Here is a 144,179-nt window from a genome sequence, read left to right on the forward strand (position 1 = left end):
ATTATTATTTGGAGATACAGGGTTGCTGAAAGGGTCATGAACCACAAGTTGAGAACAGCTAGTCTAGAGGGAGTGGTGCCATCCATAATGGGCTGAGCAGCAGTTGTGTGGGGGGTTCTTCAAACGTGTACAAAACTTCTCTTTTGTCTCTTATTAAACTCTCTGTCTCTCTGTCTCTCTGTATCTCTGTCTCTGTCTCTGTCTCTGTCTCTCTCTCTCTCTCTCTCTCTCTCTCTCTCTCTCTCTCTGTGTGTGTGTGTGTGTGTGTGTGTGTGTTTTCTTACAGAGTTTGCTATTGAAATGGCTCCTAAGACTAGTGGTGAAGTGTTCCCTAGTGTTCCTAAGTATAAGAAAGCTGTGAAGCACCTTACGAAGAAAATGCATGTGTTAACTAAAATTCATTCAAGCATGTGTGACAGCATTGTTAGAATGAGTTAATGTTAATGAATCAATAATACAAAGTAAATTAATTTTATTTAAAGAGAAATAGTTGTTACAACAAAATATATATTGGTCAGTTAATACAAATGGTGGCTGAAGTCTGGCAGGAACCAACCCTATATTTCCCCAAGGAGCATTCTTGCAGTATTTGTTAATTTGTTGTTCACTTAGATGTATGGACCCAAAATACTGTGAATAATGAAAATCAAGTGAGTTCTCCAAATATTTTCTGCTTTTAAAAATGTATTTATTTGCTTTGCTTTATCTGCTTAATTGTCTGCAAATGACTTAGGAGTACCTATTGAATAGTTTATTCTTTTTACTCATGTGTAATGCACTTCTGTCATTTAGGAAACTCCCTTATACACATGACTCTCGTTTTCAGCTCCTTGTTAGCATCCACTGATCTCTGGGGCTGTTTTCTCACCAATGCTTCCTGTGTTGAGCACTATAGATTTATAATTATCTTGCTTTCTGGCAGAATGAGCCCTGCTCTCAACGGATTGTTCAAATTTCTTTGGTCCTTTCGCCCTCTGTACACACATTAGAATCAACTTGTCAAATTTGTGAAATCAGCTATTGGATGTTAATAGGAATTGTATCAGTTCTGAATTAGCCTTTAGTGACTCTGTGCTCATAACCATGACATATTTTCCAATTATTTTAGAATTTGTTTATCTACTTTAATGAAGAAATTTATGTCATTTCTATAATCCTTTAAAAGATTAATGTCAAGGTGAAGTCCTGGGCATATTCAAAGGAAAAAGGAGGGGAGAGGGAAATGATGAAATTATTATCTCAAAAATAAGTAAGATAAAAATGATTTATGCCACATTATATACTATGTGAGTTTTGTATTGCTAGTCTAATTTTTAAATCTTCTTGCTTGCTTCCCACACAGAGTTCTATTTTAGAGTCTGGCTGATTCTTTTCTAGTGTTCAGTTACTTTATGTGTTTCTTGTATGACCTTTATGGATCTGTGGAGGGGAGTCTATGTGTTTGTACTATGTGCGGGTACTTAGTCAGGATTGTTCACTTGCAGAATTGTTAATTCACCATTAGTAGAGCTTTTCGTTGTTGTCCCACATGTTTGCATGTCTGGAATATTCCACGATACTTGGGATGTGAAAGCTTTTCTTCCATGTCTTTGTTTGACTTGTTCCCAGGGGTATCAGTGCTTAAGGAACTGGTCTTATGTAACTTTTTAGTCTAGAGTCTCTGAATTCTGTGGGTGGAGTTGAAGGCAGAATGAATTGTAGCCCTGTGGTTTTAAATTCTCAGAGAGCTTTTATTATTTTCCCACCCAAAGCCCCGTGGCCCCATAGTCTCTCTTGTTTTTAAGTCTTTTCATAAATAAAAGAGTTCTTTGAGGGTCTTGGCTTTATGTGAAGTTCTCAGTTTAATGCTTCACCCCCTAAAGCCCAAAGCCTCATTTCCTGTGCCCATGTAGGGGTATTAAATCCCAGACCCCTAGGTTCTGTAGACAAATACCCATTACCTCAAGCATTCACTCTTCTGCTTTTTCTGTTTCTCTTTGTTTCCAGCACCTAGGGGCTGACTTTTATTATTTGTGAGCTTAGTTGTACATTTAAAATAATCTTGGTAGATTTTACTCAGGGTATCTAGGTGATTATAATAAAAGGATTTTCATGTTGTCTAAGTTTCTATATTGCTGCAGTGATAAGTAGAGTGTTGCATTCATAGGATTTGTTAGTGATCTTTAGATTTTATATTTTTATCCAATGATTAAATGTTCATAATATGCAATGCATTTGGATTATATAAATGTGTCATTTATTGGGCCACGATTTATTCTTTTTACTTTTTCTTCCCTAGCATTAGTATGTCCCTCATCTATTCTGCCTCACACACAGAAGACATATTAACCTAACACATTCCCATATTTTTACTCTCTGCATAAAAATCTGTATAAGACCATTTATATTCTCATAGATGTATTTATTTATACACACTTTAAGACAATAACGGAGCTTTTCTTTTATACTGCATTGAAAATGCAATTAGATAATATTTTTTGCATTCTACTTTTACTCTTATATGGCACTGAAGACCCAGAGGGCTGTTCCAATTTTTGAGGATTTTTTTATCCTTTGAATGTTGATACATTTGAATTCCCCCCCCCCCCATAAAGTTCATCTGTTGAAAACTTAATCTCAAATTTCATATGTTAATGATTTTTAGAAAAAAAGAGGCTTCTAGTAAATAAGTAGCATTAAAAATGTCCACTAGAGTGAGAGATCCGTGATGGCATTAGTGACTTTATAAGAGAGAGCAGCCTGAGTTAGCACAGGCCTTCTCTGCCATGTGATGTCTTCTGCCATATTACGCTGCAGTAAGAAGGCCTGTACCATATACTACAAACATTCCAAAGCCACACTCTTGAACATCCCAGTCTTTAAAGCCATGACCCAAATATACTTCTATTGTTTTTAAATTATCCAGTTTCAGGAATTTTTTTTCTAGGCAACAGAACTTGGATGAAGACAAATCAGTGCTTAATAAATTTCTACAGGCAACCAGCACCCGACCAAGAAATAAGATGCTGTGCTGTCAAGATGGCTAAGTGAATGAGGGTATTTGCCACAAAGCCTGAGGACCCGAGTTTGATCCCTGGAACCTCCATTTGAAAGGAGAGAACTTACTTCCAAGTTATTTTCTGTCCTCTACATGCAAACTGTGGCACACGTGCACTCACACACTGCAAAGCACATATACAATAAATAAATATAAAATATTTAAAATGAAATAGAATGTTCCCAGTGACCCAGAGTCACTCCCATCTATGCCTCCTCCAAGTTGCCTCTCACTTCTCTAAGGTACCCATTATCCTGACTAACAACATAGATTTATTTAGTCCCTTTTGGAATTCTATAGAAAAGAAACCATTCACTAGTATCCTATAATATAACATTGTTATTTATAGCATCTGTAATGTACTTACATTTGGTTATTCATTCTGATGACTGTAGAATATCTCATTATGTAAAAATAGCAGAATTATTTCTCCATCTGCTGGTATACCTCAGAGCTATTGCGGGCAGTACTGTCATGCTTTTGTTCATTAATTTACTCTTTTTAAGTACTGTAAAAAAAATTCAGTGCTGTAGAGGAGGACTTAAGTCACTCTGCTTCTGCTTTGATTAATGGAATGCTTTATATTGATGGTAAATTGACAGCATCTACAACTACCTTGGAGACAGATCTCTGGAGAATTCTGTCTGTGGAGAATTCTCTAGATTAGATTAATTGGAGTATGAAGACTCATCCTAAATATAGACAGCACCATTCAATGGGCTGGCATCCTGGGTGTATCATCAAGGAGAAGGTTCAGCATAAATATCCATCACCCTCTGCTTCCTGACTGTTGAATAAATGTGATTAGCTTTTGTATATTGAGCACACATAGGAATGTCGATCTATGCCTAATAGTGGGTTAGATTATCAGATAGCTAACCAGGTTCATCTAGTCCTTGAATGGCTGGAAAAGTTGAGCCTATTCATGTACTTAGATTTTCTTTATGATAAATTATGTTTTTATGCTTTGGTTACCTTTTCTTTTGGTTTATGTACCTTTTTCTCACCAATTTGTAAATTAATCCTAGCTAGATATGGTGACACATGCCTATAATTATAGCACTCTGAAGCCTGAAGCAGGGGGATTGCAAATTAGTGAGCTAGCATGACCCTAACTAAAAAGAGTTAACACTTTAGTTGTTTTCATTGAAACATATTTCCGTGCCTACTATTTCTATATTGACTTTGTTCAAGTTACTTTGGCTATATAAAAAATTGTATATTTTAAAATAGTAATTACATTCATATTTTCTTTAATTACTTCTGTTTTTATAGAAGGTTTTCCCAATGTCTCTAGAGAATATATTTACTCTCTGGAATGCTCTTGCAAGAGCCTTTTTTGTTTGTTTGTTTGTTTTTTTTTTTACATTTAGGTCTTTATAGAGCAATGGTTTATTTTTTATAATATAAATGTGATTTATTTTTTTATGTTTTTATGTTTTTCCCCCTTTTTCACTACTGGGGAATGGGCTCAAGGCCTGGAGCCAAGCAGATACTCTGCCCTTGATCCAGCCACCTCTATGGTTTATTTTATATTCTTTTCTATAGACATCCTGTCCTACCAGCCTCGTTTATTCAATTGTCCACATTCTTCCTCCTCTTTGAGATGAATGGTTGTAGTGGTCATGTACTAATTTCTCAAATATATCAGTATTTAATTTAGATTTTCTAGATATATCCATTAGTTTTGTTCATTTTCATACAAATATTATAGTTATTGATTTTAGTGCCTTGCTGTACAACCATGATCTCATTCTATTGTCCTTTTCAGTTTCCTTAGCTATTTCCAGACATTGATTTCTCTATAAGAAACCTAATATAACTTTAGGAAATTACAAGAAATCCCTATTAATGTCATTGAGCTGGGCATGACTGTTTATGCCTGTAATGCAAAAGGCTTATGTATATATATATATTATATATAAATATTATATATATATAAATGTTTACATTTTTATAACAAGTATAGCTATCATTTGTTCATGAATTATTTTCTTTTAAAATCTTATGTTCTTTTATTATTCCTAAATATTTTATATGTTTATATGATTGGAAATAAGAGTTCAGTTTTGTGTGTATTTATAGGTACTTACTATTACACTAAATGAGGGAAAAGCTGTTTATTGGGTTATGTTTTTTTTTCTAATATCTAGTCTCCTGAAGGGATATTGCTATTAATTCTAGTATCTCTTGCAATTTCAAGCAAGTCAGTTACAATATTAGTAGACTTAATTTATTCTTTTTGTCCTAATTGTCTTGTTTATTTATTTATTTATTGGATATATTTTATTTACAATTCAAATGTTACTCCCTTTCCCAGTTTTCCCTCCATAAACCCCCTATTCACTGCCCCTGCTTCTATGAGGGTGACTCTATACCCTCCCACAACCACCCACTTCCTCACCATGACATTCCCCTACACTGGGACATCAAACCTTGGCAGGACCAAGGGCTTCTCTTACCATTGATACCCAACAAGGCTCTGCTACATGTGCAACTGAACCCATGGGTCCATCCATTTATACTCTTAGGATAATGGTTTAGTCCCTGGGAGATCTGCTTGGTTGGTATTGTTCTTTAATTTTTAATGGATATTCTCTGAATTTACATTTCAAATGTTATCCCTTTTTCCCTACTCCCATCACTCCTCCCCCTCCACTTGTTTCCATGAAGGTGCTCCCTCTCCCAACCACCCTTTCCACGTCAGCACCTTGGCATTCACCTACTCTGGGAAAACGAGCCTTCACTGGACCAAAGGCCTCTTGTCCCATTGATGCCAGACAACACTATACTCTGCTACATATGCAACAACATGGTTCTCTTTATGTGTACTCATTGGTTAGTGTTTTAGTCCCTGGGAATTATGGAGGGTTTGGTTGGTTTGTATTGTTCTTTCCATGGGATTGCAAACCCTTTCAGCTCCTTCAGTCCTTTTCTCTAGCTCCTTCATAGGGGACCCAGTGTTCAGCCCAATGGTTAGCTGCAAACATCCTCAACTGTATCTGTATGACTCTGGCAGAGCCTCTGATGAGTCAACCATATCTGGTTCCTGCAGTAAGCACTTCTTGATCTTAGCCATTCTGACTGGTGTGAGGTGGAATCTTAGGGTTGTTTTGATTTGCATTTCTCTAATGACTAAAGATGTTGAACATTTCCTTAGGTGCTTCTCAGCCATTTGATATTCCTCAGTTGAGACTTTGTTGTTTAGCTCTGTCCCCCATTTTTAATAGGGTTATTTGATTCTCTGGAGTCTAACTTCTTGATTATATATATATCCATATATATATGGATATTAACCCTTTAAAGGATGAAGGGTTGGCAAAGATCTTTTCCCATTCTGTTGGTTGTGGTTTTGTCCTAATGACAATGTCATTTGCCTTACAGAATCTTTGCAATTTTAACAGGTCCCATTTGTCTATTCTCGATCTTAGAGAATAAGCCATTGGTGTTCTGTTCAGGAAATCTTCCCAGTTGCCCATGTGTTCAAGGCTCTCCCCCAATTTCTCTTCTATTAGTTTGAGTCTATCTGGTTTTATGTGGAGATTCTTGATCCAATTCGACCTGAGCTTTATACAAGCAGATAAGAATAGGTCATTTTTATTCTTCTACATGCCGGCTGCCAATTGAACCAGCACCACTTGTTGAAAATGCTTTTTTCCTCTGGATGCTTTTCACTCTTTTGTCAAAGATCAAGTGACCATAGGTGTGAGGGTTCATTTCTGGGTTTTCAGTTCTATTCCATTGATCTACCTGCCTGTCTCTGTACCAATACTATGCAGTTTTTACCACTATTTCTCTGTAATACAGCTTGAGGTCAGGGATGGTGATTTCCCCCCAGAAGTTCTTTTATTGATGATAATAGTTTTTACCATCCTGGGATTTTTGTTATTCCAACTGAATTTGCAAATTGCTCATTCTAACACTATGAAGAATTGAGTTGGAATTTTGATGGGAATTGCATTGAATCTGTAGATTGTTTTGGTAAGATGGCCATTTTACTGTATTGATTCTTCCCATCTATGAGCATGGAAGATCTTTCCATTTTCTGAGATATTCTTCAATTTTCTTCTTCAGGGACTTGAGTTTCTTGTCATACAGATCTTTCACTTACTTGGTTAGAGTTACACCAAGGTACTTTATATTATTTGTGACTATTGTGTAGGGTGTCATTTCCCTCATTTTTTCTCAGCCTATTTGTCCTTTGAGTAGAGGAAGGCTACTGATTTGTTTGAGTTAGTTTTATGTCCAGCCACTTTGCTAAAGTTGTTTATCAGGTTTAGAAGTTTCCTGGTGGAATTCTTGAAGTCACTTAAATATACTATCATATCACCTACAAATAGTGATCATTTGACTTCTTGTTTACCAATTTGTACCCCTTTGACCTTCTTATGTTGTCTAATTGCTCTGACTAGGATTTTGAGTACTATATTGAATAGGTAGGGAGAGAGTGAGCATCCTTGTCTAGTTCCTGATTTTAGTGGCATTGCTTCAATTTTCTCTATATTTAGTTTGATGTTGGTTACTGGCTTGCTGTATGTTGCTTTTACTATGTTTAGGTATGGGCTTTGAATTCCTTATCTTTCCAAAACTTTTATCATGAAGGGGTGTTGATTTTTGTCAAATGCTTTCTCAGCATCTAATGAGATGATCATGTGTTTTTTTTTGTATGGTGGATTATGTTGATGGATTTCTGTATATTGTACCATCTCTGCATCCCTGGGATGAAGCCTACTTGATCATGATGAATGATCATTTTGATGTGTTCTTGGATTCGGTTTGAGAGAATCTTATTGAGGATTTTTGCATTAATATTTACAAGGGAAATTGGTCTGAAGTTTTCTCTCTTTTCTGGATCTTTGTCTGATTTATGTATAAGCATAATTGTGGTTTCATAGAAGGAATTAGGTAGTGTTCCTTCTGTTTCTATTTTGTGGAATAGTTTGGAGATTATTGATATTAGGTCTTCTATGAAGGGTTGATAGAATTCTGTACTAAACCCATCTGATCTTGTTTTTGTTGTTGTTGTTGTTTTTTGGTTTTGAGACTTTTGATGACTGCTTCTATTTCTTTACGGGTTATGGGCCTGTTTAGATGGTTTATCTGATCCTGATTTAACTTTGGTACCTGGTATCTGTCTAGAATTGTCCACTTCATCTAGACTTTTGTAATAGGATCTGATGATGTTTTAAATGTCTTTATTTTCTCATGTTATATCTCTTCCTTCATTTCTGATTTTGTTCATTTGAATACTGTCTCTGTGGCCTCTGGTTAGTCTGGATAAGGGCTTATCTATCTTGTTAATTTTCTCAAAGTACCAGCTCTTGGTTTTGTTGATTCTTCCTTCGTATAGTTCTTTTTGTTTCTACTTGGTTGATTTCAGCTCTGAGTTTGTTTCCTGCCACCTATTCTTCTTTGGTGTATTTGCTTCTTTTTGTTCCAGAGCTTTCAGCTGTGTTGTCAAGCTGTTAGTATATGCTCTCTCCAGCTTCTTTTTGCAGGCACTGAGAGCTATGAGTTTTCCTCTCAGTACTGCTTTCATTGCATCCCATAGATTTAGGTATGTTGTGACTTCATTTTTAGTACATTTTGAAGTCTTTAATTCCTTCCTTCCATCCATCCATCTTTCCTTCCTTCCTTCCTTCCTTCCTTCACTCTCTCTGTCTCTCTGCCTCTCTCTCTCTCTCTCTCTCTCTCTGTCTGTCTGTCTGTCTGTCTGTCTGTCTTTCTTGATCAAGTTATCATTCAGTAGAGCATTGCTCAGCTTCCATGTGTATATGGGCTTTCTGTCGTTTTTGTTGTTATTGAAGACCAGCCTTAGTCCATGTTGATCTGATAGATTGAATGGGATTATTTCAGTTTTCTTATATCTGTTGAGGCATGTTTTGTGGCCAATTATATGGTCAATTTTGGAAAAGGTGCCATGAGGTGCTAAGAGGAAGGTGTATTCTTTTGTTTTAGGATGAAATGTTCTGTAGATGTCTGTTAATTCCAGTAGGTTTATAACCTCTGCTAGTTTCACTGCGTCTCTGTTCAGTTTCTGCTTCCATGATCTGTCCATTGATGAGAGTGGGGTGTTGAAGTCTCCCACTATTATTGTGTGTGGTGCAATATATGCTTTGAGCTTTTTTTTTTTATGAATGGAGGTGCCCTTGCATTTGGAACAAAGTTGTTCAGGATCGAGAGTTCATCTTGATAGATTTCTACTTCAATGAATATGAAGTGTTCTTCCATAACTTTCTGATATATTTTGATTGAAAGTCTATTTTATTCGATATTAGAATGGCTACTCCAGCTTTTTTCTTGGGACCATTTGCTTGGAAAATTGTTCTTGTCTTTTACTCTGAGGTTGTGTCTGTCTTTGTCACCGAGGTATGTTGCCTGTATGCAGCAAAATGTTGGGTTCTCCTTACATATCCAGTCTGTTAGTCTATGTCTTTTTATTGGGGAATTGAGTCCATTGATGTATAGAAATATTAGGGACCAATGATTGTTGTTTCCTGCTATTTTTGTTACAGGTGGAATTATGTTTCTGTGGTTGTGTTCTTTGTGGTTAGTTGAAAGAAGGTTACTTTCTTGCTTTCTTTAGGGTGTAGTTTCCCTCCTTATTTGACGTTTTCCATCTATTATCCTTTATAGGGCTAGACTTATTGAAAGATATGGTGTAAAATTGGTTTTGTCATGTAATATCTTGGTTTCTACATCAATGATATTTGGGAGTTTTGCTGGATATAGTAGCCTGGGCTGGCACTTGTGTTGTCTTAGAATCTGTATGACATCTGTCCAGGATCTTCTAGTTTTCATAGTTGCTGCTTTGAAATCTGGTGTGATTCTGATAGGTCTTTTTCTCTTTTTTTCCCTTTGGTTTTTTTTTTTTTTTTTTTTTTTTTTTTTTTTTTTTTTTTTTTTTTTGGTATGTTACTTGACCTTTTTCCCTCACTGCTTTTAATATTCTCTCTTTGTTTTGTGCATTTGGTATTTTGAATATTATATGGTGGGAGGAATCTCTTTTCTGCTCCAATCTATTTGGAATTCTGTAGGCTTCTTGTATGTTTATGGTCATGATTTTCTTTAGGTTAGGGAAGTTTTCTTTTATAATTTTGTTGAAGATATTTACTGGCCCTTTAAGTTGGGATTCTTCACTCTCTTCCTCAGGTTTAATCTTCTAATTGTGTGCTGGATTTCCTGTATGTTTTGGGTTAGGAGCTTTTTGCATTTGGCATTTTCTTTGACTGTTGTTTCAATGTTTTTTTTTTTTATGGTATTTTCTGCCACTGAGATTCTCTCTTCAATCTCTTGTATTCTGTTGGTAATGCTTGCATCTATGACTCCTGACCTCTTTCCTAGGTTTTCTATCTCCGGGGTTGTCTTCCTTTGTGATTTCTTTATTGTTTCTATTTCCAAGTTTAGATCCTGGATGGTTTTATTCAATTCCTTCATCTGTTTGCTCATGTTTTCCTGTAATTCTCTAAAAAAATTTTTTTTTGTTTTTCCTCTTTAAGGGCTTCTAACTGTTTCCCTTTGTTGTCCTGTATTTCTTTAAGGGAGTTATTTATGACCTTCCTTAAGTCCTCTAACATCATCATTAATTGTAATTTTAAACCAGAATCTTGCTTTTCCAGTGTGTTGTGGTAGGATTCTTATGATGCCAAGAGGCCTTGGTTTCTGTTGCTTAGGTTTTTGGACTTGCCTATTGCCATCTGCTTATCTCTGGTGTTAGCTGGTCTCACTGATTCTGACAGTGGCTTTTCCCTCCTGTAATCCTGTGTGTCAGCACTACTGGGGGACCAGCTTTCTGGTCAGTACAGGGCACATACATAACCAGGAAGTGTCCTGTCCCAAACTCTTTGATTCCTGTGTCCTGAAGGCTCCAGCCAGGTCCCTTAGAACAGAATTGGTGGTCTTACCTGTGCTCTCAGGTCTGTTAGCACTCCTTCTGGGCCAGCTGTCTCCCAGTGGATTGTGGGTATAGAGAGCTGTAGCACAGGGTCAGCTATGGGCACAGGCAAAAACAGGAAGGATCCTGTCCCAGTCTGCTCCTTGGTTCCTCTGTCCTGAGGGCTCAGGGCAGGTTCCTCTTGGGCCAGGAATTTGAGCAGAGGTAGTAGTCTCACCTGTGCTCTCTTATCTGTAAGCACTTCTGGGAGACAGGCAGTCAGCTCTCAACTTAATTTATTCTTATTTTAGGTTGTCACATTTAGCAAAAACTCAGAATGGCCAGGAAACCAAATTTCACATAAAAAATGAGAAGTTATTTTTATGTGGTTTTTGTTTTGATTTGCTTTGTAATTGAGAAGGTCTCAGTGTGAAGCCCAGGCTGGCCTCTAACTTGTAGTTGGCCAATCTTCCTTCCTCAGCCTTCCAAGTGTTGGCATTATTGGTGTGATCTACCCTATTCTATATTTGGGAAATATGCAGGAAAGTATTCACTTGTTAGTTTGGAATCCAACTAATCTGGATGACGTTTGTTTTATCAGGCACCAGTGATGATGCCTGCTGGTCTATCTTCTTTTTATGCTGCATTTGCTGAAATCTATAAAGACTAGATCTCTCATCTAGAGTGCACGTTAGTATGAACCAGGAATCCTTAGTTTCTGGTGGTTAATTGAAGATCTATGCATTTTAACAATTCCCTAAATAGTCTAATATACACCCAGTGTTGAGAACCACTATCTTATCATTAAATAATAATGATGTCAGCATGCATTAAAAATCTAAGTCAAATAACATGCAGTCACTGATAGTTGGATACTAACCCCAGAAAGCTCTGAACACCCCAGAACCAACCCACAGACTATATGAAGTTCAAGAAAAACAAAGGTCAAAAAAAGAAAAAAGAAAATGAAAAACCATTATGCTTAATCTTTACACACCAAGAGAACTTTTACGATTTCCATGTTATGTTTTGTTTTACATGTACTTTATGCTCATTGTAACTAATAAGATTTTAATGTATACTATCAAACCTTTAAAAATATCAAGTACTGACAAAATGTATTCATATACTTTTATGCAAAATGCTTAAAATGTGTACATTTATCTTTGTTTTTTTAAATAAAGTTGTTCAATTTACTTAAAAAAAGAAAATTCTAAATCAATTGTTTTGGGAAAGTAAGAACTGCAACCTTAAAAGAAAAACTTGCTGCCATTAGTGATATTTCAGTATAGAGATAACAGTTACTACATCTAATTCATCTTGGAGGTTTGGGTATGGAAATAGATGCCATACCATTTTTGTAACAATGTAGCAAAATTAACTACTTAGAATTATGGTTATTTTCCAGATTTTTAGAAGCACCAATCATTGCCCCACAAACACCCCAAAACAAAAATATTTCTGTCTGGGTCATAAAATTTGAAAGTAAAGGTAAAGTTTTTAAAAGACTATGTAATTTTAATAAGTAACTTTGTAGTAATAATAAACCAAACAATATTCTTCTAAAATCTTTACCTGGATAGGTAAAACATTTCTAGTGCCTCTTTTCTAAGATATTGACCTTTCTAAAAGAAAAAAAATATTTGCAGAATAAATTAAATTTTTATTCTTTAACAAAAAAATCTAAGTCAAAACTCAGGTGTGACAGAATAGACCTTTGATCCTAGCACTGGATAGGTAGAGGTAGATGAATCTATGTTGAGTTCAACGCCAGCCTAGTTTACAGATCGAGTTCCAGGATAGCTAGGGCTACACATTAAGATCCTGCCCTTTTGTAAAGAAAAGTATCTAAGTCAAATATGCTCCAGTGGAAGGCCTCTCATATAGGAATGTATAGGCATAAAAATGGAATTGGTGACTTAAAAAGCAAAGACACTAAGTAGGGTGGGTAGGAAAGCAGGTCAGTCCAAAAGCAGTTGGGGAGAGAGAGTGAATATGATCAAAACATATGGTACAAGATTCTCAAACAAATCACTTTAGTTTTCTCAACAGTTTTCATCTGGTTCTGCTACTAGGACATCACTCTAGATCCCCCAGCTCCTGTCCTTATAATCTCCACTGGACGAGTTCAGATCAGGCATGCAGAACATAGTGTAGAAGATACGTACCGTTTACAAAAATAAGAGTGGGTAGTGGCTAAAGGGGTCACTCACTGTAGAGGAAACACTCACAGACTGAGAGTGAACATTGGCCAGAGTCATTGCTGTTCAGGTGGTTGGCAGGCCCATTTGGATTGACTCTTAGAGGACAGGGCAGTGGGTTGTCATTTCCTTCTCTCTCTCTTTCTCTCCCTTTCTTTCCTACTTTAAATTAAAACACCTCATACTACATAATAATCTTACATGGTTTAGGGATCTTGGATCCAGGTTTAGATAATTAATAATCAATGACCTTCTAGGCAATTCAAAATGTCACAGTTCCTCCTGAGGAAAGATATAATTCAGGTTCTGTTCCTCCAACTAGTAATTAGAGCTCTGAAGTTCTAGTTTTTAAAAGCAGTTGGTTGGTTATAGGGAAGGGGGCAGTCTTAACATCTCTGACACTTTTTTTCTGACTACTTAACTGACCTATTTTAAATAGTTGCTTTTATCATCTAGTTTTTAAAGGTTTTGCTTTGAGGTATATACAAAACTTTATCTGTGAATGTGTGCATATATGTATTAGTGTATGCATATGAATTTATGTGCCCATGGAAGCCAGCCTTCAAATCCCCTCGAGCTGTAGTTATGGGCAGTTGTGAAGTACTTAGTGTGGGTGCTGGGAATGAGCTCTCTGGATTCTATGGTAGACATTCAGTTTGAGAAATGCAAGATCTTGGAGCTTTTCTTTTTTTCTTAAATGGTAGATCAATACATCCCTTTGCAAACTGTTCTGTACTAATTGATCCACTTGTCAATGTTGGTGGCGTCAATCTTTCAAAACAATGTTTTCCTTCTAAATTGTATAGATTTTAATTTTTACTAAATTTCTAGCTGTATTATAGTTCTCAGTCCTCTGGTAAACCTCTGCTTCTTTAATAAAGCTCCCCCCCCCTTGATGTGGGTTTTAGGGGTTTTGTACCTGGAGTGGAAGCCCCGGCAGCTATGTACCGCCACTCATGCCAATACTGCAGCCAACGGGGTGGGTAATGATAAGAATGGAGGAGGGCATTTAACTAATGTGTCCCTATTGGGAGGACCAGATAAGAGGTGTCCAGTGACACCAGAACCATCTTCTAGGTACAGACATGAAGTTCTAGTTCTAGAAGGAGAGTTTGAGCAAGGAGTAAGATACACTCATACTTCACCAGTCCTGGTGAAGACTAATGCTACTTATCACTGTCCTGCAAGCTTGGGGCCAGGGTGTCCTTAAAGCTGTCAACACCCACTTTAGTTCTCAGGACATAATCTCTCTAGATTAGAGCCTCACTGTTATATGTTTGCCCTTATCTGCATAGGGGCTTGTGGGCTGCCCTACAGGCTTTGCTGCTCCTAGAGTCCAAGGCAATTGCGGGTCTCAGTCAATGCCTTATTTTTATGTCTTTATTATAGAAGGGGGATAAGACAGTAAGACAGTGTCAGCGGGTGTTTATACAGACCTCCCTTGAGAAAGTAACATGCCTATGCAGAATCAAGCAGGAATCTGGCTCAAAGGTTAAGTGGGTAGGTACAGCCTGTTCTTACATACCTTATGGGCCAAAGCGGCTTTTCAACAAAACCAGTTTCTAAGTGGCTGTTCCAACAGCCTCTACCATGAATGGTTTTAGAGCACTGCACACACACACACACACACACACACACACACACACACATACAACCAAGAAAAAAAACCAAAACAACAACAACAAAAAAAAAAACCCAGGAATTTTGTTATCCTCTTGCCTCTATTTTCTGAATGCTTGGATTACACCCTGATTCTGTGGTCCTGGGGGACACAAGCTAAGTGCTCTACCCGCTGAGTTGTGTCTCCAGCCCTCAGTACGAGCATTTGTTTTGATCCTCTGAGCTGGGAGAATATTTTCTTTCACTTTTTCCTCATCCCAGTTATTCCCATCTCTGTTTTTGCAGACAGTATATTATGTAGCCTAGGCTGGCTTCAAACTCATAGTGTCACTGAGAACATCCTTAAATTCTTCATCTTCTGGCCTCCCCCTCCCAAGTGTTAGGATGACAGATGTGTTCCACCTTGCTCCACATGATCAGATCTTTTCTCTACAAATTGTCTTCTGATTTCTGTTGAGTTATGATTTTGCTGGTTGTTTTCTATTTTTTTAAAACATTGGCATAAAGTTGAATTTGTAAAGGTTATTTAGAACAATGAAGATGTTAAAGGCTATGGAATTTCCTTTGAGCACGGCTTTCACTGCATGTCAATTTTAGTGGGAAGGGATCCTCTTTACACTCTTTTCTAAGAAGGAATTTCTTGTTGATTTTTCTCTATAAGTTTTCTGGAAGCAAGTTCCCCATTTTCCCCATTTAAAAGATTCCATGTTTTGTCAGTTACTCACCAATAGGACGAATGTTTAAACGAATCAGTGTTATTGTTTTAAGAGTGTAGACATAGCTAAGTATAAGGTCAGCAGTGTGTTTTGTTTGGTTTAATTTCTTATTACGGATAAACTCAAATTAAGAGCAAAATACATGTGTTGTAATATTTATGTGGATATATGAATATAACAATGTAACAATATTTTAAATAGAATAAAATAATAAATCAAGATTGTTTCAGGCTGGGATGGTTTTCAATGGCTGTGCAGAGGAATGAGAAGAATAAACATTTGCTCTTTAAAAAAAAAAAAAAAGATTCCATGTTTAAATGTGCTCATTGTTTGACTTTTTTTTCCCTTGAAATCTTAACTGTGGCCACGAATCCAATCTATGATTATAATTTTTCTCATGTGAAGAATATGTAATATTATAAAATGTAAATTTGTTTTCACCCCATTTCCTGGCATACAATTCTGAAAACCCTTTCAATCTTCAAAGTGATATGCCCTTTCGCATGCTAATGAGCTCACTGCAGGGCAGCCTGAGAAAGTTTCTGATTGGGAACTAGACTCTGAAAAAACCAAGGTAGGATTAGATTCCTGGGGCTTTCAGCTCTATCCACCAAGCTCTGGAGAGGGGAGAGGGGTTAAGCTCATCATTAATGGCCAAGACTTTAATCAGTTGTGCATATGTAATGAAGTCTTCATGGAAACACATGGCCTGGAGACCTTCCTAAAGCCAAACCTGTAGAATTCCTTGGATATCCTTCCCAGCATGACTTTCTCTGTGCATTTCTCCACATCCCTTGTGACATCTTTTATATTAAAGCAGTAACTGCTTCCTTGAATTATGTGAGGCACTCTGGAATATTAATAAAACCTGAGTTGGGGGCTGTGGCAACTCTGATTTATAGTTGTCATGTCAGAAGTGCTTGTGACTGGCTTCTGGAGGCGGTGGGGTAGTTGTCGAAGTCCTGTGGGACTGAGCCCTTAACCTGTGGAGTCTAACCCTATTTTCAGTAACTAGCATCAGAACTGAATTAGAGGATGCCCAGATGGTGTCTTCTGTAGAATTGCTTCTTGGTGAGCATAGAACCTCCCCAAACATCTGGTAACAGAACTATTTTGTGTTGTGAGGATATGGTAGGAAAAACTGAATTTGAGCACAAAAAGAGTGTCTTGCACACAGTAAAACGCTATGCATTTGATTTACTATACATTATTAATTGTGTTAATTATTTTATACCCTTGCTAACTTGTTAGATGTAGTTCTTATTTCTGTTGTATGTGTGTACTATATGCGTATGTAGCTATGTACACATATACAAATATGCATCCAACTGTGGGCCAAAGATCAATGTTGGGTGTCTATCTCTAATGCTTGCCACCTTTTTGACTCAGAGTCTCTTTCTGAAAACAGAGCTTATGGATTCATTTACACTGGCTAGTTAATGAATTCTGGGGACCTGCCTGACTCTGCTGGTGACAGACCTACAGTGTCATTCTGTCTTTTGTATTGATGCTGGAACCTGAACTCAGGTACTTCTAACATGTATGGAAAGTATTTAGCCCCAACCCCAGATAAGACATTAATGAGCCCACTAAAACTAACTTTACTTTGTTCTGTTTGTATTTCTACAATTTTTTTTTTTTTTTACTTCATGCTTTTGGAACCTGTGTATATAATACTCTTAAGTTTATAAATGTTATGTGTTTATATATATAATTTGGGGAATATTTTGAGCTTTCACTTTCTTCTTATTTCCGCAAGTTTACTTATTATTGGCACTTTTCTCAATATGTTTTTCTGAATTAAAAATTTTTAGGAGATTTACTTTTAGTTTCTTTGTATGGGTGTTTTGCATACACACATGTCTGTGCAGTGCATGCATGTCATGCTCACAGACCCTAGAGCTGGAGTTACAGATAGCTGTGAGCCGCCATGTGAGAGAATGCTACTAGAATCCTCTGGAAGAGCCATCAACGAGCCGTCTCTCCAGCCTCCTTTCTGAAAGATTATTGGGCATTTTATTTTGAATCTTTATTATTTCGGGATGTTTTTTCCCTCTAAGAAGCACATATCTGAATTTCTTAAAACTCTGACAGTCTCCTTTATTGAGAAAATTCAATGTCATCACCCTTGGTAAATAAGCTGGCTGATGTTTGCTTTTACTCAGAGATTGCTTTTTCAGGTTTAATTAAATTGCCATTTATCTCACCACCCCCCACACTACTCACCCCCCACACTACTATAAACACTAGACAAATAGAATTTTCTGTTCTTTTTTGTTTAACAAAATCTTGCTGTGTAGCCCAGGCTGGGGAGGAGCTTCTGCCTCCCAGTGACAGCATGCATGGCTGACTAATAACCATTCTATGAGACCTTTAAAAAAGATTTATTTATTCAATTTATGTATGTGAGTACACAGTCGCTATCTTCCAACACATCAGAAGAGGACATCAGATCCCATTACAGATGGTTGTGAGCCACCATGTGGTTGCTGGGAATTGAACTCAGGACCTCTGGAAGAGCAGGCAGTGCTCTTAACCGCTGAGCTATCATTGCTCCAGCCTCCTGTGAGATTTTTAAAGTTTTCATTAGGTTGTTTTATTTTGAGACCGAGTTCGGCTATGAAACTTGGGCTAGCTTTGAACTCATTATGCAGCCCAGGCTGGCCTTGAATTCAAAATCATGTTGTCTCAGCCTCTTCAGTGCTAGGGATTAGAGGATGTGCATGGCTCTAAAAAGTCTTCTGCATGACATTTAAAGTGAAATGTGACAGATGAATTTGTGGAGTTGGAAAGTCAAACTGATATCCTTTGACTCTAATCCAAGTGCCCTTTCCACAGTATTAGGGATTCAGAGCAAGGGCAGGCATTTCTAATTAAAGAACCAGGCTCAAGTTTAGCTCAGCATAGGTGGGTGGCTCTGGCACATCAGCTAGGGTCTCTGATGGGACAGACTGAGCATACTAGGTAAATAAGCATATTGTGTGGTAAGCATATCAGATGGTGAGCACAGAAGGTGATAAGCATATTAGGTAATGAGCATATTTGGGGATCAGTGTATCAGGAGGTGAACATAGTAGTGGTGCTAAGCATATACTGTAGGAATAGCTGACTGCCAGTGTTCAATGGACCCACATGTCTGGTAAGGAAGAATTATAAGTCAATTGAATGTGTTCTTCAGGTGGTCCCATAGGAGGGTCCTGGACTTCCTGTCTTATGAATGTGTTTTCCTAGTACCGGATTTGGGGCTTCTTCGGCCAAGGGCAGAACTTTAGAGTCTGTGTCTAGATGGTTAAAAAGGTGACAATTCTGGGGAACCTCTAATGACTGTTGCCATGAAGTAGAGTCTGGATTGTCAGAGTGTGTAGTCTACCTTGGAATTGTTCTCTAGGCTTTGTCCCTAACATCTTTCCTTTCCAGAGGAAGGCACGTATCAGATGTCTTTATGTACAACTATCCTATGGTGAGATCAGAGGGTATCCCTACCGTGCTACATGACTCCCTCTGTGGGGTCCCTGGACTACTTCGGAGGAAATTTAGCCTAAAGGAAGCCTGTCGGATATTGCCATAAGCCTTTCAGAGAATGTTCTTGGAGCTCCAAATAAGATTATCTTGGGCCAATGAAAATGTCACATTTGTTCTTGGCAAGAATCCCAGCTCCCTCAGTTTGGGAACACCATTTATCCCACACCAAATGGAAACTTCATTTTGGTATTATGTTCATCTTCAATTAATAAATTACAAGAGAACAAGTTAATTCATCACTCAAAGCTTGATCCATAAAAAGTGTCCAAAGCATAGGAGATACAGGATGATAGAGCCGTCCCTCATCAGGGCAGGGGTCCTGTCTCTCTGAGGTCACTTGCATGTTGGGTGTGAATAGATGAAATTACTGCCAGGGATTCTGTCATTGGAATGAGCCCCACCCCTGGAGGGACCCACGTGAGGTGACACTGATAGAACTTGAAGTGCCTCCAATATATTGAGTGATGAGGGTGGCTTTGCCATAGCTGTAGAGACTCTTAGTCCATAGTCTGGCATGGCCCAAAGTGGCAGTTAGCTTCCCACTCATCACTATTTGCTACAGAGCCAACTCTGCAAATCTCCTCAAGGGAGGAAGCTGTTCCCTTCTCCCAGAACGCCGGTGTGGCCGAGTACCATGAGAATTTATGAAGGATCCTCGCTCAGGCTTGATGTTAATTACGTGATGGAATCAATGTTTCCTTGCTCATAGCATAACTGACCAGATAGGGTGTAGGGAAGGTCCTGGCAGCTCTCCTCCCCAGGGAATGTCACCTCTGCCCGGTCTCCTGACCATGGTTTTCTGCAAAGCTCCCTTGGTGTTGAGTGATACCACTGAAGGGCTAGTGGTGCTGATGTCAGTGATGAAAAGCAGCAGACCCTCAGCTTATCCTCTGTGCACCATTCTCAGCCTTCCCATCACTCGCTAACATTTTCTAGTTATCCTGTGATAAAAAGGCTATTGTCATTGCCCTTGGTTCACAGAGGACAAAATAGAGACCTAGGAAGCTTAAGCAGAGTTGGGGGGCTCCATATGGCCACTATGCTGCCTGGTACCTGTCCTGGTCTCTAAATTGCTCAAAAACTATGCATGAGACTTCATTTGAGCCATATGAGCCCAGATTCTCAATCTCATCCTCTTTTCCCAATTTTATGTTTAAAATATTTATATACAACTGCCAAAATGGTCAGATTTCTCTCTATTTTCTTTCCTGTCTCTGGCAAGCCTAGGGTGCCGTCCACCCCAGGGGAGGAATCCCTAGCATTGAGGGCATGTTAAGTGTCTTAGGTTAAGTGTCTGCTAAGCCACAGTCTCAATGTTCTTCTTGGCTGTTCAAGTGCCCCTTAGCAATGTCCATCCTTGAGGCTTTGTCACTAAAAGAGACTAAATAAGGGACAGTAATCCTGAACTGAGGTATAAAGTCCCCCAATTCTGCAAATATAAATGGAAACTCTGAGGCCGTGTGATTCACTCTGCCAACATGACTCATGTTCTGCTAAGGTTTCCATGAACAATATGTTCACAGTCTGGTTTAATTATAGCCTAGATCTGCCACTGCCTCGGTGAGCCCTGGAGGCACCCGGTCCTCACCCCCCAGTGTTGCCAGTTGAAATGTCTCCCAGGGAGAGAGGGGGAGAGGACACTGGTAATAGATTTCTGACAGTTATATTGGTCACATGGCATAGTGGATAGGTTCTACAGGGGGGCTTAGTGAGGGGTGGCACCGCCAAAGTTGTTGAAAAATCATGTGCACACAGGGTGCTTGTACTGCTGGGGCTTCCCCTCCATGTAGAGTTGAGATTCACAAGCACCCAGTGTGGGTGTTTAGAGTGATCAATTGAGAGAAAGAAACAGGGTTGAGTCAAAGCTCCCACAAGCGAGGGTGGAGGGAACCCCGAGGCTGCCTGATGAGCTTGGGGGTGGTTCCACACATGGGCCTGGTAACAGTCGATAGAAAATGACAAACTCTGCCCCGTCCACTTTACAGGCACTTTGTCATTGCAGTGAAAGACACAAGGGTTCCTGCGTGGGAAAGGTACCATTTTTCAAGTGTGTAGTGAAACTCTGCTTTCTTCACTCTCTTATGCAGCTATTAGAGTGTTTCAGAGGCAGCAGGAGCTGGCTGCAGTGGAGGAGAGAAGGCATTTGGGGTTGTCTCTAAAAGGAATTCTTTGAATGTTTGTTAGGTTCCAGGAGCCTTACTCCTACCTATATTGTAATTCTTTTTTTAAACATTTATTTAGCATTTACTATGTGCCAAGTGGTATCTACAATCTATACAAATATTAATGTTTGTCTCTTGAAACAAGCACATGAAGCAGAGGTGTGATCACAGAGCCAGTCACTGTGGAGCTAGAGGTGGCTTCGTGTAGGGCTTGGTCTGGGATCAGTGCTCTGTAGCATGGTTGGCATTGGGCAGTTCTCCTGACCCAAGACTGTGGTATAGGAACAGAGGCTTGAGGAAAAGCAGTTCTGTCTGTTGCATGTTTGTGACCTCATTCTCCCACGGTTGCAGGTGGCCCTGGTATGTGAGCCTAGTACCCCACTCCGTGTTCTGAGGATGTCCAATAGCTCAATCAAAAGAGACGATTAACTTCCTTGGCCTTCTTCCTTCCCAACATATTCTAGGTTCATTCCTTTTCCCCCACACACTGTGTATATGGTGTGTGTGTGTGTGTGTGTGTGTGTGTGTGCGTATGCACATGCGTTCATGTTTGTGTGTAAGAGCACAGGTGCTTGTGCTATGGGGCACATTGTGGAGGATGAAAGATAACCCTTGTGTTAACCCTGCTTCCCACCTTGTTTGATCAGGGTCATGTTTTGTTGTTCACCGCTGCCTATGTCAGGCTAGCTTGATGAACCATCTTGCTTCCATATTAGGCTTGAAAACCATCTTATAAGACAAACTAGATTCATTCCTGTTTACAATTAAACCTCTGGTCCTTAAGGATTGGGATATGCCCAACCTGTAACTTTAACTATAAATGTCTCTGTACTGCCTGTTTCAGGAAACAGGAACTATATCTTTGTTTCAAAAAGTTGTTATGACCACCTTGCAAACATGTCCTTTTTTCAGGAAGTTGTTATAACTAACTTGTTACGCTATGTTCTGCTTCTATAACCCTGTTTGCCAGCTAAACCGTCCATTTGGAAACCCTCTACCCCTGAGCTATAAAAACCTTATATTCCCTATGTCCAATGCTGATCTCTTGACCCCCACCTTAGGGGGAGGCAGTTGTTGTACATTAATGAAAATGCTTATTTAATCATTTCATTAATTTGGCCACAAAGATTTGGTTTGGTTGCCTTTCTCCCCCTACCATTGGGATTAACAGCTTTCAGAATTTTCCTACATGTCCCCCATTTCACTGTTGAAGAACTTGGATTCCAGAGGCTTGCAGCTTTACTTGGGCGGTAGAACCCAAACTCAAGTTCTCATGCATGATTGCAAAGCACTTTACCCACTGATCGTTATCTCACCCCCCACTCTCTCGTCTAAGAGCATCCATATTACTCTCAAGGAAAGCAGGGGCACTTTGCAATAATAGGCTCTTAGGTGCCAAGTGCCAAAAGGAAGAAAGCATGTCAGTTAATCCTGCAAGCAGGGGTTATGATGTGTTTCCCTTCCCCAGTGCCCTGCCCTGCCCTGACTGCAGGAGAGTGGGGTGTTTAGAATGGAGCATAGGGCAGGGCCTTAGCCACTCTAGGTGTTCACAGCAGATGGTTAAACTGGCCTCACACCAGGTAAGCCAGCTTGGGGTCCTCAGAGTTCAACATCTCACACTCTATTTCTCTCTACTAGCTGCTGTGTAAGAATTGACAAACCTTTCTATTGATGCAAATTATCCACTTTGTATACTGAGAAAACACACTGTGAAAGCCGAGGCACAATTCATAAGCACAGTGCAATGGTCACCTGTCTGAATGCAAATTTCATTTTTCAGAAGCATACTGGCCTGTTCTTCAGCGCACAGCCTGGCTTGCAGTTCCAGGAAGGTACCATTGTGTGGAGCTAGGGAGTGACAGCTACAACTGGTTCTTTTCTGCCATAGGCCAACATTATTCATGTACAGTATAACATTGCAAAGCATTCAGTGCTGCACGCATTCATTGTCTTGCTGATCTCTAGACTTACCACACAAAGATGGATTCTATAATGCCATATATTTCAGAAAGAAGGAAACTGAGGCACCAAGAGACTGTATAAGCAGAGGTGCTTAAGCAGCATGGTAGCTGGAATTCTGATATCTGCTGGCAGAACTGGTGGAGAGAGGATCAGGGGCTCAGGAAGCAGGTGCAGCTGGGACCTGCATCAGAAACTAAAGCTGTGCCAAAGGTACCTCTTCTCAATGTATCTAGGGTGGCTGTATCTCTTTTACATCCAAGACCCTGGTTATCAGCTCTGGCTGTTTCCAAAACGCTATCTACCTTTCTTCTGACCTTCAGGTGGGCCCTTTGAGAGAAGCTTAGTCTTTCAAGTCTTGAAAGCTGGGGACCTTGGAGAGACGGTCTCAGCAGAGCTCTAGACATAGAGCCAGGACTCTTTGACCTCATGTTTTGGAGGCCAGAAAAAAAGCCGTGCTGGGCATGTTTGGGTTATGAGCCATGACAGGACACTGTGCTCTTGACTACCTACTCACAAACATAACTGCAAACTCCCAGCCTGGCTTTAGAGTATAGGGTGTGGTATTTGTGTCCTATGTATGAAGCTTCCGCTTTGCCTCCCACCCTTTTCTAGGCAAACACCTCACAGGACTAGGTGGCTTATTCTACTTCGTCCTCAGAGCCAGTCCTCTGTTCTACACTGTTGATGTTCATTTCCACTACTGTCCTTCAGGTACATGCTACTGGCCAACCTTCTGGAATGTTCCCTATGACTACTTTTCCTCAGGAAGGACCTCCCTTCTCTCAGTGACTCACTAAACTTCTTTCTTGCTTCCTCTTGTTTATTATTATTATTATTATGCCTTTCTGGGAAAAATTATCAAATTTAAAACAGCCCAGCACATCTATTTTAAGTGCAGAAAAAGCAGCCTTTGACCAACTTGTAGAATGCAAAACCTTTACAACTTTTGAAAACCTCAGCTGCAAAGCTTGTAAGTCATGCTTCCTTACTTCAAGGAAGGTGCTTGGGGGCATGAGAGATCTGAAGTCTATCAGGTGTGTAGAACAGGAAAGCATCTTGCAAGGGCATATGGCAGCATTATGGTGTCCCATTGATGGTTCCCAGTCATTGTATCATTTGCTGCCTCTACTGTATAGCAACTGCAGCTCTAAGGGGCACAGACTAGGCATGTGGCTTTATACCCATGTGTGTATATAGGCAAGCATGTGTGTTCACGTATGGGTATGTCTGCTTGAAAAGCTTCTAAGGAGCACCAGTGTCTTTATGCCTGATCAGGAAAGATAGGTGAAGCATATTGGAAGGGCTCCGCCCACTCTCAGTTTTACCTATTCACTGCCATTTCCAGTTGTCTAAACCTTACCCTAAGCAGCATCCAAGCCAGAGCAACTGCTCCTAGAAACTGTGGGCATAACTCACTTGGTGAGGTTCAACCACTCTGGGCACTTGCCCCTTCCTTACCTTCTCACAGACACAATCCCTCCCAGTGTAGTGGAAAGCAGACCTCTTTCCCTTTCTGTCTCTAGCTAGCCACATTGCCCTGATTCTCCTTAAAGCAAATCTCTCAGGGAAGCATTTGGAACAGTAATGTCACATCTCTGTTCAAAATTTCCCAGTGAGTTGTGTCAAAAAACAAAGCAGATGCTCCCCTACCTCTGGCCTCTTGAACATTTTAGGTGTTCTGCCTCAGGACCTATGCACTGGTTGTTTGCTCTAACACTCTTTCCCCACCCATTGCCTGCCTCAGGCCCTCACTTCTTTGGTTTGTCTCAGCAGAGCCTCTCCAACCCTCATACCACAAGCCCTGCTCCTGCACCTCTGCTTTATCCCCTCATGTCACCCCAACACATTCCTCATCCCTTTATTTCCTGGGGTGGGGGCAGAGCGGAGACAGAGGTGAGCTGATCTCGCCCAGCTGTGCTATCTGTGGCTCAAGTCCCATCCTGCTGCAGGTGCTTTACTAATCCTTCTCTTGCAGGGAGTTGTGCCCACCCCACAGGGAGTGCTGGAGGAAGTGGCATACACGGAGCATGTGAATTATTCCTGCCAGTGTCACTGCTTCTCTTGCTCCTTTTCATTGCTGAGCAAACATGGCCGCCCTGGTCTGTGCCCAGGAGCGAGGAGCTGGCATTGAGTGACAAAGGGTGCTGGCTGCGTTTCGCCTCCAGAAACGTGTGCATCTCCTTGGCCCCATACTGGCAGCTACCTGACCCCCTTGCAGCTTCTGTTCCGTTTCTTCTGCTGTTCATGACGCCATGTAGTTCTCACATTGTTTGCGCTGATAAGAGTGCCCAAACACTGACTCCTTCTAGCCCCACCCCCGTGACCCCTCTCATTCTCATGACTAGTTTGTATGTAGGTTTTACTAAACATGGGGCCTCGGAAACTCAAGCCTGCCCATTCTGGCACCCACATACCTGTGTGCTGCCACTACCAAGCTGATGGCCAGCTGGTAGCATCCCCTGCCCCCAGTGCACTCAGCAGAGCAGGTCTTCCATGAGCCCCAGGCCCTGAGCAGGAAAAGGAGATTCAGGCCACAAGAGCCCAATCCCTCTGGATCACAGGACTCAGTCAGTGCCACACAGAGGGAGGGCTCCTCCCCTGATGTAGTGCCCTCTGGAAGCCTCTCAGCCTGCCCACACTGGAGCTCAGCAGCTTGTGCTTAATGAGGAAAGAAACACAGGGGAGTTCTTGCCTGTCTCTCCAGAGGACAAGGAGAGGGAGTTGGGGGAGGGGGAAGCCTCCTCTAGATGGCTGTGCCTCTCTCTAGCCTAAAGGAGGGCCTCCCATGCTCACAAGAATGTAGGAGCAGGTCCTGGTGACAGCTGGGGAAATTATTCACACTGTCAGGAGAGGCTTACACCATGATTCTGTTCCAATTCTTATTTTTAAATCCCCCAGCTGGCTAGGGGCTTAGAAGGAACAATGTGACAATCATTTGCATCTTGTTCCAGATGGGCTGTCACTCAGGGTCCAGAGAGCCTAATGGGGCTGGGTTTGTGGTCACGAAGAATGTGTGGCCCATCAGCAGCTCCCCCAGGCTTGGCTGGACTGATTTATGACAGCTCCTTGGAAGCTGAAGACTGTGTGGTGTGGTGTGGTGTGGTGGGGCTGTCCCTGGACAACAGTGGTGACCGGACAACTGTGGCTCAGCAGCGAGAACAAACCTACAAGTGTCCTGCCTCCAGCCAGCGGTGATAGGCCCATGTGTTCCCTTCACTACTGCTACAGGACTTTGATGGCCAAGTTGTCTGGATTACACACCTGGGAAAGTGAGAATAAAGGCTCATCTTTTCTGGACAAAGGAACAAAAACTAGACTCCTGGCTGGAATAACATTTGATCGGGATGGTTGATCTAAACCCCTATTCATTACCTATACACTGTGAGATTGCGTTCACCCCAACTGTAGAAGGCAGATGCCCAGCTGATAGCCTCTGCCTCCAGCTGCTACTGCACTTCTGCCTAAGACCTTGCATTAGCAGCGGTTTGCAATCTATGCTAGTGACAGGTAGCAATCCCTACATTCAGTTTCCAGAAGGGGAGAGGTGATGGCTTTGGTGGCAGTGTCCTGCATCGGGGGCATCTGTGAGACTGAGAGAAATCTGGAGTTCTGGTTCTGATGATAGAGGACTTATCCAATCTTCTTTATGGAATATCTTCCATACGTACTCAGCTTGGGTTTATTTGACTTACTTGCAAACAACCACTGCAACATTTGGTCAAAAGTTACAGGACAGCAATGAGAGCCTAGAGCCAATTACTGATAGTTCTCCTTGGCAAGTCCATCCTGAGTTAGTAGCTAGGATGATCCTTCAGAAAAAGAGATGTGAGGCTAGAGCCCAGCAGGTATTGCTATATAGGCAGAAGGACCTGAGTTTAAACCCCCCCCCCAAACTCATACAAAAGGTCATGTGTGGTCAAGCCATACATGTAGCCATAACTCCAGAACCATCTATGCATGTGGATACATGCACACACAAGTGGGGTCACATGGGAGTGTAGAGACAGGCCTGCTGGCTTCTAGCTTAGATCCAGATGGGGATAGACCACCCAGTGTCTTTCGCTAGCCTCTAAGTATGCACAGGGATGATTGCACACCTCTGCACCCTACCTGCCCCGCCTCATTTCTAAAAGAAGCTATGAGATCGGTTATCCCTTGTGTTCAATGAAGACACAGCTTAGACAACATGAAGCCTATCGTTTGCAAAGCCTGGCACCTCACCTGCACTAGCTGGAGGTGGAAGCCTTCATCAGCTACCAGATTTAGAACTGAGATGTAAATGTCAACAGATCAGCATGAGGAACTCTCCCATCAGCAGCCTGGTCAATGTCCTTTCCTCCAAGGGCTTCAGAAATGAGCAGGCTCCTTGTTATCTGTCACTGTGCATGCCCAAGCTCCTATGTGCTTACTTAGTGAAGCCTGGCCATAGAAGGCATGCTGCAAATGCCTTTGGATTAGTTTGTTCATTTTTTTTTAGAAGAGCTATATACTGCAGTAAGGCAAGAGAAAAGTCACATAAGTTCAGAGTTTACTGCTTCTATTGATTCCAGTTCCTCTAAGAGCTATTACAGTTCCTTAAAAATGCAATATTCTCTTTAAAAGACAATTTTCTGATGGAATTTTCTCTAACATCAGTCAGGCACACAGCAGAAAATTGGAGACTAGTCTCAATATCTGGTCTTGTTATTCCCTGAGAATTTACCCAGACTCAAGGTTATGGCTTTCTGATAGACAGATGAGGGGTACAGGGCTCTGAGAGGGCCAAGTACTGCTTTTCTTCTTCACAGGCAGAGCTATCAATGGTCATGCATAAGAACAGAAGGCATTCTGGGAACATGGTGTTCTTCTACCCTGCAAAGTACAGAGCTGTACAGGGCAGATGGCAGAGACTTCAAAAGCTGAAGTCACCCTGAAAGAGAGTGGCAGAGAGAGAGAGAGAGAGAGAGAGAGAGAGAGAGAGAGAGAGAGAGAGAGAGAGAGAGAGAGAGAGAGAGAGAGGGAGAGAGAGGAGACTGTTGTCCCCTTTGACAATAAGGAAGCAAACAGACAAAGGTGACTTGCCAGACTTGGGCACAAGTCAATAGAACAGAGATGACTCCACTGTAATTTATAGAAAGGGAGGCCAAGCCTCCTGTCATCTTGTCCAGAAATAAATGGCATCAATCAGCTGGCAAAGTGTTTCTCCTGGCTCCTGATTGGCGCGGTCTCCTTTTCCAGCAGACACATTTGCATCCTTTCTCTCTGGGAAGCTGAGGCCTGACACCCACTATTTCCTATGCCTAAGAAGACGGTGGATTGACCTGGCATGTTTTTTACCTCTAGAGCCACTGGACATGACAGCAACCTTTCCTCATTTCAGATGCTCTGTGCTGTCCTGGGATATACCTGGCTACCCAGCTGCCAAAGGAATTCTGTACAAGTCGGGAGGCTTCTTACTCTTCTTTGCAGATGAGTAAACTCAGGCACACAGAGGTAAATTTGCTTGTCCAACATCAAGTACTGGTGTCAATGCTAGGATGGTAAACTTAATGATAAAACCACAGGATAGACCATAGGGGAGCCTGTTGCCTTTTAGCTGAATATGTTAAAAGAAGTATTAACTCTTGGATTTTCTGATGTGTTGGTCCTCTGAAACCACATTCTAGTCCCCCAAAAGTGTTAAAAACAAACAAACAAAAAACCAAAACAAAACACCACAAAACCCAAAAACTGGCTTTCAGACTAAGGGAGAGTAAATAGAAACAAAAGCCTCTCTACCAAGCCCCAGGGAGTTGGGGAACAGTCAACCAAGACCAAAGGCCACAGGGCCTGTGAGGCCTTCTCTCCACCAGTACCGATAGGCAAGGGTAGGCTTAGTGCCATCCTCTCAAACATTTGCCTGTCTTGGGCACAGCTTCAGCTGTTCACTAAAGCAATCGTCTCAGAAGCCTGCTCTCCTCCTCTGAAGTTGGCGGCTTGCTGCCTGTGGAAATGCAGTCCTATTTCAGGACTTCGTTTGAAAGAGATTTCAAAGAATGGCTGGGGAGCTGCAGGGAGTTGCTTTTTGAGGTTCATCTCCTTGGCCAGAGTCTCATGTTGAGCCACTTCTCATGTCACAGCCACGTCACTGGCAGGCTGAGTGTTCAGAGTTAGCACTGGCCCAGTTTGAAGGATATAGTTATAGTTCTTCTAGAACTTCTCATGCAGTACTGGGCACTTTTAGGCTGGTATCTTTTTTACTGTATGTTCAAAATTCTCTCCTGGAGGCCTGTTAGCCAATTACATGACTCCGAGCCTGGATTATGATGGAAATGTCTTAAAGATACAAGAGGGCAGGAGATATGGCTCAGCAGTTAAGGGTGATGGCTGTTGTACCAGAGGACCTGACTTTGGTCCATTGTCAATAGCTGCAGCTCCTGGGGATCTGATACTTCCTTCTGGCCTCCAGAGACCCCTACACAGGTCTCTCTCTGTCTTTGTCTCTGTCTCTCTCTTTCTCTCTCACATACACACAAGCATACACACAGAAACAGACAACTACATTTTAAAAAATGCCTAGAAATATTGAGAAACACCATGGCTCCCTGTCATCTTCTGCTTTGAGAATAAAGTGACATCCCCTGCATCTGTACTCTGAGGGACACGGACACCTCCAAGCATCCTCCTTTCATCTCCACATAAACTTCGAGCCACTGAAGGAACAGCCTTGTTTCCATTTCGGAGGTGAAAAGTCACTGCAAATTGTAACCTATCACAACCAAATGGGAACATGACATGTGGGCTCATGATTCACAGAAACTATTCTTTTCATCCCTGACTTAACATGGGGAGGACAAGGCTTAAAAAGAGAGTCCAGGCACCAGGAGAATGGTGAAAGATTTAGCAGACCTTGACAGGCCTGAGCCTTCTCTGCCACGGTGCCCTGACCATACCCACCTGCAAGTGCTTCTGCAAAAAGGGAGCATTGTTGCACGCTACTCATTTCCTTGGCAAATGCTGACTCATACTCTGAGCATACATGACAGTGCTCTCAGGGGACTTCCTACCTGTTACAATCCAAACACAAGGGTTTGTCTGCCTATCAGAAAAGTCAGATACTTTCTCTGTTGTTGTTATTGTTTTCTGGGTTCCGGAAGATAAGGGATTTTCCTAAGGCAAGAGGAGACTCCCTTAATTTATGAACAGCCAGTACAAGTTCCTCTGAAGACTATAAGCCAAAGTTAACTAGGGAAAATTTGGTCCATTTTGGCAATGAAGAATTACATGACCAGAGTAGAGTGGGATGTTAAAAAAAAATTCCCGAAAGACAGACTTATTGTGTTTGGTAAACAGCTTGGTTCAGACAGACTTCATCCTGTTAAGATGTGCCCTGTCAGGGTCTGCCTGTCAGCCATTGTTGCTGGAAGGATCTGTCCACCTCCGAGCTGTGTCACTAGCTCATCGAACCTATTTCTGTAACTCTTGGAGAGAGCCAATTTAAGCTGCTTCTCAGTTCACTCAGCACTCAGAAGAGACCAATTTCCAGTTCCTTTTTGGAGTCCATGAGAGCAGATGCTGTGACAAATGTTCCGGAGAAATGAACCTAGAAAATGATCCCAGGGTGTTTCTCAGGGGAGCAGGGAATTCATCAGCATCATCTGGGATTTAAACACACCTTGCTTTTAGCCTGAGTGCTGTCATCTCTCTCTGTGAAGCTTTCTGGTGGGACATAATTTTGTGACAGAACAGGGGCTCTAGGGGGAAGGCAGAAGAAAGTTCCCAATGAGGCTACAAAGGACAGACTCCGAGGGTGTACATGTTTATGGGTAAGGCCTTACTGCATCTGGCAGCCTGAACTGGGCAACAATTCCTGCAAATGAGAAGCTACTGCTTTCGTTAGGTAGGTCATTGTACCATAAGCCCCACTAGGAGCACTGTCATAAAAGAGGTGGCAAATTCCTGTGGCTTGGTCTTTTTCCAGGATGTCTGTGGCTCCCAAGGACACCTGCAGCCAGAAAAAGCAGAAAAAAAATGAGTAGAATCTACTTTTTTTTCCTTTGCAAAGTATTCTGCAAGTTGAAAGTGGTCTGCTGGGCTATAGGTGGGTCTGGGAGCTAGAGGCTAGGCCTCGCAGCAGAAACCCAGAGCCACAAGGCAGGTGACATGATGACAAATACACAGAATGCATGGTAATATATCCACTATGGATACTGTGTTTTCACAGCCCCCTTTTGCTGCTCATTCTTGAAGATGACAACTTCTTTGCCCGACTCAATTTTGTGTACAGGGTAAGTAGTTTACCAAGAACCAGGTATGTACCAAGTGGTAGTGGAATAAAACCTACAACAAAGACCAACTTCTAAGGTTGTTAGATTTCCCAAGTGGCCAACTTGGCCATTTCCTAACCAAATGGTTGACATTTTTTACCATCTGTGATGACATTTTCCTGGTTTGAGTACATGTCTTCCAATTAGACACAGTCTCCAGCATGTACAGAGAAATAGCAACCAAACCGACTACTCCGCCTTTGGTCCAGTCACACCCACCTGGTCCTGCAGGAACAGCTGATTGGCCAGCTGCACTATCTGGTCCACATGGATGATACCCCCAATACTGTCCATTTCTGTATCTGAGAGCAATGTCAGTACCATGATGGCTTCTACCAGTAGTTGCCGATACTCGGGCTGGGACACACGGTTGAGCACTGACTCCACATGAACAGCAAACTTGATCTCACAAGGAGTCATCTACCAAATGATCAGCACATTGTCAGAGTGAAAGATGGAGCAGACAGAGCCCTATAATCAATGCTGCCCTGGCACTGTTGGAGCTCAACTCAAAGGGTACCTTCCTCCTGCACAGTCTTTATCCTATAGCTGCTGGAGTGGAGGGTGACTGCTTCTCCCTAGGGCCAGCTAAGATTGTTCTAGTTTCTTTTGTCTGTCTTTTGACTGTGACTTTTAGGGAGCAGGGGCCATTTCTTATTTCTTAAAGAAATTCCCCATGGCCATTAAGAATGGTACCCTGGGCAGGGTAAAAGGAAAAAAAAAAGAAAGAAAACAAAATTTGTCTTTTAAAAGAATACCTGGAAATGCCTGGTGTGGAGCTCCGTGCTTGAAAGGCTAAAGATACCCAGAATGCACAGAGGGCAAATAAACCAAAGGGAAGGCTGCTTGTGCTCGCAGGGCCCTGCATGGGTCTAGTACAGATGTGACAGGGTTTGGGTAGGGTTTTAAGGGTCCAGAGAGTTTATAAATGCTATTGTTGAGGGGAATGAGAGGGAAAAGTAACAAGAAAGGAATTTTGCACAATTTGAGGGTGAGACTGTTAAAGTGATCAGACCGACAGATGGCCTGGCTCCATAGAATAATCCTGAAAGGCATATGTAGAATCAGCTACGAGGCGAGCCCACGGCTGGGCTGCTATCTGAGTCTTCTCACTTTACCTCTTGGGTTGTTGACGATGGGAGGACGTAACCATCAATGGACAGACCATGGCACTAGAAGCAGAAAACAAACACATCAGTCTGATTCCAGACCACAAGTGTGTGCTTGCTCACACACTCACACATATGCACACACAACTTTCCTTGCCCTGGAAATCTGCACGAGGGTTGGAACATGCCAGACTGTCAGAGTTATTTTTAGAGCGTTGTTCTCACTGCCCACAGGCTGTGTTTTCGGTGGAACAATTCTAGGGAAACCAGCAGGCATCTTTCAGATTGCTGAGGGAACAGTGTCCCTAGGGAGCTGCTGTGTCCTCCTCCCAAGAGGCTCTGCAGTGCACTTGGCAACTGGACCCTGGTGCCTGCCAGGCCCCCTTTGGTACCATAATGAAGGGAGATTTTCATGGCTCCCATTGGTGAAGTAATGCTCCTGTGCCTTTGCAGTCATCTATTTTCGAGATTTCTATAATAAGCACCAATCACAAAAGGCTGGAGCACATGCACACACTCGCACACCCATGTATATAAATACCAACATGGTGTAATATAAAATACTGCTTTTTCATAATAAAAGTATCTTGGTATTGGGCCAGCAGCAGCCTGGCCGGGAATGTATGGTGCCCCAGAAAGACTGAGATTTTCAAGAAATAGTCAGGCCCAGTCTAACTGGCCACCTTTTACCCTCCAGTTGGCAGCAGCTGCTTTGTCTTTATGCTGGCTGGTTTACATGCTCCCCACAAAAGTCTAGAATGGTGGACCTGCGGCCTCTGCAGGCAGCTGTCTTGAGCAAGGCCTTGGTCCACAGAGCATAGGCCCCGAAGCTCTGTGACTGGCCCTGGGGACCTGCTACAGAAAGAAGACAGTAGACTATGACTTCGCAAAGAAGCTGGAGTGTGCTCTCATTTGGGATTACTGCAGTTCTCTCCCCTCCTACTGTGAAATGAGCTAAAAAGGAATGGTTCAGAGAAAAAGGAAATTTGTCTTGTGTTGCAAAGCTTTTAAATGAGGCATACTGTCTCTCCATGGGGGAGACAGGCCAAGCCCTGGTGGGGCCTTGGGAATGGTATGAATACTCTGAAGTCTGAATGTGGGAGAAGACGGACTGTGGGGTGTTGAGAACAAAGTGGCCCTGTCTTCCCATGCTACCCCTACTTTAGTAGCAGGCATTTTATACAGGCCCACCTGCATTCAGGTGTGTGGTGCGTTGCAGTCTGCTGATGTGTCACTTCCTGTCAGTTTCAAAGTACACACTCCAATGACATTTTCACAGCCCCTAGGCAGGTGGGAAGCATAGCCCTAGTCCACTGCTATCAGAGCAATGGGCAGTGACTGGTTAAGGGACAGTGGCTCTCGGGTCTCTATCTTACAGCCATGGAAACCGGGTTATGCCAGGGCAGGAGAGCACATGGCTTCTGGGGCCAGGCTGTCATATTTTGTTTCTTTGTACCCTTGAATATTTAGCAGGGAGAAGAGGCTCCTTCATGTTTCTGAATGATTCGGTTATCATGTCTGTCAGCATCAAGTTTGAGGGGCTGTCAGCTTGGAAGCTGGCCAATCCAGATACAGTTAAAGCTCAGTCCTCTGTGGCATTTTTGTTCAAAGTCTTCCCTGCCCTCTCTGTTTTTTATCTGTCTTTAGTTTTCTATGATCCTAAACTATGTCAAAATTGGCTGCACACAACCACAGATGCTATTCTGACCTGCCTTGCAGGGCCATTTGGCAATGTTTGAAGTTATTTTTGATGTCATGTCTAGGAGAGATGCTACTGACAACCAGTGGGCAGACAGTGCACAGGACAGTACTATAGCAGAGCCCTAGATGCCACAGTGTCAAGGCAGAGAAGCCTTGCTCTAGGCTGAGCCATTCAAGGTTGGAGTTGCAGTTCGATAGCCATCTGCTACCTGGTATTTGGCAGGATCGCTGTGCCTCCTGAAGGGAGATAGGGTCGGGCTCATTTTCCTGAGAGTCCATGTCTCCTCCGCACCCATCTCACCTTCTGAAGGATCTTCCACACTCTCTGGTAGAATCCCACGGGAACCCTGTTGATGGCCCCATCTAATCTTCTCCTGCGCAGCCATTGGCCCTGCTGCTCTCCCCAGCCCAGGTGGTGTCCTCCAGAGTCTGTAGATGATGTGCCTGTCGGGGAGGATGGCGTGCTGGACCTCTGCAAAAAAGACACCATAGGCCTTCAGTAGAGGGTGCCCCAGAGGAAAGCTAGCCACTTTAAAGACCAGATCAGCAAATTTGTCAGAATCTCTCTCCACATGTCACCCAGCCAAGGGCATAGGGCTCCTGAATTTCTCTTTGTCAGCTACTTGATGTTGGACTTAATTTTTCATGTTCTTTCTTGGTAGCTTAATTCTTCCCAAGATCTAAGAAGTAGTGTAACACCAGGCAACCCTGACCTCACAGGACAGGGACCAAACAGGTACAAGTGTGGGCTCTGCCATTAACTGTTGGCACCAAGCTCAAGAGCAACTACAACAGCACCCAGGTTCAGGCCACCTGTGGCTAATGCTAGCACCACCTGCTGCCCCAGTTGATGTACATGATAGGGACATAGCCTCCCTGGGTGGGTGGGGGGCTGTCTGCAGCCATTCACTTGGTGAAGACACAGAAACACCTTAGCCTGAGATGAGTGCTCAGGGGGTCAGGGGGCAGCCGTCACCCTGAAGGCCACTCTCTTAGGCATGCAAAGTCTAAGGGTGCTTGGAGGGGTGGTATCAGAGAAAGGGAGGTGGGTAGGAAGGATAACCTGTGGCAGCAACAAATGTCTGAGGTCCTGCTTTATGTCAGCAGTGCCACATAGAAGTGACTATTACCTACCCAGAGGATAAATACCACAGAGTACCATATGTATATACAGTCAGAAAGGATCAGGAAGTGAAGAGAGAGTCAATGAGGAATTCATGCTTAGCAGTGGGGGTCATTGGTTTTTGATTCTCTGCTTATGCTTTTCAATCCTGATTTCTGCTATCTTGCCATTAGTCCTGAGCTTTCCTTTAAGGCTAGGTAGCCTTCACCTTCAACCTGTTGACCATGGTTACAGCGTGATTATCTTCTTTCCATTTCTTTATGGGAGGCTAGACTTCTCTAGACTTCACAAGACAAGTGCTCTGGGCTGTTGGCCACTAAGGGGCAGGGATCATGTATGGATGCCCCACTGACTAACTTGCCCTGGACAGATTCTTCAAGTTGGGACAAATCCAACACTCATCTTTACATCTGTTTTGGTTTGGACTATTTGGCACTTTCATTTGACAATGTGCAACATCAAATTTAAAGGCTTAAAAATAAAATCCAAATATTAAGCACACTAGCAGGGCAGGGGGTGGGATTCTTCTCTCAGAACTCATTTTGACTTCAACAGATCTTATTTTGAAAAGGCAGTTAGGTTGGGTTATTCTGCTGGGCTCATTACTGCCATTTAAATAAGGCAACAATTAGCTACAAATAAAAGTAATTACAGCCACACTCATCAGTGACTCAGCTGATTTTCTCCTTCTGGTTTTGGGAGGCAGATTCAGACTTGCCTCTGCAATTAGAACATTTCCTGGGCCTCCGCTTGAGCTAGGGCCACATGCTCAGCTGGGACAGGAGAGTAGAAAGTGGTGGGTAGCCTGGGGTGGGTGGAGCAGTAGCTCAACACTCAATAAAAAGGCATCTGGGCTGGGCATGGGGTCAGTGATACAGTGTCTGTCTAGCATGCTCAAATCCCCGAGTTCTATCCTCAGCGCTGCAAAACAAACAAGAAACGGGTAGAACCCGTGTTTTCAAGATTCTGAAACGTTGATAAGGTAAGCACGCACCACACACACACACTGTACTGAGGAGTTTGACAAGCCAAGATCTAAGAGCATGAGATAGAAAACAAAGTTTAGTTCAGGAATAATAAAGCTGTTCTAGAATGTTCTCAAACTTATAATTCGGAAATACCTCTACCATCAACTGAAAACCCTTAACCCAGTGGTTCTGAACCTTCCTAAAGCTAGGACCATTTCATACAGTTCCTCATGTTGTGAACCATAAAATTATTTTCACTGTTACTTCCTAACTGTAATTTTGCTCCTGTTATGAATCATAATATATCTGGTATGCAGATGGTTATAGGTAGCTCCCATAAAAGGGTCAGCTGAACCCCCAAAGGGGCTGCTACACATAGGTTGAGGATCACTGCCTTAACCTGTACTCTATCAGCAGTTAGGGATGAGAGGTGTGGTGAAGCTCAGGGCTGGAATGTTTGCTTAGAATGTGTGAGGACCTTGGCTCCATATCCAAAATTACATGTGTGCATGCATATGTACATCCTAAACACAAGTGGGGCTGAGGTGGGAGCATGGGTAAGGCCAGAAGAGAACGTGAACACTATAGACAGGGGTGGGGGGGAGGGGGGAGATGGTGAGATGCTGTCACAAATTTACCACAGACTTGATGGAATGCAAACTGCTGGATACAGCCTGGTCCAAAGGAAAGAACTACAGACAAAAAAGAATATACTTAGTCCCACGCAGTGACACCAAGAGGCACCAGTAGTTGAGAAGAAACAGGGAGCAGCACGAGACACACAGGGGCTGAGGGCAGAGACCAGACCTGGTTCTCACCGAGCAGTAGTGATGCACACCCACTGCTCCCCCGCAGCCCAGCTTGGCTTTAAAGATCAAGTGGTGCCAGGTTTTTTTTCCTTTGTAGATCAGGCTTAATCAAAGTGGGACACATGTTCCAAAGTCACAGGCATGCTATGTGAACATTTTATGCTGTTTCATAAACATCTATAGAGATCAAAAGACCCCTAACTTTATCTACAAATTTCTGGCATCCAAGAGGCAGCCCGGGGACTATTCTTCAATGTACACAATGGACGAGGCTAATGGCCTTTGGCCATATACATCTTTCCTCATCTAAGAATCTAGATGCACCTTCAATTTGCACACACATCTGTGTCTGTGGTATGCCTGCAAAAATGAGTAGAAAGTCATACCATTGACACTCATTACATTTTGGCCAGAGAACATTTTCTTGACATAAGTAGGCAAATACAAAGCTGGTATTGACTGACCAGATATAGAGACACCAGAAAAGGAAGGTAATCATCTCATCCACCATAGGCAAGGGCAGCACTAAACGGAAGAAGCTGTCCATGTTCACCCAGGATCAGGCCTTTGAGCTGTGGGTAACCAGAGGGGACGGTGCCACCGAGTGGCTGACAAAGGAAGTTTAGAAAATCACTTCTTAGAAAGAGCATAAATGAGAGACTCTGTATTAAGTGCCATCACACTGTTTACTCTTTCCTGGTCCAGAGACATCGCATCACTAGAAATATGAACCCAAACCAGATGTGGTAATGTGCATCCATAGTCACAGCTACTCAAGAAGCTGAGGAGTGACGATTCCTTGAGCCCAGAAGTTTGGGGACAGCCAGGGCAGCATGGAGATCCCCATCTCACAAAGAAATGTATAAATCAACAGTGCATCCATTTTTCTCAAGGGATGGAGTGTGTCATGAGGTGTTGTACAGTGGACCCTGACGCCTTCTCTTTCCAGGCTTCCATCTCCCCAGGTTGGCTGGGGGCAGGAACTGGTAACACTGTCTTATTCTTTCTATTGATGACTTCGCTGACCACATTCTCCTCTTTTAGCTCCCTCTTTTTAAACAGAGATGCTCACGGAGGCAGAGCCTAGACCATCTCTTTCACAAAAAAGTCCTTACAAAAGCTGAGTTTGATAAATGCAATTCTTTTGATCGGTACCCTTTACTAACCTGGCCACCCTAACTGGATTTATCAAGGCAAAGGCCAAGGTCCTCTCTCCCACCTCCTCATCTGCTTCTCTGGCTCTGCGTCTGTCTGAGTTTGTGCCACTCTACCACGCATCCATATCCACATTCTGTATTTGCAGCCTCACTTTCTGTGTTCAAGCCAGAAAGTGTGTCCTGTTCACACAAAGACAAACAAGCGGGGCACTTCACCCGCTTACCAGCACTAGCTCGCCTAATCATCTGAAAGGAAAACCATCAGAAAGTAAAAACCCACTTGGAGTTAAGAATGCTCTGCTGCTTCCATCCCACTCCAATAAGCCAGAACATGCACACTTGGGGGAGATTCCACCTCAGGGGCTAGCTACCACCCCCCACAAACCCAAGCAAATCAGGCAGTATGACTAGTGTGTGAGTAGAATTTCTCAGCGTAGGTCATGTCCGAGCATAGTATTAGATGCATCAAGACTGAAAAGGTGTTGAGTTGCAGACCCGTGACAGTCAGCTCAAAAGCATTTCGACTGTGAGTTAAATTAGGGTGAAAAATGAAGACACTCCTGTGGCTGGTGGTAGAGGTATAATTATTCCAGTCTATTTCCACATCCCCCTTGCTATTTCAGATGAAGAACACATTTGATGGAGAAATTGTTCTCTTCTGACATTATTCTACTTTAACAAATTATTCTTATTTTAAGGTATGCTTATTTGCCTACATGTGTTATATGTGCACCACCTGTGTACCTAGTGCCTGCAGAGGAGGGCATCAGATCCCCAGAAACTAGAGTCATAGAAAGCTAGCTAAAAGCTGTCATGCTGGTGCTAAGAACTGAACTCAAGTCTTCTCCAAAAGCAGCCAGGACTTTGAACTCCTAATCTGTCTCTCAAGCCCTAGGACTACACTACTTTTTAAAACACAGAAACACACGGACAAGGGAGTATTCCGGGATGTACATGTAATATCACATGACAGGGAGACACCGGTGAGTGCATGCAAATGGCTTTAGGGTACCTACCTGGGCTACAGGGCTGTCTTCAGATCCCAGGACTTCTACAGAGAGCAGGCCAAAGTTTCATGCCCTTGTTTTTCAGAGATGAGCCCTGGCGGAACCATTTACAGCCCTCCCCTGGGTACCATGCTGTCTTCTTACCTGTTTCATCTCACTTCTCAGTCTGGTGATGCCACTCCTCTCAGTTTTGGTGACTCCAGTATGACCCACCTCATGGATGGAGATGGCAGGGCTGGACATGGAAGAGTGTATTGGGCGCACTGGAAGGAAAATGCATGCATGTTGCTTTTAGGGAACCTATCGGACCTGCCTTGAGAGAGGTAATATGGGCAACGTGTTTCTGAGATCCGCTTCTCTTCCTTGTCTGAATGGAAACTTGATGAGAGAAAGGCCTCCCTTCTCTGCCCAGCCAGGCCCGGGCTTACAGTGCTGAAAGGTGCTGTGCAAGTGTGGGCACTTCTTAAAAACAGCAGCTACGGATGACAGTGGCAAGAAACGCTGGCTGACAAAGCTGGTTTTGAGAACTATTTTTCTTTTACTTATACAAAACACATTTTCTGTTTAAACGTGAGACTACCTAAGGAGCCAGAAGCAACATCTGTCGACATTTCAGCCGTCATCTGCCAGTTTTTCTCCGTAGACGTATGTTTTTACATCAACATCAAATGTATGTACAGAGAACTCTCCATTTTACACCTGGCATGTCACATGTAAGCATGATCAGTTGTTTCTGCACATCATACTTTGTGAACATTTTTCTACAGCATTACATGTTGTCTCACATGTTTAATAACTGTATGTATGGCATTGGGTCTCAGAATGAGAAACATCCAATTCTATTTGTTAACTTTCTAAAGGGTTTATCTTGACTAATCCATTGTTGACCTTTCCAGGCTCTGTAATGCCAACTGTCCCTGGTGAGATAACAAAACTGCTGCATACTCTACTGAAGGCTTAGAACTCAGGTACCTGTGGCTATGAGGCCTTGTCTGAACATGGGTGCAAGTGTACATGTGCAGTGCCATTCAGGACTGACAGAACTCAGGGCAGGGAGACCTCACCCAGGCCTTTGGGAGGAAGTAGGGGCTGAGCTTGCTAGAGAACTCGCGGGTGAGGTAGAAAGTGTTGCCAAAGCCAGACACATACTGCTACTATGGAACGTGGCACAGAAGATCTTCGCACTGCACCAGACAACACCTTTTTTCATCATATACCATCAACCACAGGACTTAACACCTGTCCCAGTTCTTCTCCCTATGTGTATGGTCTCTAAGACAATGGCCATAAAGGATTATACTAGAAGGCAAATGTGATCCTATCATTGCTCAATTAGAATTCTCCTGGGTCTAAATCTGTCTTCAATCTGTCTTCAGAATGAAGACTAAACAGTCTTTTTGGTGCCACAGAAAGCTCTCCTAATGGGTGCCCCTTGTGGCTACTACTACTCTACACTACTCTCCCATTCCACTGTTCCTTTTTGTAGGCACAAAGCAAAGGTTACTTCCTATAGAACGGTGCTGAATGCCAAGAAGGTGGGAAGGACAGTTTTAAGGGAGGAAACCACCAAGGAGATCCAGTGATGGTTCAAGAGGGAGAAATAGAAAACAAGCCAAATGGGGTATGGGAAGCTCCAGGACAGTGTGTTTGGGGGGAAAGTGTCTGTTTGGAATAGTAATTTTAGGGGCCTGGAGAGATGGCTCAGCAGTTAAGACCACTGACTGCTCTTCCAGAGGTCCTGAGTTCAAATCCCAGCAACCACATGGTGGCTCACAACCATCTGTAATGGGATCTGATGCCCTCTTCTGGTGTGTCTAAAGACAGCTACAGTGTACTCATATACATTAAATAAATAATATTTTAAAAAGAAGTAATAATTTTAGGATTTAGTCAGTTTTAAGCCTGTTACTAGCTTCACAGCTTATAAAAACTGAACAGTTACAAGACAATGAAGAAATGTTATGTCCTTGCTTATGATTAGACATGTCAAGGCATTCAAATGACATTCCTCAGTTCTTGGTTTTTTAAGCTTCTATATAGCTTTATATTGAATGACAATTATCTGTCAAACTATGTACACTATTATAATGAGCAGAACATATTAAATATTTATCTTTTCCATTTACATTTCAAGGACTGTGTAGTTGAAATAACTGTAAATTACTTTTGGGTAGGGCTTGCGAGCACTCCTCCTCAGAAAGGAGAAGGCCTCAAATAGACACTGATTGCCCCATGCAGCTTTGTCTGAGCACATGCTCAGGAGAAATACAAAGTACCCAATGTCCTTCTTATTAAATAAAAGGAATGAAAGCCCACAGTGTGTTTCTTTGGCACGATGAAATAAATTCACCAATGTGTCTACAAATCATTTAGCTTTTTTATGAGGAGAAATGATAATTGCTTCAATTATAATTAGGGAACATTTGGGAACAGGAATCACACCAGGACTTTGGTGATTAGATTTCATAGCACTGTGAGCAGATTTCCAAGACAGATACTGAGTAATGCAGAGATGGAGCGAGTGGACTGGCCCACACACATCATAGAGCATTTCCCCTGCTCTTGAGGGGGGGGGCATGGGACCTGGCTACAAATGCTTTAATGCAGACCAAAGGCCAGGCCACAAGGGGTGATCTCTAAGGGCAGCCCTGTGATCCTGACATTTAGAGTCACCTTCTCTCATAACACTTAAGACCACAGGAGATGCAAGGTACAAAGGTATACAGTTCGCTCTGCCCACGGACCACTATAATCTGAAGAGAAATGCAACCCCTTGAGGATACTCCTTGTCCCTAAAAGCAGAAACCTTGATCCTAGGCCTCCGTTCATCCCACTGAAAGAGGTAGCATGTAGTCCCTTTCTTATATGGAACTGTTGGTTCTGGTGCTGATCTGCATGTGGGTCCCCATGGAGTATTCCACACTGACTCACCACTTCTCTCCACTCCGAACTCCTTCCCACTCAGGATATGATGCAGGAGGCTCTTCATGTCAAAAGGGCTGAGGTTCATCAAGCTCTCGGAAGCTTCTTCTCCTGTAAACAAACATAAGAGACCCAGACAAGAGCTGGTGGTGGATGGTTCAGGGTGCAAGAGGATGATATAAAAACAGTGGCAGGTCTTCTTGTTCAGGATTCCTTCACTGGTGGTTCAGGCCCTCAAAGACATTGGTCCTTGGGGAATGCAAATCCTTCTGTTTAGGTCAGTACATATGCATCTAATTCCTAGACACAGAATTTTTCACACTGCACTGATCCCTGATGTTGAAATGTATTTTGCAAATGTTAGTATTTCTCCCAGTGAAGGTGTTATTAAGTGGAAGGAGACATCTTACAATGAGGACATTACTGTAGCTTAGCTGTCAAATACAGCAAAGATTCTCATGTATACATGGTGGTTGCTTTGCCTGCCCCAGTGAAGAATGTTGTTGTGCTATGTGGCCTGGCAGCAGCCACCTCTTACAAAGGAACTTGGGAGAGCCTAAGATCACCCAGAATGGAAGCCTGTTCAGAAGTGTTTGAGTATGACTCCCTGCATAGCAAGGCTTTAAGGTAGGGCTGAGTTGGCAGGAGTGGCAAGCCATGGCCTTTTACCTGAGCAGTTCAGGCTCCGAGCCAGCTCTGTGGCCATCACCTGGATGATCAATCCAATCCGGAGTCTGAGCATCTCTGCAAAGAGGCTCGGCTGGGCACGAACATACATGGCCAGGTAAACCACGATCTCCTGGTGCAGATACACATAACAGGGCTTCAGGAAACCTGAGAGGCCTTTTGGCATTCTGAGGAAGGCTATGGCCCAACTTGCCCTTCCTGTACCAGCACCTGACCTGTGTGAGAACAGCAATGCTGATGTCCTGTCCACTGGCTTCGTATATAAGTTCTGTGAGCTCCTCTGGGGGAAGAGGCCTAGGAAAGAGCAGCAGATCACTCACAATACACACTTCAGAGCACAGCCTTCTTGCTCAGTGGAAGTTCCCTGCTTTCTACAAGAACCCATGTGTCAAAGTATCTTCTAAAAGCCACTGCCACCATTCCCCAACAGTACAATGCTCTCTCAGTATTCCTCTGTAGTCTGGAGGTCTTCCAGTAGGGACTTACGTAGATATGGTCTTCTCCCGGGGCTCAGGGGGCAGGCCCACTGTAAGCTGCTTCTGGTGGGACAGCAGATCTGCACAGGCCTGCATATTTTTTTGAGGGGAAAGGATATAAAGGAAAATAAATTAAGCAAAACTGAGAAGGTTGAGTACCAACAGTACCAGAAAGTTACCTGTATGAACTTTATATCCATGTGCATGGTCCTTCTGAGAAACTGAAACTTAAACCTTAGACTGAACAACCCACATAGGTCTGAATGCCTGTGATATTTGTGTCTCCCAGGTATGGTCCTAGGCCTGGCCTATCCACCAGAGTAAATACCCTAGACTTCCTACTATATTCAGACAAGGCAGGGATGAAGCCTCAGATAGCAAAGATTAGTTACAGTTACTAGGTACATTGTGTTTCAAGTTTATGAGTTCCTTGGTATTCACAGGTAACAATGACTAGCATCTTACCAAAATACTTGCTTAAAGTCACAGGAAGTGGTTCTGGATTTTGTAGGGCCTCAGGAATATGAACACTAATGATCTCTGTACTTTGACATGTGGAAATGAGTGCTTTGGCTTCATGATTGCTTGGTAAGCCTTTCTGTACTTAAGAAAGAACCAACTATGAATTTGATAATTTCTTCCTCTCTGCTCTCTATCCAGAGCAGAAAAGAAGTCAGGAGAGGGCCTGCCTGCTGCTGGGTTACATTCCTCAGTCCATTTACTGATAAGAGGCACTTGCCTTAGATCATCCACAACTAGATGACTAGAAGAAGAAAGCATGGGGATAGAAAAAACAAATGAAGAACCAACCGACACACATGCTAATTCTGACCTCAGCCAGGACCTCCACTTTCTTCCTGAGCAGGCCTGAAATGTAGCGAATCAAACTCCATTCTTGGTTCACGCCAGCTTTTCCATAGAGCTCGCTGAGAAGACTGTGAACAGTTACTCCATGTTGTCCAAACAAATTGGTATCCCAGCGGGGACCCCTGGACAGTGGCAGAAAAATACAAAGATAAAGGTAAGAATGTCAAGGCTGGGTGAGGTATGGATTGCTGTACATTTTGCCAAGTGTTTAAACAGTCCTAGTAACTCTGGGCCTCATCAAGAGGGCTCAGTCCAACAAAATATGTCTATACCATGTCTTCTGAAACAAAAGCCTAGTATTCACACATCACCATAGTATCCTGGCCTTGCTCAGACTTTTCATGGAAAGAGGCAGAGAAAGGGATAGAAGTCTCATGTTTAGTGATCCTAGGTAATTTGAGTGAATGTGATCATTGCCCAGCATTTCCATAATTCAAATTATGGAGAGAAAGAATTATGGAAAAAGAATTATGGAGAACTAAGTTCAACATGGCGAAGACCATAAATATATTGCTATGGCTTTGATTGCTTATGTCCCCACCAAATCCCTATACTAAAATCCTAACCCTGGAGTGATGGTATTGGGACATGTAGCTCTTGGAAGTAAGATCCCTCATAATCTATCAGATAGTGCCCTTACATGAAAAGCCCCAGAAAGATTGCCCCTTCTATCACATAAGGATAGGGTGAAAAGGCACCATCCAGGAGAAAGTAGGCCATCGCCAGACATTGTATCCTGGATTTCTAGCTTCTAGAAATATTAAGATACAGTTTTGTCTTTTATGATGCCTGCTGATGATGTGTTACTATAGCAGCCCAAAGAGATTAAGGCACTTACTTTATTACATAAAGAATGTACAGAATGTCTGCTTGGTCCTGTAGATTTGGACAGTCCTTCAGTTGCCCAACTAGCTTCTCACAGTCCAGTTCATCATGGTCATCTCTAGGCCACTGGTAGTCATATTCAGGAGTCTGGCCATATAAAAGCCAAAAAGGAGGGAAAGGGATTAAGAATGGGAACATTCAGATGATCATAAAGTGAAATGCCAACTTTGCTTCTAAATGCTAGCACTATGCTAGGCTTCATTTTTTTCTTCAGTAAATCTTTGGTACTGTATTAGTTGGGCACTTTTACTATATTTGACATTTGCAAGGGACTAGAGAGAACAGGTTAAACATATATGTTTTATTTATTCAAAGTTCAAAAGTAGGCAAAACCAACTTCTCCTGCTACACAGATCATGACAGTGGTGCTCTTCCTACCACGTGCTAGGAAACCTAGGGCCTTTCAAGATAGTCTATGACTGAGCCACACAACCCCAGGCCCAAGAAGTTATCTTTGGACTCTGGGGTGAAGGTAACTATGAGGAGGCAGAGAAATTGGCCAATGACAAATGCATATTGACTCAGTGACCAGTTATTGCACTCATGAGCACACTTTTGTGTCTATTTATAATAATAATAATGTCTTATTATGTAGCCCAGGCTTCTCTAGAACTTGCTATAAAGCTCAAGTGGACTGAAAATTTGCAGTCTTTCTTCTTCTTCCTCCATGATGTTGGAATTACAACCACGTGCCATCACACCTGGCATTCAGTGAGAGGTTTTAGATGCAAAACAAAAAAAAATTAAAATTACCTAAAATTAAAGTTAGATCAAAATATTCTCCAATGGACATTAGATATTTTGATTCATGTGGGATAAAATCGGGGAAGAAAAAATAAGGACCAGACACCTGAGATTTTATGTTTTGAGGAATCTCATTACATTGAGTTTATGGAGAAGCCAGGAGTGGTGGTACATGTTTATAACAAGCCCTTGGCAGGCCAATATAGGAGAACTGTGAATTCAAGACCATACTGAGCCAAAAACTAAGGCCCTGTCTTAAAAACCAAACCAAAGATTGTGGGTAATAAAGTAATGAAGTCCTTTGCTGTTTTGACTCTGGCTGGCTTATATGTATAGTAAGAAAGGTAGCTAAGTATATTTCTTCTATTACTGCTATGTTCTGATGATCAGGCAGATAGGCAGTAAGAGGCCTTATCCTCCAAGCAAAACACAAAGGTATATACCAAATCCAGAGTATATAATGATGCAACCTGAATTCCAGACAAGTGAGTGCCTAGATTCACAGTAACATGTAGAGTGGCTAAACTGAAACTCTGGGTATAAAAAATATGCTTTTTAAGTTCCACCATTTAAGATAGTTCTTGGGACTAACCCAGTATTATCAAGTATTACATTAAAAACAGACAAACAAAAACTATTGTAAATACGTTACCTTCCTTAGGAATGGCTGAGGGGAGTCAACAAGATTCAGTGACTTACGGTGTCCACTTAGAACTTTAGTTGGCAAAATCATGGGAAAAACTGGAAAAGAAAATAATGAAGAAAGATATTATGAGGAAGAACAATAATAAAGCCCTCTTTTGTAGGTATGGGGAATTGCTCTACCTGGATTTTACAAGGGTGCTGGGTATACAAACTCAGATCCTCACACTAGCTCAACATGCCCTTCGTCCACTGAGCCATCACTCTAGCTCCCTCACTAATTCATATTTAAATGGGATATATAAAGCAAGCTCAAGTGGTTCACATATGTAATCCCAGCACCCCACAGGACAATTACAAGTTTAAAGTCAGCTTGGACTATGTCACTGAATTCCTGGACAATCTGGACCACATAACAAGATATTGCCATCAAAACCAAACAACACAAGCACCTTGCTAAACCAAACAAAAAAGAGAAATCCTCAAGAACAGGTAAACACAGCAAAGGAAATAATAGCAACACTTTCAAGAGTAGGAAAGACAAAGGTTGAAGGAGGAGCAATGGAGAAGACACAGGGCAAGCAAACTCCAAGAATACAATGCAGAATTCAAGGAACCAGTCAGGTTTGGTCTAAGAGAATCTTCAGAAGTCTCAGGAATTTGTTGTGCTGGGTACTTTTGAAACTGGTGAGGGATTCAAGGGGACAGAAATAAAGAAGACTGAAGGGACAGTATGTAAGGTGCAGTGAGCTCCCTAGATGTTCTATTCTTGCACACAGCATGGGCCTGTGTCTTTCAGGAGCAGAAGACTAGAAGACATTCTGAGGAGAGGGAAAGAGAGAGAGGTTGTCTAGGCACAGACTGGTTACACATCTGAAGGCCTGAGTATATTCCTGAGAGAGAGAGAGAGAGAAGAGAAGAGAAGAGAAGAGAAGAGAAGAGAAGAGAAGAGAAGAGAAGAGAAGAGGAGAGAGAGAGAGAGAGAGAGAGAGAGAGAGAGACTACTTCATGGCCCCAGGGCCACAAGCTTTTCTCTAGGCTTGGAGGTTCTTTTTCAGTAGCAGGTGAACAGACCTGCACTGAAGGAAATATTCCAAAGTAATAAAAGGGAAGGGTGATTTGGAAATGGAAACTATTCAGGGAAAAGAAAGTATAAACACAAAGATAAAAAGGCCTGTCTCGACTGTTTTTAGTATAATAAATCCTATTACACGTGTAAGGCAAGAACAGATGGAATTTGGGAAATGAAGATTAAAACATAATAGCAAAAATGAACAAAATAACAATTGAAGGGGTTACAAAAAGTTGAGCAACTGCATTCATAACAGATTAGAAATACGGAAAACAGAAGCAATAAAAATTTCTCCAAGAACTTAATAAAAATATATGAAAAGAAAGTACAGGGATATTTTGAAGAAGAAAATGAACCAATATTTTTAGAAAACCTTTACAGGATTGAGTATACAACACAATGGATGAAAAAATTCCATCCATTGTATACATCACTGAAATTTTAGAACCTATGAACATATCTTACAACTTTCCAAACCCAGAAAATATTTGAATGATCAAAAAATCAATATAGGAACCTCTACACCCAGCCAGATCTCTCACATCCTTTTTTCAGGGTCTAGCCCAGTGAGTCCCTTTGACCATCCTCGAACTATTCCATTCCCCCAGACCTAGATCAGAATCCATATCTGGTGTTCCAGCCTAGCCTGGCCACCCCTGCCTATACCACATGCAGTTTCTAGGTTCCCTCCAGGATGGTCCCTGTACACACCAAATCCAATCTTTCCATGCAGCTTGATCTACAACCACACTCCAGGCTTGGACCAAGAGGTACACATCCTGTATGCCAGCCCAATATATCCTGTTACATCTGACTTCATTCCACCCAATCCATTTCCAACCTCCAGAACTTGCCCAAAATATTTTTCCCCGTCCCAAGCGGGTCTATCCATATCAGACTAACATAAGAACTATCAACAAAAACTCTATATGCCCAGATCTTATCTCTCTCTCTCTCTCTCTCTCTCTCTCTCTCTCTCTCTCTCTCTCTCTCTCTCTCTCTCTCTCTCTCTCTCACACACACACACCACACACACACACACGGAAAAATACAAAAAAAAAAAAATGTAGAATACCATGAAAGGACCAATCTTTGAATTATAGGCATAGATGAGGGAGAAGAATCCAAAGTCAATGGCATAGACCAGATTTTGAACAAGATCATATTATAAAGTTCCCCAGTTTAAGAAGACACACCATATAAGAACAAAAATCATACAGAATACCAAATAGAAAACAAAATCACCGTGGTATATCATAGAAATAAACACAAGTTACATATAAAGGAAAACCTATTAGAAACTTTAAAAACCAGAAGAGTCTGGATCAATGCATTTATGAATTCCAAAAGACCTTGATGGTCAGCCTAGACTAATATACCCAGCAACAGTCTCCACTATAATTGAAAGCAAAAGAAAAACTTTCCATAGTATGAACACTGTAAGCTAGAATTAACCTGAATGCCTCCTTCCTGAGGAATATCTGTCATGGTACCAGAAGGCACTATGCAAACTTCTAAAGGAGAAAGCAACCAATAGTCCTATCCAGCTATGATGCCTATGAACCACATCAAAACTGAGCATGGCATGATAACTGTAAGGGTAGATACTCTGGTAGCGTGCTTCCTGTGGTAGAAACAAACAGCTTTCTAATTGGACTTAAGACACATTCAACAAGAAGGAAACCATGCTTGGTACTGGAAAACTAGAAAACGCCTTGGTGTTAGTGAAAGCATGGATCTTGGAGGAGAACCTACAAACACTTCTTTAGTAAACCAGCATAATCTCTAACAGCAATCTAAACATTTGTCCTTATATCCACAGATAAATATAGTCCTCACCCCTTTTCAAGGAAACTTCTATTTGCAACAGAGACTACTGTAGAGAATCAGTACTAATCAAAATGCAGAATTGCGGAGCTCAGTCTCAATGGATATATATACAGAACACTCCTACACAGAATGCTCAGAGACCATTGTGGAAGAGGGTGCAGAAAGAGTCTATTAGCTAGAGAATCCGGGAGTTTGCTGCTAGACTGTTTCTTAGTATACTCATAAAGTCTCACTAACATGACAACATAAACAAGGACAACAATAACAGATATGCCAAGGTAGACAGAAGACCGAGGTCTCAATCACACACACACACACACACACACACACACACACACACACACACACACACACACACCCCAAAAGCAAACCAAACCAAAAAACATTAAAGAACCCCAAGAACTATAGAAATAGCTTTTCCAAGGAAGAGTATAACAACTAGTTGTCTAATACCAAACGGTTAGCCTTAAAACATATATGTAAGTAACATATACAGACTGAGCAGGTTCCAATCATGAAAGACCACATATAGTATGAGTCAGTTTACTATATGTATCCAAAATAAACAAAGACCAAAAGGGGACAAAGAATTAATGGCTGCCTGGGAGTAGAGAAGGTACTAATTATAAACATTAATGGAACTGAGGGTATTCTTGAGGACATAAATATACATGCATATAGGAACAATTAATGAGAAAAAGAAGCCATTACTTCAAAGAGAGCAAAGAGGGGTATATAGGAGAGTTTGTGCATAGTAATGGGAAATGATGTAATGTAACCTACCCTCATAAAAAATACTTTGACCAAAAGATATGTAGGTCAGAGAGATGACTGGTGTGAGGCGGAATCTCAGGGTTGTTTTGATTTGCATTTCTCTGATGACTAGGGATGCTGAACATTTCTTTAGGTGCTTCTCAGACATTTCATATTCTTTAGTTGAGAATTCTTTGTTTAGCTCTGTCCCCCATTTTTAATAGGGTTATTTGATTTTCTGGGTTCTAACTTCTTGAGTTCTTTGTATATATCGGATGTTCATAGCAGCTTTATTTATAATAACTAGAAGCTGGAAAGAACCCAGATGTCCTTCAACAGAGGGATAGATACAGAAATTGTGATACATTTACACAATGGAATACTATTCAGCCATTAGAAACAATGACTTCATGAAATTCCTAGGCAAATGGATGAACTAGAAACTACAATCCTGAGCGAGGTAACACAGTCAGAAAAGAACACACATGGTATGCACTCACTGATAAGTGGATACTAGCCCAAAAGCTTGGATTACCCAAGATACAATTTCCGGACCATATGAAGCTCAAGAAGTTGGAAGACCAAAGAGGGGATGCTTCAGTCCTTCTTAAAGAGGGGAACAAAATATTCACAGGAGGAAATACAGAGACAAAGTGTGGAGTAGAGACTGAAGAAAAGGCCATCTAGAGACTGCCTCACCTGGGGATCCATCTTATATACAGTCACCAAACCCAGACAATATTGTGGACATCAAGAAGTACATTCTTACAGGTGCCTGATATATCTGTCACCTGAGAGCCCCTGTCAGAGACTGAGAAATACAGAGTCAGATGCTCTCAGCCAACCATTGGACTGAGACTAGAGTCCCCAATGATGGAGTTAGTAAAAGGACTGAAGGAGTTGATGAGGTTTGCAACCCCACAGGAAGAACAACAATATCAACCAACCAGAACCCCTAGAGCTACCATGGACTAAACCACCCAACCAAAGAGTACACATAGAAGGACCCATGGCTCCAGCTGCATATGTAGCAGAGGATGGCCTTATGAGGCATCAACAAGAGGAGAGGCCCTTGGCCCTGTGAAGTCTCAATGTCCCAGTTTAGGGGAATGCCAGGGCGGGGAGATGGGAGGGAGTGGGTGGGTTTGGAATACTCTCATAGAGGCAGAGGGAGGGGAGATGGGATAGGAGGATTCCAAAGGGGAAACAGGAAAGGGGATAACATTTGAAATGTAAGTAAAGAAAATATCCAATAAAAATGCTATCTATCTATCTATCTATCTATCTATCTATCTATCTATCTATCTACTGTAAATGTGAACAGTGATTTATCTCAATTTTTAGGCAATTCCTTAGTAGATTAGGGAACGAAATAGAAGAGTGGAAAGTTAAGATAGCCAAACCCTTCTCCACATACACTGATCAAACTGATGCCTCAAAGACAGAAGTAAACACATACTATTTTAGCAATATGGAGATATGCAAAAGCCAGTAGAAACATCTAGAAGATTTGAACGTGGTCGGTCATATTTAAGTAGACTTTTGGAGGAGAGGGCACATCTTGTCTTTTGGGATTGACTTAAATTATGTTCACACGTTACTGTGATAAACTTAATGGACAGAGGAGTTTGATAACATACATGGAGTTTCCAAACCCTTTGCTTTAGCCATCACAGAAAGTATGTCCCGAGTAGAGTGGACAGCACTGAAAACATGGCTGTCTTCTGACTTCTTACAAAGAGGGGGCAGGTAGCACTTCAAGGATGTGCTCTGAAGAAGATGGCTGATATACAGGTCAAGCTCATCTTGGCTTTCTGAAATTGGACAATCAACGAAAACAATCAATGAAAACAAGCTGTTGAGTAAACAATGTTTAGCAACATATATTTGCACCTCCACTCACAATAATAAAGTTAGTGACAGGTAAGCTATATGAGTGCACAAATTTATTGCTTGAAAAGTATCTTCATTCTATGCCAAAGAAATCCAGAATTAGAGTTTAAGTGATATCATCCCAAAGTGAGCTGTAGAATATGCAAACAACCCGAAGAATACTAGCTGACATTCTTGTCTTTAATTTAAGAGTGAGCTAAGCCTTATGGAGCTTTCTGTATCATTTACAAATGTTATCACACTGACCCAAAACCTTGTTCATATTGAGACATGTTTTATACATGTGGGGTTTCACCACTCACATCTAATCAAAACTAGGTCATTTTACCATCCCTTTCAATGGTCAGGCAATGTATTTCTCCTTTAAGAATGTAATTTGTAAGGGCTTAAGGGTGTAGCTCAGCAGTATAAGCATGCATGAAGCTTTGGGTTCACACTCAGGTCAGAATTTAAGTAGCTGCGAAAACCCCTGGGAGGAGCACCAGAAGCAGCTGGTGCAAATGAACTCAGAGGTCTGAGAGGCAAGTAGACTATCTTAAAAAAAAAAAAAAAAAAAACTAAAAAGAAGACTGGTGGGATGGTTCAGCAGGCAATGGGACTACTGCCAAGTTTAAAAGCCACAGTTCAGTCTTCAGAATCCACATGGTGGAGGGAGAATCAACTCCCAAATGTTGTCCTCTGACCTCGCTATATATGTTATATATGTTATGGTATATTACATGCATGCAGGGATGCATGCATCCATGCAACTGTGTATGCATGCAGACACACACAGTAAATACCTTAATGGGAAACATTTTTTAAAAATCAATTTATGAACAGTCTGTACCTGAGACTTTCCTACTAGGGTTATAAAGGCTATACTTTCAAGGGCACCAATGTAACAAATTATTTTTAAAAGAAGAGATTTATTTATTTATTTATTTACATAAGAGAAGAGATTTATTTATTTATTTACATAATGTATATAAGTACACTGTAGCTGTCTTCAGACACACCAGAAGAGGGCATCAGATCCCATTACAGATGGTTGTGAGCCACCATGTGGTTGCTGGGAATTGAACTCAGCACCTCTGGAAGAGCAGCCAGTGCTCTTAACCACTGAGCCATCTCTCCAGTCCCAGTAAATTAGGTTCTTAAATTAGCACTTTATTCATTTTAGTGAACAGAATCTTCAGAAGTTTGTTTATTTGCTTTTAGTTTACTTGTCAATCATTTCCTGTATTTGGGTCTTATGCAATTTTATCATAGTGCTAAGGTTTGAACAAATGCAATCAATAATTCCAGATGCTTGCCACAGATACCTTGATGATTGCTGTCTTCCAGGTATCCTCCCAGGTCTGACTCACTGTCAGGACTAAAGCTCCTATCACTGATGTCGCCAAATAACTTCTCATCACAGTCTGGATCCAGGAAGGTCAGGTATGTGTAGAATGAGGTAGTAAGGAACTCTGCCAGGTTTCCTAGTTTTACTCTGTCAAGAAGGTACTATGTTAGGGACACAGGTGCAAATGGACTTTCACTATGAATCAGTGTGAAACTCTTCAATCGCTAGCTAGACTTCTGCAGGAGTCAATACATATATTGACCTTATATCAGCCAAGAAACAAACCCAAAAATTTAATAGCAAAGTCAGGCATCCTAGGAATGCCTGTAATCTGAGTACTTGGGAAATAGGAGCCTATCAGAAGGTTGGGGCCATCTTCAGCTTCATAGAAAGTTTGAAGCCAGCCTGGGCAACACAAGACCATGGCTCAAAAGTTTTATTCACAAGAATGAAGTGAAAATATGTAACATTTAAAAGTCAATAGATATGATGGTTTGTATATGCTTGGCTCAGGGAGTGGCACTATTAGGTGTGGCCCTGTTGGAGTAGGTGTGTCACTGTGGGTATGGGCTAGAAGACCCTCACCCTAGCTGCCTGGGAGTGAATCTTCCACTAGCAGCCTTCAGATGAAGAGGTGGAACTCTCAGCTCCTCCTGCACCATGTCTGCCTGCACGCTGCATGTTCCCACCTTGATAATAACGGACTGAACCTCTGAACCCGTAAGCCTGCTCCAGTTAAATGTTGTCCTTAAAAGACTTGCCTTTGTCATGGTGTCTATTCACAGCAGTAAAACTCTAACTAAGACAATAGATGTCATGCCCAATTTTTGTCCCCAAACCTAACAAATATAAACTTATTTTCCTGATTAGCTAACAATTTTACAAAATAAACTAAGTAAACTATTTTTAGGTTAAGTCAACCTTTGAGATTTCTCTTCCTTAACAATTGGATCAGAAGCGATAATTTTTCTGGTATGCTTGTCCCTGCTGTGAAACATGGTACAGGGGACTTGCAATGGAAGACATGTGTCTCAGAGTTAAGTTTCTCTCTAAATGGAAGTCATTGGATTGACCTACTATCCTCAGATTGATACCAGTTCACCCTGCATAGGTCCTACTGCACTGGGCTGAGAAACATTCTACTGAAAACTGGCAGCTTGGGGTCTTGCTAAGGAGTGATCAGCATATAGTTTCTGCCCTACAAAAATTCAGATACTGAAGTGGAAGACAACAGGATCTCCCTCTGAGTTAGCAGCATGAGATCAGAATGTAGCTAATATGTGTGAGAACCTAAGAATCCAGAACAGAATTGTTTACTGAGTAAATCAGAGTATGCAATGCAACCACCTTTGCAGGTGGCTGAGTTTCAACTGGAAAGAGCTATGACAAAAAGAAAAAAAAAAAAAGTTGGAGAAGAAAAGCCTGTCCCTCACTGAACAAAAGCCTTCTCCTGGAGAGCCAAGGGACAATTCTAAGGCTCCTTTTGTTTTGCCCTAGAGTTAGGACGTGGACTAGAAAACCAAAATCCAATGGGTACTTTTTCTCTGATGAAGGTGAAAGAGTGGGGTTTATGAAGCTAAAGAGAATGCAAGGGAAGGCAGTTAGTTCAAAAGCTTTTGGTAGCATGAGACTCCATCATAGGCCTATGATATTTTCTTTTGGTCATGATGCTGTATACCAGGTGGCAACTTATCCAAGCTGGAGTCAAACTGCTCAGAAGTAGATATCGAATGGAGTTGTAATACTAGCCCTGAATATGTAGACAGTATCACACTAGAGACTGTCTGACTGATATTTCCAAGAGACCAATGGCAACCTGTATGAGAAGCCATAGGCACAGGTGTCAGCCTTAGAAGCTGGAAAATAATCACTTAATACCAAAGCTAGAAAAACAGTTAAGTGTACCTTAAAGACAACAGTGAGCTAGTGAGTTGAGCCAATGACCAAAAGACCTTACGTTGCACAAGTTGTCTGGCCTAAAACCATGGGAACACAAACCATGGGAACACAAAGCTGGGGATAGGCAGGTCAGCAGAGAGATGTTTCTTGCATACAGTATTTGAATTCTGAAAGATGAAAAATGTTCTAAAGATCTATCTGCCTTACACGATGGAAATGTTCTTGATTCACTGAGCTGCATACAAAAGTACAGTGTAAATAGTAAGGCGAGAGGTATTTTACCAGAAATTTTTAAAATATGCTTTTCTTATGGCAATACATAGGAGGCTGCGAGAGGGGGTCTCTTAACTTCTGACCACTCTCAGCACCTGGGAAGGCCCAAAGGAATCCTTTCTCTGCCTGGAAGGTCCCATGGTCTGGCTGCATAGCAAGACTCTATTGGAGTGGGTGGGAGGGCATATTATCTGACATACTCCAAGACATTCATGGAGATGAAGATATATAGACTATTGGCTGTGCAGAGGTACAAAATAAAAAAAGGGGATTCCTGTGGAGCCAGAAACCCTATTCTACTAAGGTTTAAGAATATGCACAACAGACCCAAAGAGATTTCATCCCACTGAAGCTGGCAGGCAGTGACTTATGTATGACTAATCAGATGCTTTGTTTCTGAGGGCAACTGAGAAATCTGTCAAGTTGCGTGAATTGTTATTCTCAGGGTGATAGTGTACTCAAGTTGGTTTTTATTGAACACTTGTTGGCCCCTCCTTGGGTGCTTGATGTTTTCTTCCATGTCTCTTTGGAAAGACCGCACCTTTGAGACTGCTATGCTCACTTCTCTATGCAGGGGGTCTTTTGGTAAGTTCAACAAGCAACAACCAAATATTGCTTTAGAAAGGAATCAAGCTTTCCCTGGAAGATGAAATTAGATTGGTTTTGATTTCCTTTTTACTCGAAAATTCTGTGTGTTTAGGTTTAGAAATCTGATGTGAAAGGCAGGGAGAGAACAGCAGAAGACTTTTGGAAAGGTCAATGTTATCCTTATTTAATAAAAAGAAATCCCAGCTTACCTAGCACCTCCAAAATAGCCATCTTCTAGTTTTCTAATTGTAGAAAGAACTGCAGGATGAATGTCTGAGCCATCATTTGCTAAGAAAAAAGAAAGATGAATGAATTTCTTTATCTGGAAGCACAATGCACTTAAATGTTTTCACCAGTACCAACCCATTCAAAACCTTTATGGCACAAAAGGTTCCTTAGACAAAAGAGTCAAACTGCTAGGGGTCTCCTTCAGTACTTGGCACCATCAACAGGAATTGTCCCAAACATTAGGTAAGAGCCCATGACCCAACAGATGGAGATCATGGAATTACTGAGCATGGTGTGCGTGACTGGAAAGGTGAGAGTGGGGCGGCCGGTCATCCGCCAGCAGGTGCACAGATAGGCCAGTTCGATCCTCAGCATCTCCACAATCATCTCGTTGTCCAGCGCCAGGTAGAAGTGATGCTGGTCAGTGAACTGAAAGTCAGAATAGGCCAAGTCAAGGGCCACCCTTCTGAGCAGGGGACCACCTTTAGTGAGATGAGACATAACAATGAGTCACCTGCCCACAAGATGAAGTTACACTGGTGTGAAAAGAAAGGTATGTTGCTAGACCTGCCTTTTACTCCTCCCACAGGGAACGTAAGTGCCTTGTACATCATTAAGGGCAAATCAAGAGCCTTGTAATTGCTACACCTGGCGATCCTCAGTTCATACTTTCAAGGTGGGGAAGAGCTGGGAACTGTCCATCTGACTGACGCCTGCTTGATGAGAATCAGAGGCCTGCCACATAATGATGAAAATCCAATTGGTCTCCTGACCTCTGTGCTAACACACACTCAGATCTGCATTTGAAATTTGGTACCAAGATTTGCAGTGTTCAAAGTGGCAGCTTCTGAGGCAGGTAGATAGGAGTCCATGCTATGTCACACACTGGTAAAGTTACCACACTGTTCATTTTTCTAGCTGCTCAAATGGGTAGCAAGACATCAGTACGTGCTTCTGTTAGGTTCATTTTCTTTAAGAACAAGAATTCTGAAGATAAGTTCCAATGTATTCTGAATCTCAATGGGGGCTGAACCTGAAAAGCAGTCCAGTTTTTTGTTATACTGAGGATCCTATGACAACTTTCACAAGGGTTAGAGACTATTAAGTTTAGGCACTATGAGCCAAGTGACATATCATATTGTAAAGTAATGTGAGTTTTGTTAATATTCATGTCTGGAAGTGATGACATACACAATTTGATTCAAGTAACATTAACTGAATACCTATTGTAAACATTTTCTATACCTCCATCTGATCTTATGCATATAGAATTCTGCCATGTTTTGACATAGAAAGGCTTGCCAGATAGAAAAGAGAACCTAATAAGAGGATGACAGCTGGTTTTTTACTTGCCTGAACTTTTTTTCATAAGTCAGTTTTTTGAGGTAGGGTCTCCCTGAATAGCTCCAGCTGAAACTCATATAGACCAGACTTGCTTTGAACTCATTGAGTTCTACCTGTCTTTGCCTCTACAGTGCTAAAATTAAAAGCACACTACCATGGACCACCATGCCTGCCCTTTTTACCTGGGGTGTAAAAGTGAAGATGTGATTCCTAATCACATAGAGTTTAGAGGTGCCAAGGACACCAATGTGCCGATATGGTCGACCACTCAATTTCATATTCTTATTTCGTCCTAATTGAAATATAAAGGAAACTGGAGTTAGAGAAAATAAAGCAGCAGCTATTCCCAGTGGCCTAAGCTAAGACTGGGGATTATTTTTATATCAGACAATACACTCTGGAGTTTGTTTTCCTAATACCCTGTAAAAAGTGGAACAAAGCTGAACAGAGAAACAAAGCCTACCACTCTCTTCATGCATGGACATGAGTAATGCCAGTTTGAGCTATATGGAGTAGGTCTAATAAAAGGACTTTAATAATACAGACTTTGAATTTATTGAGTAGTCACTCATAAACTAAATGAATTCAGATTTTCAAAAAAAGAGAACTGCTACCCACTTTAATGGGTAAAATGAGCATTTTGAGACACCACAGGTAACAATTAGAAGCCATACCAAGGTACCAGTAACTCTTTCAACTGTGACATTTCAAAGGGGCTTGTTTATTCTCCAGTATGTCTGCCAAACCGACCCAGCTGAGGGAAATATACTTGCCTGCCGGTTCTTCTTAACAATGAACTGGAACTACTGGTTGACCTGATTAGTGCTCTGCCCAGGTTTTCTTCAGAACTTATAATCAAGTTTCCCTCACACCCAAACCTAGAACCTGCAAAGCCCCTCTGTGCCAAATATACCCAATATTCCCCTAACCTACCAAGTTTGGCATATATGTGACTGAGAATCCGGCCTGGCTGGACTCTAATTGGATGGACATCAGCAATGCTCTGGACATTTACTCCATGTTCCTTCAACAGCCCCTTAATGTGACTGTTTTCTGCTAAAACAGCAACTGCAAACAAGAACAAAGACTTAGCTTCGGGTCTGTGTCTGGTGTCTCAGCATGTTAGCCCATTCATTCTCCATGGATGGCTTTGGAAATGATGGCGATTGCTTTACTGCACTTCCAGCCTTTCTCTCTCCTCACTGTACCTCGGCACACACAATGCAAATCTGTCAAGTGCCCTCACTGTGTAGGATGATCTGAGAACTTATAGAAATGGTGTTTAATAAGCTACAGTCCTGGCTCGGCTACTGTAGGCTAATTAGGTGTTCTTGTGGCTTCTTTTAAGGATTCACCGTGAATGTGACATCATCGGTATTAAAATGCTTTAAAAAGCATCAGGTGCTATGTAAGTGTTAACCTACCCTATCAGAACTAATGCCTTACTTCCTTCTGGGTCTGCATTAATCCAAACATGCTTTGTGTTATATCCACATAGGGTTAGGAGTGGGATGGCAGAAGTCGTGTTCCTGTTCCCAAAGGGCAGGGAAAATGAGCTATATGGCAGACTGCTAACAGGGAATGCTTTAGCCTGAGAAATTCTTCCATAGAAAAGAAAGCAGGCCTCTTAGTGGAAATCCTGGTAAAAAGAGGGACTCTCTGGCCCACTTAGAAGTACAGCAAAACAAAACAAAACAAAACAAACAAAAAACCCACAAATGAGAAAAACCACCCATCCCAGATGTTTGAGCCTTGGGCTCTCTTGCTGGCAGGGACCTCAAAGTCCTGGGTATCTGGTGCTGGTAGTTTATGTAGAAATTTGTCTGAGCTTGGGGCCACATCAGGGATGGTTGAGAAAGAGATGGAGTCTGGAAAGGTACTTGCAGAAGAGGACAGTCACTGGGAACAGTGGGACCTTGCCCCGCTGCAGCAGAGCCTTTTGGAAACTAGAGGGCCCCAGGCCATGCCCAGGCCAGAGAACATAGACTAAGACATGATTAGAGTATCTTCCCCAAATCTTACCACTGTATCCATAAGCAGGGAGGTGCTGAACATGCGATACATATAAATGTCTCCGAGAGTTGAACATTACCTAACACTTACATAGCACCTGATGCTTTTAAAAGCATTTTAATACCGATGATGTCACATTCACGGTGAATCCTTAAAAGAAGCCACAAGAACACCTAATTAGCCTACAATAGCCGAGCCAGGACTGGACCCTAATCTCCACAACAACCTCCACTTTCCCAGGACTCCAATAAATGAGATTCCTGGACAATGAAGGACCATCTGTGGGGTTTCCTCGATACTTATCCCTTGTGAATTGTTCACTGACAAGCAGAATTCCACATTTATCAAAGTCATACAGCACCACTCTCCTTATGACTACCTCTTCCAGGAAGTGGTTGTAAGAGAGACTGGAGAGCATCAGGATCTGATGCAAAAACATGTACATGAGTTCTGCCCTCCACTGGGGTGGGGCATGGATGTGCCACAGCATGTATGTAGAGGCAAAATAACAGTCTGCAAGAATCAATTCTCTTGCTCTATTATGTAGGCTTTGGAGACTGAACTCAGGCTGTTAGGCTTGGTGGCAAAAGGCTGTTGTTACCTGTGAGGCAGGCATCTTACTGAACCTGCATGAGTTTCTGATGCAGCCCCTAACCTATTACATGCCAGATCCTCTGGTAATGCTGGTTGTGGCAGAATGTAATAGAATCCTCTGGTTCTGCTACAGCATTTGATTCCCAGCACTCACATTAATCGGCTTACAACTGCCTGTAACTCCAGATCCAGAGACTGAAACACCTTCTTCTATTCTCCTTGGACACTGTTTAAGTGCTCACATTCATATTTAGACACACACACACACATACACACACAAATTAAAAATAAAACCTATAAATTAAAAAAATACTGGTTGACATCTATTACTATGTCCTGGCCCCACAGCTGAGAAAGAACTCTTGTAGATTTAAGAGACAAATTAGCAGAATGTGCTGGTCAAGTATGTTAAACTAAGGGATGAAGCTGGGCCAGCCCACTAGGATATCAGTAAAAGGCTCTCACTTCTGCCTGTCAACTGAAGTCAATGAGTCCTCTAAGTTTCATGGACATAAGCAATGTTGTAAACATTACCTAATCAGAATGTTGTGGTGTTAGGGGTGCTCTGCATATACTATTGATAGGGTGACAACTTGCAGCTTCTCTTATTGCACTGTAGCCATGCGTATTAAATGGGCCAGTGGCTCAAAGAGGAATGCCTTCTATTTGTTCAATCATTATTTGCAATGTGTGGATACACAGATATCAATACACAGAAGAGAAAACAACTCTTAATCTTAAGAAGTGTACATGTTATTCTTAAGCCAGGTATGTCTCTTGCCTATAATCTCAGTACTTGGGAGACTGAGGCTGTGAATGCAGACCCAGCTTTGGCTATGTAGTGAGTTCAAAGTCTCCCAGATTTACAAAGTGAGACTGGTTCAAAGGACCAAAAGACAATAAATAAATAAACTAAGGTATTTTAGGGGTAATGTGTTATATATACAGTATATAACAGTATCTGCATGTTATACAAGGCACTCACTCAAAACATGCCAGAGCTGCCACAGAACTTGGGAGAGGAAACAGGAGGGATTATTGTTCTAAGTGAATACCACAGGCCAGACCTAGATTGACAGCTTCCTCTGTAGCCATCATTGTTTTCAGGATCTACTGGAGAGGAGCAAGAGTCCTAGCGGCCTGTCCCATTGGGCTTCTTACCATTTTGGAAGAGGAGTTAGCTAGAGAGGAAGGAAGGGGTGGTAGAAGCAGGTGGTGAGACCTGAGCCCTCCAAGGGACAAATGAACTTCACTTGGGTTCTGAGTTTTCACCAGGCTCAGATTCCACTTTTCAGAGTGATAGTTATGTGTGTGCCAGTGATAATAAAAGTTTAGATTCCAAAAACAATTACTTTTTAGGAAGTAAACTTGTGGGTAAAAGGAATCTTGTTGCTTTGGGGGCCTGCCTGAGTTATACAAGATTTCACACAGATGCCTCCATCTTATTGTACAATGAATCCCAAACACAAACACCCTCTACACCCCTTTCTTCTGTGTCATGGTCTTACAATGTAGGCTACACTGGCCTCAGACTCTCTATGAAGTCAAAGTAGACCTTACACTTCTGATTCCATTGTTCTTGGTTCTCATTCTGGAGTTACAGATGCATGCCACAATGCCCAGTTTATATAGTGCTGAAAATTGAGCCCAGGGCCTCATGCATACTAGTTAAGCATTTACCAACTGAGTTACCTCCCCTGCATGTCTCTGAACCCTTGATCTTCCTGCCTCAGGCTCTCAAGTACTAGAATTACAGGTCCTGGCCAATGCACTTTTTAAAAACTTTTAATAAGGAACTAGGGAACAATGTGAATGAAAAACTAACATTGATTTTATACATTAGATTTGGATAGAAAACATGCTCGCAAACCTTGTACTACAACATCAGGTTTGATTGAAGTAGAAAATCTTCTATTTAAGGGATCAATTTCACCAGTGGCAAGGAAACCCTAAGAAGAGAGGAGCATTAATACTATGCAACACTGCTTTAACCAAGATTTCACCTTGCTGTGACACTTGAAAGTGGCATATTTGGGTGCTCAGATACTCAAACCCCTTTTATTCTTATCTGTTAAATCTCCTCCCACCATAATATAATATCCTACTCAGAATGCTACTAAGAAATGTATTACCTGTTTGGTAGTTAGCTTTGAGGGTTACTCAAATACACTCCCACAATGTATTCTCGAAAAGAAAGCTATTACTAATGCTAGCTGAGTCCCTGCATGTGCGCTGTCACACTGGAGTCTCCAGTGTCCATCACCAGTCTACATGTGGGGAAGATAAGGTGAATGTGCTTATAGAAAGAGGCCAAGAGAGACTCTGGTCCAGGGCTGAGTGCTGTGAAACAAAACACTTTCCATCTTGTTAAGTGTGCTCTTTAAAAATCCATCTTCTTTCACTTTCTAGGAATGATCCCAGCTTCCCAAGGGAAGGAAGGTGTTCCGAGAGGCGAGGGGGAACCTACTGCTGGGCCCAAGGAAGGCTTTTTATGTTGGAGAGGACGTCTCAGAAGAGTGGAGGTAGTTATTTCCCACCACACATTTACTGAAATTGGAGCTGAAATGCATTGGACAATTAAGCCCAGTCTTTCCACTTTACAGGTGGAGCCATTGAGGTTCAGATATTAAGAGACCTGTCAAAAGTCTCTGAGCTAGCTGGGTAAAGACTGACTTTCAAAAAGATATCTGAAGACCTGACAATGACACTTGGGAGTTTAAACATAGCTTAGAACCACTTCAGCAAGCAATGCTCCCAGGTGACATGGCCACCGTGCTGTCTCCCATTGGTCTTTCCCACACCAGTAACCCAGTAACATTCTGATGCACTGTTCTCTTCCCCAGTTAGAGGTGGCAAAGCACACAAGGCTTGTCAGCTTCGGGAGGGAAGTCCCTTTCTTCTTTAGGCTCCCTCCCTACACTAACTGAAGTTTCTCACTTAACATTTTAAAGCTTTTTCAACAGAAGCCTGGGGGCCAGAGGGAATGGGTCAGGAGGTAGGTTAGTGTGGGCTTTGGTGTCTGAAGGACTACCTGTGCCTGCTGTCTCTTTCTATGGAGATACCTGAAGAGCCACTCTGTTTCCTGTGTCTTGAGCTGGGAGAACTTCTAGACCATCTGATAACCTCCTAATGCCTATCTCTTCCCAGATCAGCGGTGCTAATCTTGGCTAAGATGTTTCCCACGACTGCTGAGCAACAATGCAGGCAGATTCTAACTACACACCAGAGATTCTGGTGAGAGGAAGGCAGGGAGTAGCTCATGTAGCTGATCTGAACTGGCTTACTATAAATACAGATATGCAAGGACTCAGAAAAGCCTAGCGTCTAATACAGCCAAGGCAACCTAGAAGATAATGAAGTTGTTCTTCCTGGTTCCCTGTACCTCTAATCAGATGAGCCTCCCTCTAATCAGAAAGCCTACCTCTGCTAGCAGTGAGCTGAGGATGTACAAGGACTGTCCCCAAAGATGGGGCAGCTTCCCCAGTGGGACTCGGTCTACTGTGTGTGGATTCTTATACTCTTCATCCACCTGGCAAAGAAAATGAAAAGTTCAAGGTCAGAATGTCAGAAGATACAAAGGCCACAATATCTTACACTCAGGGAACGTGTGGAAGATTCAAAAAATAGTCCTCAGCCTCCAGACTAATTCTGTGCAATACAGGATGATGGACTCAAAGGCAAAAGGCTCCTCTCTTGGTGCCCCATGGCTATAAGCAACAGAAGGGGATTCCAAATCTTGGCCTGGTCTTGGCCAGTGTTCTCTCCAGAAGCACAACTGGAACTACGGGTGCTGGAAGCTCGCTGTGCCTGTTCTATTCCCAGCTCCGGGCTTCAGGAAACTCCACAGCTCATGCTTATGGATGGCTGTTTTCATAAAAAATAAGCCCAAAATGAATAAACACGCTCCCCACAGCAGTCTGTATAAAGACACTGCAGAGCTGGATGTCAACCCTGGTTTCTTCCTTTGGCTTTACCATCCCTTAGAGATGAGAGCTCTTGGAAGAAAATCACCAGAAGGTGGCACTGTGCAACGAGGCCGACCTAGAGTGCTGTTACCACTCCCTGTCCACCTCCTTTAGAAAGTGCAATTTCCTGCGAGCTTTATCTTCTCGACATTAGCTTTTGTGCCTTTCTTTCTTTTGGTCCCAACAATGTAAGCTTCTATGCCTGCTTGTTCTGGGAACAGTGCCAGCTACATATGGGCACTCTCCTTCCATGCCCCCTTTAAGGTTTTAGTCATTGAAACCTTGATTAAGGTAATATTTCTATTTTTTTCCTCCAGAAAACACCAGTCACCTGAAGAAAATGGAAACATTCATCTCTCTTTAAGGGAAAAAAATGTATCACTAGTTTATGTGTGTATGCTTGTATATATGCACATGTGTATAAGGGGAGTTCATTCTTAGTATTGTGGATTGATCAGTGGTATCATTAATATACTTAGTAAAGATTTATATTTCTTCATACTAAATATTTTAAAAACTTAAGTTTTGCACACATTGAAAGAAATACTGATGTGGAAGGAGATTCTCTAAAATGTAATAGTGGTTAATATTGATTGGTAGCACTAGGGATAATAAATGTTTTCTTCTTTCTACAGGACCCTAAATATTTTTCAATGCATAGGATTACTTTTACAATTGACTGGCATATTACATAGACATCAAACATACAGAAAAACAACTGTTAAGAAAAACTGCAATGATTTCGAATGAGAACCATCTAATGCAAAGAACAAACGATATACTTATTCTGCACTCTTTCTCACTAGGGTTTAATTCTCTTCTGCTTCTTCTAAAGTACCATCTTGCAGCACATCTTTGCTTCCATCTTTCCTGTGGCTGTGCCCATCTCACAGCCTAGTTCTGCTTTTACAATATTCACAGATATAGAAACATCATCTTGTGTGCTAGTCCCTAGGCTGTGCCAGGCATGGCTAGCTGCTCACTACATTTTTGTTGAGCATACTTTTTCTAGTCCCCAGCTGTGCAGTGAAGATTTCATAGATGGTGGCACCTTGCCCAAGCATGTAGGCTGCATGCCACTGCACTACCAGACCTTTTCTAATTGGCACAAAGGTGCCTTATAGCTTTGTGGCATCTTGCAGGATTCTTTCCCAGTGGTCTCTATATGTTATTGAAGTGACCTTGCCAACTCTCACCTGCAAAGCTAACACAAAAGGAGGTAAAATACTGTCCAATTCTGGTGCATTGCATAGAAGCTAAGCACACTGGATAAAGAGGACACTGAATGACAAGTAGAGACCTAAACGTCAGTGTGCTCTTTAGGAACAAGCTGTAGAGTAACATTTTTGTGACATACAATCAGCATTATCCATCAGGAAATGAAGTACAGCCCTGATACCAAGCATTTACTATGGTCAGTGACTTTTGGGAGAGCAGGGATGGCTAGTCTCTACCATAAAATAGGTGTACTATCCTTGAAGTACTTGTATTCTCCCTTGCTTGGCTTCCAGCTTCCTCCTATTGATGCCACAGTACTAGAGTATGAGCGATCTGAACATGGGATATGAAAATGTAGCTATGGAAAGTGATGCAGACACCCCTCACCTTCATCAGCATTCACACCATCCATAGCAAACAGACAAAAATGTAAAGTGAAGAAATTTGCACACAAGACTTTATGACACACAGAAACGATCCCTGCAAGACCTTATAACTTAATCTGTATAGTGAGGCATGACAGAAGTCTTTATCTTTAACTTGTTCTGGGAACACTTGGATGATGTAAACCTGCCATGCTATGATGGGGACATGGAGTTTCTGAAAGCTCAAATGCAAAGGTCTAGGTAGGACTGAGTGGATAAAGCCATTGCAAGGACCGTCCCCCAGTGTATCCAAAAGTGAACCAGCTGGCTGGGTGGGCTATTATCAATGTAAAAGAATCCAATGCTTCCAGATGTAGCATATTTTATTTCTCACAGAAACTCAAATCCTTCATTTGATTTTTTTTCTTGATCTAAGAAACAACATTTAATAATTCCTTCTAGATCGTGGTTCTCAATCTGTGGTTTGTGACTCCTTTGGGGGTCAAACAACCCATTCACAGAGGTTATCTAAGACCATTGGAAATATCAGATATTTACATTATGATTCAAAACAAGATATAGTTTTGATGTAGCAATGAAATTTTATGGTTTGGGGGGTCACCACAACATGAGGGATTATATTAATGAGTCACAGCATTAGGAAGGGTGAGAAACACTGTTCTAGATTAAAGCCTAATGTAATACTCAGAACGTTATACGGTATAAGGATCAAGTCTCAGACTCATTTAAAATGTTTATTTTTAAATAATCCTTGAATTAGTTCCTTCTGCTTCACAGATTTGGAGGGTGAAATTATATATGTCACCGCTCATCAAAATGTATGTTCCACACGAAATTAAATGAAAAATCTACTATATCACTACTTTCAAAGACCCAATAGGGTATCCAATGTGTAGACATTTCTATTAACTGAAAAGTGTACTTACTACCCATTAGGAGTGGTGTAGCTTTGTGTGAAGGCCTAGAACCTGGGGTCTGGTCCTTAGGTGGAATCCTAGGTTAGACAAGTTCCAGGGGCTTTCATTTCCTTTGGTCATGCGTATGTGGGCCTTATTCAAACACAAACCACGGAACAGGTATGCTCCAAGGTCTTTAGCTGCTGCCTCCCTAGGACATCCATGGTCAAATATGTTCCATATGTTCCTCAAAGCTATAATTCCTTATGATAAATAGGAAAGCTAGCTTTCAGAAACCACTTCGCAGAAAAAGGTCATGTGTCCTAAATGGTGGGCAGAGAATACCAAAAAAAGCCAAGCCCTAACTCACTCAGTCCAGATGAGCCCCACAAGGGCTTGGTGCCATTTGGTTACCTTGTCTGGTGGGATGGCATAGAGTTCTGGCACCAAGTGGATTCCATCTTTGCCTTTGATTAATATTCCTTCCAGGGCTTCTCGGTATTCTTGGACCTGGAAAACAGCCCCAGCATCTTTAGTGTGACAGAGGTCTGGCAGTTAATGATGCAATAGCACTACAGCTTAGGAAACAGCACAAAACAGGCCTCTGGGCTACAAATGCTTGGCTGTAGAACAGAGTGACTCTGTCTGACAGTAAAGTTAGGAGCAGAGAGGCACCATTGTGTTTTTCCCCTGAGCCAAGCCATGTTTCAAGGGAGAAGGCAAGGGCAGCCCCTGAGAAAATAGCTGTTTGATTTTCAAACTTTCCCCAGTACTACCATTTAAACATCTTGGGGTAAAAACTGTATATTGGGAAACGTATTCTGTTTCTGCCAAAGTAGTAGCCAGGACTACACAAACAGTAACCCTACCTCGAAAAACTAAAAACTAAACAAATAAGCAAAACAAAAAACCCATAGCTCTTAAATTAAAACTTTAATTTCATTTACTCTAGCTAAAAATACATAAAGATTTTGGGTTATTTTTCTCTTATATAAGTTAGAAAAATATCAATGTCTAACAACAGTGATATTTTATGCCATAAGTATTAATGTTTCTTGCCTGACACAAGGTACCTAGTTTTCTTCTACTATAGGATACCTACCACAACATAATACCATGGTAAAGGACAAAAAGAAATGAGGCCCAAAGCAACCAGGAGCTGAAACCTCTGAAACAGTGAGCCAAAAGGAATTTTTCCTCCTTTTAACTTGTTTATCTCAGATACTTGGCCACAGCAATAGAACGGTGACTACGGGGCAGCACATAATCTAACTTTGTCTTTGAATGAAATCCCTGTGGCTCAGGTGTAGAATGGAAAGAACAGGGAGTGAAATTTGGGAGACAGTTAGCTGGTGGATAGACTAAACAGGATGCTGTCTGGGAGGATCACTAACAGTGGCAAACCGCCCACTGATCTGAAAGGAATGCCTGTCTGAGATGGACAGGAACTATGCCTCCTAGCACTCATGTCCTTGTCCAGTTCCCCTGACCCCCATTCTTGAATATGTGACAGCCATTTACCTGACCATGTGATGGGAACACTTTGCCAGTTCTGTAATAGACTTAAGAAAGCTTGGCAGCCCATGCTTTTACATTCTTGGGGAAAAGGCAATAGCATGAAAAGTCTAATAACCCAGAGATTCTGCTGCTGTGAGAAGCCCAAGGGAGGCACACGGAGAAGAACCAAGCTAGCTGAGCATTTGGCCTTAGCTGGTGGCCAGATTTTACTCACCAACCAGGTGAATGGGGAAATCTTATTAATAGCAGGTCCTCTAGCCCTATGAACTATCCCAGGTGATGAGGCGAGAGACAATCTGTTCTTACTGGCTCTGCCCAAATAACAGATTATGAACAAATCAATAAAACAGCTGTTGCTTTAATTCACTAGGCTTTAGAAAGGTTTTGAAAATAGCAACAGGTAACTGAAACAATGAAATGAATGACCCTATGCTAATAGTGATCAGCCTACCAGTGGGATGAAAAGGCTTATGACTAAAATACCTAGCACTTCCTCACCTGAACAGCATCACCATTGAAGATTCCATCTATGATTAGATAAGTCCAGAACACAGGCCATTCACATTCAATGTTTTCAAAAAGCTTAAGTTCAGCAGGGTCATAATGCAATCGGTGTGGGTCCTAGAACCAAATACATCAAAACCTTTAGAAAAGAATGCTAGATTTCATATACCATGCCACAGTGCCTCACTGGGTTTCCCTTGCCTGTCTCAGTCAATACAGTTTATAGGCTGGTATGATTAGGAATCTACTATCATGGGGAAATACTAGTTTGAGAAAAATTTTAAAAACCAAGTTAGAAATACACACAGGATTCCTCAGTAGTTTATTACAGTAAAGTGCCCCATCTCTCTAAGAAAGAGCAATTTGCCTATCACAAAGCTTGGCAGATGAGCCAGCTGTTTCATTTATATCATTATATAAGTCACTGGGCAATAAAACTCAAAGAGACGGCTACAGATAATCTTTAAAAGAATATCATGTAAATTACACTTAGTCATCCTTGATTTACAAGCTGCTTTTTCATTACTGCTTGACCTGATGATCAGTCTTTTCTATATAATTTCAGGCTTTCTGACTCTAAAATTAATACTTTCCTTTCCAACATTCAACATATAATTATAATCAGTAGAGGGAGAATGACACCATGGCAAGCAGATATAGAGCAGGTAAGGGAACATAAGAAACAATATTTAAATACAACCTCTCTTGGGGTTTTATAACCATCCCGAAGGAAGCGACAGCATCCGTAACGCCCCTGGTAAGGTGAAGAAAAATAGTAGAGCTGATGAAATCAAAAGAAAATTTCTTTGCCTTTTTATTTCAAATCAAGTTAGTCCTTCAACCTCTTTCCCATGACATGAGTCTTTCAGAGAGGAAATATGAACCACTGTTCTTTGCTTTAATGTAAAGAGTTCTTTTTGTAAATAACAAGCAAAGCAAATTCAGACTTGATAGCACTCAGAAGAGAATAAAGAAGCATTCCAAAACAGTCCAGGGAGGGGCTGCAAGGGTCATTATCAAGAATTCGGTGAATGCTTCTTTTTTTTTTTTTTTTTTTTTTTTGAGTTGGCTTAGAAGAGTGAGTTTTCTGTTGATGTCTAGATTGGTAAGGAATTGGTAAGCAAATTGGACTCCTTTGTTCTCCCACTGGATATTTAGATCTGAGCTCTTCCCCAGAAGCTAAATATGATGCATTCCTCGTTACCAACATGGTTCCAATGTATCCTGCCTTCAAACATGTTTGAGCTTATTTCCAAAGGGTTTTGGTGAAGAAATATGCTTCAGATAGGAATGGAGTCAACGTAATAAGTGGACTGATTTTTGACTACAAACACAATGGCTTACGTGATCCTGAAGATGAAATTAAACAGTATGTGGAAGGCAGCTTTATATCTATCCCCACCTACTACTACAGCATCATCACCAGCTGCCTGGACTTCACTCAGCCTGCAGACAAATGTGATGGTCCCCTTTCTGTGTCTTCTTTCATCCTTCCTCACCAACCCGACAATAATGAGAGCTGTAATAGCTCCAAGGAGGAGTCGAAGTGGGTAGAGGAATTCATGAAAATGGACACAGCTCGGGTGCAGGACATTGAGCATCTCACTGGTCTGGATTTCTACTGGAAGACTAGCCATAGCTATTCAGAAATTATGACCCTCAAGACATACCTGCATATGTATGAAAGCGAGATTTAACTTTCTGGGCCTGGTCAGTGTAGTCTTAGAAACTGGTACATATTTTTATATTGTGTTTGTATTTACTAATTTGAAACCAGGACATAAACAAACAAACAATAAAAAAACACTTAGTATTTTAATCCTGTACCAAATCTGACATATTAAGCCTGAATGACTGTGCTACTTTCCCTTTAATTCTTAATTTAGACAAAGTTGTGTTCTGAACAGAGTTTAGAGTGAACACTGAAGCTTGTGATCCAAGTAGAAGCTTCTACATGGTGCATTTGCATTGAGGTTGAATATTTGCATTGAGGAAATACTATTTTTCGGTGCACAGTTACCACGTGTAGTATTATTCTGTATCGAAAGACTGATTTTTATAAAGGTACATTCATCTGCTGTTAACTTTGACAGACATATGTAAGCCTTATAGGCCAATCTTAAATATAATAAATCACACATTCAGCTAAAAAAATCAGTGAATGGCCATTCTTTCTGTACAATTTACAGTATCAGATGTAGATGCAAAATATCCTCCCTAGGAAAAGAAGCCACTGATATTTAGAATGGCTAGCTCCTGTGTGTATACCTGGGAAGCTAAAAGGATACTCTGCAGACTCACTGCACATGCACTGTGTATGTTGAAGAAGGTCTATTTCAGAGGCCTGGCAAGGATTGGAGGAGGGGGAATAAGGTGGAGGTGTGGAAGAAGGGTGTCCTACACCTATGATGTGGTAGCTGGTCCACTAGCTGCATATGCCATGGCTCCTCTTCAGCTTCCTTGTTGTCAAGAAAACAGGCTGGGTGCAATGGTGTCTTATCTGGTGTCCCTAAACTCTGGTTGGCAGTTTTAAATGCCTATTTCTCAGTTTCTTTTGAGGGTGGTGCTGTCCTGGAAGGCTTGGCTATTACTTGTCCTGGGGGCCTGTCCAACTTCTGTGTGGTTCTGGGAATCATCTCAGGGGACTTGGTGTAGATGCAATGTCCCTTAAGCACATTAGAACTGCCCTTTCTAGTGTAGCTACCTAAGTCATTCCCTTTTCTCTGCAGAGCCTTACTTTCCCAGTTGCTTTCCTTTGAGAATATGAGTGGAGACTCTTCAATTGCTTGGTTTCCATGAGACAAAGGTGTTTCTTATAGAATATTATGTGGGACAATCAAAATGTAAGCTTTGAGTTAGGAAAATTAAATTCATGGAAAATATTATAGATTTTTACTTGCTGAGAACATAATACTGTCTCAGCTTAGTGATTTGTTACATTTCACTGAATGTAGTAATGAATTTTCACCATTCAAAGTTTTATTAGCATACAAAATGTTTCATTATGATATTTCATAATAAAAATATTTCAAAATATTTTATATTTTATGATATGGTCATAATACTTTGCTCTTATTTCCCTATTATTATTTCCTTGTCTCCCTTCTTCCATCTATTGGTTCTTCTTCAAAGTCAACCTTTTTCCTTTTATGTGATGTGTATATGTATTCTGTGTTATCAAAAAACATGCAATACTCATTTTTCCTCCTTATTAACTTATTTCTCTCTTCCTTTGCTGCTTTCTGACATGTTTTTTCCAACATGATGATCTTCAGCTCTATCCATGTTCCTGAAAATGACATACCTATTTTTCTTATAAATCAATAATAGTCCATTGTGTGTATATGTGTATCATATTTTCTTACCCATTAGTCAGAACAGGGATTTATGTATATTCTTGTGTGTGTGTATTCAAGTATATGCATGTGCATCTGTATGTCTATGTAGACTAGAGGTTGATGTCAGCTGTTTTCCTCAATCCTTGTCCACCTTATTTTTTTGACAAAGGGTCTCTAACTGATCTGGAGCTGACCAATTCAGCTAGTCAGGCTGGCAAGCAAACCTTAGGGATCTATCCATCACCCCTGCCCAGTGCTGGGATTATGGATGCATCCTGCTGTGTTAGATTTTTAAATGGGTACTGGGAATCTAACCGCAGGTCCTCATGCTTACATAGCAAGCACTTGGATATGCCATTCTGTTCTGGCAGGGTTTATAGAGCTTTCAGGAGATTCTCAGAGTCTCCCTATACTCTCTAAAGGGTTAATTATCCAAGTCTTAGAGATATAGCAAAAATAAGGACTGGAGTTCAAAGGAAGCTGCTTGGTTGCAAGTTCTGCTATTTTAGAAGAAAACCAAGTTACTTAATCAGTCAGACTTTGTTTTCTTGCCTGTAGATTCCACTTTGGACACACTCTGTGAGTCATTCTAGGATGAGCTGTTCCATGTCATCACAGGAAGTGGCATTTAATACTGAACACAGGACACTAAGACAGCCAATGCTTACCTGAAGCTTGGAAATAATTTCATTTTTGGTCACATTCACAAGGTTCACATCTTCTACTGCAAAGGCCGGAAAAGAAATAATAGAAAGAAGTCCAGCATCGATTTCTTTAGATGTTGATGCTCTTGGCAACATGGAGAAAAGAATTGACTGAATAAAAAATAAAGAGATAGTTTAAGATAGAAAGGCATGACTACTTAGATACAGTGTCTAGGGATCATCACCTTTGCCTCTAGAAAACATTCAAATGAGTTTGTCTATTTGGAAAAGGACTTGGTCTTATCAACATGATATCTTCTGGCCACCCTTGCTTACCTAGCCACCCAGACAATTCTCCCCCTTCCTTAGGAGAGGAGAGGGGGTTGAAGAGAGCACGATATAGTCTCAGTAATGTTCACTGATAGGGAGGAACTACAGGGCCATTTGTGTCAGCAGTCAAGGGGTGTTGGCTATGAAGACAGAAATCAGACAGGGGCACTCATACAGGACCAGGACAGAGAAATGCGCCCAGATGAATTATGTAAGTTAGTGCTTTAAGGAGGAGTAAAGTTCAGAAGATTTCGTGAGTCATCAGACAGAATGCTGAGAATTAGTTTAGTTCTAGAATTTTTTAAAGGTTATCAGAAGTACAATGATAATGGCTTCAACAATAGTTAGATTGAGAACTATAAAATTAGAAGGAGGGTAGAATTATAAGAAAATACTGGGGAAAGTAAAGGAGCTAATGTTGAGATCCAGTATGTGTACAGACATAGGCTAGACACCTACAAATACAAGGTCATTAAATCTTCCATATGAAGACAGAGATATGGTATTAGGTCAAATTAATACACAAGGACTCTGAGATACAGGATTCATAGCCAAGGTCATGCAATCAGTAAGTGGCCAAGCTAGAATTCTAACCCAGCTTATATTTTCCCACCAGACCATATATCTATTAAGACACATACCATTATTTCGTCATTCATGTAAACTCTAAGAAAACACCAGACACCTCATCAAGGACTATGCTTGGGAGAGAAATGCAATAGCCTGAAAGGTAGAGTTAAACTGAGTGTAACCCTTCAGCTTCAGAATAAAACCTTTTTAGACTCAACTGGTTCTTGGCTCAGTTCTTAAATATAGTCATGAATCAATAATGAGTGGTATAGTCTGAGAAATAAAATATTAGGTGACTTCTCGTTGTATAAATATCATAGAGTATACTTACAAACACTTATAGCCTACTACGCACATCATCTGCATGGAACATTTTGGTCAATGAGAGACAACATACACTGAAAGCACAGTATATGCCATTGCTCATTGTCAAGGGGCAACTATAAAGTACATGGCTATAATTACTCCTTTTCAGGGTTTCTCAGCCCAGAAACACAAATTCCTATCTGAAGCTATTTACAAGTGTTTTAGGTCTACATTTTTAGAGACAGGGTCTCATGTAGCTTAGGCTAGCCCTGAATTTAGTAATTCTCTATGTAGCTAAAGATAAGCTTGAACTCTGGTCCTTCTGCCTCTCCCTCCTGGGAATACATGCATGCGCCATCACACAGCGTTTATTATTGGCAAGCTATGCAACTGACCCACTTTACTCCTAGCATAGGAGTCCACACTAAGTTTGATCATTTGCTACCAATTAGGGACTCTGCCTAATGGCATCCCCTATGCTGTCCCAAGTACTCAATGAATCTCGAGGACTTTGCCATTTCATCTCCCCTCTCAATCTGCACACCATGCCTCCTCACCTCAAGTGAAATCCTACTAGTGAGCCACACCATTTAGGAGCAGTGCTCTCAATGAATGGGAGAGCTCCCAGGAAGTGAATCTGTGGGAAGTCCACTTATGTACTAAAAACAACAACAACGATGACAAAGTTTGCTTCTAGCAAAACCAAGATGCTTTGGCTGTTAGCTGCACACACAGAGAATCATTGTGGCTTATGGCTGCATAGTACTTTCTGGCTACAAAGTAGTTGGGCTACTTGCCCAGGTTCATTTACTCTGATCCTTACAGTTTCTCTGTGAGGCAGGAGAGAAGGTGCCTATGTAAATGCTTCCTTTATGAATGAGGAAGCTGAATCACAAAGAAGTCTAACCAGTGACTGGAAGTGGAGAGCAGCCCTTTCCTGGCCAGGATTCCTCTTCCTTACTTTCTGGAGCTCTGACTGGTTACCTGGCAGTGCTCGACTTCATCAGGCAGGACGTGGATCACCGATTTGCGTCCTCCATGGGCTCCAAAAAGATCTAGTTCATCAATTGCCTCAAGCGCTGCCTACAAATATAGGTAATAATTATATTCTTTTTAATAAACACACATGCATACAAATGTGGCACTCTTTTTGCATTAAGCAATCTAACATACACATTTCTCCTAATGACAATAAGGAATGTCTTTAAAATCTAACTAGAGTCCCATTGCCATGGCCTCTCTTCACTCTTAGTAGTTCAGATCTTATTAGTTAGTATGAAACTACTCATTGTATTAATAAGAAGAAAAACATTTTCCCGTATGAAATTAATATTCTACCAGTAGATGAAATATTAACAGGTCCATAAAAACATGTGTAAGGCACTAAAATTAATTCAGAATTTGCTTTTGTTTCACCTATTTTAGAGATTAATTTACTACATGGTTAATTGAGAACGTCAGTTTGGTCTGTGTAAGAAGTATACTTCCTATCAGTTTGCTGTAACAGAACATAGTCACTGTTCCTTCTAAAACTGTGGCTCTGGAGCCTCCGTGCTGTCTAAGCAGTTCATACCCATGTTGAGAAGGAGGTGTGAGGAGGTGCACTAAATGTCTATAGCAAGAGCTTTGCACCAGTGTCTTACAGGCTGGATGTGCCCCCATATGGGGACATGGTGTTTGGCTTTAAGAATCTTTTCCTGTCCCTCTCCTTCCTTTCCCTTCTGTCCATTCTTTGTGTCTCCAGCACTGTCCTGCCTTGTCTCATCTCTTCCCTTCTCTTTTCCCTTTTTTCAACAGGGACCCACTGTACTGCTCAGGTTGGCCCCAGACTCCCGGAGATACCAGCCTGCCAACTTCCGGAGATACTCCAGAAGCTGGAATTAGAGTCACATATTACAATGCTGTTCATTGTTCTAAATTATTTTGAGTTGAAACACTTTCAGGGAAAGTTCCCAGTGTTCTCAGTATCTCCCTTCCACCTTGCTAGCTTTCTATCTGACTATTTTCACTGATTACTGTTACTTATCTGACCTTGTAGACTCAAAGATGTACATCTCAGCTACAAAATGCTCATATTCTTTAACATGACCTAGAGGGGAGACTGTCCATTACTAGTACAGCTTAATAGCAGAAGCTTGGGCCCGTGGGTGGCACAGCAAGTAGCACAGGCAGAGAACACTTAGTCTCTGACACATGCAGGTTCGGAAACCGATTTTCTAGACCTCTAATTTCACTTGGTTGGGTACAGGTGCCACTTTAGATTTCATATACTTGCTGCTGACTTTGTAAAAAGAAGTACTAATCCTATTAAACCCAAATTCCTAAAGAAGAGAAACAGGCAAAACAGTAAACACACATACAAGGAGAGTAAACAAGACCCTCACCTTGGCCATTCCCACCGAGCTTGCATTCAGTTCTGGAATGCCCTGATTGGTCTTATCTCCACGTTCCCACATGCCATAATCCTGGGGGAGAGAAGGTCAGCTATCAGATGTGGGGGAGTACTTGAGAAATACTATGGAAAGGCAGCTTCTTTATGTTAGCACACATACAATGAAACAGGAATGTGGCTTCTGAAATGCTCTCATCTTGTGGCTTTATATACTTACATTCTGGTTTTGCTTCATTTCAAGCTAGGTAGTCTCTGTATTAAATTTTAGAAGAAAATATTCAAATGGAATAAAACATACCAAAACACTCTCAAGGCTTATTTCTAAAAGGCACTAATTTGTAACAAACTCAGTTTGCAGTGAACAAAATAGTTTACTTATCTTAAATACAAAGGACTACCTCTCTAATTAGCCAATGCCTTTGAACTTGTTTAAAATAATTTCAAAAACTATTTTTGACATTTTCTCTTGTGTAAAAAAATATGTTTAGCAAGTAACTGAGGCCAAGGTCAAAAGTGACACATGAACACACATAGAATCAAAGATCCATTTATATGACTTAATTCTGAATATTGTCACAGAGAAGACTAGATACATGTATACCAAAATTTTGGTGATTCATCTATTTATTAAGGACCCAAGTGTCAAACACCTATTGCTTCAAAAATAAGCAATTTTCTACATACATGACAGAAAGAGAAAAATGCATCAAGAACCAATATGGCTGCCTCAACATGACTTGGTAGACACCAATAGACATGCTAGTGTGGAAGGGGAAAGGCCCATGAACCTCAGCCACAAAGAACTATAGACTAAGGAATACTGACAGTGGAAGAATAGTCTTCCCCAGTGCTTATCCAATTGCTTATCCAATATGAAATGGTCAGCCCTGAAATTAATTATACATATAAGTAACATTATACAGACTGGGCAGGTTATAATTATATATTAAGTGTTGAAAGTTTATGTTAAGTCAATACATGATTGGACAGTGGAGAGGTAAGTGGAGAAAAGGCGAGGAAAACGGAAGTGGATGAGATTCCATGGGGAAATAAAGATGGAGCTGGAGAAGGGTGATCTGGACCCAGGTGGACTTAATTGGCATTAGGTAGCTATGAACATTTTAAGGATTTTATAGTCTTATATCTCATATAGAAAGGCAGTTTGTTATCTTTGTCTATTTGATGTAATCTTATTGTGTAGAGGGGTTGTGGATTGAGAGTTTGATATATAAACCTATATGAAAAGCTACCAGGCCTTAGAGTCACGTTTGTGTTGGGCGACGGGGTTAAAAATAAATAAATAAATAAATAAATAAATAAATAAATAAATAAACAAACAAACACGCCGGGCAGTAATTCCACCTGGGACAGAGGCTTAGACTGAGTGACAGAGTCCATGCGAGTGGCTTCATATTAAAAGTGGCATCCATGAAGTGAGACCACTGGGCCAATAAAGAGTTGAACTAGTTTATTATTTAATACCTACTGCAACAAAGTGTGTGTGTGTGTGTGTGTGTGTGTGCTCCAACAATTAAAGAAAAAAGGCCATGAATTTAAAAGAAAGGTGGTATATAGGAAGGTTTGAAGGGGAAAAAAGGGGGGGGATGGAGGAAATGATGTAATTATCATATAATCTCAATAAAACTTAAAAAAAGGAATAGGGTTGAGGTCAAAATTACTAATCTTCATCATGGAAACTTACGGCAACTTTATATGCAGCTTCTATGTAGAAGACAAGATTCTGTATGAAGGCCACTTCGTCAAGGGTGAAAATAATACGCAAACCTAACAAAAAGAAGCAATGAGGTTACGAAGGGATACTGTAAGGAGAGTTGCCACTTAGATCCAACAATTGTTTTGCTAACAAATCTTTTCTTGTCACATCTTTACTGTCCTTATTGGGCATCAACAGTTAACTCTGAAGTAAGTCCTCCAGTACATGTGTAATCTCAGAGAGAAGCAGGGAGGAGGAAAGGAGTGGGGGTGGCCCCACTACTGCAGGTGTGCCTAAGGAATGAGGCATGCACCTCTGGAGCATGTTCTCTTTATGCAGTAAAGGTACTAACAAGCAAAGATTTTATCTCAGAAGTATCAGTGGCATCTGCATCAGCCTTGGGTGAGCCAAAGCAAAAACTGTATATATGCCCAGGTCAAGGCGAATTTCTGCCTGCGGGTCTCAGACTAGTCCCCTGTGTTTCCTGCCATATCAAAGATGCGCACGGGGAAGCATGCTTTTCCTCTGCAAATCTACTACTAATTCTATATTTGTAGTAACCTAATGCTACTTGATGTGCTCTGAATATGTCTCTCTGAAATTCAGTATTGCTAATGTGATGGTACTAAGATGTGGGGGCCTATGTGAGTTTAGGCCCTGACGGTCATCCCCCATAGATGTCTTACGACCCTTATGAAAGAGGCTTCACACAGCATTCAGTTCTCAATTCATCTCCCATGTGAAGACTTGGCTTTCTGCTTCTTCAGAGGAGGAAGCTCTTACCAGACAGCTGAAGTTGATGGGATCTTGGACTTTCCAGCCTCTAGAGTTATGAGAAAATAAACTTCCATACTGCTTCAATTTCTCAGTCTCAGTTATGGTATTTTGTCATCATATTACAATAGACAATTCCCTCTTTACTTTCTGATTTGTCACTCAAATGGCTCTGGCTCACCTGAGGCAGTCATTTGGGCCAGGAACAGGAGGAAGAGGGAGGTGGCATCCACCTGGAGGTGACCCCACTGGTCATCACCCACCACAGTGCTGCATGTGGCAGTGTTGTACTTGGCATGGAGACTGTCCTTGGTACTCTGAGTATGCTTGAACTTCTCCACTTTGTCCACCTGAGGAAGACGGCAAATTGGCTCCACACAAGTATACAGGTTGACAGCTGTCAGAAGGCATATCTAGGGATAATCACTGGAGCTGCTAGACCTCTCTTATCTGGGATTTCTGAGATCTGGGAAGATGGGAAGTAGCTGCTAATGAGCACTACACAAGAGCCATGATGGAGATTTTTCCGACTCAGTTAATGGAAATACCTCAGCCCACAAACGTTTTTAGAAAACTGCATGAGTGAGGTCAAAAGGGACCCCTGTCTATGGACCCCCAGCAGGGGTACATGGTATGCTGTCAAGGACATAGGGAGGGGGAAAAACCTGTTTAAATTTCAACTTTTCTTAACATGCTAAAGAAAAGAGCACAGTGTCTTTGGATAGTCCAGCTAAGGATGGATGGTATCACACGCATCTCTGAACCAGTGCAGAGTCTAGTATAAGGTTCTATGTATAATACTGCAGTGAACGGTTTCATTTTCCCTACACTGAAGATATCAGTAAAGGATAATGTCAACTTTAAAAAAATGATTTACATTTACTTATCTTTTTGTGTCTACGTGTATGTGTGGGCATACATATGAAGATAGAGAACAACTTGGGGAAGCTGTTTCTCTCTGTGGAGCATGTGGTTCTTAGCACTGAACTCTGGTCTTAATGCTTGGTGATGGGTGCCTTTGCCCACTACCTCATTCCCAATAATGCCTATGGAAAAGCTCAAGTCCAGTCTCAAGTAGAAACACACAGAAGATAGAAGTAGTGCATGGCTTTCTGAGTGGTTTTAATATTGTTTTTCTTCATTACAAAAAGATATGTTCTCTTCTATACACATAAATCTTTGAAAGAAGTCATCCTTTGAGACAATGGTTCTATGGCATAATAAAATTGAGGATAATTTTAAAAAGTAAGCAAATTATTTCTGGTTTTCTTCTCGAGAAAGTGCCAAATGTAACATGTGTGCTATCCCAATTAAAAATGTATACTCTAATGTTCTATAGTACAAGCTTGTCTCATTTCACCTACCTGCCTCATCATACACTGGAGAAGACCGCGCATCAGCTTCACTACATTCTGCAGAAATAAGATGGCATCAGTAACAAGGCTTAGGGTTCTTGCTTCAAGAAAACTGATTACTCCTACATGGCCAATAAGCCAGTGTTGTCTGGCAATATTCCACAAAAGATAGATCTCAACTCTGCTTAAATATTCTCCTTGTTCACATTACTGAGACTTTTACTCCATCACATAATAAGTATGTAAAATGACTTATCTCAAATAAAAGAGTTGGATCAGATGCATCTTTGGGTTCTGGAATTCAGTGCCTCCCAAATGTCATTATTATAAACTTAGAATTATGGAACTCTATGTTACATTTCTTAGTAATTTATTTTTGTTATACTAAGGACAAATTAAGCCTACTGTAACTGTCCGGAAGTAACGCTGTTTTGCCAAAAGAGCCATTTGTGACACCATTATTGGACCATCGAGCAAAGTTCTTACAAAATACAAGTGGTACCTAAGGTTTTTTTCTTAATGATGTGATTATTAATAATATGGCAACTGGTGACTATCACCACCATCATCATTATTAATCATAATAATGCATTAATTAGCCATTACATCCAGACACTATGAAAAACACTTAATGTCTATTATTTTGGATTCCAGCACCAGCCTTATGAGTTGAGCGGTATTTTTACCTCAGTCTCTAGATGAGGAAGCTGAGCCTGAGGGAAATGAGGTAACATTTCTTAAGTTTCCGTGATGACGAGGGGCAGAGAAAAACAGAGTCTAGATAATCAGACATCATGGACTCAAAGTTTCTACTTACAGGCATGGGCATATCAGGGCACATGCCATGCCTTCTAAGGGACAGCAGAGTAAAAGGGCCTGAGAGTTCCTGGTTAGTGAAATCTGCAATTTAGACCCTTCCTCCTCTGAAGTACTAGGATTCCCAAATATAATTCCAACTTTTGCTATAAATTCTGTTGAGACAAAAAAAGGTAAACTTGGCACTGTTATAATTCTTACAGTGCAGACAATTTATACACTTGTTAACTGAGTTCCCCCCCAAACAAACGAACAACAAGAAAACCCCTATTTCCCATGATAAGAAATGCAATGCTTTCCAACTTGGAGTGATATTGCCAACCCTCTGTAGTGGGGAAAATGTGGAAATGTGGGAGTAGGGGTATTCTAATCCTAACAATGACAGAGGCGAAGAATATTAGAACTTAAGGGTCTGTATCCGAGTCCCTAAATGTCCCCAAATGCATGAAGTAATATCACACAATGACAGACTATGCTCAGTTGTCAAATTTCCTGCATGCTGCTTATCACTCATGCCCATTCTGGTTATTATAGCCAAGCAATACTGAGTTGTAAGAACTTTCCATGGGCCCAATCATCCAGTAGCTAAGAATGCTATCCAAGAATATACGGAGTAAAGATAAATTCCAGGACCAAGATGCTCAGTTGGTACAGTGTGTGTTTATCTTGTGTGAGGCTATAAGTTCAATTACCATCCCCTATATTCTATCTTTATAAAGATAAATCGCAAATATTCTCATGACAAGGTGATTATAGTTTTATATTTCAGTGCTCCTTTTGTTTGGATTCAGATCCAGGGACAAGTGACTGAGGTTTATATATTACATAACAAAGCAGACCTGGCCTCCAGATTTTCCCACCATCCCTTAGTCTCTTCCTAGAATACAGCCTTGACCCTTGAACTGCCCTGTACCCAGAGGCTCTTCCCTATATAATCCAGACATTGTTGTCTCTCTCCCACTTTTTCTTCTCTTCTCTTCTCTTCTCTTCTCTTCTCTTCTCTTTTCTCTTCTCTCCTCTCCTCTCCTCTCCTCTCCTCTCCTCTCCTCTCCCCTCTCCCATCCTCTCCCCTCCCTCCCCAGCTCTGTGCTCCCTCTCTTTTCTCTGCCCCTCCTTTCCCTATGACGATTCCCTGGCGTCAATCCATCTCCATCAGGTGAGTAAAGAGCAGCTTCCCAATAATCAGGCCTTTAATATAATCTAATCTAGTTTGAACTGGTTCATTCCAGCAGTGGCAAAGAAAATTCATCACATACCTAAATACTATTACTCAAAACATTTGAAAATACTTCCTGTGCTCAGAGTAGAATATTTACCACAGTAATGTCTTATTAGGTATCATGATTTCTGATTTTGTAAATTATTTTTTCTGTACCAGAAATTGAACCCAGGGCCTCTAATCATACCAAACAAGCATTTTACCACTGAGTTACATCCAGCCCCTGACTTTAGAAACCTTAATAAAATACCTTCATTGTACTATATGACATACTAATTTGGCTCAAATCTAAAGGGTAAATATGAATTAATAAAACTAATTTCATAGAATGATGCAAACTAGAAATTGTTAGCTTACAGGTGACTCTGCTCTGCTCCTCCCAGGGACATAGCAATGGCTTATGTCATTACCTGCCACCACCAGGTGAAGGTGGCATATAAAGGGACTGCTTTGCTTGCTACCCCAGCTCCTTCTCTCTGTTCCCAAGTGCCATTTTCCATTCCGTCTCTCCTGTTTTCTGCCTTTCTCTGTGGCCATCCTCCTTTCTGACCTCATGGCTCTGCTCCTAGCTGGTCTATCTACCTGTCTAGTTGTGTGCCTCTACCCCTTTCTCTGGATCCTCAGGCCCATCCCTTTCTCTAAATCACCTTATATCAGATCTGTTGCATGGAGTAATTTCTCATGGGGACACCTTGGCATGGGCCCACCAGGTACCCTCTTGCCCAATCATATTTCATAAGAGAAAGGCATTGTTTAAGAAAATTTCAAAATTGCTTTAAGCAGTAGTGACAACATTTAGATAAATATTCTTTGGAATGTTGTCACTGTGCAAAGCATATGATTTGAAACATCTAGTCTGAAACATCAGCTGTTTTTCTTTCTTCTTTCCCCCACTGGGTACCCAACAGAAGGAGTTGGTACATGTGGTAGATGGCCATGCATCAACTTTTCATAAACAATCATATTAATTTATAATAATATATACATATATAAGAAAAATGTAACTACCTAGGCATATTAATATGTTGGGGGTAGAAATTTGGATGTTTCCCATTTAATGTGATTGGTGATTTTATCATTGTATTATCTCAAACACAAAGGTAAATGTGTGGCTCCAACCATCCAAATGCCTTCACAAAGCATTCTGTAGCAGAAATGAAGGATGGGCCTGCACTGTAACTGTTCTACACATACAATGATTTGCTCATGTATTCTCTAGTTCAAGAAAAGGTACTGAGCAGACAAGACACTGGTGTCTCACTATTACCTGTTCCAACTCATAGGCCTTGGCTTTATCCTCATCACGGTCAGCATTCTTGCGGTAGGCCATGCCCAGGCCCCAAACAGCCAATATGCTATAGATGTTGTCCCGTACCCAGGCATCCTTCTGGTCATGGCTGGCTGATAACAGCCCAGTGACTGGGTTCTATTAGAGAAGAGATGCAAAAATGTTTAACACCATCCTTCATAAAGCTCTCACACAATTACTGTTAACCTATGGAGGTAGAGGGGAACTCAAGAGCAAAGAACACTGAGAGACCTAAGTTTCTCTTATTTGTATCTCAGATGCTTCACTCATATAATAACGAACTTTCTAATTCTTATATTCTCTTTTAAACCTTCAGACCAGACCACACTGTCATAATGGACAAAAGAGAAAAAGAAACAAAAAAGAAAACAAACGAACAAACAAACAAAAACCAAACAAAAAAGGTCTACTAGTCTTTACCAATCTTTGTATTACAAGCTTCAAGCACTGATCAGGGCCCTGATCCACCTCCTAACTCTATATGTTCAGAAAAGCTACCAAGCCTGTCTGAACTTCAGCTACCATGTCTGCAATCCAAACACTTCATACATCTGAAGAGAAGATGCTATGCAGAAGGGTTTATGGGAACCTTCATTAGATATGATATCACTAATGTGTTCTACAAAGGCAGTAGAGTCAAGAAAATGTTTGGACCCTCCCATGAAAAGTTATACACAAATGTTTGTAGCAGCATTATTAATAAATGATGAAAAGTAGAAACAAGTATCTATCAACTAATGAATGAATAAAACATTTCTCTTTCTTTTAAAAGTTATGTTATATATATGAATATTTTGCCTGCATATATGCATATACAACTGTGTATGTGTATACCTAGTACCCAGAAATGGAGTTATAAGTAGTTTTAAATCATGTGAGTGCTAGGAGCAGAACCTGGGTCTTCTACAAGAACAAGTGCTCTTAACCACTAAGACACCTCTCCAGCCTGGTTTTCTCTTTTCTTTATAAAGGAGATTAAAGTTAATTGTGGTAAAAGATGTACAACCCCATGGTTATACTAAAAGCCAGTAGTGTACTTTAAATAAACAAATTGTATAGTAACTAAATTATATGTCAATGAAGCTATTTACATTTGGGGGTGCTAGGCATTGAACCTGGAGCATCATACATGTTAGGCAAACATTCTGAGATATATGTCCAGACCCATTATTATTATTATTGTTATTGTTATTATTATTATTCCATCTTTTTTTAAAGTCTAGTCATTATCCCCCTCCCAATCCACCCTCCAACATTTCCTCATCCCATTCCTTCCTCCCCGACCCCCATCTCCAAGATGATGTCCCCCCCACCCCCCGACATACAAAAAACCTCCCCCTTCCCTGGAACTCCAAGACTCTTGAGGGTTAGTCACTGAGGCCAGGTCAGGCAGTCTTCCCAATCCAATATTTTTAAAGACAATCCTAATAAAAAAAAAAAACAAAACTCAGAGCCCACAAATAAAATGGTTAAGAAATGAGTCATATGAAGTCAGTTGACTTCTGAAAACATATAAAGAAATATGTATGTAATAAAATATACTTTTACAATTAGAACCTTGCCATCTTTTAAAAATCTTACTTTTCAGCTTAATATATTTTCTGTACTTATAGCCACTAGTCTTTGTGAGCCACCCAAATAGATCTATGTCTTTAGAGGTATGAGGTCTTTGCTTGATATTGGTGTATGTCTCAGCTAGAGTTTTTATTGCTTCAACAAAAACACCATGACCAAAACACAAGTTGGGAAGGGAAAGTTTATTCAAGTTACATATCTAGATCATAGTCCATCAATGGATGAATTTAGGACAAGAACTCAAGTAGGGCTGGATGCTGGAGACAGGAAGAGAGGCCACGGAGAGTGCTGCTTACTGGCTTGCTCTACATGGCTTGCCCAGTCTGCTTTCTTGTAGAACCCAGGCACTACCCACAATGGGCTGGGCCCTAATTGAGAAAATGCCTTACAGCATGGAGGCATTTCCTCAGCTGAGGCTCCTTTTTCTCTGATGACTATAGCTTATATCAAGTTGACACACAAAACCAGCCAGTTCAGTGTGCAAGTAGAGGCACAAGTTAAACAAAATGGACAGCTCAGAAGGACATTGTCTTGCATGCACATGAGGAATGAGGTTCGATAGAAGCATAAAACAAAACACCAACTATTATTCAGAGGATACTATATCATCTATCGGAAGGTTCATGAAAAGTTCTACTGGGTAATTTTGAAAGGATACTGCATAAGTATTAGGTTAAAAAACACTGGCAGTGCTTCATAGTGCTACCCAAGAAATTAAAATATTTGGCTTTCTCTTTTAACCAATTTATACCTTGTATAAAAATATCTAAAACTTGACAGATAATATCTGCAGGAGCAACAACATTCAATGCCCTAAACTAGATCTCCAGCTGACAACTCCAATAGCTTTAAAGTCAATGACAGCAAGTCCTGAATGACTGAAAGTGCAAGCATTATTCCAATAGTGGATTACTGAATCTAAAAGAATCACTATTTGCTAGACTTACCAACATTACATGCATATCATATGCACTTTTATTTATTCTGAGGCCTGTTGGGTAAGCCTGTGACAGGAGAGCATCAGGAAATCCTCAGAAATCAACCTCTTCCTGGCGTGCCTGATAACCTTGAGTCTAAGGAGTGACAGCTTACACAGTGTCAAGTGTGGTTTAGATTATAAAACATCGCTGTCCTGTTAACTGAACATCATGTGTTTTATTCTATTTCATTAATCCCCACCTCAGTTCATCTTCATCTAAGGCTAGCTTGTCTGTGTCACGTGTTTACAGAGAAACAGGCAAGATGTTTTAGGGGATCCTCACACTCAACACTAGACACAGAATCCATGGAAAATTGGGGTTTTACTGTACTCAACAAAAAGAATACTTTCTGATTTGCTCACTGCTTTAAATCTATAAAACATGATGCATTACGCAACATTTGGGAATTTCCATTCAGTGTGACTCATAAAAACTGAGATGTCAATAGGCTTGTAGATACTCTGTTGCATCAGGTTCTGCTGTCCTTTTTAGTAAAGATGCTCTAGAAGGTTTCTCTTTACATTCTTTCCCTACTTGGGGATGGTCTGTCCCATATCACCTGCATTTCCACCCACTGGGTTTTGTGAACAACCCAAAATTGGTCCATTTCTTAAGAGGTCTGGGCTCTCTGTATGACACTGGTATGCACATATGAGGGGAATTTGGCATCAATCTGCCAGACAAAGACAAATGCACATTACAAGGAGGTGGGTGATAGAGTTGTCTATAAATTTGGGTGTGTGGGTAGGTGGGGAGGACCTGGGAGGAGTTGGGGGAGAGGGAAGAATAATTAGAATATATTGTATGAAAAGTCTAATGTCAATAAAAACTAATGTTAAATAAAAACTATTTCATTATAACTAAACCCTCATATAACAACATAGAATTTTGTAGTTATATCCATATGGTTATATCAGCTTTTCCCTTTCTGTTTTTGGTGTGCTGCTTACGGCTCATACTGCCAAGTAGATAAACCCAGTCCATGTAACAACCCTGTATATATTTTTCCTCTTTTTTCTGTGCTACTAAACTGGCTATCATATATTAATATTACAATAAAGTGATACATATACATACACTTTGGTATGGATTTCTTGCTCACACAGAGACCTTGTTTTGGAGGGTGTCAGTTTTAATGACAGGACTCATAGGATCATTGCTCACCTGGCATAAGATTCCCCTCTGATCGTCTGAGATAATTCAAACTTCAGAGCTGCAACTTCTTTATGGTAGATACACCCAATAAATGCATCGAGGGGTCTACCCTTATTATATCCACTTACAGTTCATGGCTTTTATTACACTACAAAAGTACAGCAGTAAAGTTCGTATAGCAAATGATGTTTTCAACAGTGGCATTTTTGTTTTTTAAACAGTGATGAATTTTATTCAAATAGACTTCATCATCACAATTTGATGACATCCCAGAGGTGTCCACCCCAGTACCCTTTTAATGGGGATAACGGTTTCAGCATATACACATCACTTCCACTTTGTAGCCAGAGAAAAACAACAAGAAAAGAGAAGGGACTTGAAGGAGAAATCCCTCAATAATCTAAAGATAGCCACAAAGCAGTGCTTCTTAAAGATTTCACACATGGATTTGCAAGTTACTTTCCAGATCAAATCTATAATGAGGATCCACCATTGTGGCATAAGTTACCTTGAATCAGAAACACCTCTCACAGGCACTACACACTAATGTATATAGATACTTTGGGGTTAAGCCTTCATTTAACATTTAGAGAGTGAAGAGCACAAATCTTGTCATAATATTGGCTTTTGCTTGATGTTCAGAATGATGGAATTCACAGGTTAAAGATAACAAATTTTAGTTTTGTATCTCAACATTCAGTATAATATTTGCAAGTAACTCTAAAGATAATAATGACTATTGACAAGTTCTACGTATATGTATTTTTAAAATAAATATTCTTCCTATAAATAACTTTTTAACATTTTCAACTTTTGTCAGTTTAGTGGGTGTAAAGTGTACTGCACTGACACCCTTAGGCTGATTTTATTTCTCTGTCTTCTGTGAGGGGCACTGGCTTTGCTATTCCATTAGTTAACTTCACTTTTCAATGAGGAACGATTAACACAACTTTTCTTTCCTTTTTTTTTTTTTTTTTTTTGGAGTGACAAGCATGTTTAATCTGATGGTATATGTTAGTAAAAATACTGAGCTACATGTATCAAACAAAATTTGTTCTCTTCTCTCAAACAAACCTTTATATACAGGACCAATTTAAATCTCTCCTCCCCTTCAAACTTACAAGCACCCGGGAACACTGTACAATGCAATGTGCCTTAGAAAAGGATTCTGTAGTGCCAGTGGTCTGACTGATCTGAGGAGGTTGGGATGCTGTTATCATTGATGGGAGCAGTCAAGCAATGGTGCTTAGCTTCTCCTCCAGCAACTGACTTCAATTGAAAACATATTTGTGACTGGTTTATCTCACTCAGGATGATAGTCTCTAGTTCTATCCATTTCCTACAAATTTCAGGAAGTCATTGTTTCTAATAGCTGAGTAGTATTCCACTATGTAAATGTACCACACTTTCTGTATCTATTCCTCTGTTGATGGACATCTGAGTTCTTTCCAGCTTCTGGCTATTCTATTATAAATAAGGCTGCTATGGACATAGTTGATCATGTGTCCCTGATATATGTTGGAACATCTTTTGGGCATATGCCCAGGAGTGGTATAGCTGGGTCCTCAGGTAGCAAGCATTATGTCCAATTTTCTTGTTTGTTTATTGTTTTTTTCAATTGATTAGTATATTTTATTGCATATTCTCTGTATATACATTTCTTTTTTTAATTGAACAACTTTATTTTAAAAAACAGAGATAATGTACAGATTTTTAAAAGCATTTTTGCATAAAAGTATATGAATACGTTTTTGTCAGCACTTGATTTTTTTAAAGGTTTGATAGTGTGCATTAAAATCTTACTAGTTACAATGAGCATAAAATACATGTAAAACAAGATGTAACCTGGAAATAGTCAAAGTTTTCTTGGTGTGTAAAGATTAAACATAATGATTTTTCAGTTTTTTGGCCTTTGTAAAAGATTTATTTATTTATTATATATAATATTATATATATACATACATACATACATACATACATATATATATATATATATATATATATATATATATATATATATAGTACCTGTCTTCAGACACACTAGACACTAGAATAGGGCATCAGATCTCATTACAGATGGTTGTGAGCCACCATGTGGTTGCTGGGAATTGAATTCAGGACCTTTGGAAGAGCAGTCAGTGATCTTAACCACTGAGCCATTTCTCCAGCCCTAGTATGTCCAATTTCTAAGAAACCAACAGATTGATTTCCAGAGTGGTTGTACCAGCTTGTATTCCCACCAACAGTGGAGTAGTGTTCCTCTTTCCCACCATCCTTGCCAGCATCTGCTGTCATCTAGTTTTTAATCTTAGCCATTCTGGCTGGTGTGAGGTAAAAACCCACAATTGTTTTGATTTGCATTTCCCTGATGACTAAGTATGTTGAACATAAACCTTTAGCCAGACTAACCAGAGGGCACAGAGAGAGTATTCAAATTAACAAGTTCAGAAATAAAAAGGGAGACAAAAAAAAACGATACTGAGGATAATAAACAAAATCATCAGATCCTACTACAAAAGCCTATATCAACAAAACTGAAAAATCTGGATGAAATGGACAATTTTCTAGACAGATACCAGGCACCAAAGTAATATCAGGATTAGATAAACCATCTAAGAAGTCCCATAACCCCTAAAGAAATAGAAACAGTCATCAAAAGTCTCCCAACCAAAAAAAGTGCAGGATCAGATAGGTTTAGTGCAGAATTCTATCAGACCTTCGTAGAAGACCTAATACCAATACTCTCCAAACTATTCCACAAAATAGAAACAGAAGGAACACAATCCAACTCATTCTTTGAAGCAAAAATTAGGCTTATACCTAATCCAGACAAAGACAGAAAACTTCAGACCAATTTCCATTATGAATATAGATGCAAAAATACTCATTAAAATTCCTGCAAACTGAATCTAAGAACTATTCAAAATGGTGATCCGTCATGATCAAGTAGACTTCATCCAAGGGATGCAGGGATGGTTTAATATACAGAAATCCATCAACATAATCCACCATATAAACAAACTCAAAGGAAAAAACACATGATCATCTCACTAGATGCTGAGAAATTATTTGACCAAATTCAACACTCCTTCATGTTAAAAGTCTTGGAAAGGTCAGGAATTCAAGCCCATACCTAAACATAATAAAAGCAATATACAGCAAACCAATAGCCAACATCAAACTAAACGGTGAGAAACTTGAAGCAATCCTACTAAAATCAGGGACTCGACAAGGCTGCCCACTCTCCCCCTACCTATTCAACATAGTACTGGAAGTCTTAGAGTAATTAGACAACATAAGAATGTCAAAGGGATACAAATTGGAAAGAAAGAAGTCAAAATAACACTATTTGCAGATGATATTACAGTCTACTTAAGTGACCCCAAAAATTCCACCAGAGAACTTTTACAGCTGATACACAACTTCAGCAATGTGGCTGGATATTCAATTAACTCAAACAAATCAGTAGCTTTCCTCTACTCAAAGGATAAACAGGGAGAGAAAGAAACTAGGGAAATGCCATCCTTTACAATAGTCCCAAACAATATAAAATATCTTAGTGTGACTCTAATCAAGCAAGTGAAAGATCTATATGACAAGAACTTCAAGTCTCTGAATAAACAAATTGAAGAAGATCTCATAAAATAGGAAGATCTCCCATGCTCATGGATTGGCAGGATTAATATAGTGAAAATAGCACTTTTCCCAAAAGCAATCTACAGATTCAATACAATCCCCATCAAGATTCCAACTCAATTCTTCATAGAGTTAGAAAGAGCAATTTGCAAATTCATTTGGAATAACAACAACAAGAAAAAAAAAGAACAGGTTAGCGAAAGTATTCTCAACAATAAAAGAACTTCTGGGGTAATCACCATCCCTGACTTCAATCATGATGAAAACCTGCATGGCATCAGTACAGAGACAGGCAGGTAGATCTATGGAATAGAACTGAAGAGCCAGAAATGAACCCACACACCTATGGTCATTTGAGCTTTGACAAAGGAGGTAAAATCATCCAGTGGGAAAAAGGATAGCATTTTCAACAAATGGTTCTGGTGCAACTTGTGGTCAGCATGTAGAAGAATGCAAATCGATCCATACTAACTGCCCTGTATAAAGCTCAAGTCCAAGTGGATGAAGGACTTCCACATAAAACCAGATACACTCAAACTAATAAAAGAGAAAGTGTGGAAGAGCCTTGAACACATGGGTACTGGGGAAATTTTCCTGAACAGAACACCAATGGATTATGCTCTAAGATCAAGAATCGACAAATGGGACCTCATAAAATTGCAGAGTTTCTGTAAGGCAAAGGACACTGTCATTAGGACAAATTGGCAAGTAACAGATTGAAAAGATCTTTGCCAATCCTACTTCTAGTATCCAATATATACAAATACCTCAAGAACTCAGACTCCAGAGAATCAAATAACCCTATTTAAAAATGGGGAACAAATCTTAACAAAGAATTCTCAACTGAGGAATATTGAATGGTTTAGAAGCATCTCATATAATCTTATACTTCAAGCCCAGAGTATAAGCATCCTAAAGATAAAGTTTACTGCTCTAGTCAAACCCTGGCCTACTTAGATACTGAATGAATATACAATAAATGTGTTGGTTTCACTGACTTATAGAATTATTTCCCAAAAAATATTTAAAGTGCAGATACTATTTTCAAAAATACCTGTGATATGCCCAGCTAACACTAGTTTACCACCGACTAGATATTGTTTCATTAGCATGCATGCTTTTCTGCTGAGTTCCTAGTACTCTGAAGAAGCCAGTCAGACATGAATAGCATGACCTTTGGGAATGATTCAACTGGGAAAATTAAGTTTTGCTTTAAAAGAAGAAATGTTGGTGAGTAGGGACCTGCTTCACATGTAAGACATAGCATATTGCTCAACTCGGAGTTGAGACAGGTAAAGTAGTACCTTTGCAGGCAGAAGCTAAGGCTCAGGAGGTAGGAAATTTAACTGGGGGGTCAAGGTACAATGCTAGAGAGTAACCAGAGAAGCCTGGGTACATGACACCTAGATTGGTACATATGCTCTTAAAACATATTCACCAGTTATGTTTTTGTTCTGGTAAAGACAAAGGATAAAGTCTTCACCTGTGTTAAGAAACAATGTTTACATTCTTCCTGGCTACTAGCAATCCCAAAATGATTCTCAAAAGCCAAGGATGGACTAGAGTTTAACAACATAAGAGAACAGAGATGCTGAAATAGTGACATACTCTGCTCCTCAGAGGGTATGAGTGAAGGGAGGGGCAGGAAAGGTCTGTAATATGATCGCTGAGATAACACTGGAACTACAGAACACTTATGAACTTGGACAAAAGACTAAGCCAAGCTAGTTGGAATTCAACAAGGAGTTATTTACTGGGCTCCTGTGTTTAATAAAGCCTGCTAAACTAATTTTATTACTGATCACTCCCACATTTGAAATGACTCAGCTCCCTTTATACATATACTCCCACCCTCGGGATCCCAACAAATCTTTACACAAAGCCTCCCTTCTCTTTCAAATTCCTCCATACTCCAGAAGCTAGATACTCTGTGACCCAGAGACATAGCCTGCCCTCATACTTATGTATAAGAAAATTTAAATGTAAAACAGTTAGCTTTTAACAGCAACCAACAAACTGTGAGTGCCAGTACCACAAAGCTAATGTTGTATTAACAGAAGAAGGGCACAGTGGTAGAACACCTCCTTAGCATGCATAAAGCCCCAGGTTAGATTCCCCACAGCTCCCGTTCCCTTCCTCATACAAAGTAGCTTCCAGAATTAGAAGACTCATACTGGCAAGCTTGGTTCCCAATTGTGATGGTTATCCTTGCCAAGCTGCCACAATCTAGAATTACCTGGGAAGAGACTTTCAATGAGGGCCTGTCTACATTGGGTTAGTCTGTGGATATATCTCTCCAGAGGCAGGGGTTCCTGAGCTGTTTGTAAGAGTAGAGAAATTGAGTAAGCACAAGTGAGCTTGTTCACATCTATTTTTCTCTCTCTTTACCATGGATGTGATGTGACTAAGTATTTCATGATCTTGCTACTTTGACTCACTTCCCTGCTATCATAGACTGTAACCTGGTTTTATGACCCAAAATAAAATGGTTTCTCCATTAGTTGCTTTTTGCTAGGGTTTTTAAACACAGAAACAAAACCATCATCTGGGGCATTACTGTCAGAAGGTAGGACCTTTAGAAGGTGAGGCTTACTGAACAGAAAGTTAGGTCCTTGAGGTTAAGATCTTGGAGGAGATATTAGGATATGAGCACCTCTCCCCTTCTTTCTAGATTCCTAGCCATGAGGTGATCAGCTCCACTGCTTGATTCCTACCACGATGCACTATGCTGTAATAGGCCCACAGCAATGGGATCATGACTATAGGGTTGACATTTCTGAAACAAGAGTCAAATAATCCCCTTTTAACCTTTAAGTTTCCAAATATGTCATTGTGACAGAGATAGCTAATCTAAGACTGATGAGAGAATATAGTCCATACAAAGTAAAAAAACAAACAAAAAAAAAAAAAAACCCAAAAAAAAAACAAAGCCATGTAATGTAAAATTTATCCCATGAGCTCCTAAATCCAGCCATGCCTGAGTCCAGAACAACTTCCTGCAATTTTTAATTATTTAAGCAATATACTCGCATTTGTGTTATGAGGCTATTTGATGTGAGCTTCTGTCATCTGCAAGAGAAAAACTCCTGACAAACACAACAATGTCTACACACTGTACTAGACACTGTAAAATTTTATTGGATGATATTGAAGCAAGATGAATCAGTAAGAGGGGCTCAATACAAGGCAGCACAATTGCTCAACGTCATTGCAAGACTGACAACAGTAAGGCAGAATATACGTAGGCCTGATGGTAACATCAACATTCTAAACGTGTAACAGTCTACATTCCTCTGATGGAGGTCACATGGATGAATGTTAGCATATACACACTACATATGGCATGGCTTCTACCTATTCAAAACTAAAAAAAGGTCTTTATTAGGTGTCCCTGATTATACTACTGGCTCCTTATGATCCAGCCTCCATAAAGAATAGTCACAGAGCTAAAACCTTGACTTTGCTACCCTGCTCAAAATTCTCCAGTGTCTACAGAGTTGAAATCACTTATATTGCCACTCCAAACTCATGTGTTATTGGTGCCCAAACGGCAACACCCAGAAGATGCAGAGTTTGTATCTCCTCAAAAGGATAGCAGTACTTTTGCCTGACTACTCCCCACTTGAGGGCTAGTTGACTCCTTTTCCTTCCTTTGCTTGCTTTTCTTTTTGACAATCTGACTCATCATATTTTAAGGATGTTAATCACTATGGGGGTTGTCCCTGCGACATCCCGCACTACAGATATATACTACTCTAATGATCTTAATGTTAACCACATTTTGATAAACATTGGGGAACCTTGGAATAAATGGTTGAAATGGGATGATGGGTAAACTTTATGCTCCCTTTGATGCCAACTCCTCTGCTGACCTTCATATATATCGACAGCTTGTACTCACAGCTAAGCCCGTATTAACTCCTCATAACATTGTTCTACAGGAAACAAAAGGGACAAATAAAATCAATAGCACCCTGGAGTCAAGAGATACATTCAATACGTTGCTGACTTCCTCCTATTTACCACACACCCAAATGCCTCCATTTCTTTTGTGCCTCTAGCATCCAGCCCCTGCTTGCTGCAGTGCCCACAAGTACTTCTGTGATAATTCCATCCAAGAAACAGGACACTTGTCCAGACCTTTAAGACTTTTCCCTTTTGACCAAATCTATACTATGCCTGTGTCTTATCTTCTAGGCCTACACTCACAGACCAGCAAAGTGCTGCCAATCAGCCTGTCACCAGCTTGACTTGTACATCACCCCGTTTCTTCCTTTGGTTTAAGGAAAAGATAACCCCTGTATAAACATCCCCTGCCAGGAGTTTGCACCCCTGGTGTGATTATTTCACAGGTTTTCCTCTATGAGGAAGAGGAGGTAGCAATACTGCTACAAATCAGACATAAATGAGAGATATTCATCTCTTTACTAGCAGGAACAGGACTCGCCATCCCCCTTAGATCTGCTGAAGCAGTAACAGCTGCCATTGTCCAGACACATCACTTGGCTGGGGACTTTTGAGACAAGCTTGATCAGGTAATGATATCTACAAAGGACAGCCTTGAATCCATCCAGTGACAGATGAAATCTCTTGCTGGGGTCATGTTCAAAAACAGGAGAGCACTAGATCTAATAACTGCTGAACATGGGGAAACTGTCTTAATATTGGGGGAAAAATGCTGCTTTTAAGTGAATGAATCCGATGTTGAGACCAATGTTAAAACCCTCCACAAAAACTCTGTAAAGACCTGCTCTCAAGGCTTCAACCCACTGAACAATTAAGTTCCTTTAATAACCCCTTGTTTTCTTGGCATTTATTCCTCATTTGCCCTTATGCTACGTTTTATGCTAATGCTTGCTCCTCTCTACCTTATATAATCTCACTGACAGATTATCACCATTGCTAGAATTACCAGCAACCAAGTTATGGTCCACTATCAGGCCCCGGACCCCTCTGATACAGGTTATAAAAGGCATTTGAAGTCCATGATGACACCTCTCTATTATAAAATTAAACACAGAGAGATATTGGGGAACTTCATTATTAAGGTAGCAGTCCCCCATGACCAGATGGATTTCTGACCTTGGCACAAAATGGGGACTCCCTTTGTTAGTGGGGCTTCTCTGTCTCTGCCTGTCTTTGTCTGGAAAGCGTTCCTGAACACTGCTGGCTAGCCTTGTGGAAAAGTGACCTTGTACACAGCTCTCTTCAAGGCTGCATAACTCAGCACACAGGTACTGTTCTGGCTCCCAACATGGGCCCCCAGAAGCATCTCCCTTGTCCCCAGGTCTCGCCGCACATCTATGGGCCATATCTGTCCCCCCATTCTCTTCTTCCTTTTCATAACATTGGTGCCGAAACCCGGGATGTCATCTTCTAACATCATTGGTGCTCCATGTCTTTTCCTTACAGTGAGGAACAATGTTTTGGACTGAAAATGCATTACGTGTATATGTGCATGCATAGGATTGCAAGTACCCTAGCAGGCCTATAGAGGTTAGAGGACAACTTGAAAAAAATCTGTTCTTTCCTTACACCATTTGGGTCTGGGGGATCTAACTCATATTGTTAGGCTTAGGGGCAAACCACTTTGACCCACTGAGCCATCTTGTCTGCCACTAGGTATATTTTAACATAATATTTAAAATAATTTTATCTATAATTAAGAGACCTTTTACTATTTTGTGCCCCCCCCCCATCCAAAGTACTTGGCTCCTGTCCCTGGGATAGGGCCAGAAGGTTTCAGCGTCCATGAGTGTAGATGGCTGCTGTGGGCTTGTTTGTATAATAGTATATACCAAGGACCGTCCTCTCCATTAATGTTTGAATGACTCCATAATAATCAGAGACACCATGAGGCTAGGAGGCAAAGGTGTGGCTAATGTCTCAGCAAAATGATAAATGCTGGGACCTTCAGGACTGCCCTTAAAGCTATGGAAAAAAACCTCTAAAGACACAGGTTCAAAAAGATGTAATTTCCCAAAAATAAATAGGTATGCAATATGAGTTATTAGGGGCTTCACAAATCTAAATGAACAAAAGCAGCTCCCTGTAAACCAAACTGTCAGATAGATACTAAGAAAGGATATAAAGAGATTTAGGGAGTGGTTATCCCAGGAGATCCCACCCAGCTAAATTTTTTTTGTTTGTTTGTTTACAAAGGCAGACAATTACTGAAATCAGGCTTGGCCTGGGGTAGAGCAAGGTTAAGCCCGGGTGTGGAAGAAATGGTAATTTCAGGACAGGGTTCCACCCAGCTAGTTTACATTCTGTGCTTAACAGAGGCAGGCAGATCTCTGAGTTCTTTTGCAATATTTTTTAAAAAAGTGCTTGCTGTCTCCTAAGAACCAAGGTGCTGAAATTATGAGATGCTAATTCACAGGATAATCAAAAAGGAACCAGGAATAAATAACTGGGTTGATAAGTAAAATAAAATTTAAAAATCAGGCTTACTATCCAGAGAATTCTTTTTTTCCAGAATAAAAGAAAGAACTGCTTGGAGAACTGGGACAAGCAGAATACAGAGAGCTGTCTGGAGAGCTCCAGAGAGCAGAACTCAGGGAGAAAAATCTGGAAAGAAGTCTTGAGCAGGGCAACGCTTGGACCCATGATTTGACTTTGAGTCGCCAGCCCCTTCTATCGAGGCTCTAGCATTTATATATCTTCTAACAAATCCTTCAAATTCCAAACATTACACTCAAAAATACTATCTGCGGCAGGAAAACCACACCCCTGCTAGAGCATGATGCAAATCATAGTCAGCCGCTTTGAAATGGCCTCATATCCCTACACTTGGGACTAAAATTAAAAAAAAAAAAAAAAAACTTGTATTTCTGTGTTCTTCAAGAAACCAAAATTCTCACTACATACCAGCTTTTGTAAAATTTAGTACATAAATTTCAAGTGAGTCAGAGTATATCACTGAAAATATAAATTTAGAGGGCCCAGAGAGATGATTCAGCAATTAAGAGAACTGGTTGTTTTCCCAGAGGACCCAGGTTCAATTCCCAGCACATGCTGTCACTACAGAAGATTGACATCGTCTTCTGGCCTCCTCAGGGACCAGACACACATTTAGTGCACAGACATACATGTAAACAAAACATTCCTATGCATTAAAAATAAATTAGGAGTTTTTGTTGATTATTTGTGTCTGAGAGACTGAGACAGAGCTGTTGCATGTACTGGCCTCTTACTTTACCTAACAGACCAGAGGCCTGCAATCTTCATTTTTTTTTCTCTTTTTGTGCTTATTTAGTTCCTCCCCTCTAGTTTTACAAACATGAGTCAGGAGCCACATGCTTCAGGCAGCTGCTTCATTCCAGATCCCATTACTCATCTTAGATGCCTCCAAATGTACAGGAACTGTGCCAGGTCACTTAACTTCTATCAAATGACTAATCACTCTCTTAGGAGATTTTAATATTTTTGCTACTCTCTCATCAGTCACTGTAGTAAGGAATTTACTGAGATGTCAATATTCAGTTTGGTGTTGTGTTAACTTATGTAACACATTCACACTTAAGGGAGATATTAGCTACCCTGTGGTTGACACATGAAGTCTCAGGTATCCATGGATTACTGGATACAGAGCCAGCAAGGTTCTACCAGAATAGAAACAATGTAGATCCCATTCATTATTTGATCTTTGCATTTGCAATACTGACATTTATGTCTTAAATTCCAGTTTTGCGTTCAATGGCCAGAGACACTGTGTACTGCCCCATGCTTTCAGTTATTTTCCCCAGACAGGGTGTTGGTAAGTAATCTTAGCTGGACTAAAACTCATGATTCTCCTCCTCTGTGTTAATAACATCTTTGGGGGTCTCGATTTGAGGTATCCAAAGGGATCTTCCAGGAGTCCACAATAGCCTTTGTTGGGAAAGACAGAAACACAAAGGATCATGAGACTCCTGAATATTATTTTTTGAGTTTTTCTTAAGAGAGAACAGGATATTTTTCCTTCACAAAATAGTCAAATGTGTCTATATTCACTTTTTACATGCCTTCTATGACCATTAATGGTAAAATCTTTATGTCATATTACTATTAACAGTCATATTTAAACATAAGTGAAAAGCTAGGCATAGGGCTGTGTACCTACAGAAGTCCATCTACTAGTGAGGTTAAGGCAGAATACTTACGCTTAGGATTTTCAGACTAGCCTAGGCTGCATAGTGATATTCTGAGTCCTACAATTCCTTAAGTTATTTAAAATATAAGCACAAATGACAAGGGCAATATGGCAAAACTAAACTTGGTGAAATATTTAAAAGAACAGCTAATTCAAGTTTCACATTTTAACACAAACAGGGAACACAATTTTCACTTGTTATTACAGCAATCTGATGTATTTAAACTATTCATCTGCACACCCCTAGCTTGGTCCTGAGAAACTTGGTTTAGAGTACTTATGATAGCTCTCAGCTCACAAGAAGGATGATGTTGATCGTGTCAGCTCTGGTTCTTTCACTGTGAAGATGAGACACAAGACTAGATGCTATTTTGGATCCTTATAAGGCCATAAAGAGCTTAGACCCAGGCAAGGTGGTATATGCCTTTAATCCTAAGAAACAGGAGCAAGCAGATCTCTGAGTTCAAGGCCAGCCTGGGACAGAGCAAGTTCCAAGTAAAGAACAGTTTAGGTCCAGGTGTGGTGGTATACACCTTTAATCTGGGCCATACCTTCTGCTTGATGCTTACTAAGGACAATAGAAGAGGAAAGGCTTCATTCTTCTTTGCCTGCTTGTACTTACTTGCCAGAACATCTATCAGAACCCACTTCTTCAGGATTACAGTTCATACAGAAGAACAGCTGGAACACCCAGCCTTGTGGGACTGAGCACCTACTAGATTCTTGGACTTCCTATTCACAGCTGCCCATTGTTGGGTTAGTTGGACTACAGACTGTAAGTCATTTCAACAATTTTTCCTTAATATATACATTCCATAAGTTCTGCGACTTTAGAACTTTCACTAATACAGGATCCCAACTCCATCATTTGAACTTGAGAATTAGAAACAGGCTAGGCAGTGGTGACAGACACCTTTAATCTCAGCACTTGGAGGCAGAAGCAGGCATATCTCTAAATTCAAGGCCAGCCTGGTCTGAAGCGAGTTCCAGGATAGCCAGGACTACACAGAGAAACCCTGTCTGAAAAACTAAACAAACAAAAGAACTTCGAACATTCTGCTATGCCCACAAAGTCTGGTTCTCACAACTGTGCACCAAGTACTTTCATCATTGAACCATTTCTTCAGCTCATGGTATGACCCTTGACAGGCCAAAAGGGGGGAGGGAGCATGGCTCAGGAGGCAGAGCTGAGATGTTTCACTCATCTCATTCATTAGAAAATGTTCTCCATCAAAGGTAGGATGAGAAAACAGAAGGAATCTAAGGTGCTTTCTAGACTACTCTTGCTATGCGTATTTATTTACCATAACCAGTTTATGCAGTACTAGGATTGAACCCATGGCTTTGTGTGTGCTGGGCAAGAACCCTACCAACTGAGCCACATCTCCAGCCCCATACCATTCTCTATCCTTGTTTCAATCATTTCTTTTCTTCTACCTTCTTGGGTATTCCTTGCTGTTGTTTTCTCAATCTTGGCTTTATTAAGTTTTGCCTGCTTTTCTATCATACATATTTAAGGATTTAAACTTTTCTAATATTTACTTATGGCTCAAACTCCACTTTAACTGAACCTGATACATTTTTATTCAGTGCTATCTCATAATTTCCATTATAGTTTCATTTTCAGTCAAGAATGGTGGGGGGGGGGCATGCCTGTAATCCCAGCACTTAGGAGGCAGAGACAGGAGGATCAGGAGTTCAAGGTTATTTTCAACTACTGTACTGGCTGATTTTGTGTCATCTTGACACAATCTAGAGTAATCAGAGAGGAAATGCCTCTTTGAGTCCCAGGCACAAGGCATTTTCTGCATTAGAGATTGATGAGTGAGGGCCCAGCCCATTGTGGGTGGTGCCATGCATGGACCTGGGTTCTACAAGGGAAGCAGGCTGAAAAAGCCTTGAGGAGCAAGCCAGTAAGCAACACTCCTCCATTGCTTCTGCATCAGCTCCTTTCCTGCTTGAGGTTCTGTCCAGACTATCTCCAATAATGAGCAGTAATACAGAAGTGTGAGCTAATGTGTTTATAAAATAGATAAAGAGGGGGGTATGTTCTATGGATGTAGGTATGGGAAAAGGGGGTGTTCTATATATGTAGGTATAGGAAAAGGGGGTGCCTCCTCGGGCTCATGCTGAGGCATCCCTTCCCCCTGAGAGACCAGCCACACAATGGTATAGTATAGAGTTTATTCAGGGCATGGGGAGGGGAGTTGAGAGGGTAGTTGAGGCAGAGAAAGGCAGAGAGAGAGAGAGACAGAGACAGAGACACAGAGAGAGAAAGAGACAGAGAGAGAAAGAGACAGAGAGACAGAGAGAGACAGAGAGAGAAGTAGAGGCAGGTCATGAGCAGGTGGAGAGAGGGGGAATGGAATGGGGAGAGAAAGGAGAAGGGAATGGGGGAGAGAGCAGAAGCAAGAAGAGAAGAGCAAGAGAGTGAGGAGGGGGCTAGTAGCCCCTTTTATAGTGAGTCAGGCATATGTGGCTGTTGCCAGGTAACTATGGGGTGGAACTTAAACAAAATGCTAACAGGAGCTAAATAGACAATTTTCTCCCCAACTTGCTTTTTGGTCATGGTGTTTTGCTGATGCAATAAAAACCCTAAGACAAATACATAAAAGTTTGAGACCAGCATGAAATCCAATCTCAAAAAAACAAACAAACAAACAAACAAACAAAAAACAAAATAAATACCAACACAGACAAAAATTTTTCCTTTTCTACTCATGACATTTGGAAATGACCTGGTTAAGTTTCAGAACATATCTTGGGTTATGGAAGGAGGGGGTCTCTTTAGCAACTGTTATTGTTATCTTTCTTAATTTTGACCAAAAATATATTATGCATATAGCTGACTCTTCAGTCTTTTAAGTGATTTCCTTACATTGCAATTTTCACCATTTTATGAAAGATATACCTTTTAAAGCTGAAAAACATGCTTTTCAGTTGAAAATGGAGTTCTAGTAATTGAGATTGCTCTTTTATCAAGTTCAAATTTTCTGTAATCTATGTCCCTGGTTGATTTGTTTCTAACTGTTTAGTATTGAGGATCTGTGAACTGCTCCTACAACTGGGCTAAACTCCACCTTATACAGTTTAAAGCTATATTGTTAGTATCCTGTGGTTTTAAACTTACTATACTCTTCTGTAAATTTTCTTTTGGTTATCTAGTAACTATATTATTAATCCGTAGTAACATATCTTTGAAAGAATTATGAAATCTGCTCTTTTTGATATTAACTTAACAACTTTTTTTTACATATGTTTAGTAAATTAGCTGCCCCACCACATTAACTTCAACCTTTCAGCATTGTTTCAGATTTTGTTTATAAACTACATGTACCTTTGAAAACATTTTTTAAAATTGCCATTATCTGCTAGCTTTAAAGATTCATATGGAGCTGTGAGCTTTTCTAACCAGCCTCTTTGTTGCCAGAATAAGGACTCTGAGACTTATTTATAAATAAATGCCTAGGCCATAAGCTTTGGCTTATTCCCTAATTGGCTGGTAACTTATATAACCCATTTATTCTAGTCTATGTCTGCCACATGGCTAGTTACTTTCCTCAGTTTCATTAATCTATCTTCAAGTCCAGGGCCAAATCTTCCATGTCGGGCTATTTCCCAGAGTTCCTCTCCCTGCTGGATGACCCACCTTCTAATCCTGCCCCAGTTTATTGGCCATTTTATTGACAGATGATACTTGCACACAGTGCACAGGAAATTATCCCTATATTTACACTCATTGAACGTACTAACATTTAGACCTCCTTGTTGTTTCTATCATCCCTTATAATGTTTACCATGCTTTTGTCTTATTTCCTGGCTGCCCAAGCACTCTTCCATTTTTCTCTTTGAGTGACTAGATTTTCTTTATTCCTGTTATCTGGGAGGGGTATACAAGAAGGACTGAAGGAAGAAAACTTAAAATCTCTAAAAAAAAAAATCAAAAAGGTATAAGGTAGGCAAACAGACACAAAGGCTTACATTCCATTCATATTATTATTTGCATATAGGTTCATGAGTATATCATGAGTATATGTGTGTGTGTGTGTGTGTGTGTGTGTGTGTGTGTGCATTTACACATGAGCCGGTGCAAGTGGAGGACAGAGGTCAACTCTAGGCATCTTTCCAGTGATTACCTTGATTTTTAAAACAAGATCTTTCACTGGGACCTGAAGCTCATTGATTTGCCTAGCAAGCCTCCATAATCTTCCTATTGCCCCCTTTCCATTATTGGGGTTATAAGTATATATCACTACAACTGGCTTTACACCAGTGCTAACAACTGAACTGGGGCTCTTGTGATTGCAAAGTAAGCACCTTACCAACTGTGCTATGCTCTAGGCCCTTCATTTACATTATCTTAATGGTAATTCTTAAGCTTTTGATTTAAAGGACATGACAATTCCTTCACCCTTTCTTCTAAAGCAATAAAGGACTCAGAATGCTTTAACACCAGTCATTTTAAATTCTACTGTTACTAATCACAATGTAGTTCTTGCCCTAGTATCTTTTCTTAATTATCATACTCAATAATTTCTAACTATAGAGAAACCAAAGTTGATTATTATTTTCCGGTTCATATTCTCTTACCACTATTTCATATTTCACACATATTAAATAGCCTTCAAACAGACCCTTTACTGAAGAAATATTTTTTTAAAAAAATCAACATTTTTTAATCTAGGCTAAGAAAATCTAGAAATTTTCTAAATATCAATACATTTCTGAAAACACTCCTCAGAATGTACAAATCATAAAATGAAAACTTGGTAATGACATAGGTCTTTCCTTTTTTGTCTTAAAAATTCAAATAATGTATAGTAGCCAAGTATTGTATATTTGGCAAATGACAAAGAAAAAGTTCTTCTCTTACAGATACAGAAACAGATTAGTGGACATACTAGACAATGGGAATAAACTACTGATTTAAAAGGAAGAATCATCAGCTTGACATTCTTAGGAAATGACGTCTAACCTCTGAAACCAATATAAACTGATGTCAATTTAAAAATCAAATAGAGTTCAGAGCTTACAAGAACTGACTTGAAAAATGTGTCAGAAACATGCGTTTACCTACAGAATATGGCACGATATAGCAGAAACAGCAGAAACCTAGTTCATTTATTTTTTTTTATTATGATAAAAGAAAAACACTGAGCACAAGCAACCTACCTAATATCCCTCAGAAAAGATGACAAGGCCCTAAGCAAGTTAGGCTCTATGACTGAATAGTTGTTGCAGCAGGACAGGTGAGGGGAGCGCTCGATGAGGAGGCATGCAATTTTCTATTTGCAGATTCCCAGACTTTCCCAGTAGGACTACATAGAGTATTCTTGTCATCCAGAGGAAAAGAGAGAAAATATGAGGACCTTTCCCCTGACTACCCCCAAAATAAATACAACTAAAAGGTTAGACAACTGCTCTTTAATCATTAAAATGTTGGGGAGGAAAGTCCAACCCTACAGCTTTGGTGACTGTTCTGTTCCTGAGCAAAGGCACGCCTGGACCAATAGCTGTGCCATTACGGTGGCACAGAACCCATAGGAAGTATTTTTCAACAAGGATTGAAGAATACTATAATGAGCCTGAGACATTGCTTGATGGCTAGGAAGGAAGCACCAAAGTCTCTGTACTTAGGATCTGACTACATCAATGGAACACATAATTATGTCCAAAGACCAGAAAACAATTAGCAGTATCAAGCCTTCCAGGAATAGGAGCATCCTGGGCCAGAATGGTCACGAAAGACTAAGTAACAACATGTGGTCTATATCAAAAGCACCCACTGCATACTGATTGTACATAATGTGCCCAAGGAGTATAGTAGACATTTGTTTCTTAAAATAATAATTCGATTGCCATTCTACAGATAAAGATGTTAACAGAAAGCTCTGGGCATGATGGTATACAACTTTAATCCCAACGCTTATGAGGCAAGAGCAGGTAGGTATCTGTCAGTTTGAGGCCAGCTAGGTCTACATAGTGGGCTCTAGGCCAGCAAGAACTATACAGTAAGACCCTGTCCAGAAAAATAAGATGGATAAACAAATGTTACACATGTTGCTCAAGGCAGAATTGGGTATTCAAACCCTGGTATGACACACACACACACACACACACACACACACACACACACACACATTTTATCAGTCCTCTTCACTGCACTATCATAGTAGGTAATAGAAATGTTTTCAGCTGGGAGTCCTAACATGTTTTATAGCTGTAATTACATTCTAATAAAAGCAAAGGGGAACCTACCTATCTGCTTAGTCCCTCTTCAACTCTCAACTGGAATGCTCTTTCTGCAGAACTCCTTCCTTGCCATATATGGCTTGGTAGTGGGGGTGAGGGGTGCAGGACGGGGTGTCTTCCTCAAATAAACACTACAGTCTTTTATGAGCAATCCTCAAAGCCATTAAGATGTGGAAATGCTTCTTTTACGTTTGCAGAAATTTCTTTTGGTGGCAAAGATAAGCTGGTCTAATGTAAAACTCTTTTTGTAGTCTTTACTTATTGCTCACTATGAATATTCATATTCCAATACAGAAATAATAGTGGTTGTAACTAAGGGATACTGCCTGGACTACTGTTGCTATCAAAGTACGCATATATAGTATGCATATGATTTTTAAAATCCAGACATTTCTGGCTTACAAGCCACATTTGACCCCAAAGTGTTTCAAACAAGAAACATTGGACTTTATTCATGTCTTTTCCAGTGCTGGCAATCCAATCCAAGGGCATTGAGAATTCCAGGTAAACTACCACTAAGCCACACCACCAGATACATAATAAATTCTTCCTGAGTCAGGAGCCAAGCTTGAAAAGATTAGCTAAGAAGTAAAAAAAAAAATGGTTAATGGTTTGGAAATGACCATGGGTCAGTCAAGCCTCAAACCACCAACTGCTACTTCCTTCTCTGACTCTGAAAGCCCTAAAAATAGCTGCTGTTGATTGAAGACAAGCAATATAGCTGATGTCTTTGCTCTGAACAAAAATAGCTCAGTGGTCTTACACTGGGGAGTCACACATAACTTTTGCCAAGCAAGGAACATAGCAGGCATATTCATTCCAGAGATTTTAGGCAGTTTCACAGGGCCCCTTGATGCTGATGCTATGTGCCCATAGTTTTGTTGACCCTAAAGTAGCAACTAGAGTGTGTCCTGGGGTCCTCACAGGTGGATTTCTAACAAGGGAGGGGCAGTAACAGTGGTCTGCACTCGAGTTCCATGAAAGCCTCGGGAGTAGAGTTCAATGTTCTCATTCAGTGTGCTCTGTTCAACCTAACATACTTCTTTCACCCAAGAGGCAGTCAGGAAGAAAACTGAGCGTTCTTATGGGGGGAAAAGGGAGGAGGAGAAAGAGGAGGGAAAAAATGTCCAAGAATTCTGCAATGCAGTCGCTGCAGCTGTTCAAAAAAGCAGAAAGCCTGAGTTGGGAGTAAAGTGAACAGGCTAGCAAGGACTGGATTGAACTAGGAAATCTTAACTAACTGCAAGCTCTCAGGTCTCACGAGTGGACAGAGGTCTGGGGGAGAATGAATCATATCAGAGGGCAGTTTAGAACGTTCACTGGACTGGTCTCTTCTGTTTACCTGGTAACACAGGATGGTTTGCTGCACCAGCCTCGCGTACCCGTCCAGGCGGACCCCAGAATTGCTCCTGCTCCGCATCTCGCCCACGCTCACGGGCCACGGAGCCGGCCCTGTCCGGTGGTGTCCACCGAAGTTGCCGCCAACAAGCTGGCCTGGTCCTCAAAAACACTCAGCTTCAATGAGTTCTTCAAATGGGGCCGAGCGGGAGGAGGTCAGGAGTTTTCAAAATGAGAGACCCAAAGTATGACTTGCAAGGCGAGCCATCCAGAGTTTCGCGCCGCGGGGCGGTGCGGGGAAGGAGACGGGGGTGGCGCTATCGCGGCCCTGCCTCTTCCAAGCCAGTAGCTGCCCTGAAGGTTTCTAGTCCCACCGCCACGCACGACAGACCCAGGACCGAGCACTAGGACAGAGAAAGGCCTTCTTGCTGTACCCCTTTGTTTTTGGAGGTGGCTCCGGGTTGCCTGGGAGCTCACCCAAGCCCTACCAGGCTCCGCCCCCCGCGTGGAGCGGAACTCTCCAAGTCTTTGCCTAAGGGGAGACGGTCCAACAAGGAAGGGGCGTGGGAGCAGCGGGGAGCTGGGTTCTGAACGGGAATTCAGTTTTTTTTCATTGAGTCTGCTCTTACCTCCACCTGCCTCCAACCGCAGCTGAGACTAAAGGGACGGTGTCTCTCGGTCACGGCCACCTGAGTGAGGAAGTCACCCCTCAGGCCGGCTCGCACCAAGAGGAACGCGTGCAGGCTCGCCTGGAAGGCGCGCGTTGGGGGGCGGTACCGATCTGCTTGCAGCTCCGCCCTGGGCCCGCCTCCGCCGTGAGTTGGTGCCCTCCTAGTCGCTGCCTGACCAGCAGAGAAAATGTGGCAGCCCGCGGGAGATGTGGAGAACTTGGATCTAAGCAGAGAACTTCCTGGGTCGGCAGTGACAAGGTCTCCTGAACCAGAAGGTCGCCCAACCCACCCGAGATTAGACAGAGGCTGGGCATCCTTCTGATGACCCGCTAACGTCATAGCCACGCCCTGTCCCGGGCCTCACCTGGGGACAGAATCCCCAAAGTGTAGCTCAGCACTGAAAGCCAAAAGGGAAGCCTGAATATTGTCTCTCCCACATACATTCCTGACACCCATGGCTCCTGGCCTTAGCTCCTGGGAGAATTGTGCAGTTAATTTATAGTATTATTTTTTGAAAATTAGCATCTGTTAAATTGTCAAGGTTGCTAACTACAGGCCGCATTCTTTGATCTAGTCTTTATTGTGCATCAAAATCTGGCCCACATATACATTTGACTGCGCAGCTGATCTAATGTCTTTGCTTCCACAAGCACTTAGCTATTCTTCACTTTGAGCCATTTCATTGTCTGAAACCTACCTTTGCCATAGAGACCAGGTCAGCCCACTCTTACTAGCTTTTCCCATTTCCTGGATTCCTATGGTAATTTCTTTAGTAAAGATGGGACGAGTCCGTTCAAACTGCACTTTATTCCATTTCTGCTTTGTATAGACATTCGTGTTTCTGTTTCAGTTGTTTGACCTTTATCTGTTGGGATACACCTCATACCTTGGAATGTGACAAGGTCAAGCACATTTAGTACAGACTTGACTCAGAATGGCACTTACTTAAGTCACAGCAATTTTCAACGCCATCTGGAAATAGTGTATTGTTTACCTTTTTAACTGAGGCATAGTTTTCTAACTGGACTATGAATTGCTTCGTGAAATAGCTTGGTGTCTCCCGCCATGCCTGGCACAGAGTTGATTGTACATGTGTTTAGGGCTCAATGTTGATTGAATGAAAATTAGTCCTGCTCATTTGAAACCTTTATGATTGGCCTTTTACTAAAGCACCTAACCTCCTATCAGCTCAGGTACTTTTTCCTCTGAGACAGTGTCTTGTCATGTAACCTAGGCTGGTCTCAACAATACTGTATATCCAGATTGTTCCTCAAAATCATGGCAACACTTCTTTCCTCAAAGTGTTGGGATTCTGAGTATGTGCCGCCACACCTAGCTCTCATACTGTTAAACATCCTTTTCAAGCCTTGCTCTAAGTATGTATTGTATGTTCTTATCATGCTTTTCTTAACTCTTTTGTTATTTGTTTTAATAATGGCACTTGAGTTATGAAGCGGGGCACAATGTACTTCCATGTAGGATTTGCTGTGGTCTAGGGAGTACAATTAAGCATTCAATTATTCTAACCGAATCCCTTTAGTAATGTTTATATGTGCCTTTACTGGAGTCTTCAGAGATTGTTTTTTTCTGTATATAAAAGCCGGCATCCTTACTTATTTTTATGGTGGCTTGTGTTCTCATTGGAAGCTTAACAATCTCTCTTAGAGGGCAGCATCTAAAATGGAGATTTCATGTCTTTTGACCCCAAAGTAAAGTACTCCATCTCTGAATACAGAGGGTCCATTTTAATCAACTAGCTCAAATCAACTAATCAACCAAATTAAACTGTTTCTATAAAAATTTAGTTTAGTTGACCTGGAATCATTTTATGCTTCTATTATAATAGTGTAAAAGAAGGTTGAATTTATCTCTGCTCCAGCTTCTTGCAGCTATATAAGATTTCGATCAAGGAGATAACACACCTGGGACTATAGGGGTTTCTTCACAGTGAAGAACATTATCTATTAACTACATTTTAAAGGCATATATTTTAAAGCCAGGAATGGCAATACACACTTGTAATCCCAGCTTTGTGGATACTGAACCAGGAAGGTCCTGTATTTGAGACAAGCCAGCCAAGGCTATAATGCTCTATGGGTATATAAGTAAACATTCTGTAAAAGATACTGTATGGCATTCTCAGATAATTAATAAAATATTTTAAAGGCTATCTGTTCCATATTCATATATATTTAATTTTTATTTGTTCTGATTTCTTGATTCTGGAAACTGAAATGAGAAATAAATGAATACATTCCTAAAAACTCATGACCCAATTTTGTTCCTTTTTAAAAAATATTCATTTTTATGTACATGAGTATTTTGCCTACATGTATTATGTGTACTGTGTTCTTGTCTGGTGCCTGCAGAAGTCAAAAGAGGTTGTCAGAATCCCCAGAATTGGAGTCATAGATGGTTGTGAGTTACTATGTGGATCCTGGAAACCAAACCCAGGTCCTCTGCAAGAGCAAGTGCTCTTCACCTCTGAGCCATCCCTCCAAGTCCCAATAGTATGTTTTTTTTATTTTACTCACTCAGCTTTTCCTGGTTTCTATCCCTCAGACTCCAAGAAGGAGATAAGATAGAGATAAACTGAATCATCTTTTATTGCTAGTATGAAGACCAAAGTCACACCAAACTAGTGTCCTAGGCAAGTATGCCATTCAGTAAGTTAACTATTAAAATACCCTTCAAATAATATACCTTCTTCTGAAGTGACTTTATTAGAAATAAGCCAGCTCCCTGAGTGAAGCAGTTTGCACTTTAAAAAGTAGGTTTATTTATTTCATGTGTATGAGTACACTGTAGCTGTCTTCAGACACACCAGAAGAAGGCATCGATTCTATTACAGATGGTTGTGAGCCACCATGTGGTTGCTGGGATTTGAACTCAGGACCTCTTGAAGAGCAGTCAGTGCTCTTAACTACTGAGCCACCTCTCCAGCCCAGTTTACAGCATTTCGTTAAAGGCACAGCTCATTAAATGCAGCAAAGTTCCTAGGAAGCATCACTGATTCCAGTGAATTCTGAGGGAATTTTCTCCAATGCATTGAGGAAGCACTCCAGATGTTGGGCACTGCTTTGACATCCCCTGAAGAATAGTAGCTCCTCCATCTCCCTTAAAAAGCATTCAATTTTTAAGACCAATTTTAAAACCAGAGGAGGCTACTTCTCAGGAACATTCTGTCTCTGTCTTGTTATGTTATTTCTCTGAATTTACAAATCAACAAATAACCAAGGGGATTTAGCTTAAGGAGCAGATATGGAACATGGTGGGAACTGAAGGACATTTGACTTTGTGCTTTCTAGATGTACTATGGTATGTGCATTATTTTGGGGGGGTTGATTTCCAAGGTCCCATCACTCCCCCCTTACCTTCACCCTCAAATCAAAAGTGTCTCATAGTTTTCCCAATCAATGGCTTTTTTTTCTTGTGAGAGCTGAGGAGCCTGGGAAGAAAGATTGATCAGCCAGTTCTCATCTGGAGGAAGGATGCTTTCTCCAGTTGTGGCTTCCACATGCTAGCTAGCAAGTGGTAGATAGTTAGGACCTAAGTAAAGGATTTTGAAATGTTCCTAATAAACATACTGTGCTTGAGACACCACCCAAGTGGGTATAGGTGAGAAACAGTTTAGACTCTCTAGGACTAGGAACAATCAGAGTTCCATATATTATTATTACCTGCAAAGCCTCTTGGATCTCGTTTTCCCTTCCCAGAAATCCTACTGCTGGAGACTCAGTAGCAGACATTTGGACGGGATCTGAACTGAGTTTCGGACATTTCCTACAGGTCAATGGCAACACATGTTAAAGGGTAGTTCTTGAAACAATAAGATAAGATAAAAAATAGCCCTTGGAAACCCCTCTCACAAAGCAGGACAAGCTATTTTCTAATTCCACAGTTCAAATCTTCAGAAGATATATTCTCCCATTCCATGGCACGCTGTGGGCGGTGGGGAGTGGGGGTTGGGGAAAGAGAATGCAAACCAAACTTAAAGGACTTAACTGCAAATTTATTGATTTTAACATTTTTGTCAATTGTAACACATAAATACAAAATAATTAAATAATCTGGAGAAGAAATTTTGCAAAGACAAATGAGCACACAGAAACAGATGCTACTACTGTGGTTAGTCTGGGATACAACATTTACTTGAAATATATGCAAGGGAGCCTTAGTGAAAGACCTAACTAAAGGATTTTGAAATGTTCCTAATAAACATACTTGTGCTTGAGACACCACTCAAGTGGGTGTAGGTGAGAAATAGGATAGACCCTGTAGGACTAGGAACAATCAGAGTTGGATATATATTATTACCTACAAAGAACAACATCATAGGATAGTTCACTCTTCCCTGTAGCTGCTCCCCCTTGTCACTATGCACTCTTCAAGATTTGACATGTTTTTAAAAATACAAATAAGCAAGACCAGAAAGTAGCAGTTGCAACAATAATGTACCATGCAGTTGTCTTTACAAGACCTAATTCGTTTGCCATATATACACTCTGGAAAAGCAATCCGACTCTGATACCCTTTAGGAAGGCTCTGGATATTTGAGAAGTGGCAGTGTATATCTTTTCCACATTCACAATCTTCCCGACATGGTTTAGGTTGCAGTTTTATCCTCTAACAACCATGGTGTAGATTCTACAATATGATAATTGAGGATAAAGTCTAGTCATAGGTATCACTATTTAATGTCAAATATAGTCTTACAAGTCAATCCCTGCATAAAGACCCTGCATAAGGTACTCAAGAGGATCATCAGGGCTAAAATGTGGCCCCACTGCTTCCTAAACTATAAGCTCAAAAGGCTGTGTCTACCCAGTAGGGGCCCCTGCTCTTGATTGCCCAAAGGCACTTTCTGAGCTAATTGTGGCACTGTCTATTTATAATTGTTCAGTCTGCCTTTCTCATTATTTCTTGATTTCAGTGAAGTTTCTGAATTTCACATCCTATACGATCTCCTAAAGGAGGTTTAGAAGTCACTGGTAAGTTATCACATTAAAGAAGATGACAGAACCATGATTCCACAAAAGAATAAATTTACACAGTAGAAAATAAATATAAAAAAGGCAGAGATAAGACTTTTGACATGTGGGTCACTAGACTTTAGCTTATGTACAACAAAGGCACAACTAAACTCACCAACAGACGGAAGGAAACATCTTTTATTTTTTTTTTGTTTTGTTTTTAAGTATGTTATCGAGGATAACAGCCTCTTTAAAATGTGACGGGAAACAAACTTTCATCTTTTTCTTGGATCTTTTCTGTGGTTTTAACACCAATCTCCTCACAAATGAGAGAGAAGAAGCCAAATTGCAAATGTCTAGAAACCATAGTCTCATGACGTGGTTTCTTCTTCCAATAGTAAACTGTTTGTTGCCCTCAATTAGCTTATGTTCCTTTCAAGGTTGCTGAGTAGAAAACCAGGAATTTTCATACATCTCACATTGCATAAAAGGAAAACTGGACACTTCACACCGTCAACATCGTGCTTTGATTTTAGATGAAATGAATCACATTTGCTCAATAAAGTGTAAGCTTCCCCGCTTTGAAGTCCTTCTGAGCGCCATCCGGCTTTTACCATTGCAGGAGTCCTCTTTGTCACTAAACATGTGCTGTTTCCCAGTGAGATCGTGAAGACACACGTCTCCATTCTGAACACTGAAAGAAACCCCATTCCTCTCCGTAGATGCATTGCCTGGATAAGGAGAAGAGCAAAGTTGGTCGCATGAAGTATCTCCACAAAGCACTCTTAAAAGTACCCACCCTAGGTTTTCATATTTTATGTTTATTTCTTCCCTAAGGTTAGTGACAGTAAGCACAAGTTGGAGGTTGATCAGAAACAAAATTCCTGTGACTGTTTTTAAAAACGAAAACAGTCAAAACATAGGGCAAGGCAAGGTATTTTCTTTTAATTTTCAAGGTCCCATTTCCTAACTCCAATTGAACACATTGAATCAAACTGTGTATAAGATTACCTACAATAATATTTAAGATTAGCAGAGATCCTGTAGGGACTCACATAGGTTTCTGGTTCCCTATGATTCCATGAAATGAAATCGTGTATTAGAAGATAAGTCCAAAACAACCAGCTACAGTCGTTGCAAGAGGAAATCATCTCTCTAGAACCATTTCTAGATCTGTCTTCTTACAATCCCAATAGCACAGTCTCCCAAGAGGAAGCCATTGATTCCAAACTAAGAGTCCAATTATGGGACAGCAGGATATTCAGTGGTACCTATGATTTAGACCTAGATCCTCCTACTATTAGCAGCCTCAAAACCTTTAACTACTTAGCATCATCTTTTTGGTCATTATAGCATTTTGGTCATGTGCAAAGCTGAAAGCCTATTTTCATGATACAATAATAATGATGATGAAAACAGCACTAAACACATCATACATAGTCTCACTTATAGTTAATGCTAAGGGACAGGTGTTATTTATGATCCCATTTCACAGATGTTAAGACAAAGGTAGAAATTAAATGCCCTCCCTGAACTTCTATAGGTCAAAAGTGATGAATGGAACACTTGAAATTGCTTCCCGGTGTTAGCTTGTGGCCCTGTGTACTAAATTTTAATGGCTGTAAGGCAGTTAAGAACTGAAATATGTGTCATATTTATCCAAAAGAGGCAGCAGATATGGCTAACACAGCTCCATCTGTGCCACAGCTCAAAAGGGCGTGTGACTGTCTGCAGCAGCTGTTCCGACTTAGGCATTTTGCTTTGAGGATGTTTTGGCTGCAGGAACAATTTGTCCCAGTATAATAAAGCACTCAGATGCCGGGTCCTTTTTTGAAACTCCCAGTGCCATCCCTCATCTGGGGGGAGGGCTGACAAGTCAGAGATGCTCATCTGACAGGGCACATTATCTTTTTTTTTTTTTTTTTTGAAACACTTAGCCATTCTGTTGACGGCAAAGTGCCCCCTACTTACTGTCAGGTATCAAAACTAGCTGTGTCAAACAGTGGTGCCAAAATGGACCTACTTCTACAAAATGATTCCCCGAAGAAGGACAGCATTTCTTGGTAGTGCAAGGCAGGTGAAGCATCACCTCCAAGCACTTTTCTGAGGATTGAAGATGGAAAACTCTAGTTATGGATCAAAAGCCCCACTCACACACACACACAAGAGTCTAAGGCTTCTGGCTGAACCCGTTCAATCCTTTAATCACATGCCTTTCAACTTGCTCTCTCACTTTTAGTAACCAGCCTTCATCTCCACATCTTTATTCCAGGGACCTACAATAAATCATATCTCATATGGCAAGTTGGCACAGTGCCCAGACTTTAATCTTGGTATTGGCAGTGAGGATATAAGGCCACATGGCAACACTTTCTTTTAAAATGTTAATTAATTATTTTTTTCATTCTTTGTGCATTGGTGTTTTGCCCAAATGTGTATGTCTATATGATGATGTCAGATCTTGGGGGTTACAGACAGTTATGAGCTGCTATGTGGGTACTGGGATTTGATTCTAGGTCCTCTAGAAGGATGGTTAGTGCTCTTAACCACTGGGCCATCTCTCCAGTACCAGGCAGCAATTTCTTATCTTTTACCACAATGGTTCTCAAAGAAGAAGAATGTAGAGGACACTGCCTAGGGGCATTTTTGCTTGCTGCAACTTGGGGCAGGACACTGCTGACTCTACTAGGTAGAAAGGCTAAGGCTGCTATATAGCATCTTGCAATTCTCTTAAATGAGTTATTTAGCCCCACATGCCACCTGTGCCCAAGATTGAAAGGTCTGGATGTCAAAGAATCCTGTTGTATTTCCTTTGTGTAAAATTTAATATGTGGTATGTATACTTGTGCATGCTAGCATGTATATGATCTCATGTGTGTGCACGAATGCACATATGATGTCCTATGTATGCATGTGGAAGCTTGTGGTTAATTGAGGGTGTCTTCCTGGATTGCTGTCCACTCTCTATGTTGAAGGATGGTTTCTCATGAACCTGAAGCTCACCATTCCAACTGGTCTGACTAGCGAGGTGTCTTGGCTGTTTCCCATCTCCATCTGCCTCTTGTGTACTAGGATTACAGCAGAGTCACCACACCCATCAGGTTTTTAAGTGTGTTCCAGAGATCTGGTCCTCACCCTTGTGCAGCACCGGCTGAGCCATCTCTCCAGCCAAACCCAATCATATCCTTTAAAGTCAAACTATCCGAAGCCGTCATCTTTCAGAGACCATAAAGCTATTTGGTTGAGACCTGATATGAAACCTTCTTGCAAATTGATATGAATTAGTAATGGAAGGAACTAATATCTTAAAACAATGGATAAAGGCCAACTGTTCATTGGAAGGAAAAATGTACCGGCACATCACAAGTTTTTTTTTTTTTTTTTTTTTTTTTTTTGTAAATAAAATGCAAAAGGTATATTAAGAAGCAAAAGAAGGCAAAAATAAGCAAGGTAAGCTTTATGAGTAATGAACAGCCCAGTATGGAAGAGCAAAGAAATGTAATGAAGTTTTAGCTAGAAATTCTAGACTTAATGAGTAAAAGAAGCAGAGCTGCAGTCATGTGTGCATAAATGAGTGGCAGATAGTGGCCAATATTCTCACAGCCCATCCTCCAGCTTTTGATATATTCATGTGGTCTTGGGTGCTGTCATAAGGCAGCCACATCATGAGAAAGGATTAACAAACACAAAAAGAGGAAAAACAGGAAGGTTTCAAAGTGCTGATGATCTACATGGCAAATAGATAATGATTTAAAAAAATCATCTTGCTTAGGGATATAGGTACTACTCTTACAGAAATAGCACAGCACTGAAACCCTTGGGCAACATTTAAATTAGGATTTGAACATAAGTAAACCTTCTCTTTTAAGGTTATGGTCAATTCCCATGTTGGAAAAAGTAATTTTTAAAAAAGTTATTCTGTTATTTACTCTAAAATAGGTACATTTGGATTCATAAATATGATCTGGCTGGTACTGATATATTTTAATTTCCTAGTCACCGGTGAGATCTTCCAGTTTGCTCTGCCAAAAGAACTACCTCAAAAAAAAAAAAAAAAAAAAAAGCAAACCCACACTGGCTTGAAAAACACTGTATAGAGACAGACATACATACCATTCCCGCTTGCGTGCACTGAGCAATCACTATTCACTAGGAGTGTGGTGGAGTTAGTGGAGTTACAGCTTGACTGTAAGGAATTTGAAGAGCTGGATACGCCTTGGTTTACAGTCTGCTTCTTTAAACCATTAGTAGCAGTTTTACTCCAGTCTACAGCAGAATAAGCATTACAGAAAAACAGAGCAGTATGTTGAAGCTCCAATGCAAGAGACAGGTCACAGTGTAACAAGTTCTAGCAATTGAATTTTCACTTCGGGATCTTGCAGAGAACTCACACATTTTTACAAGCTGTCATTATAAAGGGCACCTTCACCTCCACTGAGTATTTACCTTGCAAATGACTGCCTCATTAAGAAGAGCCCCTGTCTTCCTGGAACTAAGGGTTGAGCTAACTGGTTCAGCTGGTAATAGCCACTGACATAGAAAATGCCCCAGAGCCTCTCTCCTGCCCTCACAAGAATACAAGTCAACTCTGCTGTGGTAATTGTTCTTGACTCTATACAAACAACTGATCTACACACACTTCCGTTTCTAAATACAGACTGCAGTACCTATCAGGTACTGAAAGTTGTATTCATGCAGAAGGAAACTAGCTTTTCAAACAGGACTTTATTGTTGTTGTTTTTAAAGAGAAAGAAAAAAGAAAAAGAAATGAGCTCATTGTTTTGCTTGCCAACCTGGAATATGGAAAAAGAACCTCAAAATAGCCAAATGCATGCCAAAGTTCCTATACAAAGTCTAGCCAGTTAACAAATAAAGCCACTGACAACCTGGACCTGTGGAGAAAGGGGTGAGTCAAGCTTTAAAATGTTATGAAGGAAAATATTAAAAATTACTTAGGGCAATGAAAACCATGCACTCAATAGGAAACAAACACTAAAAATGTCACTGTCACTTCATTGAAGAAGCAGCAGTCAGTCAACTAACTTGCTCACAAAATTCCCAGGTAGCAAGAATTTCTCTTTCTCCCTCTCTCTCTCTTCTCTCCCCCCCTGTGTGTGTCTCTCTCTCTGTCTCTCTCTGTGTGTCTCTTTCTCCCTCTCTCCCTCCCTCCCTCCCTCTCTCTCCCTCCCTCCCTCCCTCTTTCTCTCTCTCTCCCTCTCTCTCCCTCTCTCCCTCTCTGTCTCTCTCTGTCTCTCTCTGTGTCTCTCTCTTTCCCTCTCTCCCTCTCTCTCTCCCACCCTCCCTCCCTCTCTCCCCCCTTTCTTTCTCTCTCTCTCCCTCTCTCTCTGTCTCTCTCTGTCTCTCTCTGTCTCTGTTTCTGTGTGTGTCTCCCTCTCTCTCTCCCTCCCTCTCTCTCCCTCCCTCCCTCCCTCCCTCTCTCTCTCCCTCCCTCTCTCTCCCTCCCTCTCTCTCTCTCTCTCTCTCTCTCTCTCTCTCTCTCCCCCTCCCCCTCTCCCTCTCTCTCTCTCTCCCCCTCCCTCTCTTCCTCTCTCTCTCTGTCTCTCTCCCTCCCTCCCTCTCTCTCTCCCTCCCTCTCTCTCTCCCTCCCTCCTTCCCTCCCTCCCTCTCTCTCTCTCCCTCTCTCCCTCCCTCCCCCCTCTCTCTCCCTCCCTCCCCCCTCTCTCTCCCTCCTTCCCTCCCTCCCTCCCTCCCTCTCTCTCTCCCTCCCTCCCCCCCTCTCTCCCTCCCTCCCCCCTCTCTCTCCCTCCCTCCCTCCCTCCCTACCCCCCTCCTCTCTCTCACTAATGTTGAACAGCATTTTATGTTGTGCTGTTGTGCATGCTGTGTGCCCCTACTTTCCAGATCTGACAACTCCTTAGCAGTGATTGCTTTCATCTTTAATGTACACATTTATTTTCTTGGGATTTAAGAGAAGAAAAAATGAAAGCAAATCTTTACCAGAATTTTCTGCCAGCCGTAATTTTCCACAACAAAGATACCGCCTCCACTGTTTTCTGACATTCTCTTTTGCTGCACAGTAAAAGATGAATATGAAAAACCCTAGAGGGAGAGAAAAAAATCAAACCAAACCATTATCCAGTGAACTCCACATAAAACCCGAATCTTGGGTATTTATTTTGCACAAAAGAGGACATCTTTGGCAGTTATGGACAAAGTGAAATTTTATAAATTGAATATAATATCTAAATTCCAAAGCTTTAAATGAAGATCTTTGTAAGATAGAGTGCTTAAAATGGAACTGCATTTCCACAGTTAAATTCACCATTTTTTGTCCCATGTCTTGATCTCATTCTTCCCTGTTCAGTTAGCAAAAGCCATCGACTCTGGGTCCTAGCTGTGACCTCAGCTCCCACCTCTCGGACCCTCTGGTTTTGCAATATCATTCCACCTTCTGTCCAATGTAAGCTTCTCCAGAATCTCGGGTACCTCTTCTTTCCTATGTTAGGTTACTTGCTTGGGTCCTTCGGGCCTTCTGTTCAGATCATCAAGTCTGCAGAGTGTTTGGATATACATACCTACTATCTTCCTGCCTCTTTTCAACATCCAAGGTTGTTACATCATGGAAAGCTAGCTATAGATGTGAACAGGCCTTTGGAGTTACTTCATGCTTACCACTGTCCCCAGAGATCCTTATGCAGCACTGTTACTACTGAGACTGAAAAGATTTTGCTAGTAAATGTTTGTGTACCATATGGATGAATTCTGAATACACCTCCCCCCCCACACACACCAAGGCTTACTTAACTTCATTTTAAAACAAAAGATTTAATTATTATAAGGTATATATAAGGAAGCCTCAAGGGTTTGTGGACATGTTACATCTTTGCTCAATACCACCCCGGGAGGCTCCCTTGGTACCATGAAGAAAGAAACAACGTGTGGGAGTGAGGAATGGATGGGTATATGCACCAGAACAAAAAAATACACACAGCCCATCTTTGGGCCTTAGCTCCCTTTAACAGAAGCAGCAAATTATGTCTGGGCATTTATGTTCTAATAAGATATTCTGTGAAAATTGAGGAAAAAAAGAAGGCAAGTTTGCTAGATTCTTAAGCCACATGAAGGGAGGAACATAGCTTTCATGTTAATGATTACCATGAATTAGCATTTTTTTTCTAAAAGTGTCTATTACTTTTAGAATTCCATTATTAGGATATAAAACCTTTCTTGAGCCAAAGATCATGGCACATGCCTATATAATCCTAGGACTGGACTAGCAGAGATAGGCAGATCACTGTGGATCTGAGGCCAATCTGGTAAATCCCATGCTAGCCAGCGCGACATATATTCATGTAGGATATACTCTGCCTAAAAAGCTCCTCCTCAAAAAACCCTAAAAAAAAAAAAACTGCAAAAAACCTTGATATAATTTTCTTATTTCTGTTTTATATTTAACAACACACAATATAACACTTGAATAAAACAATTTAGGGACTGGAAGGTTGTAGATAAAAATACCAGCCAGATGTACATATGTAGGTAGGAGTGTGTGTGTGTGTGTGTGTGTGTGTGTGTGTTCAAATTAAATAGAAATCTACTGGTCAACTTAGTTATTAGAATTACACACTTCTGGATGGGATTTCATTGGAATAGAATTGAAGACCCAGAAATGAACCCACACACGCATGGTCACTTGGTCTTTGACAAAGGAGCTAAGAACATTCAATGGAAAAAGGACAGCCTCTTCAACAAATGGTGCTGGTTCAACTGGCAGTCAGCATGCAGAAGAATGCAAATTGATTCTTTCTTATCTCCATGTAAAAAGCTCAAGCCCAAGTGGATCAAAAACCTCCACATAAAACCAGGTACACTGAAACTAATAGAACAGAAAATGGGGAAGAGCTTAGACCACATAGGCACAGGGGGAAATTTCCTGAACAAAACACAATTGGCCTAAGATCAAGAATCGACAAATGGGACCTCATGAAACTGCAAAGCTTCTGTAAGGCCAAAGACACAGTCAAAAGGACAAAATGGCCATTAACAGACTGGGGAAAGATCTTTACCAATCCTATATCTGATAGAGGGCTAGTATCCAATATAGACAAAGAACTCAAGAAGTTAGACTCCAGAGAATCAAACAAACCTATTAAAAATGGGGTACAGAGCTAAACAAAGAATTCTCAACTGAGGAATATCGAATGGCTGAGAAGCACCTAAAGAAATGCTCAACATCCTTAGTCATCAAGAAAATGCAAATCAAAACAACCCTGAGATTTCACCTCACACCAGTCAGAATGGCTAAGATCAAAAACTCAGATGACAGCAGATGCTGGCGAAGATTCAGAGAAAGAGGAACACTCCTCCACTCTTGGTGGGGTTGTAAACTGGTACAACCACTCTGGAAATCGGTCTAGAGGTTCCTCAGAAAATTGGACATAGTGATACCTGAGGACCCAGCGATACCACTCCTGGGAATATAACCAAAAGAAGCTCCAACATCTGACAAGGACACATGATCCACCATGCTCATAGCAGCCTTATTTATAATAGCCAGAAGCTGGAAAGAACCCAGTTGCTCTTCAACAGAAGAATGGATACAGAAAATGTGGTACATATACATAATGAAGTACTACTCAGCTATTAAAGATGATGACTCCATGAAATTCTTAGGCAAATAGATAGAACTTGATGCTATGATCTTGAGTGAGGTAACACAGTCACAAAAGAACACTCATGGTATGTACTCACTTACAAGCTGATACTAGCCCACAAAACTCGGAATACCCAAGAAACAATTCACAGAACCTATGAAATTCAAAGAGAAGGAAAGCCAGAAGGTGGATGTCTCAGTCCTTCTTAGAAGGGAGAACAAAACACTCATGGGAGGATATAATAGGATAAATAGAGGAGCAGGGATTGGAGAAAAGACTATCCAGAGACTGCCTCACCTGGGGATCCATCCCATATGCAGCCACTAAACCCATGCACTATTGCTGATGCCAAGTAGTGCTTACTGGCAGGAATCTTAGAGGCTCTGCCAGAGCCATACTGATACAGAGGAGGATGCTTGCAGCTAATCATCGGACTGAACATGGGGACACCAATGAAGGAGCTAGAGAAAGGACTGTAGGAGCTGAAAGGGTCTGCAACCCCATGGGAAGAACAAAATTATCTAAATAAACCCACTACACCTCCCAGGGACTAAAACACCAACCAATGAGTTCACATGGAGAGACCCATGGCCCCAGGTGCATATGTAGCAGAGGATATCATTCTCTGACATCAATGGAAGGACAGGTCTTTGGTCCAGTGAAGGCTTGTTTTCCCAGTGTAGGGGAATGCCAGGGTGCTGAGGTGGGAGAGGGTGGTTGGAAGAGGGAGCACCTTCATGGAGGCAATGGGAGGGGGAGGGGGTATGGGACTGAGGGAAGGGGATAACATCTGAAATGTAAATGCAGAGAATATCTAAGAAAAAAAGAAGAAAAAACCCAGCAAAATTATCTATTTCCTGGTGGGACCGCAGGAGGGCAGTATCAGAGCCAAAAGCAACATGAAAACAAGCAGAGGAGAATGTAATGGAAAGGAGTTGGAAGAAAGGGAAGCCAAGAGACAATTCTTTATTGTTTCTGTAATGTAAACATATTAGCCTGCTGGGCTTTTAATGCCAAAGCACTTCCATTACAAATTAACAGCTGACAAGACTTTTATAACATTGCTCCAAAAGGAATTAGTCATTTGGCCCTTCTAAAGACCACAACTGCTAGGTTCCCAAAATGAGAGTAGCCAGGCTTTATTATGTTATGAGAAGCTCAGATGTCAAGGAGACCCTCCATGCCTGTCCCAGGCATGCTCAATGCAGTTTGGTAACTTCTAGGGATTAGCCCATGGCCAAGATCACTTCCACTTGGGTTTGTTGAATATCTTCCTATTATCATTTTATGTTTTTAAACAAAAACCACAAACCTAAGCCCAAGGTCCAAGCAGTGAACTCTCATAGCAACATGGTATCTGGGTATTTTCCTGTATGCAGGTTCTGCTTTCGTAAATTAGCTTCAAAAATAAAAAAGAAGCAAGAAAAGGCTGGGTAGTTGGCAGAATCTCTCAGTATAGTTTCTCCAAGGAGATGAAGATGGATAAAAGGAAAAATCACCCTTACTCAAAATTAGTAAAATGCCTTTCTTTTAAGGACTTTAAAGCTCCTATTCTCAGCATTAAATTGGCTCAGAAAGGAGTAGTACATCTTCAGCCACTAAATAGGGCACTTAGGAGGTACTTTTTTAGTAGTGATGTTTTTATTTTCCGCTGGGCTCTTTCGGCTCATATTTAATGTTGTGGCACTCACCTTGTAAGGTGTTAAAGATGGCAAAGAGATACATGAAGGTAACATTAACCGGTCCCCAGGCAAAGAAGGCAAAGCCCCAAGTAATTCCCAGTAAAAATGTGAGGCCAGAAATACTCCTGAGGTCTTGAATACTAGTTTTGCGCTGGGCTCCCAGTTGCTTCTTCTTTTTAATTCGACAGAGCTGAACCAAGACCACAATGAACATGCTGACGTTCAGTAGAAATATCACACAGAAATATCCCACAACCGTGATATAGAACACCACATTGCTGTTGATCCAGCAACTGGATGGGGAAGAAGAGAGGAGAGAAACATAATGGTGAAAATATGCTTGCTCCAAGTGATGAACTGAATCTGTAATGTTTTGATGAAAACGTTTTTCCCCTTTAAACACACACACACACACACACACACACACACACACACACACACACACACACACAAACAAGATAAACTGCTTTTCTCCACAATCATTTCTATCTCTGGGGAACAGAATCTAGGGGTTTATATGGACATTTGTTAATTGAGAATATTTTGGAAGCTGGAGAGATTGTTCAGTGGTTAAGAGCAATTGGTGCTTTTCTAGAGGACACAAGCTCTAATTCACTATCACCTGACACCCTGTTCTGGCCTCCACAGAAACACATACATGAGGCACACACACACACACACATATATATATATGTGTGTGTGTGTGTGTGTGTATGTATGTATACATATATGTACATATGTGTGTATGTATGTATATACACATAAATAAAATAAATATTTAAAAATAATATTTTTAGTGTTTTCAGGCAGTTTCTCTGTGTAGGCCTGGCTATCCTGAACTCATTCTGTAGGCCTTGAACTCTGCCTCTTGAGTGCTGGGGTTAAAGGAGTGTGATACTACTGCTTGGCTTAAAACCATTTTTAAAACATTCAGACCTTCACCTGTGTAAATTATAGTTATCACAAACTGTATGTATTTATTAATACAATTTCATTTTTATCAGCATTTAAGAGTCTTAATATATTTTGCCCTAACGTGTATACTTCTTCAGAATAATTCCTCCTAATTTGTTACTTAATAGTAGTATATTTTCAACTTGCTAATCTCATTATACATGATAATGAGAGGTTCTGTTAAAAATGATTTTAAATTTTATTAAGATGATAGATGTAGCCCCACAAACTGATTAGATCTTCCATTTTCCTGAAGAATTTAATTTCCTAGTTCCCTGGGAATTTCCTAAGATGAATTTGTACTCACAAGTCATCTGGTGTGCCATTGGGGAATTTCCCATAAGATCCAATCCCATAATTATCTGGGGATATAGTCAGGACGATGGATACAACCACAGCTGGTATCCCTGGAACATGGGAAACATCAGTCACACAGTTCTGACAAAAAGGAGAGTTAAAAAAAAAAAAAAAACACCTGGGGCTCATTCTAGTTTCCCTCCTGTGGCATGGCAGAGACTGGTTAGCCAGTCAGAAAATTAGTTTTTATTCATTTTATTTTATTTTTTTTATTTTTGGCACATGGATGGATGCTTCTACCATCATTAGCAGCCAGAACGAAATTTTGGCTAGTAGGCTCTAAGCAGAACTGATTTGTCCCACTGTGGTCCTCCTGCCCCTTAGAAACTAACTGCAAAGTCCTACATTCTCTTTCCCTTGAGACCCAGAGCAATATTTGAAGCTTCATGTTGAGGCAGAGTCTCCATCTACTGAGGTTCATAAGTAAGTATAGAGATGCCTTCCTTCTCTTTGCCTGGGACACAGACCACTGGGAAGTGATATGCTGAGATTGGGCTTATATCCTGGAGTAGCTAGCACCACGTCAATTCCTTAACTGATTATTTGGAACCTAATGATGAATAGAAAACTGACTACGATGTTGGCTTTCTCAGAAGCCCATTTGTCCTTCTGCTAAAAGGAGGCACAACAAAAGAGGGCACCTGACATTTTAAATTGCTTTTCGGCTAGGAGAAGGTGCCTCGGAGATGTCCATGCCACCACTCACCAACCCTGTGCTGCCACCCCGCACTGCACACAGACCAGTCGGTCAGCATCACTGCTCTGATAGATAAAACAGCAATAATAATGATGATGACAACTCCTTTTATACTCCTTTTATAGGTCAACTGGGGTGTCTGAAACAGTCAAATGCATTCCTTATTTTAATTCATTTGTACCTCTAATGATACTGGCATGATGGTTTCCTAATGACACATGTTTAAAGAATAGGACATTGGAGGCTGAAGTTGTAGATCAATGCACTTACCTGGCATGTCCACGGCCCTGGGTCCTCAGGGTCAAAGACAAACATAAGTTACGGAAGTGGAGGAAAGGGTTCTTGACAAGGATATCTGGCATTTCAGCTTTTTCTAAAGAAGATAAAATTCCTGACCAAGTATCTGGAGCTATGACTTTCTTTTTGGGACAAATGAGGGAAATTGTGGGTTTTGTTATTCTTCAAAAAAAATGTAATGCCACACAGGCAGACAAGTAAGAAAAAGCTTACAGTACTGTTGTGCATGAGGGAATGTTTGAACTGAAGAAGAGGGAATTTGGAAGTGTTGATGGTTGTAATCTGGTGAAAAGGATATAAATAAAGAATGAAAGAGCCAGGCTGGGCTGTTTTCTAGCTTTGCAAAATGAGAGTATGCTTGACCACAACTCAGAGTCGGGTCTTTGCCCTCCTAGCCTGATTGGCTTGTCATCAATGAAATGTGAAACTACATAAGAATAGGGCAGCATATACTTGTGGAATATCTAGATGACTCTTGGGAGAAAGAGGTACCAGCTTACTCTTTTCACTAAAGAAACCAGAACCAAGCTCACTGGTAAGTGCCACCAAGAACAACGAACTTAATGGAAAGGAGAATGTAAAGTTTTGGAAATGATCTGGTTGCTGTCTTAGTTAGCCTCTTCTGGAGACAACATAGCCTGTGAGGCGTCCAAAGCTCCTTTAGAGAGTTGCCAAGTGGGATCCAAGTCTCTACATGATTAAAAAGGCATAACACTGGGGTGGGTGGGGAGAATCCAGGTAACATTGAAGCAATTTTATACATACCCCAGCCAACAATGCAGAATTTAAGGATGTACTTTCGGATGTAAGTATTAAACACCTTAACAAGTGCTAGGTACATGTGGAATGCTTCTAAGCCCATCCATGTGAACGAGACCAAGAGAAAATAGTGAAGAAATACAGCCACAGAGATGCATAAACCTCGGGTATTATACAGTGCAATCCAGGAGTCTAGGAGGAAGACCAGGTTGAGCAGAAGCAGGGCAGCACACAGCTGGATGAGGATTTTGGAAGGGTAATCCCTCCGGATCTTTCTAAAATGAAAGGACAAAACCCAGTTAGCATTATAGCCTGTCAGGCTTTGTATAAGAATATTCCTCAGCTGTTTCCAAGTTTTAAGTGAATTTTCCATTAACATATGCTGCTATGCATAGATTTCCTCTCAGAGTGGGTTCATGTACAGGGGATACTAAAACCAACAACAAAGGAAAAAAATCTAAACTGAAGAATTGTGAGAATTAATATTGATTGTCAACTTAAAAACAAAAACCTAGAGTCACCTAAGAGATAAGCCTCTGAACACAGTGTGGGAGTAGGTTAACTAAGGTGGGACCATCTACTTTGAATATGGGTGGCACTAATCCATGAGTTGGGTCTTAGACTGAATAAAAATGAGAAAGTGTTCCAAGTACCCCACATTCAACACTTCTCAGTTCCTGCTGCTGTGACATCCCTATGTCCCTGTCATGATGGACAGAACCTTCAAATTAGGAGCCAAAATAAACCTTTCCTTCCACATGTTGTCTTTATCAGGTGTTCAACAGCAGCAACAGAAGCAACTAAGGGGGTGATCTATGGGAAAAGTGTCTAGATTTCTGTAGGATCTTTTACACACAAACTATAGACACACAGTTTTACTCAGTATGTAATTGACACCAAAGAGGAGCCACCTCATTTCTCCTAAACGACTTCTAAAAGAATTGCTTGTTCTTCTCATATGATACATTCAGGTCTTTAACTATATGGTCAGATTCCCATGTCGTCTTGTGCTATTACTTAAAGTGATATCATGGAAAAAAGATTTTAAATTATTGCTAAAAGTAATGTCACAAGAAAATGCAGCTAATTTATCCATTAGGATTCCCCCCTAAACGTGGTAAGCTGAGCCCTTCTGGTGAGCCAAGAAGGAGGCGATGTCATTTAAAATGTCATTCTTTGCTTTCACTTACAAAGTCACACTCGGTGAATTTTTATTTCAGTTCTTCTTCATTCCTACACCAGTTAATCTTTCACATTTGCTCCGTGTTATTTATAAACTTAGTTTATGAATCTTTTTTTTTACTCTGCATGGTGCTATGATCTCTTTCAACCTGTAACCTATTGGATCTCAGTCACTGTCCCTTATTTCCTCTACTAACTGCTGATTTTGTACCAGGCACCCATTTGGGGTACAAAGATGATCATGGCACAGTCCCTAGTGAGCTCACCAACTACTGGAAGGCAGAAGCATATAAACCCAAACCCTTCATAACATTTCATAACCAGATATCCTATCAGGTAGGTATAAAGGGCAGGGCAGGGTGAAGAAAGGAATTTTAAATAATACATTGTGGTGCTAAAGGTGAGAGATTCATCTTATAAACCAAATTTCCAGTTGTAGATACTCACTCAAAGGCTATGTAGGTTACAAGAGTGATTGACAGAAAAATTGATGAAAGCCCACAGCCAATATATGTGATAAATGTCAGAGCCATCATTTGACTTGGTGGCAAGGATGTCCGAGAAAGGTCCTGGAAAGAGAATATTGCTTTCAGTGATTAAACAGTTTTAAATACACAAGAATCACGATTGTCTTTGTTGAATATACTAAATATCCATTAATAGTTTCATAGTCCATTCACCCAACCCATAAGATAGGCACAATCACTGTCATCGGGTAAAATAAGGAGTTCCAGTATCCTGCCTGAGATCCTAGCTAGGAAGTAGAGGAAGCAGAATTCAAATTCAGGTCTGCCCGACTCCAAAGCTCACTTGATCATTGTATCATAGTGCACTGGGGAAGCCCTGGATCAGGAGCCTAAAGACTGATGTTAAGCTCCTGGCTCTTACATTTCTTAGTCCTATGACTATGAACAATTACCATGAGTCTTAATTCTGATTGCAATAAAATGACCCGTGTTAAAGGAATGCAGGGAAGATTAAATGGGATCATTTAAGGGTTGGGGGTGTGGCTAAGTGGTAGAGCACTTACTTAACATGCACAAAACAACAATAACAACAATAATTTATGTCAGAGTGTTTAACAAACATTTTAAGTGCATCAAAAGGCAAATAACTTGTGTTTTCCATTCTAATAGGAATCCCTTGCTATTTAAAGGAGAAAAATGCAAAGGTGAAGACATACTTGTATTCTACATTCAAATATTGGTAATTAAAAGAGTGGTTTCTTCGGTATATAACTATGCCTCAATATTATTACGTGTTTCTGCTTATCTGTCTAGTCATCAAGTGGAGTATTCTGATATAACGTCCAAATAGTCCTCAAGCCCAGAATCTAAGGCCATTGAGTGTGGGTATGTTACCAGTAGGATTCCAAAACTAGTAAGGTGGCTACAGGTACAGATAGTTTCGTTCATCTTCTTGTCTTTGACCGAACAGCCATCAGATGACCAACCTCCTCTGCCACCTGTTGGCATCAAGAACAGTATCTGTCCCATCAGCAAGGTACAGTGACTTACCAACTTCCCCACTCCCTCACTAAGACCTTGCAAGGGTTTAAAATTGGAACCTACCATTCCTGCTCAAGTCCCAGAATACACATTTCACAGTTAAGTCATCCTGTAGCAGAAAGGTAAGTCATAGATAATTAATTTACTGAACTGAAAAGCCATTGGGAAAATCAGTGGTATTTTTAACATCATAATCTTATGCTTGCGCTTTGGAGACCTGTTTTATGTGATTCTTAAGAGGCAAATGAGCCCCATATAGGTCAGTGCTTCTTAAAATATCAATTATGTATAGATATCACCTTAGGAATTTGTTTAAAATATACATACACCATACACTCCACTTTGTGGTAGAGCACTTGCCTAGATAGTAAGGGCATGAGTTCAATCCCCAGCCCAGGGGGCAGGGAATACATTCTGCTCAGTGGGTCTGGGGTGGGACCTGAGACTTTGCAAGTCTATTCAACTCTCAGGGGACACTGATGCTGAAAGTCTGAAGAGCACACTCTGAGAAGTGAGGTTGTAGTTGAAACTCCACATGAGATGAGGTGTCTGGAAGTTAGAGTCAAATCTGCAGCCACGGCTCTTCCCACAGTGGAACTCAGCAGTGGCTATGAACTTGCTTTTGCATTGGTCTGCCTCAGAAGCTACATGGTCAAAGATGAAATAATTTGGAAGGTCAAGATTCTGTAGAGTAACAAGCAATTTGTGGTCTTACACACATCACCTATCTCGAGCCATGCCCTACGGCGCAGCCTATACACGCAGACAGACATCTCCTCACCTGACTTGGGTGGATGTGTTTCAGTGCAACTGTCACATTTCTTGTCAAGTTCTTGATGGTCATGTTTGTGACACTTGATGATATTACATAGCTTATCAGAGAGAGGTTCTCCAGGGAGGGGTCCTAGCATCACAAAGAAGCAACAAGACAAAATAAGAGATGAAATATGATGAGGCTAATTTCCAGCTAGAAGGACACTAAGAACTCTTTGACTTCACATTGCTTACAATGTAGGTCAGAAACTGTGATGTAGTAAATTAACTTTTCCAAGAGACAACAGCCAGAAGTCCGGCTGATTCCACCCCAGGGCCCTAAATACTAGTTGAAGTGACCTCATCAAGTTTTAAAAGGGGACACAACATGAATCATTTCAATCTTGTGTCCTCAAGCAAGCTACTGAATTTCCCTGTGTCTCCATTACCTAATCTGAAAAAAATGGAGTAACAGTAGGCTCCTTCCTCCGAGGATAGGGATTAGAGTCAACACTTGTGAGTTCTTAGGGCAGGATTTAGCCATTTGTGAGTACTATGGATGTGTCGGTAACTGCTACTTATTATCAGGAAGAGTAGAGTGTGGATAAAAGCTAACTACAGGGTTTTGGCACTCCATTTGATCTGTGGCTGGCTGAAGAATATGTGATGGTTAAGCAGAATTTAGTCCCCCGCCTCCAAACCAAACCAAAACCAGGAAGTAGCAACTTTACCTGAAACAGGGCGGGTGTTTCAAAGAAATTGAACTGAACCCTCGAAGCCAATTCGACCTTACTAACAGGCAAATTACTCATCAGCGTTGAGGGCAGGGTAATGGCACCAATACTATTGTCCGGAGCCTGGCTTTCCAGAGACACCTGGAGATGAAGTAAGAGATAGTAAACGGGTCTGAGTTGATACAGTGAGGTGATCAAAACACAGCTCAATGTGGAGGGGCCTGAAGGGCCTTGATCTAGATTTCTCTAAAAAACAGCTCTGCCTCTATGTCTCTGGTTGGGTGAAGCCTTCAAGCAGGAAAGGAAGAATTTTAAGGACACATAGAAATGGTCAAAGAGTTAGATACTTGCAGGGTCCAGGAGACCACAGCAGTTCACACACCAAGTCAGTAAGCAACTGCTAGGGCAGTCACCATGAGGGGCTGTGCAGTGTGCTTCTACAATGAAGACTTACAAAGCAAGACTTTGGCTTTAGCTTTTCTAGCCCTTAGTCCCTCTAAAGCATCGGGCGCTCAACCTGTTGGCCTGGACTCCTTTGGGGGTGCATTTCAGATATACAGCACATCAGGTATTTACATTACAATCCATAACAGTAGCAAAATTACAGTGACAAAGTATCAATGAAATTTTATGGTTGGGGGTCACTACAAGGTGAGCAATTGTAGTAAAAGATCACAGCATTAGAAAGGTTGCAAAGCACTGCTAAAGGGTGGATAGAAAGCACTAGAAACAGGAATATAAAAATTTAAAGTGTTGACATTTTCATGCCTAGGTCCTCCAACTGCTTAGTATTCCTTCATGAAGATACCATTCCTTGTCATATACCAAATACACACACACACACACACACACACACACACACACACAGGCACGCACATGCACGCACGCGCGAGCATGCTCGTGCGCGCACGTACCTTTCTTTCCACGCCACCCCCCACAAACACACATATTTTTCCCTATCCAGTTACTAAAGGGTTAACAAGGGCACAAGAATCTCTAGTCAAATTATATGGTTTTCTGAAGCCAGGGTCTCATGCACACAAAACATGCTCTATACTACTGAGTCCCATCTCAGCTCCTTAAAACAACGTCATTTTTTTTTTTTTTTTTTAAATTCTGTGGTGCCTCACTGGCTGCTCTGTATACCAGACTAGCCTTGAATTCAGAGTTCCACCTGCCACCACCTCCTGGGTGCTAGCTTTAAAGGAGTCGGATATTAAATCTTTTGAATAGTAAATATCACTCCTGATAATCAACAGTAATTGCCTGTACCAGGAAGCACAGCAGGAGCTCCAATCACGCACAAGAAAATGTTGTTTCTATAAGAAATTAGATTGTTGTACCTGGAGATTTGCTGGGTCTTGGGCTGCAAACGTTGTTGTATTGAAATTACTGGCATTCACTCTGATCACAGCAAGAGCCAAAGAAGGCGAAGTTAGACTGATAGTTGTAGATGAAAAATTCAGTTGTAAGCCAATGGCATCTACCACTTTTAGCAACCTGTAAAGATAGTTGGCAGTTTAAATTTAGTCCTCTCGTTCTCTCTCCCCCATTCTAATACAGAATATTAACTGGATGTCATTATGAGTCTACTCCTTGGGGCAAATACTTGGCTATCACTAGTCACATAAGCAAGTATCTTTAACATTTGAGAGGATTCTCCTAGCATTCTTTGATATCGGAAAGTTGCCAGGTGTTAGGTAATCGTTGTTGAAAGGGAACTCTTGGAGCAGGGGGACCCTCCTGCTCTAGACTCCAACATGCTTATTTCAAGTGTTCTCCAAAATGTTACTTAAAGTACCCTTTCCTAGAATAGGCTTCCTCTCTAACGCTGTAACAAGGAAAGAAGAAAAAGCATGTAGGTAAGGGTATTAAAAACACTGTGCCCTTGAGAAGAGCTCAAAGGTGAACTATTTCCAATCCAGGTTAATATTGCTTATCCCATAAGATAACAATGCCTACAACAAGAACTGGAGGCTGGAAGCTCATCTATGGAGATGACAAAAAGGAGACTCTTCCCTGTCCCCCTCAACTGAGAAATCTAGTTCTCTGCCTCAGTTTATTTCTGCTGGGTGTTTGTTTATAAGCTCCCAATTTGAAAATGTCACCTTTTGCTTGCTTTCTTAATTGGGCTACTTCAGTCAGGTGTCTCCACTGGATGTTTTGAGCCCCCAATTCAGTGACGTTTTGTTATCTGGTGCTTCTCTCCATCTGCTGCTACTCAACACTTTTTCTTATTTTTTCTATTTACATCCTTACTAGACTCACTCATTCAAAACAGAAAGCCTGGGTAGCATGGATCATCTCGGAAGCACACAGAACACACCCTTTTTCATGTGGACTCATACCTTTGAGCTAGAGGGGCTAGCAAGGCAGGTGGAGAGTGAAGGAGTTTGCTGACTCGGTTCACCATTTCACCTGCAAGATTAGGCTCTAAGCTGCCCAAAGACAACACTTTCTCCATCTGGGATACCTGAGCTTCCAGATCAGGAATGCTGCTAGTGTTGACAACTGTAGTAAAACAAAACAAAAAAACAAAAACACAAACAAACAAAAACCAAGTCATGTTATGCAATGCATGATGCAAAAGTCACTTCTGAAGATAAACAGACTCCATGTTATTTAAATATGAGGGGTCAGAAAACTCTTGGGTATTTGTTCAAAAGAAGAAAGTATATGTATTTAGAAGGCTTCTTTGTGATGTTTCATAGTATTATTTTTCATAATAGTTCTAAATGAGAAATAATCCAAATGTCCATGAACTGGAAAATGGATGAATAAACTGTGGTGTGTCCACAGTGGAACAATAATAGGGAGGCTCTCCAGTTGTCCCTTATATTATGCTAAACGAAAAAAAAAAACTAAACTCAAAAAGACATGCCCAGTATGATTTTCTTAATACAACATATTTGGAATATTGAAACTATAGGGAACCGCATAACATATCAGTGGTGGCCACACCCAGTTTTAAAAACATAAAAATGTTTCTTAACTTTATTAGTAATATCTGATTTCTTATTTTGCATTTTCCTTTCTGGTCTATATCTATGTGTATATATACTGTTATGAAAATGGAATATTTTTAACTAGCTGTTGTTGGGCCTTTGCCTCTTCACATCACGATGTGAAAGTGTCCCGACATTTTTGTACAGGTATTCTAATGGCCTGGGCCATTGAGCAAAAGGCATTGTGTTGAGGTAGCATGCCTTATATAATCACTCCTCTTCAGGGACAATATGCTTTATCTACATTTTAGCTACCAGGTTATGCTCTGATGTTCATCTTGTATGCCTCTGTTGCTCCAAGAGTAGAAGCAGAAGTTTGGGTCTTCTTGATGGCTTTTGGAGTAGCCTTTTAAATTGCTTCTAATGGAAAATAACCATTGTAGACCCAGGCAATGAATTCTAACAATACTTTTTAAATCCAGCCATTAAACCTTCTTTTATATTATGATTCCACAATTCTGTCTAAAATTTATACATTTATTTTAAGATAATTTGAGAGCAACACTTATTAGGGGAAATAGTAAGTCACTTGGAAGAAGCTCCAAATCTCCCTGCGGAGGCCGGTATGATAGCAGCAAACTACAAATACATCAAGCTAGGCTTTGCTTCCCACCCTCTAGTTTCTAAAGGAAAGCTTGTTTCATATTCTCAGAACTAAAGTTTCAGAGAGGCTGGAATACTCTTTGTTTTTTTTTTTTTTTTCCTTCTGTCCTTTATTCCTATCCCACTAAGCCTACAGGGAACCCCTTGCAGTTTTTATGGCATTTACATTTATACTGTTCCTAGCTAAGTGCACCCAGTGTGACTTAGCCATCCTCACTCATATGGAATGAGCCAGGAGGTGCTAAACTGTTTGTTTTCGAATTTGCTAGATATGAGGTTAAGCTTGGATGTTCCAAATGGTTCAGAAGAACAACTTAATGAGGTCTTACTGTGTATCTTTGATTTGCCAGCTTTTTAGGAAGCTCAACTTCCAACAGATCTCCAGATCAGCTCCACATATTTACCTGTCTCACCAGGAGGTATGCTGATGGTGACCACTTTTTCAGGGACAGACGGGGCTGGTGTGGTAGGAGAGGAAATGGAGGACTGCACAGGTGACACGGTGTGGGAAAGATCAGTTTGGGGAAGAGAGGAAGTGACCACTACAGATTGAACAGGAAAGTCAATGGCAGGACTGGAAGTCAGGGATATTGTAGGCTGGGGAGATGGAAGGTGACTCTCTTGTTCCAGAGAGGGTGTGCTTGAGGTCATAAGGGCATTATCAGGGGGTTCAGCCAAAGACAAGTCACTAGCAACATGGGAAAAAATGGTGGCCTGAGGTAAAACTGGCACAGGTTTGCTGGAAGAAGATAACGGCGGGCCACGTGCTTGATCAGCAAGACAGACAATTGGATCCTGCAGATCACTAAAGGAAAAACCAGAGAGATGCATATGAGACACCAATCAGGTACAGGGGACCGAGTCCTCAACCCCAGCCACTGTCTGGTACCACCAACTTAGCAGAGTTTCACTCCAAAAGACTGGCCACTTCACATTCTGTGTGCCTCTGGCACTGGCTTCTGTCCCTGCCCCCTTCATACTTCCAGGAAGAGATATTAGCACTATTTTACAAACCCCAGTTCTGGTTCACTGATTTATCAATGCTCTAGAGCTCTATGCCACACCCAACCTAGGATCTTGCCACATTCTCTGTGTTCTTGAAAGGAAGACATACTAAATGTCCCATAACTCAACTGGTTTCATCACACTAGAAATCTGTCTGAACCAATTTCATACATTATATCCAGGTATAGTGGTAACCAGAACAGTAAGTGATCAAGAAATTGGTTGGATGAAAACAAGAATCAGAGTGGGTCCAAAGAGATAATCCCTGACTTGTAAGTCAACTACCTTTTAATGTTGCTTTAGTCCAATGGTATTCAACCTTGGATATACATGAGTTCTATGAGAAAACTTTGAAAAACATATTCACACAGAGAGACAGACAAATTATATTGTAAACTGATTGGATTTAGTGTCAGTGAGGAGGAGACAGACAAATTATATTGTAAACTGATTGGATTTAGTGTCAGTGAGGAGACACCCAATGTCTGTGAGGGTGTTTTCAAAAAGGTTTAATTGAGGAGAGAAGACCCATTCTGAATGTAGATATCACCAAGCCTGGGATGGAAGGGTCTAAAGAAACAAAGAGGAATGCAAGCTGAGAGCCGGTATTCATATTTCTCAGCTTTTGGATTGTGGGTGCAGTGTGACCAGCCCCCTAAGACTTGTGATGTCCCTGTTGTGACAAACAATATCCCTTGTTAAAGTGCAAAGCAAAAAGAAATCACTTCTCTCTTTGGCCAGTGTCAGGTATTTTGCTACAGCAAAAAGGAGACTAAGAAGAAGGAGAGATAGAGAAAAGATAGATTTCTGTGGCTTATACTCTTGTCTCATTCAGTTGGTCTTGGGATGGATTGTAAGGGGTCTCAGGCATGTGTATTTTCTAAATGCTCAGGTGACTTACCAGGTCACATCTGTTGGGATTCTGTAAACCTCACCCCTCAGTTACCTAGCAACAGCCAGGTATACCCCACCCCTCAATTAGCCAGGTATGACCTGACACTATAAAAGGAGCTGTTTGACCCCTCCTCTCTCTCATGCTCTTGTGCTCTTGCAGCCTTGTTCTCCCACCCCTACCCCTCCTCTTCCCTTCCCTTCCCCCTCTCCCTCCACGTGCTCATGGCCGGCCTCTACTCCCCCCCCCTCTCTGCCTCTACCACCCTTTTAACTCTCACATGACCTGAATAAACTCTATTCTCTACTATACCGTTGTGTGTCTGGTCCCTCAGGGGGAAGGGATTCCCAACATGGGCCCCCCAGAGGTATCTCCCTTGCCCCCAGGCCTCGCCGCACCTCCATGGGCCATATGCCCCCCCACTCTCTTCATCCTTCCCCTAACATTGGTGCCAAACCCAGGACATCATCTTCTAACAACATTGGTGCCCCGTGACTTTTCCTTTCAGCATCAAAGGTTAAGACTTCATCTATCTGCACATGATCAATCTGTCTTAGGACATATTAGGGAAGAGCGACTAGAGTGGACAAATAGAAACCCAGAGGTGTCTCTGATAGACCCAGATTTAGATGGAGACATAAAAACCAATGAAAATTTGTTCTTAGAACCTCTCTTAGGAAATAGGAGGGAGGGTAATTATATTGTGGACCATTAGATAAGCATAACTTTAAGGAGAAGTGTCAGTGGACTGGATGTGTAGCTTGGTTGGCAGCAGACTTGTTTATGCTTAGCAACTTTGAAGCCCTGGGTTTCATTCCAAACACCACATAAACTGCTGATCCAGGCACTTGGAAAGTAGAGACAGTAGGATCTGGATTTCAAGGTCCCTGACTACATAGTAACTGTAAAATTAGTGAGTTAAGACACAAGACCCTGTCTCAGAAGGCGCAAGAGAGTGAGACAGAGACAGAGAGACAAAGACATAGACATAGAGACAAAGAGAGTCCTCTGGATAATTTACTCCATGCCAGTGAGATACTATTCTTTACATCCTATACTATAAGCAACACATATGGCCAGGCTGTGACAAAGGTGCTTTGAAAATGTACATGAGATTATCTTCAGAATACATGGAGCCTGCAGAAGCCAGACACCCTCTCAGGCTCCCACTATAAGGCTCAGCAATAAAGAGGCTGCCTTGGATTCCTGTTGCTCGTTCTAGTCCCAGCCCTCTAACCACTTAGTGAAGCACCCAAGTAAACAAAAGAGCAGTCAAGGGTGAGGTAACTCTTCCATGCTAGTGCCTAGATGTCTCTCCTGTACAGCTGGTCTGCAATTTCTGAGCTTTAGCACAGGTATCTTTTGAATGTTCTTCTTGGCAGAGGTGCAGCCTATATGAAGTTGAGGGTATTTACCTTGCATTTTAGCACTCGATGAATGCCATACACACACAGACACACACATATATACACACACACACAAGTGAGTCATCACCACCTAAGTCTAAACACAGAGTGTTCCAGAAGGGTACTCTGATCATCAACATGTTTTCAAAGTGCCCCAATGTGTTTCTACTAATCTTACGAATCAATGTATTTGAAAGACCAAATGATCACACAGTTTTAGCTCAGTAGTTCCCACACTTGGCTTCACAACCTGACAGCACAGCTAAAAGCCCTAGAACAAAAGGAAGCAGATATACCCAAAAAGAGTAGACAGCAAGAAATAATCAAAATTAGGGCAGAAATAGACCAAATAGAATCAAAAAGAACCATTGAAAAAATCAACAAAACCAAGAGTAGGTTCTTTGAGAAAATCAACAAGATTGATAAACCCCTAGCCAGACTAACTAGAGGGCAAAGAGAGAGTATACAAATTAACAAAATCAGAAAGGAAAGTGGGGACATAACAACTGAAACTGAGGAAATTCAAGAAATCATCAGATCCTACTACAAAAACATATACTCCACAAAATTGGAAAATCTGGAGGAAATGGACAAATTCCTAGACAGATACAAGATCCCAAAGTTAAACGAGGACCAAGTAAACCATCGAAATAACCCTATAACACCTAAAGAAATAGAAGAAGTCATCAAAAGTCTTCCAACCAAAAAAAGTCCAGGTCCAGACGGGTTCAGTGCAGAATTTTATCAGACATTTAATGGGGATATAACACCAATACTCTCCAAACTATTCCAAAAGATAGAATCAGATGGAATACTACCTAACTCATTTTTTGAGGCTACAATAACCCTCGTACCTAAACCACACAAAGACCATACAAGGAAAGAGAACTTCAGACCCATCTCACTTATGAACATTGATGCAAAAATACTCAACAAAATCCTTGCAAACCGAATCCAAGAACACACCAAAAAGATCATTCATCATGACCAAGTAGGCTTCATCCCTGGGATGCAGGGATGGTTTAATATAAGGAAATCCATCAATGTAATCCACCATATAAACAAACTCAAAGATCAAAATCACATGGTCATCTCACTAGATGCTGAGAAAGCATTTGACAAAATCCAATACCCCTTCATGTTAAAAGTCCTGGAAAGAACAGGAATCCAAGGTCCATACTTAAACATAATAAAAGCAATATACAGCAAACCAACAGCCAACATCAAACTTAATGGCGAGAAACTTGAAGCAATCCCACTAAAATCAGGGACTCGACAAGGCTGCCCACTCTCCCCCTACCTATTCAACATAGTACTGGAAGTCCTGGCTGGAGCAATTAGACAGCAAAAGGAGATCAAGGGGATACAAATTGGAAAGGAAGAGATAAAAACATCACTCTTTGCCGATGACATGATAGTGTACTTGAGTGACCCCAAAAATTCCACCAGAGAACTCCTACAGCTGATAAACAAGTTCAGCAAAGTGGCTGGATACAAAATTAACTCAAACAAATCAGTAGCCTTCCTATACTCAAAGGACAAACATGTGGAGAAAGAAATTAGGGAAAAGGTACCCTTCACAATCGTCACAAAAACTATGAAATACCTTGGTGTGACTCTAACAAAGCAAGTGAAGGACCTGTATGACAAGAACTTCAAACCTCTAAAGAAAGAAATTGAGGAGGATCTCAGAAAATGGAAAGATCTCCCATGCTCATGGATTGGAAAGGTCAACATCTTAAAAATGGCCATCCTACAAAAAGCAATCTACAGATTCAATGCAATCCCCATCAAAATTCCAACCCAGTTCTTCAAGGAATTGGAAAGATCAATGTGCAATTTCATCTGGAATACCAAAAGACCTAGAATATCGAAATCCATCCTCAACAACAAAAAAACATCTGCGGGAATCACTATCCCTGACCTCAAGCTATATTACAAGGCAATTGTGCTGAAAACTGCATGGTACTGGTACAGAAATAGGCATGTGGATCAATGGAATAGAATAGAAGATCCAGAAATGAGCCCTCATGTATATGGTCACCTGATTTTTGACAAAGGAGCAGTAAACATTCAATGGAAAAAGGACAGCCTATTCAACAAATGGTGCTGGTCCAACTGGCACTCAGCATGCAAAAGAATGAAAATAGACCCTTTCTTATCTCCTTGTACAAAGCTCAAGTGTAAGTGGATCAAAGATCTCCACATTAAACCAGATACACTGAAACTATTAGATGAGAAAGTAGGGAAAACCTTAGAACACATAGGCACAGGAGAAAATTTCCTGAACAAAACACCAATGGCTCAAGCTCTAAGGTCAAAGATTAACAAATGGGACTTAATAAGATTGCAAAGTTTCTGTAAGGCTAAAGACATTGTCAAGAAAACAAAATGGCAACCAACAGAATGGGAAAAGATCTTTACCAACAACACATCAGATAGAGGCCTAATATCCAAGGTATACAAGGAACTCAAAAAGCTAGACACCAGAGAATCAAATAACCCTATTAAAAAATGGGGTACAGAGCTTAACAAAACGTTCTCAGTTGAGGAACACCGAATGGCAGTGAAACATCTGAGGAAGTGCTGGACATCCTGAGATTCCACCTCACACCAGTCAGATTGGCCAAGATCCAAAACTCAGATGACAGCAGATGCTGGCGAGGCTGCAGAGAAAGAAGAACACTTCTCCACTGTTGGTGGGGTTGCAAACTGATACAACCACTCTGGAAATCAGTCTGGCGATACCTCAGAAAATTGGATATAGTACTACCTGAAGACCCAGCTATTCCACTTCTGGGCATATACCCCAGAGACACTTTAATACACAACAAAGATATATGCACCACAATGTTCATAGCAGCTCTATTTATAATAGCCAGAAGGTGGAAAGAACCCAGATGTCCTTCAGAAGATGAATGGATACAAAAATTGTGGTACATTTACACAATGGAATACTACTCAGCCACCAGAAACAATGACTTAACCAAATTCTTAAGAAAATGGATGCATCTAGAGAAGATCATCCTGAGTGAGATAACCCAGTCACAAAAGAACAGACATAATATGCAGTCACTGATATTGGGATGCTAACCCCAGAGGCTTGCACTCCCCCAGAAACAACTCACAGAGTGTATGAAGTCCAAGAAATAAAGAAAACAAAACAAAAAATATTTACAAAACAAGAAGACTTTGACTATTTCCATGTTGCGTTTTGTTTTGCATGTACTTTATGCTCATTGTAACTATTAGGTTTTCAATGCATACTGTCAAGCCCTTGAAAAAATCAAGTACTGACTAAAAAATATATTCACATAGTTTTATGTAAAAATTATTTTAAAATCTGAAAAAAAGTACTAAAAAAATGTATAATTTTAAGCAAAAATGTTTAAAATCTGTACATTTATCTTTGTTTTGTAAAATAAAGTTGTTTAAAAAAAAACAAGCTAAAAAAAAAAAAGAATCATCTCACTCAAGGGTTCGTAAAAACTCAGAAGTATGTGCTATGCCAGACTAATCACTGAAGGTAGAAGGTGAGAACTATTATTATTATTATTATTATTATTATTATTATTATTATTATTATTATTATTATTATTATTCCCTCAGTTATTGAGGCATAAGGCAATGGTTGCAAATCATTGCATTTCTCTATTACCTGTAACCTTCCTCTTCAAAGCAGGGTTAAAAAACTAAATGAGGTAGTACATACTTCTACTCCCAGCGCTGGGGAGACAAAGGCAGTTCTCTGTGAGTTTGAGGCCAGCCTCATCTACAGAACTAGTTCCTGAACAGTCAGAGTTACATGATGAGATCTTGTCTTGAAAAACAAAAACAAACCATCTATATCAAACTGGGCATCCAGGGACTAGCAACACTGGCCTTCTCCTGGACTTTGCTAGAAATGTGGAATCTCAGGCTCTCCCCTAGACTTACTGGGCCACAATATATATTTTGAAAGTGTGCAGGGGTGGATTCATTCAGGGATAGTTGAGACTGATTACATTTACTTTCTAATTTATAAATTTACAGAGACTAATTCATTCCACCATTTCATCTAAAACTTTGAAGGTAGAAAATTACCTGCTCCAGAATAAACATGGATGTGTATAGCTAGAGAATGACATGATATACATACACGTGTGTGTGTGTATGTGTGTGTGTGTGTGTGTGTGTGTGTGTGTGTGTGTGTAGCCATAAATGTATAGCCAGGCATGAATCTAATTCTGCCCTGCTTTCTATGACATGCTTCTTGCTAATAGCTCTCTGAATGGACAGCCATTAGAGGGTACAGGTGCTGCCTGAAGCGTGATGGCCTTTTGCTCTGATTCTGACACCTCCAGACATAAAAATCCATAAGTAGTTCCCAACCTCTAGTTTAATGGAAGATGTTAAGTTCAATAAGGTATGTCTAGCTTAAGTTTTTATTGCAAAAAATGCTACAGATCTTTAGGGACTTTTAATTATTCCTTGAGACTGGTGTTTTAACATCTCCTAGAAACATTACCCATATCAGACAGGCTATGCTTGACCTTCTGTTCCCATATGGGAAGCTTCCCATTTTAAATTATGTATGTTTTTTCTTTTATTGAAAATAGATTTTTCAATGCAATATCTTCCAATTATAGTCATCTTTCCTTCAATTCCTCTCAGTTCTCCCTACCTCCCCTCCTATCCAGATCCATACTTTTCTCCAGACATCTAAAGTACAATAATAAAATAAAACAAAACAAAAAGAAACAAATTAGAACAGGACAAAGCAATCAGAAGGAAAAAAAAAACAAAGAAAAGGTATGAGAAACACACACTTTTGCACACATAGAAATCTTACAAAAACACAAATCCAGAAGTCATGATGTGTATACAAAGGATCTGTATGTTTTTTTTTAATGCTCTGACTATTGGTTGGCTTTGGTTTTGGTTCCTTTTTTTTTTTTTTTTTTTAAGGAGGATGGAGATTAACGCAGTACTGTGGTGGGTCAGCCACAGGTAGCTGTGTGAACATTTTCATTGCCTTGTTCATTTTGTCTATGTGACTTTCACAGACTCCACATCTTTCCAGGTCTCCTTCCAAAAAGAAATGATTTTATGGAAGAGATTCTCTCTCCCTCCCTATCTCCCCCTCTCTGTCTTTCCCTTTTTGGGCTTTTCGAAACATGGTTTCTCTGTGTAGCCCTAAAACTAGCTTTGTAGAACAGGCTGACCTCGAACTCACAGATATCCTCTTGCCTTATGCCTCCTGGGTACTGGGATTAAAAGCATGTGCCACCCCTACCCAGACTGTGATTTTCAGTTTTAATTGTTAAAACCACCCAAAGTGTCTTTGCCACCTTTACTTTGGTTTTTTTGAGACAGAGTTCTACTCTATGCAGCCCAGGCTGAAATTCAAACACACTATGTAGTTCAGACTAGCCTAGCTCTCAAGGTGATCCTCCTGTGTCAGCCTTTTGAGAGAAGGTCTTTAAAACACGAAATACACAGAGTATGTCTCAGATCATTTCACCCCAGATCTCTGAGGGCAGTGATTATGAATCAGTGTTTCTAAAAACTAAAATTTGAGCTAATTTGTGGCTTTTAGAAAGGCAGCAAAACAACAGACTCCCACATGCCCTTTGTTCAGCATCCAGTGTCCACTGTGACATCCACAATGAGACCCAAATGCCTATCTGCATTTAACACGCCACAGAAGTATACCATAGCCCATGCTCAAAATTTGCAAGGTCACCCAGTGATTCCAGTGTGTAGATAAGATTCAGAAACACTGTTGAAGACAGCATTCCAAATGGAAGCTCCACAGAACAGAAAACCATTTTCTCTAAAAGTGAAAGCCTGAAAATTCTCCACTTGGAAAATTCTGACTATCCTTAGATAGCATGGTGATTAAGTGTTATAAGTATATATCATTTTATTTCCACATTGATTGATTTGTTTTTTTGGTATTTACTTATTCATTTATTTATGAGAAGCTCAGCAAATCTGCTACATACCACTGTAGTTTTTCTAACTCTTCCGGTGAGGAAGGGCAGGGAGTCCTGGGGGAATAGCAGCACTGTTCTAAAGGAGACAAAAAGAAAAAAAAGAGAAAATGCATGGTCAAGAATAAAGAAAAAAAAGCCCAGATTAATATATTATGGCCCTGCTGACAGGCTGTGATTTTAAAGAGCAATTGTCTAGAATCAGTAGCAAAATTTATTGACTGTGTTTCATATTGACACACACACATATATTATATATAATTTGTTAAATTATTTATTGAGTGACTAATGTTCTTTTCTGTTTGGTTATGTGCTTGCAAGATCAATCTCTCTTTAGAAACTCCAAAGAAGGATTCAGAAGTAAATGTATTCTTAAGAAAATTAGCCTAACTGAAATAGGCCAGGTATAGAAAACAAGCACCACATAATCTTACTCACTTGTAGAATCTACCAAGGTCTAACTCATAGACACAGAGAATAAAATAGGGGTTACTATATGAAACAAAAGGAGAAAACTGGAGAATTTTTGGCAAAGGATACAAAATTCAGTTAGACTTCAAGAGATCTATTTTGTGACATGGTGACTCTAGTTAATATATTATATACTTGAAAATTATTGAGAATAAATTTTAAGTGTTCTCATCACAAAAAGAAAAATGTAAGTATGCAAGTTAATGCACATGCTTAATACCCTGCCCTAGACATTCTACAGTGTGCAGCAAAACATCAGTGTATACATAAATACACATAGCTTACCTGTAATCAAAAATGAATCAGAAAAGGCCTAGCCACAATCCATTGAATGAATACTCTACAGAGAGCCCTCCGTTAAAATTCATGTGAACAAGAGTGCAGCCACAGAGACATCTTACCCATTGGGCGAATCTGTACACTTTTGAAAGTGACCATCATGGCACACACATTCATGGTCTCATTCAGTTTTATTGTGAATGTGCAGTTTAACGTGCTGTAACAAGAAACACAGACACCCATGATGTTAGTATGGATGTACAGTATATATTAGAAATCTGCTTAAACTTTGTAATTACTTTTGTAAACTCAAGAGCAAGGAAAGAGACACTAATAGTATTTGCTTGGTAATCTTACCCTACTAGCCTTACAAACGCCCACCTTCTAGGGTCTCATGGCTATTTGTGTTGCCAACATGACTACATCTTGAATTAACTAAAAAAAATGCCTTTGAGGGAGTTTTTTTTTTTTCCAATTGAAATAAGAAGATACACATCCAGATTTTTTGAGGTAAAAAGATCTAACTTTAATCTGGGACAGAGCTGCTGACATGGAAGAAGGAAGCTTGCTCTGTTTGCCTGCTTGCTGTCACTCCTGATAGCAAGTCCATTCCGTCGCTGGCATTAAAGCCTCATTCTTTGAGATTCTAGAGTATAATGGAGACCAGCTGAGACATCCAGCATTGTGAACTGATTAGTTGAACCACAGCCTGTAAGTTATCCTAATAAATCCCCTTGATATGTGTGTA

General features: G+C 40.9%; 2 protein-coding genes across 2 annotated transcripts in view; both read right to left on the reverse strand.

Annotated features, from left to right (window-relative positions):
• Positions 1–30,885: 30,885 nt before the first annotated feature.
• PHKA2 (phosphorylase kinase regulatory subunit alpha 2) lies at positions 30,886–106,888 on the reverse strand (the record flags this gene model as incomplete). The annotated part of the gene is made up of 31 exons (XM_080909601.1): positions 106,618–106,888; positions 83,502–83,660; positions 80,209–80,256; positions 79,026–79,194; positions 78,059–78,141; positions 76,349–76,429; positions 74,949–75,047; positions 72,783–72,929; positions 69,477–69,530; positions 68,771–68,893; positions 67,169–67,264; positions 63,711–63,818; positions 62,160–62,238; positions 58,616–58,750; positions 57,865–57,974; positions 56,623–56,767; positions 56,320–56,398; positions 53,328–53,497; positions 51,771–51,944; positions 46,486–46,574; positions 45,043–45,176; positions 44,170–44,326; positions 43,348–43,427; positions 43,077–43,155; positions 42,844–42,973; positions 42,184–42,285; positions 39,397–39,515; positions 34,490–34,660; positions 32,497–32,550; positions 31,598–31,798; positions 30,886–31,056 (listed from the first exon to the last, which is right to left on the reverse strand). The coding sequence occupies exons 1-31, from the start codon at positions 106,693–106,695 to the stop codon at positions 30,886–30,888; spliced, it is 3,624 nt and encodes a 1,207-aa protein (XP_080765727.1). The 5' UTR covers positions 106,696–106,888.
• A 5,765-nt stretch (positions 106,889–112,653) lies between these two features.
• ADGRG2 (adhesion G protein-coupled receptor G2) overlaps positions 112,654–144,179 on the reverse strand; it is a 109,467-nt gene continuing 77,941 nt past the window's right edge. The window contains exons 13-28 of the mRNA XM_080910345.1: positions 143,554–143,648; positions 142,694–142,760; positions 133,808–134,208; positions 132,144–132,306; positions 131,139–131,295; positions 129,793–129,936; positions 129,090–129,212; positions 128,372–128,417; positions 128,162–128,265; positions 127,248–127,369; positions 125,625–125,893; positions 123,816–123,915; positions 122,564–122,847; positions 118,216–118,317; positions 116,371–116,523; positions 112,654–112,988 (exon numbers count right to left, since the gene is read on the reverse strand). Of these exons, the coding sequence (XP_080766471.1) occupies positions 112,804–112,988; positions 116,371–116,523; positions 118,216–118,317; positions 122,564–122,847; positions 123,816–123,915; positions 125,625–125,893; positions 127,248–127,369; positions 128,162–128,265; positions 128,372–128,417; positions 129,090–129,212; positions 129,793–129,936; positions 131,139–131,295; positions 132,144–132,306; positions 133,808–134,208; positions 142,694–142,760; positions 143,554–143,648 (2,515 nt within the window). The 3' untranslated portion in view covers positions 112,654–112,803. The remainder of the gene's footprint in view (positions 112,989–116,370; positions 116,524–118,215; positions 118,318–122,563; positions 122,848–123,815; positions 123,916–125,624; positions 125,894–127,247; positions 127,370–128,161; positions 128,266–128,371; positions 128,418–129,089; positions 129,213–129,792; positions 129,937–131,138; positions 131,296–132,143; positions 132,307–133,807; positions 134,209–142,693; positions 142,761–143,553; positions 143,649–144,179) is intronic.

The sequence above is a fragment of the Micromys minutus genome, assembly GCF_963924665.1.
Source record: "Micromys minutus genome assembly, chromosome: X".
Classification (NCBI taxonomy): domain Eukaryota; kingdom Metazoa; phylum Chordata; class Mammalia; order Rodentia; family Muridae; genus Micromys; species Micromys minutus.